The sequence below is a fragment of the Aulonocara stuartgranti genome (assembly GCF_965226115.1).
Source record: "Aulonocara stuartgranti genome assembly, chromosome: 2".
NCBI lineage: Eukaryota > Metazoa > Chordata > Actinopteri > Cichliformes > Cichlidae > Aulonocara > Aulonocara stuartgranti.
In genome coordinates this window covers 25,998,233-26,111,560 of record NC_138940.1, presented here as the reverse complement: position 1 = coordinate 26,111,560, position 113,328 = coordinate 25,998,233, and the positions used below count along the sequence as shown (strand labels likewise).

Below are 113,328 nucleotides of genomic sequence, written 5' to 3'. Positions count from 1 at the left end.
AAATGAGGGGTAACTCAAGACTTTTTCACAGTACTGTATTTCTTTAAGAGGTGTCTTGTGCCATAAACACACATAACATTAGGAGGATACAGATTGAACTTAATTAATAAACTATTAATTGCCAGCTCTGCAGCTAGTTCTATACAACCAAGAACCAAGCACTGAAGCTACCACTGCTATACGTGTGTGCGTGTATGTGTGAATTAGAAAAGTGAGGCTAGAGGGGTGGCACCTGGCCTCTTTAGATAATCTATTTATGTCTTTCACACTTCATCAAGCCTGAACCAAAATACCCAGCACTTGAATATGTTTATCAAATGTCTCAGTCCACGACATATGTGAGATATATTTGCTCTTGACCTTGTAAGAGTTGAATTTGCACATGTTTGCGTATCCACAAAGCATTTCTAGATATAGATATGCTGGTTAATTTACTTGTCTTGAATGCCTGCAGTGTTTCCATATGATGTTTATTTATTAATAATAAATGAATAAATGGCGCTTCAATGTGCCCATTGTGTCTGTGCACCTGATGCCACATCAGCTGGCTTTCCCTAGGGGATTCTGTTATACAGAGTTGCTAACATGTAAAACCCATTAGCATTAACAAAAGATAAACATAATTTTAGTTTAAAACAAATCGAGCTGCTCTAAATTGAGTTAAAATTAAAAATTAAATCAACTGAAAGGAAGATAATCAGCAAGTTAACAGAAGGTACAAAATGTGCAAAAGTTTTGATTTACCCCTCTAGTTTTGCATATTTATGTTTTATGAAATATGTGCTAAGATAAATAGAAGTACAGTAAATAAGGAAAAAACAGAGTTTGCAGAATTCTAATGACTTTTGCACAGCACTATATAACGCAAATAGCTATTTGTGAGTCTTCGTGATACTTCACAAAAAGAAGGTTTCAGTTTGAAAAGGCTCTGTTTTACATTCTGCTAGCGACGCACACACAGAGAGACAGTAAGAAAATAAGCAACAGACAAAAGAGCCACTGCCTGTGGTAATAACCTTAAACCTTGGAGTTTGTTATCGACACCGCCTCATTGCTGTCACTGAGTGGTGCAGTGCAGAGAGGAAAGTAAAGAGACAAAGGTCCAATACACGAGTTAGCAATAATACGAGATAATGAACTGATTTGCTCACGGAGAATTTCACTGTTTTTTAATGATTATTTTTTCTGTTGTGACAGACTTAAGAAGAGTAAATCTTTTTATGGCTTTCTAGTTTAGCCGTTACGATTGAATGTCGAAGAAATCCTGGCAGAAAAAACAAAACAAAAACTATTACAACAAAATGTCACGTCTGAAAATCCCCTCAAATCAAATGTCATATTTAAAAATCAGATTTCTTCATAATAACTACTTGCAGTTTATTTTCCATCCTCTGTCAGAAGTCTGTTTTTTCGCCCAACAGTTTAAATAGCTCTTCCCTACTCCTGCCTTTATGGAAGCAGTAATTAATCCATATATGGACATACACAGCGCGCGCCACGCCTAAAACACCTCCTGGTTTTACGGACTTGCTGTGGCCCGTGTCCTCCCTTCCCCGCTGCCTGGAAGTTCAGGAACTTGGTCACCGCCCAGCGCCCCCTCCTCCTCCTTTTACCTCATCTATTGTTGGGCAATACGTTACGCCATCGAAATTCTCTTAACCGAAACTTTTCAGCTGACTTGCTGGAGCTCTTGTGATACTTTTCTGTATAGCCGTCGAGCGGAGGGAGTGTTTATCGTGAGTGAGCGGCGCAGTTAAACTAAGTCCGTGGGGCGAGGAAACGGGAGGAGAACTTTTGACGCAAGGAATTCCGTAATTCCCATTCCTCCATTTTGAACTTTTAAACTTCACTTTGTCTAGCGGACTGTTGTCGGTGAGTATATAACGAGTCTTTCTTACTTTACATACAATGAATACTTAAACAAAATGAGTGGACTAGTTGTTTGGGCCGTCGGTAAAGTTTCTCGCAGAAAGCAGGCTAACAGTTGTTTGTCGCTTAGCATTAGCTTTAGCTCATCGCTGTGTTTGGAGAGCTCCGTGTTACAGCAGGCAACCTGCATTACGCTAAGCTAAGCTGGTTACCTGTTACCTGTAGCCTGCTGTTAATAAAGTATTGAAAATGACTTGAGGTGGACAGTTATTGGCTGTTAAATGTGTACACGAGTATCTTCTGCTTTGTATATTCTCGCTTAACGCTTTTTGACGGGGTAAAACCGACGTTTGTTTAGGTAGTTTTTGCAACAGGTGGAAGTTGAGCTAATGTTAGCACACCAGGTGATTGACCCACCCTAGTGCTTCTCAGCAAGTGTTAACATGTTTCTGTTTTGTTACGTAATTTTTCCTGTTTGGATACATTATATACACTTCTTGGTACCTACACATGGCTTAGTTTGACAGTTTTAAACCGTTAATATTATTATTTTTTTGCCTAAGTCGCGTACATAAACCCCCCCCAAACCTGCTAGACGGTTTCGATTTAATTTGCAGAGATTTGTAGATATCACTTTGCGACATGTACCACGCCCATACAGAGCAGTCGAACGCAGTTTCTCCCACGCTGGCCCAGATTAACCTTCGTCTCATGACTAGCATTTTAATGTTGCTTTCAGTGGAAATGCGTCATGTTGTCTGGACAAACAGACGTCTTCCTCAAACAACCTTTACAGAATTTTTTTTATTTTTTTTCCCCCCCAATACACTTTTTCTTTCAATACAACATTATCAGTTTCACTGCGTGTTAACTCATGGGTAGAAACTCTGTGTATATTAGAAAGAAGAAAAGTGGTTAATAATACAGTAGAACTGAAAATAGCTCTAATATATAACGATTCACTATAAAATTAGAAAGCCATGGTTGCCATGTTCCCCTCTTAATATTTTTGTACTTTTGTTGGTAATGTAGGCTAATAGCTAGTGTTGTAATTCCTCACATAATACAGCTGACCAACTTTTCAGTTGAAGCCTCTCAGCCCTCGGGCCATCCTGATTATCCCTGCCCCTCCATGTTTGATAGCTAATCAATGGAGTCACAGCCACTGCCTGAAAAGAGAAATTGAAATTGGGCCACTGTGTTGCTGTGCTCTGCCGTTGGCATTCATTCTGAAAGCAATGGAGCACTGCTGGCTCTAACAAGGACTTTAATAATTTCTTTAATGCACCGAGTTCTAGACACTAGTCTGATAATCTGACAGAAATCTTGATTTGTGAAGAGAAATTATAACTTTTAAGTCATTCAGGGAAGCAAATATTGAGTAATCAAAGGACAGAGATGTCCATTTTTTTCTGTAGTCTACATTTTCTGCTTCAGAAGAATTAATTTGTCGTTTGTTTTTGTTTTTTGTTTTATTTTATTTATTTATTTTGAAACCCAGTAAACTAGACATCATGACTAGCAACACCGCACCAAACATCAACTTTAAATGGGACCCGAAGAGCCTGGAGATCCGTACTCTGGCAGTAGAAAGGCTACTGGAGCCTCTGGTCACACAGGTAATACAACAAGTATTAGTATTATTAAAATGAGGCACCTTACACATCTTATTTCACAAAACAGCAAAGTGAAAAAATGTAGTGTTTTTTCCCCCCTGTGGTTCATTCTTGCATTTCACCATTTTAGAACTGTTATTTTGCCTTACTATGTCATATGTTGTTTGTTTTGTTTTTTTTAGACTTATCACAATTTATTAACTGTAGGCAGGTATATAATATCCTAATAATCTCTGCCATAGGTCACCACTTTGGTAAACACCAGCAATAAAGGCCCATCTAACAAGAGGAAGGGACGCTCTAAGAAGGCCCATGTTTTGGCTGCATCAGTGGAGACTGCTACCGAGAACTTCCTTGAAAAAGGCGAAAAGATTGCAAAGGAAAGTCAGTTCCTCAAGGATGAGCTGACTGCTGCTGTGGAAGATGTCCGCAAGCAAGGTATATTGAAAATACGAATTGCAGCAGTGTGGCTTCATGCTTGTACAGAGTGCCTCTTAAGATAGGACGGATGAAAAATAAACCATAAGCTATGTATACATCATCTACTCCAGCAAAAATCCTTGAAATAAGAATATGGTTTGAGTCTGATAGATTTCTTTTAGAAATGGGTTTTTCAATGAGGCCATTAATAGACTTTCAGTTTAAGCATGCACATGGTTCAGATTCATTTCATGCTAGATGGTGTCATTCCCGTACCTTCTGTGGGGATCAAATTTAACCACTTTTCCCAGAGAAGCCTGCGTGTTCTCTTAGCGCAGTGTTAGGATACTCCCCAGTTATCTGAACTTGAGAATCAACCTCACAATATTCAGTGTTGTATTTTCTGTGCTTCCTCCCGTTTCTTGTCCTTTGTTTTTGTTATAGAAGGATACCAAGATGTGGTTATATTATAGAGGTTTGCATAACATCAAATCAGTATTATTTTACTTGTTTCTTAATGTTCAGAACTTATTTTTGGGTAGTGTGTGGGGTATTCTTGGCTTTTAAAAATCCTTACTGAGCAGTCTACTATAAACTATGTAGTACTCACACGAAGAACTAAATTCCAATTTAAATCTTGTGTTTGCCAGAAATCATAAAATGTATACAAATTAGGGTGTAACATGTAATTGCACGTTCTGTACTGATTGCCAAATATCAACAGTTGTGGAAAAAAAAAAAGAGGTTTTGTATGATAGAAAATTTAGAAGATTTATGTTATGGTTAGCATCAAAAAGATTGATGCCGATTTACAGTTTTATTATATTTCTTCTAACATTGGAGTGATATCACACACACTATCTGGGCCCTACATTATTGTGCTCATCTCTGCGGAACTGGGGTTTTATGATTAGCACAGTGGGTTGAGGAAGGTTTCTGTACCCGTTAACAGCCCACTGTTAGAACCGAGACAGGGCACAAGTTTGCACCTACACCTGGATCTGCGTACAAGTCTGTAAGGTTTATTTGTACCCAAAGTTGGCGGTATTCAAGATTTTTCCTGGCTCAGAATAGGTCTTTGGATTTGACTCTGTATACAAGTCTGATTGATTCACATAGCCAAAGAGTGTGTTAGCAGCCTTAACAGAGGTCAATACACTTCCTGTGGTTTGGACTGTTTTGATAAACAAAATGCATTTTAGCTTGGAAAAACTTCAAAATCACAGCCCTGATCATTTTCCTTTTATCTAAGGCCAAAACGTTTTTTTTTTGTTACAGAATAAACCCTGATATTGCAGATAACGTCAAAAGTGATCTGTGGAGGCTTGTGTTGGTGGAGAGGTCTGTTATTCTGTGTAATTAGTCATCTTACTGGGGTGATTAGTGGTATACAAACTCATATGGCAGAAGTGACACATGAGCTGTGCACTGTTGTTCCCGCTTTTTAATCAGAATGCTTCCCTTCTTAGTTGTTGCCACGGAGACCAGAGAAGGAAAAAAAGTTTGCAGATGTCACCAGTGATGTCAAATTTATTTAAATGGCTATATCCACCTGCCTGGTGGGAGGCCTCCCACGCACAGTCCATTTCAAATTCAATTTCATGACTTCCTCAAGTCTCAAGACAGGAATCCACCATAAAAATCACCAGCCAATGCAATTACAATTTGTCTTGCGATAGCAGGTTCCATCATCTTAACAACCACACAGCAAGTCTCATTGACTCTCTCTTTTTCCGTATATCATATCCGTCTTTTGACACGCTAGGAGACCATTGAGACCAAGGAGCTATGACTGGAGGGTGGCTGTTATCACCTTCTGAAGTGACATCTTTGTAGCTCTGTCCTTTTTTCTTTTCTTTTTTTTCTTCTTTTTTTTTTCCTCTGACCCCCTTCCCCTTGATGCCCAGTGAGTTAGATGTCCCCTGCTCAAGCTCAGCTCTGAGTATTTGGGAGGTAGAAGACATGTTGCTAGATAGCTTGTGCTGTGCTCAGTGCCCAGGAATGTTACTGTAGTTATGGTAAGCTGTCACTGGGCTGGAATTCAGTGACTGTTAGCTGGTGCCTAGGCCTGGCTGTCAGCTATGCCATGCTGCTCAGTGGAGCGTGCCTAGACTGATAATATAGCCATTGAGTAGGGTAAAACCACCCTGGATTCAGAAAGCATTTTCTACCCAGCTGTGGATTACCAGCTGTTTAAAAGGAAACACAAAGAAATCACTGACATAATAATAAATAAAAACTCTGTATATATTGCATGTTCAAGTGGTTGTTGCAGCAATTATGCCCTCTTTTCCCTTTTAAAGACTTTTTGTTTACTCAGTCCTTTCTGTCTGCTCTTGTCCTTGTTCCGTCTCTGTTGCCCTTCCCTCTGTGTCTTTGTTGTCCTGCTGTTTTGGAGCCTTACTGTGTGATATACATTTTAATCATTTCATCATGCACTTGGTGGGCCGCAGGTGAGCATTAAACAGATGGAAGTTTATTAAAGGAGCACTGATCACTATCTGTCCCCTGAAAATGGCCTTATTGATTTTGTTCAGGGGGGAGTAACATCCTAAGGGTGTAGCAGACTGTGTTTGAGGTTTGTGTTGTCGATCATTTGCACAAACTGCTTTCGCTCTGTCAGACTAAAATGGGCAGAATCTGCGCGAGTGGTGTGTTATGCCTTTAGTGGTGCAACTTTTAGTTAAGTAAACAATGCTTCACTGAAGTAGGAAGAAAAACTCCAAATGTGCATTTTAAAAATACCTTAATTACTGTAAAGTTACAAGAGAAATGGTTGATTTTGTTAAATTTAATTAAAAAGTTATTATTGGTAGCAAGTAGTGTCTCAGTAAATGTCCCAGGAAACATTAACATCTTTGTGTTAATCTGAGGTTTCAATAATTTCTTTAACTAGGGATGGGTATCGTTTAGGTTTTATCCGATACTGGTGCCAAACTGGTACTTTTGAAACGGTGCCGGTGCTTAAACGGTGCTCAAACCGGTGCTTAAAGAATGGAGAACACAAAATTGATCCAAAAACCTCATGTTCAGCTGGGTTTGTGTGGTTTTATTTTTTTGTAAAAAGAAAAAAATGTTAACCTTTTCTGCAGCTATGGGGCATATATGATATCACTCTTGGCTGGAAGCAGTGCTTAATCAATGGGGGAAAAAACACAAACTTTGTCCAAAAACCTCTCATGTTTAACTGTTTTCCACTTTTTCTTTGGTCATTTTAGCTTTTTTGGCCAGGGCGAAGGGAGCATCTGCCATCAAACAAGAAGACAGCTGCATGTAACTACAACGGTGTTTGCTAGTTCACCTTACATGCATTAATGTAATAACGTGGTTAGCCTACTCAACGTAAATTACACACGGACAGCATTAAGCTACTCACACAGAGAAGAACGGCTGCTGCTGCCATCATCATCCGTCATCTTTTCTGCTACACTGGCAGGGCTAGGGGCCAGGACTCTCCTCTTCGTGTTTTTGGGGGATGTTGCTAACTCCGGGTTCGATAACAGGCAACCCACCCGCAGTAGATGCGCTCGGTGTGAGGTCTCGCAGCAAGCTATCAAATACGGCGCATTTTTCGGCTTTTAAAAAAACCGCTATGCGTCGCCAGGTGTTTCATCGGATTTGAGGTTTTACCTCCTTTGCACAGTATCACTTTAAAGCACTTGTTGCAGGCTGCTGAGTTTGCAAATTTTGCTGTGAAGTACAGCCAGACTTTTGACTGCTTGGCCTTGGGCATTTTTAATCTGTAGCTCTGCTCTAAAAGAACGTATGTACCTGGACCTGCCTACTATCCTCGGAAACGTAAAATGATTGGCTAGAATTCAAAGTGTATGACATCTCAGGGAGAAAAAAAAAAAGCACCGAAATAAAGCACCGAAATGTGCGCTGCTTTTCAGTCTGGTTACTACCGTTTATGTCAGAACCGGATACCAGTACCCATCCCTATTTATGACTCACTTTTCTTAGGTATTTGTAGTATTGCTCTATTTTAGATCTGCAGGGATTATTTAATGAATCTTTTGGACTGTTGGTGGTATATTGGAGACTGAGTTATTGTAACTGTAGATTTGTTTTGAAGCCAGTTGATGATATGACAGTTGCTGCTGATGTGGTGCTGCTAAAGCCACAGCCACTTCTGGCTCACAGATGGTCACAGCAGTGTTGTCCGTTGAGATACACGCGCCTTTGAATGACTGAAGCTTTCTACATTTGCCACATACAGTAAAAAATGTATCATTTCTGGGAGGAAGTCTATTTGCTTGTCTGTTTGACGTTGTAGTGTTTATATAAACTTTTTAAAACTGGTTCTCTGAACAAACCACAAAGCAGTATTTTGGCAGCGTGGATCTAGTGTGAACACAGCAGCCAAGCTGCTTTGCTTCCAACGTTCTATCTTCCTTTACAAGCTAGAAGGGACACGTTGGATCCCAAAGTGTTAAATCTGTCCATTTCTGCTTATTTGTTTGTTAATTTCTTTGAACAGTGAAATTTTAGAAGACGGTGAGTAAAATTAGTCATTTTAACTGCCTTTATGTTTCTGTCAAAATGGAAATTTAACATGAAATTTTGACAGTTTGGGGGAAGACGCCTTTTAAAAAAATTTTTTCTTGGTTTATTCATTAGGTTTAATTCAAGCAGGATTTTGTCCTAGAATTGTTTTTTTTGTTAAACAATCACTTGTATAGTAAAATGTGTGACAGTGTAATAATGGCCTTTATTTACATTTTGTGTAAATAATTTGAAAGCTTCCATGCAATAACGTACACCACAGTATAGATACTGTTCAGAACTAGTCAGTCAGTTCCAGCATGCATCAGGCAAGCTAGGAAAATGGCTTCTGTGTTAGCACTTCTATATTTCACTGCCCCCCCCCCCCCCCCCCCCAAAAAAAAAAATAAAAATAAAAAATAGATCTGCTATCTAAATAATCAGGTTGAGATATGTGAAGTGTTTGGCAAGATCCTAATAACTGAAGGTAAACATTAACAGCTAAATTAATTTTCATTCATCTTTATTCCACATCACACTGGCCAAAGAAAATTATTCATTCTGCTTGTCATATCTCCTCTCCAGTTTCTATAAAGCTGCACCACATGCTAGAAAGGTAGACACAACAGGTTTTCTCTCTTTTCTTTTTGTGGCTGCGCATTTCTGGGGCAACGATGGTGGTTTTACGGTCTTTTTCAGAGTTTGAGGTTAAATTTGTCTCCACTGAAGTAAACTACTGATTTCCTGCTTTGTTCATGACTACAGAATTTATTTATGTGCCCAGTCAACTGTGCAAACCCATCCAATGTAGAACAAAGCATGGTGCTGGACAGAGCAGACACCGAGCCTTTTGTTGTGGTTTTGACCTCCCTTTTTTGTGTGTGTGTGTGTGTGTGTGTGTGTGTGTGTATCCATGTATAACCAGAAACGCTGACAAATGCCTATATCTCAGATGAAGATTTCAAAAACAAAATGTGTTCAGTCATTGGTCACTCCCTGTAGGCGGCAACTACTATTAATGATTGTGTTTTTACTCTTCTTTTTTTGTCTTTTAATGAACCACAAAAAAGTGATTCATTGCACTGAAAAGCATTTTTTTTAAAAATATTTTTATTGAAAAAAGAAAACAGTACTTGCAGTTACCGAAATACAATCAACCTAAGTAAATAAACTTAATATATATGAAAAAAAAAAACAACCCCCCCCCCCCCCCCCCCAGTCCCACACAGATCAACACAACCATCAAACATATTAGAGGAATATAACAGTAACAGAAGTAGATTTAAACAGACAACACCTCTAGACTAGCAAAATAAGAGCATAATGGGTTGCCACTTGTGAAAAAATTTGGCTGTGCAACCTCTCAACGTATATTTAATTTTTTCAAGTTTAAAAAAAAAAAACATCTTTAAGCCACCGGGAAATGGTAAGCAACCGGGAAATAGTAGGATACTTAACAGACTTCCAATGCAACAATATTAGACGTCTCGCTAATAGGCATGTGAAGGCTATAATATCCTCTTGTGTGGAATCAAGTGTAAGTGAGCGAACAGGAATCCCAAATACAGCAATCGGAGGACAAGGATGAAGAGTTACCCCAAGAACAGTTGACATAATAGCAAAATCCCCTGTTCAGAAACCTTGTAGCTCAGGACACAGAAAAAACATGTGGCTAAGGTGACAAGGAGAACCATGGCATTTATCACATTTATTTTCCACTTCTGGATACAATTCAGAAAGTCTAGACTTAAAGAAATGCACCCTGTGTATGACCTTAAATTGAATGAGTCCAAGACGAGCACAGGACGTGGAAGATCGTACCCTCGCTATAGCCTGTTCCCAAGACTCCTCATGTATTCGAATTCCTAGTTCTCCTTCCCATGTACACTTAAGCTTAACATTAGAGTGGTTGCTAAAAGACAGAATAGCATCATAGTTTCGAAATGGTTCCTCTGTGATGAGGAATAAATGATAACGTAGTTTCCCACTGCTGTTCTGGAGGTAAAGACGGGAAATTTGGGAAACACTTGGCAACAAAATTTCGAATTTGAAAATAGCGAAACAAATGGGTAATAGGGAGATTATAACGAGAAGACAAGTTGGGAAAACTATCGAAAACACCATCCACATATAAATGTTTGACCTGTTTTATACCCTTGTCACACCACACTGAGAATGTCGAGTCCAAAAGTGAAGGGGGAAACAAATGGTTGTCGCTTAGAGGACCTGAGGAAGACGGCATTACAAAATTAAAGTGATGTCTAAACTGAAACTAGATTTTGAGTGTGTTAAGAACCACCTGATTATCAGTGTACAGAGGGTTTTACGGGTAAAGAGGAATAGAGCAAAGCCGGTAAAGAAGAGCCCTTACGTGACGATAGCTCCAATTTACACCACGAGGAACCAGAAGATTTTAGCCAGTAGCAAAGTTTATGGATTTGAGCGGCCCAGTAGTAGGCTAAAAAATTAGGTAATGCAAGTCCTCCACTAAATCTGCATCGCTGCAGCAAAGTTTTAGAGACCCTAGGTGGCTTCCCTCCCCAAATGAAAGAACAAATAATCTTGTCCAGTGAAACAAAAAAATGTTTTGGCAAAAATAAGGGAATTGACTGAAATAAAAAATTTTGGTAAGATGTTCATTTTAACAACATTAATCTTACCGATTAAAGAAAGGGGGAGATTACCTCATCTTTGAATATCAGATGTGATCCTTGATATAAGAGGAGACAAATTTGCTGATTTAGGGCCAGCTAAAGAGCGAGTCACGTTAATCCCTAAGTACTTAAACCCAGATGGACTGAGACGAAAGGTTAGATCGGACTGTTGAAGTTGACGTGCTGCCGTATTAACAGGAAAACACTCACTTTTCCCCAAATTTAATTTATAACCTGAAAACGAACGGAAGTTCTCCAGAATACTTAAAACAGCAGGGATGGAGCATGCAGGGTCAGTCATATATAATAACAAGTCATCCGCATACAATGATACTTTATGTGTAATTCCATTACGGATGATTCCCCTGAATACAGAAGAAGATCTCAGTGTAATAGACAGAGGCTCGATGGCAATGGCAAAAAGAGTAAGGGAGACAAGGGGCAACCAGGCGAGGAGGCCTGACGTCGTAACTGATGTGCCAACAAGCGACTAGCCTTGTAACCATATTCGTAATATGAGCCACGACTGCGTAGTAATAAGTGCTCAGCCTCTTTGGTTGACATAAGATCAAATTCTGCTTGCAAATCAAGGCGCTGCTTCAGTAATTCTGGAGAAGGGTTCAGTGTATAACTTTGATCAAGGTTACTAATTGCAGCTATAAGTTCTTTAAGCCTGGCATTAATCTTTTTATTAGCACGGCCAGAGTAAGAAATAATTTGACCTCTCAGGTAGCATTTAAGAGTCTCCCATAGCAGAGAATATGAAACAGAATCATCCTGATTGAAGGACAAGAACTCCTCAATAGAGCTTGAAATTCACAAAATTCTTTATCCACCAGAAGGAGAGAGCTAAATCTCCAAAGTGGAGGACTATGTTTATGGGTAGAAAGCTGAACATCCAATAGCAGAGGAGAATGATCAGATATTACAATACCAGAATAGTCAGAAGAATTAACACATGAATTAAGAGTTCTGTCGATGGAAAAAAAATCAATCCTGGAATAAGACTGGTGGACCTGAGAGAAAAAAGTCTGTGAAGATTCTCAGTCATCCAGGTCATCGTAGTCAAAGGAGCTTGCAAAGAAAAGTGTCTGGACTTCTTTAAGTTGCTTGAAGACGTTTCACCTCTCATCCGAGAAGCTTCTTCAGTTCTAAGGTCAAATGGTGGAGAGTCCCAGATATAAACCTAGTGGGAGTGACCCCCCACAGAGGGACAAAAGGACCCCCTGATGATCCTCTAATCCCCTGAGCCAAGGTGTGAAACTGGGCGTGGGTCCCAATCAGCCAGAGTTTCAGGTGAGTTCATGGTGAAACCTGGCCCCACCTTATCATGCGAATTCCTGAGATCAGATGGCCCAGGATGTGAGTGGGCGTTAAGGCGTCTGGGAAGGGATCTCAAAACTGGATTATAGATGGCAGAGAGTTGGTGTCGTAAACCACCGCCTCTGTTCAAAGATGGTCGCTCACAGTGGACATAGATGGCTTCTTTCACTCCTCTTTCAAACCATCTGTCCTCTCTGTCCAAAATGTGAACATTGGCATCCTCGAAAGAGTGTCCTTTGTCCTTAAGATGCAGATGGACTGCTGAGTCTTGTCCTGTGGAGGTGGCTCTTCTGTGTTGTGCCATGTGCTTGTGAAGTGGCTGTTTGGTCTCTCCAATGTAGAGGTCTGGGCATTCCTCGCTGCACTGTACAGCATACACCACATTGTTAAGTCTGTGTTTTGGCGTTTTGTCTTTCGAGTGAACCAGTTTTTGTCTGAGCGTGTTGCTGGGTCTGAAATACACTGGGATGTCGTGCTTGGAGAAAACTCTCCTGTGTTTCTCTGATACACCGGCTACATAGGGGATGACAATGTTGTTGCGTCTGTCTTTCTTATCCTCCTCGCTGGTGTCTGATCTTCTTTTCTGTGCCTCTTTGCTGACTTTTAGAACGCCCATTTAGGATAGCCGCATGTTTTAAGTGCTTCCTTTACACGTGTGTTCCTTCTTTTTTTCCTTCAGGCTTAGAGGGAACATGTTCTGCCCGGTGGTGTAGGGTCCTAATTACTCCAAGTTTGTGTTCCAGAGGGTGATGGGAGTTGAACAGGAGGTACTGGTCCGTGTGTGACAGACCAGTACCTCCATTGGCAGCTTTATCGATCGCCAGCTGCGTCTTCACCGCCTGCAGGTCGAACTTAATGGTAGACAAAGCATCACCAAGAGTATCCTGAAGTTCCTTTTTAAAGATGTCGGCGATATCTTTCCTCAGTGAAGCCAGCAACTCGACCTTGAGAGCCTCAATATCAGGATTAGCTTGACATGTGGGGGGGCTTTGCAGGAGACGACGGCTCACTCGAGGGTGTGGTCGCGGTTTGCAAACTAGGCCTCAGTTGTGTTTGAATAGTACTGCGGGTTTTAACATTTTTTTTTTTTTTTTTTTTTGGCTGCCATTTTACGCCAGCCCGAGTAAAACTTCTCAACAAGACAATCCACAAACCAAAACAGGACTGGAAATATGGCCAAAACGCGCGAATAAATAACAATTTAATCAAAATTGGCGCGAGCTCCCAGACTTGCTTCCTACTCCATCAAAGCTCAACTGGAAGTCCCACTGAAAAGCATTTTATGCAGATTTTGTGATACATGGCTTGCTGTGTACGAATGTGTGTCTCATATCTCTAAATCACTGCCTTCATGAGGCATGTGCCAGGTAGAGCTGGGCAAGTAATCAGATTTTCATCTTGGTTGTCATATGGGCTTCTGGCATTTTATGAAAACAAAATAATTGGTATACAGTGGTTATTTTTCTGTTTTCATTTTTGCTATGCTGTCTGTAACGGCGGATATGTAAAGCTAGCTCATATTCACGTAATATAACGTTTGTGCTTTTATTTTGGTAACGAATGGTTCTAGCTACAGTCGACAGGGGAACAAGGTTTGTAATGTATATGATTTAATTTGAGCAATCTGAAATCCATAATATGTATTATATAGTTTAATAAAAAACGTTAGACCAGCGTAATGAGCGATTAAGATGGTGTTACATGAATAATATGGTGTTTGTTTGTTTAGCTCTTACATTGGTTCGTTGTCTGATACACGGCAAGGAATAATAAAGGTCATTCAACAACCATCAGTTCTGGCCTTCTCAATTCGACTGGATGCTACACTGTCCTTGTTTTAAACACAGTGGTGCACTTTTTTTTTCCCCCTTCCTAAAAGGTTCAGCTCATCTGCTGACTAAAGGAGAACCTTCGGTCAACAGTATCCATTTAGAGGAAGCAGAACTCGGGACATTTATGTAGTTCAATCCTTGGAAGGATTATCAGTTGTCTACAGCTGTCTTTTCTCTGGATTGCTCAGGGTCTCTCGCCTAGTCTGCTTGCAGTAGCAGATGACAGTTGGCTGTTGGCTTCGTCTCTCTGTCATTCACCGTATGGTTGTTGTGCAAGTCTCACGGGGCTCACTAGTCCGCTGCTTTCTGTGGCTCCCTTTGCACCCTTCTGTACCTGCAGACATTCTGCAGTAAATACAGGCCGGTAGAGACTTGGCAGTTGCCCATGCGAGACAGACTTTATAATCACTAGTCAGGGCCTTACTCCTCACTGGATGAGCTGCTGTTGTCCATTTCATTTTTAAAAAAATATTTTTGTCATGTAACTTTACAATTCTCAATAGAATTATATTTAAAAGTATCTACATTTTAAGCACAAATATAAATAAAATAAAATATTGTCCCAAATAATACTCACTATTTTTCCCATAATAAATGTGATATCAATGTTAACAGCTCAGTAGCATGTTTTCTTTTATTTATTTTTCTTTTTGTTACTGTGAAAGATGTGAAAACTCTTTCCCAGTCACAGATGCCTGGGGGTTCAGAAAGAAAAGGTCATAATGGTTTAAAATGGTTGCTTTTGGACAAATGCTTGTAAAAATGTTTTGAACAGGTTTCTCATGTAAGGTTTCTGTTTAAATCTTGGATATGGAGCTGATTTTTTTTTTTTGATTTTTTTTTTTTTTTTGTGCTTTGTTTCTCTACCTGAAGGTGAGTCAATGCGTCAGGCCTCTGGAGAATTTGCAGAAGACCCCTGTTCATCTATGAAGAGAGGCAATATGGTTCGTGCAGCCAGGGCCCTCCTGTCAGCAGTTACGCACTTGTTGGTGCTGGCAGACATGTCTGATGTCTACAAACTTCTCGTGCAACTTAAACTGGTGAGATGTTGAATTCTCATGCATAACATACATTGATAATTCTAATTAAAGTGTCACTAACAATGAAGTGAATGCAGAGTTGGTAGAATCAGTTTGATTTAATATTTCTATTTGTCAGTAATTGCCTCAACCTCTTCATTCAAGTGCAAATTGAAATCTTGCATTCTCTCAAACTTTTGGGAACAGCTTGATGTCTTAATTGATCAATCCTAACTCATACTTGAATTTTAAAAGCAAGCATAGACATTACTAATCTAAGTTAACACTTAATGTTATGCAAACTGCTAATTCAGTCAAGTACTGCTTGTGTTTCAATTACTGTCTTCAGTATTGCAGCAACTCTTTCTATCTGTGTGGCTCAGGTGGAGGACAGTCTGGCCAAAGTGCGCAACGCAGGTACAGAACAGGATTTGGGAATCCAATACAAGGCCTTGAAACCAGAAGTGGACAAGCTGAATGCCATGGCTGCCAAGAGACAGCAGGTAATTGAAAAAAGTGATAGACAGGAGCAGAGTTACAGAATCTGTATTATAGCTTGAACACGGTTGGAAATTTTTTGAGTGACTTCAGTACTTGTAACCAAAAACGTGCTCCAAACAGCACAGTGATAAGTGACTATAAAAGTCTTGAGTGAGAAAGAAACATGTCCCAAAATTTACATTAAATTCAGCCTTCTAATTAGTATACAAGTATCGGAGTGATTTGTGTTTTTAAAATGATTATAGCTGGGCTATATAGCTATATATGATTATAATGGGCTTTTTTTTTTTTTTTTTAATAAATCTGTTACTAGCTTGTCTCCAAAATCAAAACTTTAGATTTTAGCATCAATAAAATGATGCTAAAATCTACACAAATATTGTACACTCCAAATCATTCATCCATCAATTTTATTCCACTAAAGCTGGGCAGACACTGATTTTTTTATTTTATTTTTTTTTTCCTTTTTTTTTTTTTCCCCGTCGCGCGATTGAGCTCCTGCTCAAACTGTACGATTGACTCGCAGGGGTTAGAAGTTCATAGGTCATGATGCAGGGTCTCACACTATACGACCCGATGCTCTGATGCGACCCGAGTGCTCACACTGTGCCTCCATAAAATGAAGGTTATAACAGAAATTCTGTCGCTCGTTCTCCCTCTCTGTCTTTCACTCACACAGACACGCACACCACCATCATCAACTTTGTTAAATTGCTAATGAAAAACATTGATCAGGCAGCTGTGATTGAGCAGCAGTGTAGATCCAACTATTTTCACGGTTGTTGTGGTCGTGATAATTTTGTGAGGCCACATCGAAAAGGCTCGGATGAGCTTGCCATAGTTCTACAAGTTGTACCTCCATCGCTTGTTTCCAGATCACACGCTGCACTGCCGTGCTGCGCCGTCTTTTTCGCTGACATTTGTGTTTGCGCGTGCGCAGTGTGAGAAACTGCGGTGACACCCTCACGACCAAGCGATTGATGATCGGGAGCCCCACGTATACTACACGATGCATGACGCACGATGAAGGCCAAAATCGGGCTGATCGCCAAAACGGTCGAACGACTCAAAAATCGGCTCAAAATGGGCCAAAAATCGCACAGTGTCTGCCCAGCATTACTCAGTTCAGAGTCACTAGAGTCTATTCCAGCTGTCATAGGGCTGTGAATATAATATAAAAGTGAAACCTTGTTTGCAATTGAAAATGAAGGTCAAACAGACCAAAATGTCAATTGCCCTCCGACATTTATTATCTTAAGCTACTTAGCACATCATACTATAACATTTTTTTATTTTTTTTTATTTAATGGTGTAATGTGTTGAAACTTGCTTTTGGACATTTGTGACTTTGCTGATGGAGATGGAGGAGAGGAAGTGGGTTGTGACCTTTTGCCAATGTCCCAGCGTGCTGGAATTTGAATAGTGGACTCACTGCTTTGGGAATTGGTGATCAGTAGTATGTTCTCCTTCTTGGCCATCGAGTCATCTAACTGATAATAGTTTTGAGAGAAAATTACTTTTTTAACTACAACATTTGGGTGTGGATGGAAATGTTTAACAAAAGTGAAATCAGGAAGTAATAGGGCTTAATTGCAAACGAGTAGTAGAGATAAAAGCCTTGGGAGTAGTCCAGTTGGAGCTGAAGTAATTGGTGTATGTAAGCTAGTTGTTGTTTTTTTTTTTTTTTTTCGTTGTAAATGTATAATAAATCTACAATGGGGTAGTGATCGCTATCTCCTCTCCTCCTCCTGTGAATCTGTAACTAGAGTACAATGCTATGGTCTGAATAGTGATGTATTAAATCGCAAAGGCACTTTATATTGACCTGATTATGACTGTATTTTCTGCAAGGGACGGAAAAAAATCTGGGTCATCTACAATAAACTGCTACACTTGGTGTCTTTGTAAGGGCATGACAAGTCCATTTTGAATATAAAGTATATTACCACACTACCTCCCATAGCTGTTCCTCCTCAAAGTTGAACATTTTTATCATTTTTTTCTGATCTTTTTTTTAAAAAATTTTTTTAATTCTTCTTAATTCTAGGAACTAAAGGACGTTCAGCACAAGGACCAAATGGCTGCTGCCCGTGGGGTGCTACAGAGGAACATCCCATTGCTGTACACAGCATCCCGTGCCTGCCTGCAGCATCCTGACGTGGCAGCATACAAGGCCAACCGTGACCTGATCTACAAGCAGCTGCAGTCTGCAGTGTCCGGCATCTCCAATGCTGCCCAGGCCACTCCCACCGGAGATTCAGCACTCAGTCAGTCAGGAGGGGGTGGAGAGCTTGCCGATGCCCTCAACAATTTTGATGTAAGTCAAATGAGTGGCTTACAAGTCACAACCTGACTTGTCACACTTCCAGGTATCTGCTTAATCTAGAAAAGCATGACATTTAAAATGACATTTTTCCTAAGTCTAACAACAAAGGCCTGACTAGGACGAAACATTAGACTTGGGTCAGAATGCTAGTATATAGAGCTAACCAAACTGACTCATGAAATGACGAAAACCCCCCAAAGTTAGTGAGGTACATGGACAAACTTGGGACATGGCTTTAAGGCACATGCTTGACTCACTACTACTCCATTCTTTGAAGGACATAGATTAGTCTGTCTTTATGAACGCATCATAAGGAGGGGGGCGGAGAGGGGGTGGAGATATAGCCTCAAAGCTGTATCACAACATTCAATGGAAATGTGCTAAATTTCTGACGATATATGACATAAATAAAATAAATCCGTTATTGCAGTTTGCAGGCATCAACATGTAGAGCAAAGAAAATAAAGGTCATCTTCTGTCCTTTTCCAATGAGCTACTGTCACTGATGACGCACTGCCTAATCTGAAGTGCGTATTTATTGAAACAAGTTGCCAACAGCAACATTACAGTGCAGAGGTAGTGACACAGCATCAGTCAAATTTAACCACGAAAGTAAAAGTATAACTGCCATATGCTTTTAAAAATGACTAAAGTAACATGAGTCTTAGAGCTTCACATTATTGTCGCATAAAATGGAAAAGTTTTTTTTTTTTTTTTTTTTTTTTTTTTAAACCTGTGATGAGGATGTGTGATGGGTCAGGTTTTACAAAATGTATTGCTTAAGAAAAATGAACTTGAAAGGTATATAAAACGTGTGATAATGTACTCATAATATTTATAGGAAACAACATCAGGATAACAGCTGGAAAACACAAAGCTAATCAACTTAATGCAGCCTGGGGTGATAAATGCAGAGAAGATTAACCTGATTTCTCTTCCATTGCCACTTATTCTGTCACACTTGCAAAGTAACTTATTGTTTACAAGAGATTTTTCATGTTAAGATAAAGTCCAAAGACATTCAACAAATCCACGAGACAAATTAAGCTCCACAGAAGTACAGGTTTCTGTTGTCCTCTTTTGCTCAATGAATTATTCATCTTGTATTGGTTATTAAGTCATTTCGCAAGTAGCAGTGTCTTGATGTGTTGCTCATACTGAGACACTGTGTATTCGTGTGATTGATGCAATTCGCATGCTCATGTTTTATTAGCCAGTGGCTGTATGATGCATTGTTTAATTACTCATAGTTATTGCAGACCATGGTATTTCTGCTGGTTGACATGGGAGGTTTGGGAGTTGCTTGCACAGTTATTCCCGGCCTAGAATGTGACCCGTGGGAAGGGTGACTGCGCGTAAGCAAGATCTGCATGCAAAGGTAATGAGTCTGTGTTGCCATTAGTAAAAGAAAGCAGTGCTTTTTCCTCAGTAAATGAAACTCGAGTTAACTGAATTTGCTAAACAAAATTTGTTTTCTAAAAATTATTTGGTAATGGCCAAAGCACCTATTTATTTCATCTAGAGCTGGGAGATACTTATTTGTATCTCTCTGAAATTAGTAGTCAATTTGACAGTTAAAAGATTTGTACCAACAAAGATGGACATCTTTGGTTAAACAACCTTTTTTTGATTTATTTTACTTTTAATGTATAACACCAGTTAATTGTTGTTTCTGAGATCTTATGCCATGCACCAGGCTGCAGTGCCCCCCTTGTGCACTTTCTCTCAGGGGAGATGTAAACGAGAAACCTGAAAGACAGACATGTGAACCAGCATGTTTCAGAACTTTGATATAGAAAATGAATGGCTCTATGTAGGGTGTAATCTGGTGTGGTTGTTAGTGGAGAAATGTGAACCTACACTAACGTGTGGGGAAAAGAAGGCGCCTGCTAATGTCAACCACACTCTGCAGGCTAATAATCAGGTTTTTATTTATTTAGCTTTTTGTGCGTGTGTGCAATCTTATGTGTGATGTGATACATTTTGTATTTTAGTGAAGAATTGGTTTCGGAAGGCCCTTAAGTGGTTTTGTTACAGTTTTTAGTCTTTTTGCTGTTTATTTATCTTGTTTTGGGTCCTATAACTAGCGAATTGGTCACAGGCAGTTGCTAACGCTACTAGGTAACCCTCTAATGTATTTACTTCACCCTCATATGTCAGCACTACCCTTCACTCCTGTTGAAGGGTAGTTGTTTGAAATACTCACCTGAAAGTTGAGAGAAATAACTCAGGATCTACTCACTTGGTTGTTAATGCTTATTTCGCCTGCCATGACTGTAGGCCGCCAAAATTCAGCGGCATTCTATTCCCTGATTTCTATATTGCTGCTAGTGTCTTGATGTATTAGATGACCCCTGGACAAAACCATTAAAGGCTTTCAAATTTTGTCACGGTTAGGGTGCCTGAGAATTCCAATGTTTAAAGGATTTGTTGCTTTTCTTTTTTGGAGGTGGTGGACTCAATAAGCCAAAAGGCAAGATGCTCTCCGTTTGATTCAGTACCCGCTAGAATAGGAGAAAAAAACAAAACGCTTGACTAAAACTATACTTAAGGTAGTACATGTGTTATGTAAGACCGTCTTCTTTGAGTGTCCTTCATCAACTAAGCATTACTTCTCAAAGTAGTCCCACTTGGGAATATAACACAATGCCGTTTGTGCATTGAACAAATGTGTATTTTTAGGGCAAGGGTAGGCTGATGGCTGAAAGAAAAGAGTTTGATGATATCATAGTTGGCTTGCGTCAAGCCCTTTTTTTTGTGTTTAAAATATTTTTTTTCACTCTAGAATAAAAAGATCATTAGTATGAAAGCTTTTCTGCCTAACGGCATCATTTCTGAGTGATTAATCAATATTGATCAGGTAACAAAAAAAAGCCCTTGTATCTGTTGCATCAGTGATTATTTTACAGGTAATTACACACACTCTAAATAAACTGGAATGCAGGCCTTTTCCAGAATACCTAGTTGTGGTGCCCACTTTCAAGTGCAAGGCAAAATTAGCAAATGAGTCAACCCCCGCCATCTCTCTCCCTCTCTCTTTTTTTTCCTCCTCCATGTCTCTCTCGTGTGCCTGTTGCCATGGTGATATGACACGCAAGCAGAGGAGGTCAGATGAGACATAACGGAGGGGGGCTGGAGGTGGCAGTGATAGAGGGCGGGCTGCCTAATAAACCACGATTGTAACAGCTGAATTGTTGAATATTTTTCAGCAATAGGGCATCTGCAGCAGTATTGCAGAGTTCATTTCTCCCCGAGTAAGTTGGCTGTCTTAGACTGTCACAAACGTTGTATTGATACCTTAACCCTCCGCAGTCACCACCAGCAGCCTTTCTCAGCAGATTTACCCGTGTGAAGTGAAACGTTTAAGTTGGCTCCCTTGTCCTACAGATATATGGAAAAAAGTGTGGGTTGCTGGAGCACCTCTTAGACTGAGATGAGCGATAAATACTACCCAACTAATACTTGAAAGAAAAGAAAGTTGTACAGTTGCATGGAAAAGTATGGAGACCCCTGAAGAATATCTGATTTAATTAAAAAGAAAATATATATATTTTTTGTTTGTCTTTTTTGCGCTGGAAGTATCGATGGTGTCCTGTTTTTGGTTACTTCTTGAGTTCAGTCCTTCATCAATATTTACAGTGTTAATATTGTAAACCTTCTTGACTTTGGTTGAGAGGCAAGTGACATTGTTGAGGGCAGCAGTGTTTCAAAAATTGAACTATTTATAACAAAGAACGCTGTGAGCACAGTGAGGAGGGGAAAAAGAAATCCCTATGCTGACGGCCTTTTTGCACTAAGGACTTTGTAAGTGCTGACGTTCATTGGACTTGTATAGAAAATATAGACTGAGACGGCAAAAAAAATACAGCCTGTGGAAATTGGTCTATAGGCACATATCACAGCAGTTTTTGTTTTCCTTCTTCTTTGTCAAGGAACTTTCTTTGCCACACCCTTTTCTGAGATATTTTTGGGCAAGCAGGGCACATGCCTAAAACAGCTGGAAACTGTTTTTCAACTGCTGTTTGATTTAAAAAAAAAAAAAAAAAAAAAAAACCAAAAAACAAAAACTTGAAACCTTACTTGAACATAATCAAGCTTAAATTAAGAAAAACGAGCAGTGCCTAAACAAAATTAACTGGAGGAGCATTTAAACTATGATGAAAGTGATTTCTTCCAGGATGACTATGCTCCCTTCAGTAATGCACAAATGGTTGCTGCATGGTTTGAACTTGAAAGGAGAGAAAATACTCAAAACAAGGCACCTTGCAGCAGTTCTCAAGCTTACTAAGGTTTAAGTCGTCACCATGTGTTCAGGTTCATCTGCTACTGTATTCAATTCTTTAGCTAATAAATTAATGGGGTTCTCAATCACAAACTCTACTGTTACTGTTTTTATTACACTAGAAACAACATTTGGGTTACATTTTGTAACTTGGTTTTCCCATGAAGAACCTGCAAAAGGTATATCCGCCCCAGGGTCAAACTGTACAGTGGAGGCTCAGCCTGTTTTAAATGCCTTAAATTACACCATTTAAACCATTTTCCTTGCCAGTGCCTTATTTTCTTAAATTCTTTATCCCTAAATTAGTTTTGTGTTTATATTTTTTTATATATAAGCCATTTTATTTTTCTGTGTGGGAACCTAATGGCTTTTTAGCAGAGTGTGTTAACTATGTGAAGTGTGGCCTTTTCTGAGAATTTATTTTCGTCACCATTTGTGGTAGGACCATTTTAAACCAGGACATGTTGCTTTGGGGAGAGAGAAAGAGAATGTATATTAGACTTTATCATTATTACCTGCTTAACTTGAAGCAGTGTATTTAAATTGACAGCAAAAGTTACTTTCACTTTGTCCCGGATAATCAATTAACCCTGAAGATTTGTTTTACAATTTCTGAAGTTTAATACAGGGTTTTGCCTTTAGTGGCTTTAACGTTACCTTTGATACTGCTGCCCTTCCACCACAACAAAAATAAACCATCTTTGAGTTTGAGAGACAATGCAGGAGGGTGGACTGTCAGTGAAGAAAAAACCCCCAAAAACTTAGCCATGCTTTCATGGACTACAGACCATTTTACAAATAACTGCCCGTTGCCAAAAATCTTAGAATTGCCAGTCTCATTACAATTTCTGGATACACTCAGATAACAGTTCCAGACAAGCTCTATAAAAAGCCTCAGTCACACCAGGCCTCTTATTGTATTACTGCTGGAAACTACTGTTTTCAGTTTACATTAATTTATTTCAGCGTCTTATAGAGTGGGTCGTGATGAAGAGATTTGAATTTTGCTCAGCGAGTATATGCAGCTTTGTATATACTCGCTGGTTTGTATTTGTTCAATTGGAGACTGCATCCTTCTTTACCCCAAGGTTTAGTACTTTAAATGTTTGACCAGTTTCCTTTTTTTGAACTGTAAACACCTTAACAGGGACCACTAAGGTGAACTTGTGTCAGGTGTAAATCAAAAATCACTCAACAGGCTTCAGCCAGATATAAGAGCTTAACATAAAAATATTATTGGCTCATAATGTTCTGCAAAAACACTTTTGTGGCCGTTATTCAAGCCATAAAGTCGGGATAGAATTTGGCGTTGTGGGGAATACTGGCGTAAATTGGTGTAGATAGAGGAATTTAATCACTACACACATTCCATGAACTTTACTGGTTGGACACATCTGTTTTATTCTTTGCCATGTGGAAAGCACTTTGTAACACTGCCTTTGAAAGGCGCTAAAAAAGGAAGTTGTTGTTGTTGTTCAGGGTGTACAGAGACGAAAAAAAAAAGACAACATGGCACTTTCCTCCCTTCTGGTTTTCCACCTCACCTCAGAGTCAGTCAGTTCAGTCATTTCCTTTCTTGTTACTCTGGGCTTTGTGAAGGAGAGATCAGTGTACCATGATTGTGCATTTTTTTTTTTGCTCCCTGTGTAATTTTCCCTCTGACCCTTTCTTTACAGAAACAAATCATTGTGGACCCCCTGGCGTTCAGCGAGGAGCGCTTCCGCCCTTCCCTGGAGGAGCGCCTTGAGAGCATCATCAGTGGTGCTGCCCTCATGGCTGACTCTTCATGCACACGTGATGACCGCAGGGAGCGCATTGTGGCCGAATGCAATTCTGTGCGCCAGGCTCTCCAGGACCTTCTGTCTGAGTATATGGGCAATGTAAGTCTCTTTTCAGTTTTGTTTTCTTGTCATGTTATCTCGTCCCATCTTCTTTATTGTAGGCAGAACAATTTTCTAAGGTCAAAGGTTGTGCAACGGACTACAAACACAATTCATTCTGGCATGGATTGAGTTAAACTCTTAACATTTGACTTTATGTGAGTGTAATATGCGAGTCTTTACATAATCTGTTCCACTTGCAGGCACACCAATACCAACACATAACTGTCAGTGACAATTAATTCGATTATGTAAGTGATTACATAGCTAATCCTTGACCTTGCTTAATGTCATAAAGTATAGTACTCAATATCAACAGTGCTAACCACCATGCCACCGTGCTGCCCATAGTACTCAATATATAAACTAAATTGCGAAATGTGGTCTTACTCAATATTTCTTGTTGTGAACAACTTTTTAAACTGAAGTACTAGTTTGTTTCTGAAATTCAGCGGAAAGAAAAGACTTAGGAAAGTCTATACACATATAGAAAAGATGAGAAAAATTACAATACTAAATATTGCAGAGCATAATGACCAAGCTAGAGACAATTAAGCCCAGTCCACACAGGAAACTATTTGTTTGATGGTCATTTCTTGGTCACTGATGGTTGGTCATTAGTGGACATTCCAAGCTCCAAGTTGCCTTGGTGACCCCCTAATATATTTACTACCTTGTCATGTCAATCTACTGTATCCTGTGCTCTCATTGGTAGCTGCTTTAGTTGCTTGCCTCAAAGTTGAGAAGTTGATTTTTCAGCCATTACCAGCAGTTACTTCACCCACCATTGCTGGATGTCAGAACTGAGCCTGCTGATTTATTAAATGCTAAAATTACTATTCTGTCTGTAACAAAAAGTAATATATTTATTCCTGGCCTTGGCCCTGCATGCCATGCCTGTGAAATCTGTTTAGAATTTTAAGGATTCAGTGGACATATAAAGACCAAGAGCACAACCTTTTTTAGAGTTCACTTGCCTTTGGGGAAGTATCTAATATTAAAAAAAAAAAAAAAAGATGACTTAATGGCAAAAACTGTTGATTTTTATCCTTCAAAAGGAAAATTTTTCCACAAGTGCTGATGTCTTATCACTGGATTAATGTGACATGTTTTGTATGTAGATGCAAATCTGCTCCCATTTGTTGGATTTTGTTTTGTCCCAAAAACAAAACAAAAAAACAACAAACAAATATAGATAGAGAGAGAGAGATATCTCTGAGCTGCTGCACTGGCATATCATTAAAGTGGCGGTAAAAACCGACACGAGGGTACACTGTTCGACCCAGCTGTGGTGGCCACGGCGCAAAGTAGGGCTGCACGATTTTGCATAAAATGAGAATCACGATTTTTTTATTTTTTTTTTATTTATTTATTTTTTTGGCTTGGAATTGAGATCACGATTCTCTCACGATTTTCTTTTCCAGTATAAATATTTATTGCACTTATTAACTGCACATCAACTTCGTAACAGTTGAGACTGAACATAAAAACAATAAATAAACATAAAAACAACAAATGTCTCACGTTCTGTTGTTGCCGCACAATGTTGTACTGCTTGAAATTCTGTCTCCACCTTTGCTCAACACTGCGTGTATAGAGCAGGTAATGCTACAATAGAAAAATAGCCTCCGTAATTTCTTTGTGCCTGCGGGAGTTCGACGTGTATAGGGAAGCGCTGTATAAGGTTCCCGTTATTGATGTTTGGGTGGTTGACCGGAACGGATTTTCTCCTGTCACTTTCTCGTCATCCCTGACATGTTCTCAGTTGTTTTTTCCCTGCTAATTTTAGCATCACACGGCACAGCTTCTGTATCACGTGGTATAAGGCTCCGCCTTTGTCATTTGTTGAGCAGGAAGAGTGAGCGCTTGTTTTCATGCAGAGTACGTCCCGGATCAAAATGCGGTACAGTCGTCTTTTTTTTTTTCTTTCTTTCTTTCTTTTTTCGTCGTTGTCTTTTGGAAATGAGATCGCACATAAGTATGAATCGAGATCGCGATTTTCTAACGATTAATCGTGCAGCCCTAGCGCAAAGCATCAGATTACAAAACTGCATGACCGGCTAGGGTGTCACAAATGTTATGGCGTGCCCCCAGATGATGTGATGTCCAACTCGGCACGGGGCGCTCAGAGCATAAAAGCACCATACCAGTGAATGCTTATAAAATTATTTGATTGCAGATCAGGTTTGCCTCAAAATTTGTTTTCATTGGACATTGACAAAATTAGCAGTTGTGGGTCAACTAAGTTTGAATGTCATTTTCTCTTATTCTAGCCTCAAGAATTGCAGTCATGGTTTGCACTCGTTGTCCATCCACAACATGTTCAGTTTATTTTAAGGTTCAAGACACTCATGAAGCATCTCTGATTTGCTTCAAAATGACTTTTCCACTTCACTGGACTCATCCATGCCAGCCATGTTACCCTGTATGACTTGAGATGTTAGATTTACAGCGAAATACCACTCTGATGATAAGTGGACATGATAGGTGTATGACCACTCATTTGGCCAAATGAAAACAACAGATGAGAAGCATAATGTGTCATTGTCCACAGTGTGCTTTAATGGCGTAGTTTAGCCTCTAAGAATGGTGCCTTTAAAGCTGTGGTAGATGTTTGTTATGAATCTTAAGCATCTAAACAAACCACACTTGTTTGAGGATGTGTCAAATTATTCCAAGACAGAGAGATAATAATATATGTGATGTCTTTCAGGGAGGCAGTCTTTTTCTTGCCTAAACCAGTGTAGGCCTATGCTTGGCACAACCTTGCTACATGATGTCCTTGATTTTTAACTGTAGATCATTTTGAATGCAGATGAAGCAGTGAAAGTCAATAAACGGTATGTAGCCATTACAGCATATGGGTTTACACTCACAGCTCATGGTGTTGGAAAGACTCCTAACTCATTCATTCCCATCCCTTATGTTTCTTCATACCCTCTAGCTACAACTTGTTTACCCCCCTTCTCCATTTTTCCTGCACTCCTCCTGACTCAAAGATTTCCTAGTATCGTATAGTAAAACTCAAGCATTGAATCTTAGGTTTTGTTGAAAGGATTTAACTTGGAGTATAATTAATTGTTCAGTGTAGGGTTGTTGTACTATACTTTATGTTGTACGACTTGAGTTGCTTTGAGCTTAAAATGTGCTAACAGCAGTGGCCAAGAATCAAATTCTGGAGCTTGCATTTATGTGCTAGTGTGTTCCTCATCCCTTAGGCCATGAAACAAAAATGCTTTTGTTAATCTTTTTCATTAAGTTTTGTGTAGGTTTGTTTAATTAGGCATATTACAAGTTGTACAACCCCCAGTAGTAATATACAAATGATCTGGCTGCGGCATGCTGCAACAATATATTAAAGCGATAATTAAAAAAAAAAAAAAAAAGTCCTTTGAATACCCTCTTAAAAATCTCTTGATCATTTTTATATGGAAAAGGGCTGGATAGATAATGACAATTGGTATGTTGTCTAGAAATCAGGTTTTTGTTATTTTTTGTGTTACATTTTGTTTCAAAGCCAGCTTGGTTTATATTAAAGTTGTTTTGATAAGCATTTTTTTTTTTTTTTTTTTTTTTAATGTTCTGTTTAGGTCTGTTTTTGAGCTTTTCAAACTGCCTTTTTATACACATTCACAGCAGGTGATTTATTGCTTGTTTCATTTGTTTGTTCAACCATGAGAGTTATTCGAGGAGCAGTTGAAATTATGAGCTGATTTGAACACCATTTAATATTTGTTTATCTTGTATACAGCAGACACTTTATACAAGTTGTATTGACTTTTATAAATTTGAGCTTTGAGATAGATATTCATTCATTCATTCATTCATTCAATGGAACTAAGTGAATAGAAAAGTTGGGATGCACTAGCTACAGATGTCTAAATGTATCAAGCACATTATGCGGATGAATCACTTGGATATGTCCAAGTGTCTTTCTTTTTTCGTGTTCCCAGAGTAGAAAATGTAAGGGCAATGCTAATGATGATCATTTAATAAGACTAGAGCTTGTCTACTCAGCCAGTGAAGTGGAAAGGTGGGTGGGGGGAATGTCGCCCCAGCACTGCCACATATTGTGACCTCAATTATTCCATATTGTCATGACAGTTTGGCATGGCACGTGTCGAGTGCAACTGTTTCTGCCACTTTTTATTAATAATGCATCCCTTGTTCTCGGCATCTGTCAGGGTTTCATTTCACATTGGAGAGTGACACTTGCTTGTTTTGACATACACAGCTACTGACATTTAAATTTCTTCAACCGGATAGGATATATTATCATTTTCACCTTAGGCAAAAAAGACATACCTGGCCAATGTAGTGGAACCCAACTTGTCCTCCTTGCTTGTGGTTTTTGGTGTAGTTCTCTTCCCACACTCTGCCTTCTCCTTGCTGAGTTCTGTTTCACTTTCTTTTGCGGTTTCAGTCTTCCTGCTTGTGCCCTCTTTTCTTAGTGCCTCACTCTTTTCTTAAGTCTTGCTGTTTTCTTGCCTTGGGCATCTAAAATGAATTTTATTCTTACACTGTGCGTGCCTCTCATTTTAAATACTTTTTAGGTTTGTATCTTGTGCCATGTACCCGCCTTACCTGGTACCCTTAGTGTGTGTGTGTGTGTGTGTGTGTGTGTGTGTTAATAACAAGTTCACAACGCTAATGAGGATATTGATTGACATTTTACATGAGGATTTTGTTTGGACATATTTAAAGCACAAACAAAGATTGTGTTTGATATTGTACCCAGAGGTTGTGATTATTATAAACTGTTTTTACCAAAAATATTGGGGTGGGAGAGTGACAGGTTTTTTGATTTTATTTATTTTATTTTAAATTTGTCTATTTGTAATCTCAATGGATAATTAAAACAAATTGCACTCCACACAATGTAACGGGGAAAGCTTTAGAGTCCCAAAGGTTTTTCTGTATTTACAGCCTCCATAAAACACTGGTCTGTCAGTAAAAGCCCTTCAGGCTACATTTCATTGATGGGGTGATCTTTTGCTGGTGAATTCCAAGCTTTTTGATTATCTTTGCTGTCAGGTAAATGAGGTACACCCTTTCTTTAACAGGGTGTGTTGTGAACTGCATTAGACAGCTTGTTTTAAATAATTTGCTGGCAGCTGTGGCAAGCTTTGTCTGTATATTAATATATTTGTATTAATTCAGATTACAAATTTCTGTGTCAACTTTTGACCTTTTGCCATGTCCCTTTCTTGGTCACTTGAGAGCTGAGGAAACAATTTATAAGTGTAATATACTGAAAAATACCGATGCAACAGCTTAAGCATGCAGATGGTCCTTCTGATGGTAGTTGTCCTTAAGGTAGACTCATATTTAGCACCATAACATTTTCATTGAATGTACATCAGTTTAAATGTTTTCTTTCAATACTGCATTTTCTTTTCTTTCTTTTCTTTTCTTTTTTTTTTTTTTTTTTTTTTTTTTTACAGTTACAACACTGTGAATACACTGTTAAGTGACAAGATCAAACTAAGAAGCCTTCATTTCTTTCCTTGTTCTAAGTTTCAAACACTTTCAAATATAACACTAATATTCCTTTACTGTTGAGATTGAGAAGGACTGGTGTCCGTCTACGTAGAGAGGTGGCTGCCTCAGAGCCAAAGTGGCACATCTTAAAATGGATTCAACTGAGAATGTGGAATCCAGTTATTAGCCAGGTAAGGCCATTGTCTTTGAGTTCCTGTATCTTGGAACTATAGTTGAATCTAAAACCTAAACAGACTGCGAAGAACATGTATATTGCATACAGAAAAAGTTATAGCTTTAAAACTAAGGGCTTAGGTACCTTTCAGAAAACAAAGCTTATCCCTCAGTTAAGTACCAGATGGTTTAAGTGGTGTAAGCAACGTTGGTGTTTGTTTTGTAGAAAACATGGTTTGATTAGGCTCGAGTTGGAATTTTTGCTGTTTACTTAAAGCAGGCCTGATGTTGGACCATTTCTCTCTGGTTATGAGACAGCAGTGGCAGACTTGCTGGGTCTGGAATATTTTGTAATATGGTAACATGACGGCCATAGGTTTTTGTGAATAAAAGTGCTGTTCTAAGTTTGAATTAGATTTTAATTTATTAGGCTAAATATTCAAGCATGTCTATTGGTTTGTAATTCTCAATTGTTTGTGCTAGGACTCACCAGTGATATCCTTGGAGAATGGCTTTAAATTTAAGCAATAGATACATTAGGGGTTATATGCTGATGAGAGTCCTGATCAATGTGTCTCTCCTAGTAAGCATTTTCTAGATTTATTGGAGGTCTTATAATGAGTACCTGAAACATACATGGGTTCTGAGTCCTTGAACCACACTGCCGAAGCCGTGCTGTCAGACTCGTCAGTTTTGTGCCTTGCTCACTTGGGTACACCCTCCAGGTTAATTACGGAAGCTTGCTTTTTGTAGACCTCATCAGAAAAGAGCAGGTAAAATTGAAGTGGCTCTTGTAGTTATTTATTATCTGAACCTTCTGACAAATGTAAGATCATAGGTTAGAGGGGTGTGGTGTTTTTTTTTTTTGTTTTTTTTGTTGTTTTTTTTTTTTGTTTCAATCCTCAGATGAAATAGTTACATGAAGAAAATGGCTTAACAAGTTTCTGTGCCTTTATAATTTCTACTTAATATAACACAAGTGCGCACTAAAAATATGATTAGAAATATGTAAATTATGGAAAGTTTCTTGAACAAATACCTGTCAGGTGTTTATTTTGATATTATTTTGTTTTCAGTTAGCTGTTTTAGAGCAGTCAGTGAGTGAGAACAAACATGGTAGAGTTAAGTTTGTACTCTGTTTAATCATCCAAAAATGTGGAAGTTGTCTGGATTCAAGTACTCAGTCTGTCTAAAATCAAAACAATATTGGTTTTGTTGTTTGCAGTGGCAGTAATACTTGCACTAAGCAGAGATTTAGAGAGTGGCTCGAAAATCCAGAGGTTAGATAGCCAATAACTGTATTTACTGGAGTGTTATACAACTGTAGAAAAAAAATATGGACACTGAAATGATAAAACGAAGTCTTTTCTGTTGTTTTAGTTTTTATGTAAATTGCTTTACTGTCTTGTGTGAATGTTTCACTTTGATAGTTTTTTTCTTTTATATTTTGCACATAGAAGCTTAAGACTTTTTTTTTTGCGTTGATGAATTATATCTACTACTTTTTTTTTTTTTTTTTTTTTTTTTTTTCATCTGAAAGTTGAATCTGAAACTAGACTCAAAGACAGTACTGTTTATAAATGTCACTTGTAAAAACTAAGAAAAAGGAAACACCCATGCCATTAATGTTGCCTACAATCTATTAGCCCACACGAAATGTGAAGTCTTAATTTGTGGTTTTGGTTTTGATTTTCTCCATGTAAGTAAATATCACATTGTCACAGAGTTTCTAATTCCAAAGTTTAATCTCTAGTTTTTTGCTCTGACATCCAAGAAAAATGGACAATGCTGGATGTTACTGGTGTTATCTGATGATCATTATCTGTAACTGCAGTGCTTGTATATCGGTCATTTAATTTTGGGCATTTAATCACATAGGACCAGTGTCGATGCAAAATCACGAATTTGGTGCAGTTAATATTCTCAACAATTCAGTCTTACATAAGACTGGAAATGCTTTAATAGCTTAATTACTGGTTATTCATTGCAGTGTTAGTTTGTAGATTTTTCACTATTTGCTCTTCTATTAAACAACAACCTATAGCTTGTGGTAAAGTAAAAGTTAATTAACTTTTGAATGTACCCATAAACATGAATCCTCATAGCAAAAAAAATTGAATTTTTAAAATCATAAATATTTAAACTATCCTTCTTGAATGTCAACAAGTGTTGAATTTCACTTTGTTGATGTTCAGAGTTTTGAGTATCATGATTTATACACTGTACTAAAGTGCAATTACAGACCAAACCAAGTTGTGAGCATCCATCAGTTGGCAAACACCTTGTAAATTATAATCATTTTATTTAAAAAATATATGTTTTGAGGGGACAATGTTTTTTTTTTTCTTCAGTTTGGCACAGCTTATCCACTATACAGATATGAAATTGTACATATTACAATACAAAAGGAAAATGGGAAGAGAAAAGCATTCATTTTGCACAAAGAGGTTGGGTTAGAGAGGGGATTGGTGCTGCTTTTTTTTTTCTTTTCTTTTTTTTTTCTCCCTATTTTCCATTTTTTTTTTTTTTTTTTTTTTTTTTTTTTTTTTTTTTTTAGGCAGGGTGGGAACAAGGGCTAGAGGATGACAAGAGGAAACAAAAACAGATTACAAAGAGCCAAAGTGCAAAGGGATGCATATTTCTACAAATTTGTGGATTTTCAGTCACTTGGTACAACTGTAGTATTAAACAGTGAAATGTCTAATGATGGACAGAACTTTATAGGAATTCCATATACATCCCCATACTTGGTGTTATCAAAAACAAAGTCTCCCCATAAAGTTTGCTGAATGAGATTAGGAAATATTCAACTGAATTTTGACTCTTGAACATGCAAGACAGATTAGAAGGGCAATAGTTAAAGCAGTGCTAAGCTGGAAACAACTTAAATTAGAAAATGGAGGTGCTTGACTGATCAGTGTATGCAATGCTTTCATTCAATTCAGACATGAAGTGTAACAATTTTTGGTTTACAAAAGCACTTTCTTGTTTTAGGCATCCTATGAGCATGTGCTGAGACATGTTGACACGCAAGCATTCATTTGAGTGTGAAGCCAAATTTTGACAAGCTCAATATAAAGACAAAGCCACAAATGGTACCTCCTCCTTACCTATAGGGGGCATCAGCCAATGAACTTCACCCTAATTGTTGAAAACCAGGCATCTCACTTAAAAGTGCTGCATCTTGTCATCACTAATTGCAGACTTTAGTAAACACGAGTTAAAATACTAGTCCTAGGAATTGATAAGAATATCGTAAAATCGCTGAGTACTTGAATTTTACAGTGTTCAAACATTGGACTGCTCAACACTTGATTAGCTGTGAAGTTGCTGCTACTCTGGTCAGTGTACATTTCATGCCTAAGGTGCTGTCATTCTGTCATTCCATTCTCTACTACTTTTACTTGCCCAAAAGGATGCTCGGAATTGTTAAGAAAAAGACATAACCCCATTGTTAAACTCTGTCTTCATCGTCCTATCTATTCCTCTCAGCCCCACTCTTTCACCCTACCCCCACTACTAAATTGAACACAAAGAAGTGCGAAGCTACTGCAGCAGCTTTAGTCTGATGCTAATGCACATCCTCCCCCTGCTGCATACAAATGTGTCCTGACCCAGGCTTGCTGTTTGCTTATCACTGGATCTCCATTTGCTCTCAGGGTATTGACCGCAGTTTAACTTGACACGTTCGAGTGCTAACCTAGGACCTGAAATTCATTTTTCGCTAACAAGAACAAAACCTTAAAAAAAATATATTCGCACATGATTTTTGGTCACAAGGATTAATATACTGTATTATTTTTCAGTGGTAGCATGACTAAATGTTTCTAGATCACTGGTGTGGGTGATAGAATATTAAGTTCATTTTGCCTTGCTTTAATTGGTTCAATCTTGAGCCTGTCAGGACTTATTAGTGTGTAAGCAGTAAAGAGCACAGGCTACTGGGGTTTTGTATTCAGAATAAAATGCGCTCCTGTCTGGCATTTGAGCTGTTTGTTACAGTTTGTCACTTGCTACCCTCACTCTAGCTTGTCTGTATATTGATCCTGGTATAATATAGCTCATCAGTTAATTGTAATCAACACCTAAAGCTGTTGGAAATATTATGGTCACAGTTTGTATGGCAGTTGAAAATGGAGAATCCATGTACAGATCATTGTAGATCATTTTCCATGTCTAGGGTGAGGCTGACATCCATGAGTTTTTTTTTTTTTTTTCCTTCTAAGCAGTGTAGTGTGTTGGAAGTTAATCACAGTTGTTCAGTCTGTCCCACAGATTGAGAATTTATTTGTGGTGTTGAGCCCTCGTGGGTGGGAGCTAAAACATCCATTAACTTGAGTCAGCTGCAAAACAGCTTTTCATTTACGGGGGTAACGTCTGATTAAAGAGGTAATTTTTCCAATTTATATAATTGAACATAAATTCTCCATTCTCAGTCCACACTTTCAGTTGCATTTCCACACAGAAATGTTTCTTTGGAGGAAATCCAAATTTTTTTTTTTTTTTTAGAAATAAAACAATCTCATTCTTACTAAATACAGCCTCTCTTCTTCTTCTTTTTGTTTTCTGTTATTTGAATTTGGCAACCCAAATGTATTCTTGGTGGGAAACCGTGGAACCATGTCAGATTTGCTAAACGTAATGTCATAAGTGATTACTCAATAGAATTTCAGGATTCTTCTATCCGTAACAGATGATTTCTTTATTCATAACATAACAATAATGACATTTACTTTACAGTTATAATTCATAATTTGAGTTTGGTCTTAGTGCCCTTTAATGTATTATAGTTCTCTCAAAACAAAGCTACAAAACAAAATGTTCTGATAATTGGTTCTGTTCATTTGCCCCAGTGATTGAATGTTTGGCTTGGACTGCCTATGGTGTAGTTAGAAACAGCATTTCAAATATTTACTTTTTAAAAGAAAATACATAAATCACATCTTCCCTTAATGTATTCTGTTAGCAGAGGGCCACTTGGCAAAGTAGTTTCTCTGTGCTGCAGAATATAGAGACAGTGGTGGAGACAGATCTCACAGTTTACAATTTTCTTCTTTAAAATGATTGCCCCTGCCTGATATGAACAACCTTGCATTCATATAAAAATAAATTTGTGACTATCTCTACAACGTCCTGTAACTGCCCAACCTCTGCCATTGTAGCATTCTCACATATTCTCAAATCTCACTTGTAGAAATTATGCTTTTTACATAAACTGGGAAAAAAAAAATCAAACCCTGTATCATCTGAAATGGTCAAATGACAAACCATATGCTCTAGGAATAAATAAGAGTTCATACTTCACACTCTTTGTAAGGCAGCTGCTGACACTTGCACTGCCCGTAGCCGTTGATGATTACGAGTGCCCCTTCTTCATGGCTGGGCTCATACTCATTATAGGGTACCTGCGTAGCTAGGTCTGCCATAGGCTGTCGTTGCTGGGTCCTCATCTGTCTGCGGTTCTGAATAGCCGAACAGTGGCGTATCCGGCGCAGGGTAGGAGGGCAGCACTTCCGTGAGATATAGACAACAAAAATGATGAAAAAGAATGAAAAAAGAAGGGCCATAGTTCCCATGATAACCCTTTGAGTCATAACAGTGTTGTCTGCAGTTGCGAAGTCATCTGTTACAGCTGCCTCTTCCAATGGAGCAGTAGTAGCTTGAGCAGTGCGTGATGTTTGTGTTATGATTGTTGTGGTAGTGACTGTGGTAAAGCTCCCAAAATCCTCTGCATAGTCCGGTGTGGGGGTCGGCTGCATAATTCCAAACAAGGAGCTTGTGATCTCTGCAGCTGTAGTAGCGTCTGTTGTTGTACTAATGGTCTGAACGACTGGTACTGAAAAATTCTGACAAAGTTGGAATCCATAAACGGCATCTAGTATCTCCTCACCTTGGGCATATTCAGGACTGTGGCAGAGGATAGAATGCTCCCACCTTCCCTTAAAGGTGCTTAGCCAAGTGGCAAGAGAGCAAATCCTTTTGGTACATTCCCAAAGGTTGCTGGACAGCCCAATCATACCCAAAGACTGCCACATATCCAAGACTTGGGGATCCAGGCTGCTCAGTTTGTTGTTATCCAGCAGCAAAACTTTTAAATTTGGCAGCGTTTGAAATACATCAGGGGTCAGGACACGAATTTCATTTCCTGTGAGGTCCAGCTTCTCCAGCGTGGTCCAGATCCATTCCATGCCACATGTTACGTTGCTGATCTTATTCCATTGCAGGTATAGAAATTGAAGGGCAACAAGGCGAGGGAAATGGGCCAAGTTTATCTTGGTCAGTTGATTGTGCTCCAAGTGGAGCTCTTTAAGCTTGATGAGCCCAGCAAATCCATTTCGTGCCAGGCTTCGGAGACGGTTGCTGCTTAGGCCCAGATATTCCAGGCTACGGCAGTCCCAAAATGCCCGAACAGGTGTGGTGCGAAGTAAATTAGAGCGGAGGTGGAGTATCTGGAGCTTCCTCAGTCCGTGAAACAGTTCTGGCTCCAAAGCAGTCATCTGATTGAAGGACAGGTCCAGTATCTGAAGATTGATGAGGTGGATGAAGGTTGTGTTGGGCAACTTGGTGATACGATTGGAGCTCAAATTGAGGTCCTTCAGTTTATAGAGCCCTTGAAAGGCATCCTCTTGTACTGTGGTAATCTGGTTGTGGTCTAGATGTAGCCAAGTGAGCTGGCTGAAACCATAGAATTGATCAGGACTGAGCTCAGTGATACTATTGTGTCGTAATGACAGCCCCAGGGCTCCCTTGTCCACACCATCTGGGGGTGCCTTAAGCCCCTGGGTGTCGCAGTAAAACTGCAGGTCCTCACAGCGGCATTTTTGAGGGCAGGTTGTGCACAACGCAGGAGACAGCAGGCACGCTAGGAGCATGCTGATCACAGACAGAGCCGCTGGTGCAGGTCCCACCAATGGCCACCTTGAATGGAAACCTGGGTGGGTTCAAAGACAAGAAAATGAACTGTGGGGCGGGAAAGCTAATCTCTGCAGAGTACTTATTACTAATTCATGCTGGCAGTTATGCTTTTTTGTGTACGCTCTGTCTTGTCCTTACATATAGCTGCTAAGGTATTTTACATTGGCAACTTTAACAGTGTATGTAAACATGATACCCTTGAGATTCGGTTTAATGGAGATGTCATTTTCTCAGCAAGGCTTCTAATGATCAGCTGCATACATAAGGCAGACTTTTTTTTTTTTTCTCCTCTCCCTTACCATTTATATTAAGCCTGTTTTGGTCCACATTTTGTGCTATTCATTCGAGCATAATTTTCTTAATATCGTCTTTTTTTTTTTTTTTTTTTATTAAGTGCTCTATGCTTCTTTTTTTTCCCTAGGGGAGGAAAAAAACATAGATCTGTTATCTGTTCAGGAAAAAATAATAATTTAAAAAAAAATCTTTTTTTCATCACTTATGAGATCTTCTAGAAGATTCAAATGTTAAAAATGTATGTCTTCCCAACTCTTCTGTCTGAAGGAGGAAACATGAAGGACCATTGCAGTAAATAGACTAGGCAGAAGAGCTTTTAGTCTTCAGCCTCCCTCACTCTTACTTGTATTCCCTATTCATGTCCAGACCTGTCATATAAAGGGGCTAACTTACCCATTCTTTTGTGCACATCGGAGGCTGCATTCAACTGTCCTTTTCCGCAGACTCTTGGAGCAACCAGATGGAAGAAAAATCCAAAGGGAAAAAGCCCTTTTGATTAAGCACAAAAGGAATCAGCCTCTTGGGAAATAAAGCAATTCTGAACCCACCCAATTCAAACAAAATATGAAATTCCATGTCCCGACTAGATGTTTATTCCTTTTATTTTGTTAGTCCTTTAAAATCCAGGCTCATAGAAGAGTGAGTCTTTTTCTTCAAGCCCACGAATCCTTGAAGAAATTATTATTTTTTTTAAGTTGATCAGTTGCATCCAGAGCGACTCCAGTGATCAGACCCCCCCCTCTCCCTTTTTCTTCTTTTTCTTTTTTTTACCCTTTTGTTTCCTTTCCTCCGCAATGGTGTCAGCTCAGACCGTTAATTGAAGATCAAGCGCTTCTCTTTCATTGCCGTGGTCCTCCAACCCTAACTTGTTGATGGCAGCCAGAGATCTTGCTTCTGACGCCGGCTCAGTCTCAGCATAGCCTCTGCAGAGCTGTGAGCGGAGCCCTCGTCTGCTAGCTGAGACGCAGGGAGAGAGAGAAAAAAGCAGAGCAGGGAGTCAGGGATGTTATTCTGTGCTTTTTTTGTTGCAGCCACTCACTGCTACAGAGTGGTGGCAGCCTGGCGTCGATCATCACTACTGTTTCTCTCTCTCTTTTTCTCTCCCACACACACACACACAAACACCCTCTCACTCTCCTGCTCAGTCACTTGCTCTCTGCCTCATACACAGTGCTTGTGCACCTTAGTCTTCCTCCACCTCCCTCTTGCATTTCCCTTCCCTCCCACTGGCTCGTCACCTTCAGAATATTGATATCTTGAACGTGTTGCGGCAGCATGCTGTTGAAATTAACCACAGCTGTAAATCTCAGTCTCGCATTGCTGCTGTTCTGCAGACTGTATGTATAAATGTATACACAGGACATAAACCTTAAAAAAAATAAAAAAAATAAAAAGAGAGAACGCAGCAAAACAGATTTTACTACATCAGTGCTAACATAGGGTGTCAAATTTACATATCCTGGTTGCAGTTCTTTAACTTTTGAGGACAGGCATGTGATCAATTGCCAGCTCCTTTGAAGTTAAGTTAGGCTAGCTTTTAAAATGTAAAGGTCAAGGAAAAACACTGGGTTATTCATGTGATGCATTAAAAGGATTTGAAATTTACTAATGCTAACATGTATCTACTTGACCTTAAGCTATTTTGTGATTATTTTTTTATTTTTTTTATTTTCTGTTGGAAAAATGTTTGCATTTCAGAGGTTTTTCTTTTAATAAATTTTTTTTTGAATCCCCCTTTAAAAAAAAAAAAAAAAAAAAAAAAAAAAATTATTTGTTTATTGTTGTTTTGCTGTTCATCCCTTTTGGTAGAAAAACTGAGGTAGCTGAAAAGTCGAGGTGTGAAATGAACCGTGGTGATGAGAAATTCCTTAATCCCTTGTCCCTATAGTTCTTCATTATTTAATGTTTGGTTGAGGTGCGTTTTGGGGTATATGCATCAAATTAAATTGCAATCAGGCAGACTACTTAGCAGAAATGGTATGAAGAACAGATGGTATCCTGCTCAGAGTTGGTTCTTCGGCCCCAGTCTCCTTAAATTTATCTGATCTGGATTTTAAACATTGTTATTTAATGAAAGCACGTAACAATGCACACTGATCACTGATTGGTGATGGTGAATTCCATATTTTCTGTTTTTTCACAATTTAAGTTGGAACACAGAAAAAGTAAGCCCCGTCATTATCTGGCGGTGAATTTGCAGGTCATTTGTCCTGCATGTTGCTGTATTTTTCCACATCTATTTTAGCCTGCATCCTCAAAATGGGAGAAAACATGTAAAAATACTAAGACCTTACAGGAATGTTCCATCTGTCTGTGTGTCGTCTGCTTAGTGGCAATTTGGCGTGTTGCAAACGTAAATTTTAAAAGGGGGAAAACATTAAATTATACTTAATTTGTACTTAAAGTTCAATAAATGTATAACTTATAACTAATCCAACTAAGATGAACTTTGAAAAGCAATAATGTTGAATTGTTGAAAAGCAATAATATTGACTGCATATTATTTGACTCTTAGAGCAGACTCTTGCTTACATTGAAACACTAGTGGGTTTTTGTTGAACGGGATGTTCCTAAATCTGTCCTAAAGGAGATGGATATACTCACCTGGCTATCATAAAAGATTCTACAGAGAAACTGCTTCCATAATGAGCACCTGAAGAAGTGCTTTAGAACCCCTTGGCGTGGAAATGAAATATAGGCTAGGCATGAATGAAATAGGATTGAAAGTGTTGGGGCAAAGCAGGCTAAAGCACTACCACAGCACTGTATCCAGCCAGCACAAAATCACAGGGGATTAGTGCTGTGGAGCTCCATGGCCCCTAACTGTGTGCACAAGCCCCCAACGGGCATAAGGCAGTGGGGGATGGGGTAGGTCAATGCTACCGCCATCCATGGTGTTACGTTGCAGTTGATTTAAGCATTATAAAGGAAAAGAAGAGCCCAGAGTCCAACTGGTCCTTTGCCTTTACTCAGACCTTTCCTGTCCATCTAATTTTGCTCTAATTTTATGGCTCTCCACTATCTGGGAATTTTCACTCTTTCTCACTTTATCTTAAGCGTTTCTAAAAGTTTTCAGTGTTTTTCTTTTGTACTTTGCAGAATGTGATCAAACATCTCTCTACTAAAACTACTCAGTAGTTACGAATATGTTCACTGCAAGGCAGCCCCTGAGTACTTGTGTGGATACAACTAAGAACTTATTTAAACGAGAAATGGATGCATAGGTTTAAATGTATAAGACTGATATGATTTTGGGCCTTTATGACTTTCCCAAAGTTGGTCAGTGCTTGTGTAGCAACAAGTCACCTCTACTTACGTCACCTTATGATAGCCAATCCAGTCCTTACTTTGTTCTCAATAGTTTCCACAGTTGGGAGCTAATGTTGGCCTTTAAAGCTTGAAGATAAATGGCTTATTCTAATACAAAATGACCAAAGGACTTGGGCAGCATTGTAATAAAAATTAGTGAGGGGGAATAATGAAACAAAATGAGCACTTGTAATATTATTAACCCTGAATCAAATTAGAATCACAAATGTGACAAATATAAAATGATTTACAACAGTTTCAAGTTTGACAGCCCATTGGATTTAGAAACGTTGGCTGTTACCAGACTACTTTTAATGTTGTGCGCAGGTCTTTATAGCATATCCATGAAGAGCGCTGTGGTGGTAGAGAGGCTTTGAAAGGATTTGGGTAGCTTCCCCCCCCCCCCCTCTTCAATAAAATTTTGGATTTTAAAAGCAGTTTGCAACCAACAGAAACACGTAAGAGGATGCATTGCACATTAAATATGACACTGATATAATGCAAAGGATCTTTTTTTTTTTTTTAATAAAAGCCAATGTGGTGGCTGTTGCCCTGTTTACTTTCAGTGTGTATACATTATTAATTTAAATTGTTAGCTGGTATTCTGTCGGTGCATTACTTGCTGTGAGTCGGTGGAGGATGTCATTGTTTATTGGAGAACAAAATGAACAATAACTGGAGGCTTCAGAAATGAACTGGACTTGGTATCTCCAAACATTAGCTCCACGAAGCAGAATAGCTCAAGCTTGTTGAAAATTACATTTCATTTCAGAGTAACACCTACAGGGTGACCCAAGTCTGCTCTAGAAGAGTTTGGGTGACGTTAAAGTATAAATTGTATAACTACCCTGTTGGTTTAAAAATGAAAAGATGCAAGGGATGATTTACAGATATGAATATTTTTGTCATTTTGCCTTTTATTTACTCAAGACTGTTTAATATTTTAGGTTTGATATTGATTTAATTTGATCTGATCCCAAGACTTTTCAGGATTTTTGACACATGAGCTGGTCACCGTTATTCTACTCACTAATTACTACTTTTTTCCATGTTTCAGGCGGGAAGAAAGGACAGAAGCGATGCTCTGAACACTGCCATTGATAGAATGACAAAGAAGACTAGAGACCTTCGCAGACAGGTACTTTTTTTTTGTGAACTTCCTTTTCCCTCTTTCCACTAGGTCTTCAACTTTAAACTGTAGTGTTTGCGCTCAGTGAACTTTTATTGGAAAAAAACAAATCAAATATTTTTTTTCTTTACTTCAGCCTTTTGAAGTTTACCAGCAAACCTCAGGAGACTCTTGTCTCTCATAATGTCAGGATGTAATCTGTAGTTCAAAAAAGCTGTGGTAGACATCAGTCTGTATGTAAAGGATATGCACCAAGGGCATTCTAACGCTTTTTCAAAAAATCATCTTATTTCACAGCTGCGCAAAGCTGTGATGGACCATGTCTCCGACTCTTTCCTGGAGACTAATGTTCCCCTCCTGGTCCTCATTGAAGCTGCTAAGAATGGCAATGAGAAAGAAGTTAAGGAATATGCTCAGGTGTTCCGTGAGCATGCCAACAAACTGATTGAGGTATTGTATGTTTTTCTTTTTGTTTGTGTGTTTTGTTTTTTGTTTTTTTGTTTTCCCTTCCCCTTCCTCTCTCTCTCCAGTGCATTTGCAGTCAGAACCTGACCCACCCCCAGATCATAACACTCAAATGCTTCAACTCTATCCCATTAGTATTGCATATTTAATTTTTATTGTTTCTGTTCTCTGAGATAAAACTTGTGATAAGACTATAGCATTATTGTCCCTTTAAAAGGCTTCTTTAAAGGTCTTTGGTCAATTCAGTCTGATGTTGGTCACACTCTCGCACACAAACATTAAATAAAGAAATGATAATTATTAAACTTAATATTTAAGGAGCTCTATTGCAGATCCTGGATCCTTTTCCCCCTAAAATGAAAAATAATAAAAAATTGCTATGTGGCCAAAGACCTCAAAATTTCTTTCTTTATTATATAATAATGGATTGGATTTATATAGCGCTTTTCAATGCACCCAAAGCGCTTTACAATGCCACTATTCATTCACTCTCGCATTCACACACTGGTGGAGTATGAGAAACAAAAAATATATTTAGATCATTATGAAACTGTTTCAGGCTGTCATAGTAGTCACGTGAGTAATCTTTAAAATCTAGTTTTGAGTCCATAACCTTCCACTAACAGACGAGAATGCAATACATGGTTAAAAAAAAAATTCAAGATGCAAGGAGAAAAGCAAAGTAATGGACTCGATAGGCAAGAAACTAACAGAACATTCAGCCAGGCTCATTAGTGGTCTTTCCTTCCGTTCCTCTAATGCCTGTGTAGAGCATCATATGACATTTGAAAGTGACTTCTGTCTATGGGCATATCGCCATGAGTATAGCTGGATATGTTAGACTAGCCAGGACAAGCAGCATGCATATTCACCAGGGAAACCATTGAAGCATCAGAAGGAAAGGGGGAGTGGGCAACAACACTGGGGAGTAACCCCTTAAGTAGCACCCGAAGGCCTGAGTGTCATATGTGGCATTAGAGCACTAGACCTTGCTAATGCATGGTTACTATTTGTGCTTGTAACACTTAGAAACACAAGGGGGAGTGTGTAATTTAAAAAAAAAAAAAAAAAAAAAAAAAAAAATTACATTTAAACCAAAGTAGTTTTGGTTTAAATTTGTTATGAACTTTATGGAGAAATTTCTTTTAGTAATTTTTTTTCTTACAGTTTTCATTTTCATTTGAATATACATGTTGTATGATATCAATGTAAGAATAGAAGGTGCATCTGTAAAAACCGCTTATCAGCAGCACAAAAGAAAAACTGTACAAATGATGTTTAAAGAATGTAAACTCCAAATGCTGTCTATTTTAAAGCTGGGGTTCGTTGTGGTAATTGTTGCTATCATGACTTTAACTAGAATATTTTACTTCCAAAGTCTCCATATCTGCAGTTGAACTGAGCTCCTACATCAGTCTAGTTGTACTAAAATATTTATCAGCAAAATATGTTTTTGTCATACATAAATTAGGAATGCTAGTAGTGTAGTAAAGCCACTGAACAGCATCTTGGCACTGAGTTGATGGGCATCATTATGGTAGAGTTTTAAGCACTGGGCAAAGTAACTTTCTTGCTCATTACGCATTTTCTAAAAGGGAGCCAGTTGTCATAAATTCCCATTTCAAAATCTACATTAGGAGATATTCAGTGTAATCTAGCAGTTTATCCTCCACATACTTTCTTTAGTGTGTTCCTTCCAAAAAACGACAAACATCAACTGCTGCAACACAAGCGTTCACAACCTAAGTTGATGTATGCCTTCAAACCTAGAGAGAGCCCAGCTCTAACTAGGACCTGGGAATTATAAATCATGTTTTGCAACAGCCTCGACAGAAGTTGCATACGTTACTCTTCATTTTGGCTAAAGATTTCTGCCTTTGTAGAAGCTGCCAACATTGCATTTTGTCATTTTTACATTAACCTTTTTAATTATTTTATGTATCCCATCCCTGGTTAATATGATTGGCAAAAGCACACAGTCAAGTATTATCTCACTTCTCAGGAAAATTATTCCTGTAAGCCAACATCAATACAATCGGCTGAACAGTAAGCAGTTCACAGTAGACCTCTTGGCTTTCACCTTTAAATAAAAATGGTTGACATTTACCTTCAAATGCATGGTAGGAAGTAGGTATTGAACTGTGCTGTGGGCCGCTCTAGATTAGAGCCTTTGCCAAACAATATATATGCAAATCAATAGAGCTGGAAAGACTAGAGAGAGAAGTTGAAACATGTTTGTTTCTTTATAACATATGGAACAAAAATGCTTTAAATGTAGAATGTCCTCTGTTCAGTAGCAGGAATAGCAAAGAGCAACCAGTCTCTGGCTGTGTTTTGTATGACATCGCAGGTTGCGCAATTGTAGTCTGCCGTAAGGCAAATGGCCTATTACATTACACACATTTTTATGAAAGCTACATTATGACTGACCCATATTTAGAGAATGAGGGGGATACAAAAAACTGCATTCAATTTGGCATGCACCAAGCTGTGTAAGGCTCTCATCCAGGCAAAGGGATGGTTGTCGCATTATGCAGAGGGTTACTTATTTACCTCATTTAGATAAGTTGTTTGTTTTTGAGTGCACATTCAGTTCTGAAATATAAGCTTTGGAGTGTGAAGCCACTATAAGTCATAAAGATGTGCTACATAGCAGGTTGAGATGCAGGGATGTGCATTACTGATGGTATAATCAGCAGTGGAAAGTGAATTTACTGGTAAACCCCACCTAAGGATTTCTTTTGTTTAAGAAAAAAAATTAAGCATTGCCCTAAAGCTTGCTTTTTTTAATGTTTAAAAAAAACAACAACAACAAACTTGCACCCATTATCCATAACTCTAAAACCGGTCACTAAATATTGTGTTCCCTCATGTCAGTAAAACAACTCTTGGTAATCAGCTTTTCCATGAGTGCATGGAGTTAATCAGTGTATTTAATCTTACCTGTCAGTGGTATTATGTCATTGACATGTGAATGACCAGTTGTACACCCTTTTATTTTAAAAAGATTTGGTGTCTGAATACCTTATCCATTGGACCTGAACATCAATAACTTTTTTTTTAAGCTTGATGTATGGACGGTCACACTGCAGTTGTATACTTGGCTCAATAGCACTGATACTAAACCACTGCAGTGATTAAGATATTTTATGCTAAATATATTATCCATGATATTAGCATAAGTTTGTAGTTTGTTGGATTATCTGTCCTTAGTGCAACTGCTTGATTGGGATAACTGTTACAGGGCCATAGTTATTTCAAATAAATGCAACCCCAGTGTCTCAGCTTTAACATATGTTTGGTATGTTCACTGTGAGAAATATGGGTTTGAGATTTGTAAATCATTGCTTTTTTTTTTTTTTTCTTCACTTTTACATTTTACACAATGTCTCAGCTTTCTTGGAGTTGGGTTTGTACGTATCATTGATGACAGAGTACTTCTTTAACAAGGGGTTGTGTATTAAGGAATAGCTCTGTAGGACAGGAAGGTAAGAAAACGGGTGCACTTTTGTAATTGTTTGCATAGACTGTAAAGTCGGGCTCCCCTGATACTTTAAATGGTATGGTACAGTGTTGCAAGTGGAATGGCATCTCTCTATGCAGAAACATCTCCTTTCCCAGTGGTTCACAGGGGGCGTCATCAAAAGCTTTTGTGAAAGATCGTGCAAGTAAAAACACAGGTCTTTCCAGTTTTTCTTCATGTAACCACTCTTCATTCGTCCTCATGGATTACTAAATGTTCTCCCTCTGGTTCCAGTATGTTTGAATAGCGATGTAGAATATGTTTATATCAATGTTTCAGTGCTTTAGCTACACAGTGAAGAAAGTGCTTCTCATCAGCAAATTACTCAGACATTTTAAGGTTTGAAAGGGGCTCCTCAATGCAATACTTTGGCAGCCAGTGATGCACCAGCCCATCAAATAAGATGTTTTTTGTTTTTTCTAATAAGTATTATTTTCTAATAAGTATTATTTCCCTGTCTGTTAATGGTACCAGAGGAAGAATATCATCACAGAAACCTGTTTTTGAATAGAAGTTGATTAAAGGAAAAAGATAAATTGAATGCCTAAGCTGAGCTTTGTTCATTCCTTTTCCAACCTCGTGTTTTTGCTCCAATCAGACATATTATTAATGTACGTTTTAAAATTCAGTGTGTCACCTTGGCTGACAGTTTTGTTGTGCTTTTTGACCCAGACGTCAGTAAAGTAGTAAATTAGTGACCAAACTTTAACAGATTTATGTGTGGGAATACAAAAATAAGAGCAAAGCTGTTGGACTCCTAGTGCTTTTGCTGTCATGAGTTGGTTTAGTCCTTTGTAATTGATTATGTTTCAGCACATTTTCTATCTGTTGAATAATCCCATTTTGGCGCAGTTCCTCACATCCCAGGCATTCTGTTACAGCATTGCTGCCAGTATATGCCAACCAAAATGGGAATCTTCAAAGCCTTTGACCTAAATTTATGTCGCTATAAGTAGATGTCTAATGTAAAACTTGAGTATGGAAGACTATTTAGAGATAATTGTAGGAGAGCTTTATTTTAGTCAAGACAGAAAAAAATTACTGATGTTAGCAGCTGCAGGCAAGATTTGCTTAGTTTAGCACTCCCGTTCTCACTCTACTGCTCACTTTTTGAAAGTGTCATTAATATTTGCCTCTCCAGGAGCGTAATGGCAATCTGGCAGTCTTGTGATTCAGTCACTGAGAATAACGATATCCTTGAGTTAACCAGCTACAACTTAGATTTCCATTTGGTGAAATTTACTTTTATTCTGGGAATTGAATACAGAACTTTCCCAACAGCTCGGCTTTTGTTTTTCTTCCTACTTTTTTGGTTTCTCCCTCTGTGTCATCATATTGTATCCTTTTTAGCAGCTTTATAAATTAATCCACAGCAGTGGGTTTGTATTCCACAGGGATTAGTTGTATTGCAGAGCTGCTCCATTTCTGACGGAAGAATCCCTAAACCAGGCTACCATAATGAACTTATCCAAGTTTAATTATGTATCTACAGTATGTATGGCGTTTGTTTCTGTTTTTTCTCAAAATTAGTGCAGTGCCCCGTTCAAAGTGCTGCCTTTATTCAGAACAGGCTCGCAGCATCTGAGATTTGTGGCGAGAGGAATGGTAACAAAATGGATAAATGATTTGGGTTGCTAACACCCACTCTGCTTGAGCCAACACTGCACTTATTGGTTCCTGTGAGTTAGAGGGACCATTTCAAGCAATGGAAAGACAGACACTAGCAATTAAGTGTTTAAATTTTCATATTGTGATTATTTTCTTATCACAAATATCAATATTTATCACAGCTATCGGTTTTGTTACTTGCTGTGAAAATGTGCTGAAAGTATATTAAAACAAACTGAAATTGTCTTAACAAATGTTATATTGATTGAGGGTTATAAACAAAAAAAGACCACCACTGAATATGAACAATTTAGTTTTGACTGTGGTTTTCTTCCTTTTTATTTGAATAATTTATAGCTCCACGCCTCAGCCAAGCGTGATACAAAGCTTTGTACTGAAAACAAACATCTATACTAGTTTGCATATGAGTAGTTTTAGCGACTTCACACACCTTAAATAATTATCAAGAATCAATGGACACAACACTGGAAGGTTTTTCTTGTTTTTGTTTTTTGAAGCAGGGTAATCACACATGTTGTTTTTTGTTGTTTTTTTTTTTTTGTGAGATTTCTTGCCTTTGGTTAACAATTTTGTTTTTTGTTCATTGTAGGTGGCAAATCTGGCATGCTCCATTTCCAACAATGAGGAAGGGGTAAAACTGGTCCGTATGGCTGCATCTCAACTAGAAAGTCTTTGCCCCCAGGTATGTTTGCCCCCAGCTGTCACCCAGCTCAGGTCTTGGAGCACATCCAAAAGTCAATAAATTTAATTGCAAGCACATACTGTCTTCAGCAAACAACAGTTGAAATCTGTTTACGTCTCTAACCTCCCTTTTGTGTGTGTGTGTGTGTGTGTGTGGTCAATCTTTTGACCATTGAGTCCATTTTTTCCACACACCTGCTGCTAACGCTCTTTTTAAGCTCATCTAATGAGTCCCATTCATCCTGAGCTATGATATCCACAGATGTTTCTTAGTCCAAAACAAACAATCTATTATTTTTGCCCTAGTCAGTATCTAAAAACACTCCCTGTAATCACCTCTAGAAATTAATTTTCTTCCTAATTCAATCCTAACATTGAGCTAGGGAATGGGGTCTTCGTGCAATCAACCTATGCTAATGTTGTGGCTCAAGGCTATGTTGTAATTGAGCTTTAATGGTTGTAATTGGGTGATTACAGGTGATTAATGCAGCGTTAGCCCTCGCTGCCAAGCCCAACAGTAAGGTGGCCCAGGACAATATGGATTTGTTCAAGGAGCAGTGGGAGAAGCAGGTTCGTGTCCTCACTGATGCTGTCGATGACATAACCTCCATTGATGACTTCCTTTGTGTGTCTGGTAAGTCTTGTTCATTTGCATGTCATAGCCATGAGGAAACAAAATAAGTTTTTCCAAATAGTTGTAATGGTCTGGATTTTATTATTCGTGATGCTTATAGACTAAACGCAGTGCATAACGGAGGAAAAACCTTTTTATACGGTCTGTGGTAGTAATGTTTCCTCGTGAGTCGCAGTCACGCTGTACACTTCTCAGATATATATATATCTGACGTGGCCTTAGCAAAATGTTTAAACGTAGAAGACCATATTTGTCACCATTATCCACACAACAGAGTGATTGAGATTGTAGTGCAGTACTAACCACTGTTATTTGATTTAAAATATAACGTATGTATGTAAGATGCATAAGCCATCTTAATTCTCCCTTTGTCCAACAACAAGCATCGGTTCACTCTCCAAGGTATCATTATGCGCTATAGAGAAAAACCCAGAAGCATGAACAGAACTACATCTATATTTGACATCCTGTCATGTATGTTGAAGCACACAAATGGTTTAGAGTCCTCATTAAGCATTAAGCAGAGTGGCTTCTCTGACCTCCAGCCAAGGACAGACTGTAATTTACACAGTGGACATTTGCATTTTATAGGCAGCTCATTAATAAGTATTCTAAGAATTGGTTTTCAAACCCATACCTTCCAACAAACGCATATTATGTACTTGAGTTTTTCAGTGGCTTTTAATTTCAGGACTAACTCAGGAATGAGAACTTCCTAATTTTTTTTAAGACTGTCACATTATGTGTCATATTATACTGTAGTCGTTTTGATTAAAATAAAAAAAAGTGTGGGTGTGTGTGGAGAGGTCTGACTGTCCGTCCGGGCTGTACACTAATAATTTCACACTGCTTTATGTCCCCAGAGAACCACATCCTGGAGGATGTGAATAAGTGTGTCATTGCTCTGCAAGAGAAAGATGTTGATGGTTTGGACCGTACCGCCGGGGCTATTCGAGGCCGTGCTGCCAGAGTTGTCCATGTGGTTACTTCAGAGATGGACAATTATGAACCTGGAGTCTACACAGAGAAGGTTTTGGAGGCAACAAAGCTCCTTACTGATACAGGTACCACAGAAACAAATAAGTTTACTACTAAATAAATTTAGACAAATACTGAGAGGGTAGACACGGTAACACTTGCTAATGTAGGTTACTCAAAGTTAAATGAGAAGGCAGTGGGTCCATGGGCATGGATGGCGTCATGGTTGCTGTGTCCATATTTTATATACATTGTGTGGTTAACACTTATACCGTATTTTCCGCACTATAAGGTGCACTTAAAATCCTTTAATGTTCTCAACTCGGCAGTGTGCCTTATCTGGTGCAGCTTATCTATGAATTCTGGCTGTTTACTGACTTCGAGCCGGTTTTATGTGGTACACGCCGCTCAAAAATCTGTCGAAATGTTTTAGTAGGACTTTGCTGAGCTACGAAGCCGCACCGCTTGATGGATTGTCTGAGCGTTATGGCTACCGTATTCCGCGTCAGGCCCCAAAGTCAAACGAACACTGTAAATTCTTTCATCTTTAATAAAATGATCAGTGTTGCTGCTTTACCAGGTGTAACAATTAAGTTTAACATCCAGGCATCCATGAAAACAGAATATATTAAATTTAACGGAGTTAGAAGTTAGCAGAAAGTTAGCTCGCTAGTTTTGCTAGTTAACTAAACACGATATATCATGTTCTGACTGAGAGATTTCTAGCGACACATTTATGTTAGCATACCAAAGCATAACACAGTGAACCTGGAGAATGAATACTAACTTTTTTCCACTTGATAAAAGTTCCCAATGTGGTTTTTTTGACAAATGCAATTGCATGGAAAATTACTGTAAACGGACCAAACTTCAGTAGGGGAGAACAACTGAGATAATCCAGCCACAATATGAGGTTAGTCATTAATATAAGAACCTCTATTAGTCCCACACGTGGGGAATTTGTTTTGTTACAGCAGAAAGTGGACAGTGCAAAGTTACATAGCAAAAGTTAGAAAAACACTGGAACAACATACTGTTGTTCCAGTGTTTATAGAGCAGCTACCAGCGAATTCAACATTAATGAATCAATTGTAAGGAAGTGGAGGAAGCAAGAGGAATGAGTTGAGTAAAGTTTGACTTATCTGACTGTTTTGTTTCGATTAATGCGCCTTATAATCCAGTGCGCCTTATGTATGAAAACAGACCCATTTGTCGACAGTGGGCCTTATAATCCTGTGCACCTTATGGTCCGAAAAATATGGTATTTATGATCTACTTACATGGACTGACACACTAGGGGCCATAATGGCATGAGCGTGATAGTCTTTCTTTGTCTGTCTTGTTTTTGTGTAAAAACGGTTGACAAGAGTATAAAAAGATTAACTACTAAAGGGCTTTAAGATAATAGGGTCCCCCAGTTAAGCTCTTGCAGACTAGGAGAATCTGTAGATCACTTGTTTGTTTGTTCTTTCCTAAGATTTTATTTTTATTTTGAGAATAGCTTTAGTTGCTTTCAAGAATGAGCTTATTTTGGTTATGCTTATATATTTATTATAGGTGGTGGTAGTACTAGTACAATACAAACGCAGCACTTTTTACAAACAGAACCAGAGGTATGCATGTTTAGACAGGTTGTCTGTAATGTGGTGCACTGTACTGTTGGAGTATTTGTGTACAAATTAGTAGTCATACACATGTATAAAGAATTTCCTTTAATTTAATTTGATCAAAAAGCCTCTAAAATCTTTACTTTTTATTTTTAAAAAGGTGGAGAGACCCTGCTCCATCCACTTTATCTTTGGTACATTGCCTGGTGCTAAAACCACACTAGTATCTGCCTGCAAAGTTGTTTCTCAGAAGTCTGCCCTTTATTTGATTTGTCTTTGCTTTGGATGTTTTTGAGCATTTGAGTGCTGGTGGCAACTTGTATGAATCTAGAATTGGCTTGTGAAATGCAATTTTCTGTTGAATGAGCCTGAGACATTTTGAGCTCTTCCACAATTCATTATGGTGCATTGTGTGATATGGTCTCTCACACAGCTTGCATTACTAGTCAGTATGACATGACGGTCACTGTTAACCCTTCAGTAGTATTCTGTTTTAATCCAAATTATGACGTAATCAATCTGTCATAGGTTCAAAGACTGAGTCATATTACAGTTCCTTCCACCTGTGCTATTATATTGCAGTTTAATGTGTGGAGGTTTTTTGTCCTTCAAAGGACAAATTCCAAAAAATATTTTGCAATGCAATAGAGAGAGGGGGGACAATATTCACCAGGGCAAAAAAAATCTTTATTAGCCTCTATTTTCAGTTTGTCTGAATGTTGAGGTGCATTTATACAATGTTTTCCACCAGTTAGTAAGAATGTTTAAAGTTCATTATCTATGGATTCACTAACAATACAGTTATTTATTAACACTTTTTTTTTTTTTTAAATGGGAACTTACTTGAAAGAGTCAGTTGTGATAGTTTAAGGAGAGTAATCACTGTGACTGAAAAAGCCTGGAGGTTGTAAACACAAAACCAAATCTGCTTTTTAATCCTGCTGCTCCCTCCCTCAACATTTGCATCTTGACACCCATGATGTTCTCATGAAGTTGCAGCAAAATGCAACTCTCTTAATGCAGTGCTTTAAGTGGTGTCTATGCATATGTCCTGGTGAGTCCTCCAGAGCATTCTGTGCATTCATTTAAGGCATTGAGTAGACACCAGTGCAAATTTCATTAGGTTTAATATAACACTTTGTAATTATGAATTCTGACACCACTATCTTCGTTTGCATTTAATTTTAATTCAACATCAGACCAGAACTATTGTTCAATATTATCACTGGGGCGATTGATACTGATAAGTCGATTAATGTAATTTCCTTACTAGACTAACAGTATGTGTCAAGTAGCTTTATAACCCAAGTTACACTGAGAGAAATGTGATGGATGTAAAATGAAAAATAGGCCCAAGGTAAATTACTCTGATATAAGGATAAATATTTACAGAAGTGTATCTAACAACATTGTCAGTTCTGCTTATGGAACGCTATCTGATCAGTTTTTACTGTAGGAAAAAAAGACCTACAGAGGTTTTCAGCATCAATACAGCTGCTTTATTATTTGTTTCTGACAGTACAGAAACGGTAGAAATGAGGCTTACATGTTAGTGAGTTGTGTACGGTTTACACTGCCGACACAATTCATTCAACATACAGCTGTCAGGAAAAGCCACATCAGATTGATAAAGGAACTGATCAACTTCATCTCTGCTTCCTGTAGTCATGCCACGGTTTACAGAGCAAGTGGAGTCTGCAGTGGAAGCCTTGAGTGCAAACCCCTCACAGCCTGTGGATGAGAACGAATTCATTGATGCATCGCGCCTGGTATATGATGGCATTCGTGACATCCGTAAGGCTGTCCTCATGATCAGAGTGAGTTGCACAGTTTTGTTTTTGTTTGCATGTTTTTTTTTTCTTTCTTTTTTTTAAATCGAATTTATTATTTCTAATGCAAAGTAAGGCTTCATATTGTCATCTATTTTTCTCTTTCAAATTGTGACAGTGAGAGTTCTGACGGAGGATTTTTGATGTGGTTTTTAACAGCTTTTGAACAGAAGTCATATGCTTGGAGTTGCTCTATTGTTGCCATATGAGTAGTAATATCCAGATTAGCTTTTTATCTATAATTGTGAGAACCTGTACACATGCAGTCTTGGGAACCTATGATTAACTTGTCTCAGGCAGTGGCCAACCTAATTGACCAGACTTGCAATTTAGAATTAGAATTCAACTTTATTGTCATTGCACATGCACAGGTACAGGGCAACGAAATGCAGTTTGCATCCATCCAGAAGTGCTTAGTGATATAGATATATTACAATATATATTAGCAATAATATAGATATGTAAGTATATTACAGAAATGGGTCTATTATGGTATGTTATAATGTACACGGTATGAAGTATGTTGTGAATATTCTATAACTATAAGTATGTACAGGCTGTAGTGAGTACAAGCTATGTACAGGATATGGACAGGATATAAATATGAAAAACTATACAGAATATGAAATAAATAACTTTACAGGAATCTGAGATATACAGCTATACAGAAATGGGAACTATGCAAGTTGTAAACAGTTGTAGGGTTAAAAATTATCGTATGTACAGAATGATTATTACAGAGCTATACAGTTATACAATTTCGGATAACAATGGGTTTAGTTGTCTGTGGCATAATGCCTTTTAGTTGTGTCCCATGGATGAAGAAAACATTTCCATCAGGGTAAAACGTTTCATCATAGGATCACTAAGAACAGTTTGGGCATTCAATCACAAATGGACTCAATCCATATTTCCTCTAAAATGAAGAAAAGTGAAGGGGGGAAACCCACACAGCCTGTAGGAAATAAGATTCTGGGGGAAAGTTTTTTTGTTTTTTTTTTGTTTTTTTTTTTTGGTCTTTCAACATATTACCCCCTGTAGCTAAAGTACCTGAAACTGCCAAATTTGATTTCTCAGTAGGGAGCAAATTTCTTTAAACCACTTGTCATGTTTAACAGTACCAAATTATGTATTTATCACACTAAGATACAAAGTGCTGGTTGCTGTCTTCTATTATTTTCAACACTTTTTTAAAATTGAAAACACTAGCCTTGAGAGCACATTTTGTTTTGACAGTGGTCCTTAACTCTTATTAATAATCCTGCTCAACCACAAACAAAAAAGCAATAACAAATGAAAAGAGGAACATTATCCTGCTTTTGCATTTTAATAAGTGAATGATTTAAGATGGAGGGTTTAATTGGCTTTCCTTAATTGAATTGCAGGCCAAAGAACTATATTTTAAGACTAATTTCCATCTGCCCTAGCTCCACTCTTCTTACCCTTTTTGTTTCAGACCCAGCGGTGAACATTGGGCTTATGGTTTGGGCTGAACACTACCTGGTAGATTTGTGGGCAGGTGTAATTTGGCGTGTGTGACTGTTAACGGGACTTATTAAGCAGCTTTGCTCATAATGTATCTGTTAGCTTTATTCTGCCTTTAAGTGCCAGCTGGAGAGACTGATGAGATTGAACCTTCACCCACCACTTTCTAGAGAAGGCAAAGGAAAAAAATGGATTAGTGTTATCTCTGCATTTATGTTATTTCAAGCAGCATCTACACAGCACACTCTTTAATCTTAGTCTTAATTACTGTTTGTTATAATAAGATTAAAGGCGTATCAAAAGCATTGATCTAGACTGATTCAATTGCAAGCTAAACTGTCATTCAAGGGTTTTTCTGTGGGCACGTTCAATTCTGAGTCCAAAGAAATATGAAATCCTCCTAACAGCTGCGCTGAGATGGCCACGAGACAGCTTCTCTTCAGGGCATGTCCACTCACATGTACAAACCCACCCTCTTGCTGTCTTTCTAAAAATCCCCACATGCAAGGCCCTAGTCTTAAATCAAAACAGACAAGAGTGTGGTTGGGGCTGCTTAAGATAGACTCATCTTTAACCTCTATAAGTAGTGCACAGACAGTCTGTTAGATGTCCCTTGAATATTTGACAGGCAGACAGACCCCTCTCCCAACCTCCAGTGACATCAGAGAATATGCCTCCTAGACATGAAACGGTCTCGAAGTCAGCGAGCCACTGACAGTTAGATACAGAGGGCAGCTGTTACCGTATGATTTGTGCGGTGCATCACAGCCCAAGGTGATTTTGCTGCCTCTGTCCTAAAAGAAGAAAAAATTGTCTCGACCCACAGAGGCTATGAGCAGAATGTCACAAAAAGAATAAAACTGGGGTTATTTCAGTGTTGAACTGTCTCATTCATATTTACAACAGGAGGGAAAAAAATTCTGGTTAAGGCTATGTCTGTTTTCCAGCTCTGTCATAATGCTATAATTTCACCTCTTGCCCTGTACACTTGTAATTATTGCATTTCAGATATCATCTGTACATGTATGCGTCATGAAGGCGTTACAGGTGACATGGATAATTGCAGCTTTCAGACACGGTAGAAATACAGAGAATTATCACCTAAAAACCTGATTAACATATTTTCCCACAATGTGGAAAAAGTGGGTTTTAACTTCATTTACCTTGACAGCAGGTTTTCAATATGTTGTCTTTTTTTAGACTGCAGGCTATTGTCACTTCTCACAGTAGTTTCCCACTGGGTGCCCACCATGAGTTATGATTTCTGAGCCTCCCACGTTCACAGGTTATCTGTTGCACAGGCCGCAGCAGGTGATATCTCTGCCCCACTGAACAGCATTGTCTGAGTTGAAAGCGATGCCGATGAGTCACTACAGCTTTTGTATCTGAAACCATACCCATATTCCCTTGAGTACAAGAACATCTCTACATTCCCTAAAGCAGAGTAAGATTGTTCAGAGACTTTCAACTATTTTTTCATTACAGAAAGGAGGTAGTGAGAAAGCCGGATAAGCACAAGCCAGGGCGTCTGCATCCTAATGTCCCTTTATCTGTCCACATCATCTCCCCTGTTCCTACATATCAACTAACTTTTGCCTATCACTTAATATTGTATCTTGCCTGAAGCATAACCGGCAAAGATAAAGTTCATTTTATATATTAATAATATGGCAAATTGTTCCCTGTGGCTTGTTTTGCATTCAGGGCAAGAGGTAAAGGATCTGAGATGAAGTGGCAAAATTCTGGAAAAACACAATTCATGCCTCACTCGCCTTTCTGCAGATAGCGACAGATGGGCCTCTAAAGTGTTTTGCTCCCAATATGTTTCGTACCAGCTCATACCTTCATTTTCCCTCTCAAGATGCACAGGCAGCACATTACACTTGATTTACAAATTCATTTGGAGTTTACAGTTTCTCTACCAAGCTGTGAAGAGGGTAGACATTTATCTCATGCTGCCCTGTCTGGCAGCACTAAGGCATTTCTCATAGATGGTAAGCAGTTTTGCTATTTAATAGTGTTCACAATGCTGTAGTATGCCAATATTATTTTATGTTCCCCACTTATGTACAAACAGCTTTTTCTTACCTTATTCCACTTCATCTCCCATTTTTCTTTTCTCCCCTCCTCCTGGACTTTTTTTTTTTTTTTGGGATGTTTGTCTTTCTTTTGACATCTTCTCATGCTCTGTTGTCCTGTTACAGACTCCAGAGGAATTGGATGACTCTGACTTTGAGACTGAAGACTTTGATGTTCGCAGCAGGACCAGTGTGCAGACAGAGGATGACCAGCTTATTGCTGGCCAAAGTGCACGGGTATGTTGTTCAGAGGTTCTGATTCTGTATTTACTCCTCTTCCTCTAAAACGAAGGGTCATCAAATTGCAACAATACTTTGGGAAAAATTGTGAAATATCCCAGAAAGAAACACATCTCAGAAATGTATTTTCCTATGAGAAAATGGGTTGCTTCAGTGTGCGGCTTAACTGTATTTTTACATGGTTAAATATTAGCTGTGATACTGCATATTTCAGTATCACAGTTGAATATTGTCATCCAACTCTATAATATTTTATATATATTTATATATATATATATATTTATTTATTTAAAAAAAAATAAATAAAAATTTTTTTATATTTTGTGGGTGCAACGATACACAAAATTCACGGTTCGGTTCGATACTTTGGTGTCACGGTTCGATATTTTTTTCGATACAAAAAAAAATGTTCATGCCTTTTTAATTTGTCATTTATTAAAATTATAAATATATATTTTAACTCAAAAGTACAGTTTTTTTAAAATTTAACCCTAACCCTTGTGCGCGTTTTTTATTTTGACAGCGAATGCGCACCTGCGGACCACTTATGTGCAGCCCTGGTTATTTAGCTCGTCATATTGCAGCCACAGAAATTCTTTTGTCCATGAAACCATGAAGCTGCACTTTCTTTTTGCCTTATAGTCTGATTTGTCATAACTTCTCCGTTTTGTGGTAAGCTTTTCTTTAGCTGTCACTTCTTCACCCTGACCTGTCTTATTTGGCTCAGAAGAAATGAAATATATATCCTCCTGCTTTTACACACGCACTCACATAAGCTCAGCGATTCTCTGCGCGATCAACCTCTCACATGTTTAAGCTTGCTGCGGGAGATTTCACTTGTCATGTTTGCATAGTGAGCTAACGATTAATAAGACTATGTCAGAGGAATTGGTGCACAAATTTTCATCACTCACAGATCAGTGCTGTCGCTCTCTATACACAGTTCGCGCGATTGCAAAGTGAAAGCAAAAAAACAAGCGCAAATTCAAACGCGATTTCAATATGTCACATATTGACAGTGGCTCACCGATGCCAATGACATAATTACCCAGCTACATTTCTGAAAGAATGCAAAAGCATTGACATATATTTTTCTTCCTACAATAGCCCGACGGGCAGGGAAGAGATAGATTTTGGTAGCCCGACTGAAAAAAATCGCTAGCCCCAGGACGTCGGGCTAGCGATATTGCAAGCCCTGTATCTGATTGAGGAATCACTCATCTTTGGAAAAGAGTTTATTACAGAGAAATGTCTCTTTCCAAAATAAAAGCTATACTATCTGCTTCTTCTGGGCTATATTCTCAGCAGCATATTAAACATATCAGGTCCCCATAAGGAGAATCATGTGCTAACAGCTGTCTAAATGACTCGGCTAAAGTTAGTAGCATGCTTGTTGTTTTTGTCTTTGCACTAGGATGATGTCGGCGTAAATGTGCAGTCATATTCGTTGTGTTCCCACTAGTGCTTTCAGGTTAATCTCGTTGAAATGACCTTAACGCCACAACACGGCAAATCTCCGTTAACGAGCTACTGCCGTTCGCCCCGTGCATGGGGCTAGACGGCCAACACGTTAACGAGCTAACTGCGCTAACACACTAGCTCCCACCCATGTAATTGAGCATTGCATGGCACATCCAACATACTGTTTTACTTTAGTCCATGACTCGCTTACCTTCAGGGTCATACGTCACATGAAAACCAAAATAATTCCAAACGCCAGATCTGGAGAGCTTAACTTTTGTCTTGCTAGCTTGCCCTGCGCTCTTCCTTCTGACGATGCTGTCTGTGTTGAGCACTCAGTGGATCTGCGCTCGACAGTGCAGCCTAGGCGGAGTAGTCAAACGCAGATTCACTGAGCGCTCAACACAGACAGCATCGTCAGAAGGAAAGTTGATAAAATAAATTACAAATGTTGTATTGTTCGATAGATATGCGTACCGAAGCGAAAGCACTGTATCGAACGGTTCAATATCGATACGAATATCGTTGCACCCCTAATATATATATGTGTGTGTGTGTGTGTGTGTGTATATGTGTGGTAGGTTTAAAAATATACTTGATGAGACAAATATCACTTGACTGGTGCAATAACATCAATTGGAATAGTTTATTTGAAGAGCAATTTTATATCTCTAATGAAATTTGAAGATGAGAAAAGTAGAACCAATAAATTAGTCTTTCTATATTTGCAGGAAATATTTAGTCTTTTTTAACAGTATTCTAATATTAATGCTGTCCCAGCCATTGTTTATTTTTCAAACACTTCACCCACGTACTTGGTGATGATGGCTTGTCTTCTCAATAGCTCAAGTTATGGGGGGAAAAAGGTTTAACCATATAGAGCTCTTATATTCAACTTAAAATGGACCTGTTATGCTTTTACTTACTTTTTCTGTTTCTCAAAGAATGCATGGCTATAGATGAGTAGGACTCTTTTTGGCTAATGCTAAAAGATGAGCTGTTCTATTGATACAGAGCAATGATGGAGGATCAAAACTTTACATGAGTTTTAAGGAAACTGGCATCTTTAAGATATTTTTCTTAATATTTGGCCCCATTAATCTATCATTAAAATGTTATTGAAGAAAAGTGTCATAGTAGCCAAGCAGCTTTTTTTTAAAAAAAATTTTTTTATTCTGAGTCATGCAAGCTCTTGTGCACACGTAAACCTGTTTATAAGCTATATTAATTACCCGAAGACAGTTGGTGACTCCAGAATCTTTTGCTCACTCATTTTAGCTGTTTTAAAAATAGAGGTTTTTCACTGCAAATGACCTTTTTAACAGTATTCATGGCAACAGAGACATTCTTCACTTACCTTTAAGCATAGATTGGAAATGTAATAAAAGCAGACAAATATAAAGCTCAGCAACAACACATGTATGCAGATGAGTTGGAATAAATTTTAAATTTTTAAGAAATGATGATAATAAGTCAACTTTGAAGTCAGTACTTTAAAGTTGACTTATTGTGTGAATTATGTCCTCCAGTTTGCTTTCCTTCAGTCATCCATGCCATCTGGCTCTTAGATACCATGTCACAGACGGAACCAGTGAATGTTTGTTGACTGAGCAGTCTGCACTCTGTGAACTACCCAAAAAAGACTGAGCAGCTAGTTATTTTGTTTTCCCTGCGTGGTGTAACACACTGCGAATCCAATCTTTTGTGCCTCTGGACACCAGCTTTGTGTGTTCTTTTGTCATGAGATTACTTCAATACAACATTCACTTGGATAGGACAGAACTGCAGTTCTACAGTATTTGTACTACGCACCAAATTTGTTAAATTTAAGGTTAAACTTACTTGTAACTTTATATTTTAAGAATATAGAGAGATTGTACATGTCTTGATCTCAAGAATCCCTCATGGCTCCATTGGTACATTTCAAGTGTTTTTGTTGTTGTTGTTTTTAAATCGCCAAAGATGATCTATTTTGTTAGGTACAGTCTTTCCATCTGTGCACTGCATAAACAGCTCTTTTGAAGCTTATGTGCCTCTAGAGAGAGGGTCCCATTTATCAGCAATAGAATGAACACTTGTGTGATGATATTGGATTTCCTGCTCTTAAGTGTCTGCCTACTTTGGCCTGACAGGCTCATTCACTGAATGGCTGATGTCTGATTGCCTTTTTTGGAAGCTGCCCTCTTACTCTCCAGTCCAAAAGGATGGATAAATATGGTGATAAATACATCTTAACGTGAATAAAGTAGTTGTAACTAACTCCCCTTATACTGGTCTTCAGTGGCCAGAGGTGGTGAGTTCATATTTTTCCAAGATATGTTACATATGACTCACTTGCTCTGAACATAATTTTGAACCCAGCTTTGAATTTTGGGGATGAGAGAACAATATTATTTACTTATTTATTCAGAGGATACTTCAGGCAACCGTTATTCAGGCACATTGCTGAAAAGCAAGTTACACACCAAATAGTGAACAATTATGCATGTGTTTAAATTCTAAATAAAGGGTCACACAGTTGTGTAGGATATCTTGCTGCCTTGATATTCTCAGGCGTGGTTTCGAACAAGACTCACTCATTGATTATGGCTGCCAAACTTATGTTCATGGTATCAGCAACAGTATGTTTGGGTCTAGTTTGCTAACCATCCATGCTTTTCATAAATCCTCCTTCAGGCTATCATGGCTCAGTTGCCCCAGGAGCAGAAGGCAAAGATTGCTGAGCAGGTGGCCAGCTTCCAGGAAGAGAAGAGCAAGCTGGATGCAGAGGTATCCAAGTGGGACGACAGTGGCAATGACATCATTGTGTTGGCCAAGCAGATGTGCATGATCATGATGGAGATGACAGACTTCACCAGGTTAGTGTTAGTGGACTGCTTTAAAGAATACCTTTGATTGGTAATTACTTTCTTGTACTTGCACGGGGACAAAATACGTGCTGCATGTCAACTTCCCTCTTGCTCGCATTAATATTCTGTTGTTGTGCACTTCAGGCAAAATGCCTTCCAAGTCAGATTGCATATTTAACTTAAGCCTGTGTCAAATACAATCAGCCAGTAAGCCTACATTTGTTTTCCCAACATTTGCCCATATCTGCACAATGCTGTGCACCTAGTTTAGCAGTACCATTCATGCATCAGTGCCCTTTTCCTTGAGCAGCACTGTTGGTAGGATTTTGTGCTTGATTATTTTTCAGTCCTCCTTTAATCTTAATATGCACAGCCATAAGCAGTGTGTCAGATCTCCCTCTCTCCTGGTACATGAATAAAGCTCTGGAAGTGGGGATTCTCCATCCACAGAGCTGCTCTAAAGTGGCTGTATTCACTCTTGGTAAATGGTTCAAGAGGTGAAGAGCTCAGCAGGGACAGGTGAGACATTTTACACCAAAAAAGAGAGACTACATTTGAGCTATGGGTCTAAGGAAAGTAAAATAAAGACCTGTTAAATGTCATGATTTAATGTTATAAGCTGGTCAGCCACGTGTAATTACTGTCTAAATCAGCATTTTTTGTCAATATGCAAACTACTTGGAAGTGGAAGTGAGCTTGAAGTAAGTAGTAGATTCCCAGTGTTTTTTTTGTTTTGTTTTTTTTACCTGTACACGGTCTTTTTTGTGCACATTTGGGACATGCGTTTTTATGCTATAGATGGTGAATAGTGCCTAAATTTGCTAAACTTCTATGTGCAAACTCTGTATCAGCAGCAAAATGAGAAAAGATTGACCTTAGTGTGTTGAGCCCAGATAGTCTTGTGGACAGATGGTAGCAAATGTAGTTAAACATGGCCTTTTCCTGAAATTTTCATCAAGTCTGTTTTAGTGAACCTGTTGACATAAGAGATCTCGCCACTCTTGGCTCTGACTCTGCAGCAACATACACACCTTTGTACAGAAGTAGCAGCCAGTACCCTCCAAAGGCCTCATTAGAAATTTGGCTCTTTTTCAGTTCATCCTGGTCTTTGCCATTTGCTAACAGATTTGTTGGCTTTCACTTCACATCAAAACGCATCAAACCATAAACAACAAATTCAGTGATGAAGTTCTCAGTGCTGCATGTGACGGCTTTCTTTATTGTTGTTTCATTGTTGGATATACAAGTAAGTTCAGGACCTTGAAAATTCACAAAGGATGTGATACTGGCTTTTTCTCTCACCCGCTGATGATAGAAAAGTGTAAATCGTGACCCTTGCCAAGTACACAGTGGGGGCTTGTCCAAAGGGATTACTGATTATGGTTCACCAACATCACCATCTCTACATTACCTTCTAGCTTACAGTGTGAGTGCATTTGTATGTTGGCATGCACAAGTGGACATTTTGACTGGCTGCCTGTATTTGCGTCTGACTATATTTGTATGGCTGTGCCTTTTTACATTTTCAAGTGAATTACTCAGAGGACGTTGTGTGTCTAACTCTGAGTCACCTCCGTAATGATGATGAAATGCTGCCTCTCTATCTTAATCTTCTGAATGGGTCAAAGATCCCGTCTCCTTGGCCAAAAAAAGTGAATTGCTGGAAAGCTGTAGAGGATTTGAAATACTGACATAACCAGCAATCTGACCAGGGTTAAATAGGAACCAGTCATGTTTGCTTGCAGTACTTCTTATTCATGCAGAGGATTAAGAGAAAAATTTTTACATGACATGCAGATGATACTGCTCATCCTGGACTAAAATCAGTGCTTTTTAGTGAACTCGGACAGCCACATGCCTACTTCAGCTTTCATTATTTATCTAACAAATGCATTTTATCATTCGAAAATATTTTAGTTATAAGTTTTCAGCCAAAGATTGACAAAGCTATAATAAAAATAAGCATGACTAATAAATCTTTGAGAATTTGCAGTATGAATGTGAGTGAACATTTGATGAGTTGCTTTGTTTGTAGCCTTTCACCTCTCTTACAGTTTGCAAAATGAAATCACAAAGTCAATTTATTAACCCAGTTAAACTTCAGTGAATGGTAACTCATGGACTATTTTTATGTGAGTAATAAAAGAGAAATGCTGTGTTCTATTAGATAGAAAATGAGGCACCTTCATCAATGTGATGAGCTGCTGACCTTATATGCAATTTCTTTATTTATCCTTTGAATATTTGAATTGAATTTATACATATAAGTCATACTTCTTCCAATTAGCACATTATATCCTCTCTGCTATGTTACTGCCATTTGAAATAAATTGAAAATGATGCTTTACAAATAGTTTTAACAGTCCACATAGTAACTGTGTGGAAGTTGTTCATTTAATCCCATAACTTAGCATTGTGGCTTTTCTTATTTGGCACTGTCAGGGAGTTTGGAATTGACTCTGTGTACGCTTGTCTCACATGCGTCCGTGTATGTGTGCGCGCGGGTTGGTCGACTGAGGGAACACGCATGGTCATTTGTCAGGCAGAATAAATATCTTCACATTATGCCTTCACTCTCACATGCAGTGGTAGCACATGGAAGGTCAGTAGTTGGCTAATTCAGCCCGCGTCCAAATTATTGCCCCCACAACCTTGAGCTGGCACAAAGCACTGCCAAGGTTAATGCTGTATGAGGTAATTGATCCAGACCTCCCTCCTGACAAATCTGCAGAGAGTGACTGAGATCCTTGTTGACTCTGCATCGCTTATGGCTGTATGGCAGCTCTCATGAATAAGGCATATGTGTATAGCTTGAGAACATGCAACATATTTGAAAGCCACCTGTCACAGTCTTTTGATGTAGAATGCTTCACATTGACACACGGACAGCTGTGTGGACAGATATGGAAAATGATGCTTTAATTCTTTTGCTTTAAACAATTTTTTTTAAGGAGGACATCATAGGTATATATTCGCAGTATAAAAATGATTACCATGTTTATGTATTCTAATGTGTTTTTTGGGGGCAAACTTCTGTATTATATTACCAACCTACAAATCTTTTTCTAAATATCGTCACAGCACCGTTAGCTCTCTCCAGGGGTTGACTTGTCCCCAGGGAGCTTCCAGTATGTGCACTGACGCGTGGCCTTTTCCACTAGGACTCTGGCTTGCTTTACATCAGAGCAGCAGAGGGAGAGCATGAGAAGGGAAGGGTTGGAGATGAGATGAGAGGAGAGGGAAGAGGAAGCAAGAGAACAGAACACAAAATTCCATCTGTTCTGGGTTGGATGGCTCATTTTTTTAGCCTGAAGAGAGAAGCTTTGAATCCAATTTGTGCCTCTTGCCAACTGTGTCCCAGAGTCCCTTGGGGGGGGCAGAAAAGTGGCAAATGGCTGATAAGCTTTACAGTGGGTCAGGTCAGGGCTGGATTGACCTGTGCTGGGATGGGCTTTGTTTGGCTCAGGACGGGTCAGAAATGGATGTGTAATACTGTGGCAATGACCAAAGGCCTTAAATTGAATTGGATTCCAATTTTGCTGCTTTCAATTCTCTTGCCTTCTCTTCCTGCCTTCTTTGTCTCCAACTTGGATGGGGAAAAAAGAGAGAGAAGTTGGTGTGTGAAAGAAAAACTTGGATACTAATTGATCGCGCAAAAACAAATAAATTGGATTTAAGACTAATTCAGTAGTATGTTGACAACTTTACATGGCAGTGCTGCATGCAGGCGGGCAGACAAACCCTGGAAGAAGTCAGTAAAGTTTCCATTTGAGCAATATTAAAAAGTTATCAACCTGGCTTAAGAATTACCCAATATAAACAAACCCAACCTCAGGGGCTCACAGGCTAGTGTCCTTTTAGTGCTAGTGCCAGGCTCGGATAAATGGGAGGGTTGCATCAGGAATGGTATCCGGTGTGAAGTCTGCCAAATCAAGTATGCTTGTCCATCCAGTGTGACATTCCCTTGGGAAATAAGGGAGTAGTCTAAAGTACTTTGTCCGATAGCCACATTAGCTGTCTTCAAGTTATCATTACGTTAAGGCTTGCAATGGCTAATAATAAAACAACAATGTGGGAGTGTTGCAGCAAATGTAATCAGTTGCGTCCATGTGTAATATAAATGGAGATTGTTAATTTAACAGGGTAACACAATTATTTGTTTATTAAAAACTGTTACACTTCTCTAGAAGTGAAGATGAGAAAGTCTTCCAGCAACTAGAGACGAACAGTGGCAGCTTACCGTACCAAGTATGGAGCCAAGTGACCAGAAGCACAGAACTACCTCGGCAACCTAAAAATATTTAACTTATTGCACTATTGCGCAATCTTTATCCAAAAAGTCTCTTGCCCCTGTGTTATCAACCTTTGTCCTGTGTCTTAGCACTGTGATAAACACTTCAAAGTTGCTTAAAAGTTTCTAAGTAGATTTTTCTTATATTTTCTGTTGTGATAGAAGGCATGTGGTGCTATATAATCGCCTCTAGACAGTTTATTTCCAAGCAGTTTGTGGAGAAACAGTGTTGTCAGTTCATCAGTAAATTTTATGCATATTTTTTCAAGCTAATATGCGTTTTATTAGACTGAACACAAAGGAAAAATGAGTTGAAAACTTGATCTTATAAGAAGTCATGTAGGTGCTACAAGAGTTTGATGGTGCAGTGTTATAGTCCAGTTCTTTGAGAATAAACTTAAAGTCTAACCTCTGACTTTAAAGGACTATAACACATTCTCATCCCTGACAGAACAGCATGATGCCAGAGTGTTTTATGTGTATGGACATGTGTGTACCAGCGTGCACTTTGAATTTGGTGCAGTTTCCCTGAGGTGTTCCCGGTTCACGATACATTCTTGCTTCTGACCGAAAAAGAGGTCTCTAAAACAAACAGCTGCTCCTGCATATTGAATGAGCTTGCAATATATCAAAAACAGTCACTGATCTTTCCACGTCTTCTCCTCAGGGGAAAAGGGCCGCTGAAGAATACGTCTGATGTCATTAGCGCTGCCAAGAAAATTGCTGAGGCAGGATCAAGAATGGACAAGCTGGGCCGCACCATCGCTGACCATGTAAGTTAATATTAATCTGTAGACTACAGCTTCATTCTTAACATCAGAGTATGTTTAGCTTCGTAAGGTAGTAACATAAAAGATTTTGTTCTGTTTCAGAACATTTTAACTCATACATAATGTAAAATGGGACCAATCTCAGATCAGTGGCACATGTTTCAGACTACATGGAAAATTATTAACATTTTGATTAGTTTGTCTAATGCTACAAATTAGATTAGATGTTCATCATTTAAAGACAAACACACACAATTTTAATTGAAAATGGTAAAGGTCTGCCTGCTGGCATTGGAATACTCTTGTTTAGTTTCTCTAAAGTCCTATTCATTCATATCACCACATCTTTCCGTGCATTACAACATTTGGCAATTCAAACCCCTCCCCGAAGAGTTCCTTTGGCACCCTGTGATCAGGTCTTCTAAAGTTATTCTTTTTGTTTTGTTCAAAAAAATAAATAAATAACAGTAGTACATAACAATTCGTGTTTCAAGTTACATGGTGGTGTACTGTCAAGGTTTTCATTACCTGAATTTGCAAAGCTTTTCTTTTTTTTTTTTCCTTTGACAAAACTTTAACAGACAAAAACAGAAAACATCCACTACATGAATTACTCCTCCCCCCCCCCCCAATACTTCTTTCTTTTATTTGTTCTTTTGTCTATTTAGAAGCAAATCAAAGAAACAGGCTTGCGCTGTGGGGTCCTTTCAGACATTAACTGCAAAGTGTTGTGTGACTGTGATGCAATCCTTACCAGTATTTACCATTTCTTTCAGTGTTAAACCCTCATTCTTCCATCTCCCCCCTCCCACTTCCATCACTTGTTCACATCTATTCCCTGCCCCAGTGACTATGGTCCTTGACATCAGGAAACACACATTCAATTATCCATGGCCTCATATTTCACTTAAATACTTGCACTGTAGCGCTCCACAGGGAGACATGTTACATGATTTATCCCCCAACTTATTCATGTGCCGTCTCTAACGCTGGGGCTTACCTTTTTCTCTCCAACATGTATACATTTTGGTGTGAAATCATGGAAGAGTTTAGTTATGTTTTTAACGAGACACAGTTGTCAGTTTGAGGCTTTCTCCCTTAAATACATCACTTGCTCTTTGTGGTTTGACTATAATAGCTGTGGGTTTTGTCAACTTGTATTCAAGAACACAGTCACTCAGAAAGGCACTCACTCATTTTAGATGTCGAAGCCAACGAGTTTTATCAAAACTTTAACAGTTCTTTTACAGCTGATAATATAGGTGAAATGCTGCAAAAGGTAGAAGCCTGTTTGTTTCTTTTAGAGTTTAAATTAAATACTTCAGGGCAATAAGTTTACAAGCTGATTTGGGATTTATCCGTTTCTAATTACTTACTATACATGTACTTTAAGTGGCGAACTGCCAATTCCTGTAACCTTTATTTCCCCTCTGATTCAAATGGGAAGAGGTTTTTCAAGTATCCTTTCCATATTTCCTGCACAGGGAGAGGTCGTGGTTATTCCTTCTTGTAGCAGAAACATCTGCATTCAGCTTTAAGCAGATTCCACCCCCCTATGGTCTGACATAATGAGCTGCTGGCCTCCTAATACCCTGCATATCTGATGTTTTATTTAAGATGGCCTCAGATCCTTAATATTACAACCCCACGTCTATCAAAAAGTAACAGTGCTACCTGTACTGACATAATTGCATTTGAATCATCTGAATAGGGAATAAGCTCTGGAAAGTGACTTTTATATGCCTCAGTGCTGCTTTTAAAGATGCTTATTCACTTTAAGGAAAACAGCGCTATCCCCCAAAGAAAACAGATGGGTAACTGTGCAGGTGTGAGTGTGCATATCTGTGTGTGCATGCCTGCATGCAATCATGTCTGTTGACTGACATGCTTCTCCATTTGGCAGTCTGTGTGTGTGGATGTAATAGATTCAGGTACCTATTTTGCATTTATGTACTAAACTCATTGTAGGTACTTGTTTCTTTCTTTTCTGTGTATGTGTGTTTTGGTTATGTGTACGCACTATGAGAGGATTTTGGGGTTGGAGGCACTCAAAGTATGAATAAATGAAGAGCTTTGGCTGTTGAAACAGAAGTCTTTGCCAAGAGTGAGGACCCCTTCAGCCTCTGAACCCATCCAGCTGTCCCTCTTAGCCTTTCTCTCTCAGCAGAGACCAAAACACTCGCAGATCAGGCGACACTCTCCCATAACACATCAGCCAAGGCTCCCAGGGATGGACATGGGGTAGAGACGAGGGGAATGATGGAGATGGGGGAGAGAGAGAAAGGGGGCATTGCATTTGCGTTGAGAGAGGTATGTCTCTCCTGAGAGATGAATCTATTAAGAGTGCTTCGCCTTTTAATTAGCAGCATAATTGCCAGGTGGCCATTTTTAAAAATTTATTTACGCAGGCTGTTTATTTTTAGGGCCATATCTTTAACAAAGCAGGAGATGCCACAGGCCCACTTGCAGCAAAGGCAGTGCGCTATAGGATGGTCTGCATACTCCATCAGCAGTGGTTAAATGAATCACTACCAGGATGCACATAGACTGACAGAGTCTGAGAAGCAAAGGCAAAGCTGGGACTGCTCATTAACCTAGGCATATTAATCACTTGCGCTCTGTGCCTCTGGCCTGCAGGGCCTGTGAGGGTTTGCTCCTCATATAAAACACATTGGCAGATGGTCCCAGACTGATAGCACAGCATCTCACCCCACGTTTCTTCTTTGTACAACTGTGTCATGATATGCTTGGTACACGAGTGCTGTGTTCAAAAGAACTGTGCAGGTGGACATGGTCTAGGTTGGGGTTTTTGAGAAACTGTTAAATATGTGTAATGGAGCCTTATTAAAATTTAAAGAAATGAGTGTAGTGCTGAGATGAGCTGCAGGATTTAGGTCATTGCTGTACAAAGGTCTGCACTGCAGTTTATTAAGAATTTATGACCCTCCTCTGCAGGGCACCTTATGAGAATTACATCTGAGGGGCCAGTAAGCAAATAATGCTATGTAATTGAGATTTATAATGCAAATGTGTTAGCCGCTATGTAGCCTATAAATTGCAGCTGCTTGCCTTCTTACCAACACTTGCATGTACACATGCAAACACGAGCACATAAAATAAGGCTTACATATTTGGAGAATAGGCATGCACATGCTGTATGCATTTGTTGCGCAAGCTTTATTCTCCTGATGTTTACTGACATACATAATGTACTTTTCCAATTTGCATTCAATCAGTAAAGATTTATGGTGATCCACTGGCTCTGTCGCTGGTCACAGTCTGATCCAGGCTCCGGTCCTAGACACTGTACTCAGGCAGGGTTATAAATTACCTACTGCAGAGAAGAAGGAAAGTCGCCCAGAGAGCCCACAAATTCTCAACTCAACCACCAAATGAAGATTTCTTTTTTGGATTTCTTTTTTTCTAACCAAGCACCATCAGCTCCCATTCAGTTGCATTTTATTATTTTCATCCATCCATATGTTGCACTTGTCCATTTCAGAGTTCCCAGGGTTGCTCCCCAGCTACCATAGGGCAAGAGGTGGGGTACATCGAGGACAGGTTGCATGGCCGACACAGGAAAAAACGGTCAACCATTCACACTTGAATTCACACCTATTGTGAATTCAGAGCCAGAAACTATTTGCTTTAGAGCGTCAACGTTAAATGTAAGTGTTTTAACATGACTCTCTCTGGCCGTGCTAAGTTATCAGTTTTGCTTACAAGTCCGACAGTAAAATGCCTGACTGACAGGTGAAGTGTGAACATTAAAAATTGATGAGGACCTTTTAATTGGTCCCTGTGGTTACCTCGACAGGTTTTTTTTTTTGTTTTGTTTTGTTTTTTGTTTTTTTTTTGTTTGTTTGTTTGTTTTTCCTCTTCCTGGTGTGCTCCCAGCTTGATGTTCTCCTGTCTGCTTCAATGTCACATTAACATTCCCAAGTGCCAGTGTGATTGAATCAGCCCAAACCAAATACGGAGCTTCTTTTTAGCAGCTGCAGTTAAGAAATGTAGCTATCATCACATAGTTTAAAATGAACTGTTGGTTGCCCATGGAAGATTTATTCTTGACCCTCATTAGTAATAGAATCAGCACTAGCTTGGTAAAGTAAAAAAGAATGGGCATTACAATTAACCTTTACTGGAAAGATTTCTGTGAACAGAAAGCAAAGGAATATCCACTTGATCAGAGGTCTTGCAAAGAAGATGCAGGGCTGCAGGATAATACACCACCAGTATACTGATGGAGTCCAGTGTTTTAATTTGTTTTTCATGGTGTTCGTTTATCTTGATACGTGCTCAATAGGGATGGGTATCGAAAACAGTTTCTTGTTGAGAACCACTGTTTCGATTCCTTGGAATTGTTTGCCATTTTTTGCAAACGATTCCCTTATCGATTCCAGTCGCCCCGAATGACGTCACCACGTTGCGGAGCGTCATTTACCTGGCAGTAAACATGGCAGCTCAAACGCTCAAAAGTTTGATTATACTTTACGAGAACGGATGACAGCAGGGCAACTTGCAATACTTGCAAAGTAGAGATTTCATTTAAGGGAGGAAACACTACGAATATGCAAAAGCATTTGCTCACAAAACACACGATAACCTTAAATGAATGTCGTGTTTTTAATTCTGCTCCGGACTCGTGAATCTCAACCCAGCAGCAGCGGTAACGTTTGCACGTCCTCTCCCGTTAATGCAATCTGCCTTATTACAAAACCTGCCATGACTGTGCGCTGCATTTAGGTGACCATGATGAGAGAGACAGAGTCTGGCTGGCTCAGATGCTGGTAGTTCTCGCTGCAGTCTACCGGTAGCGTCTCCTTTCAGGCCAGGATAGACGAATGTCACCGAGCAGTGACTAAGTTTGTGGTAAAAGGCTTGCACCCATTTGCCACAGCAGATGCCCCCAATTTTCGGTAAGTGAATGTGTTTAATTGTAGGCAGGGACATTACTGGATATTCTTGTGTAATTGCTACAGAATAATTTGTTATACTTTGTTATTGCTACAGAAGAATATTTCTTTTATTATTTTACACTTACAATTTTTTTTTCCTGGGGACCCTGTGACACCCCATTGAAGAGCCATAGGCTGGATCTCTTAAGATCTCACTGTTGGGTTTGTAAGGCCATGTTACTCCTAAATTTCTATCTTGTTCAAAGAGAAGATATAAAACAAAGTTTTAAGCTATTCGACCATAGTGTTCTCCTTTTTTTAAAAAGAATCGGTAAGAGAATCGATAAAGAATCGAATCGTTAAACAGAATCGAAAATGGAATCGGAATCATGAAAATCTTATCAATGCCCATCCCTAGTGCTCAATCATCCAGGTAATTAAATCCCAAAAAGTTGATTCTGTTCATCTGGACGTAGCGTTTTCAGTGGGAGAAACGTTTCATCCAAGTGACTTCTTCAGTCAGCTGACTGAATGTTTCCCAGCCTTATAAACATAATGACTGAAACTAGCACCACTGACAAATGGACTTTGATCAGTGGTTGTTGATCAATGGTCATGACAATTGGATAGTAATGATCATGAAACTGATCTCACAGCCCATTGTTTGTCATTGGTGCAATGTTATGCAAATGTGTTGTTTATAAGGTTGGTGAAACCTCTGTAGTGTATTATGTCACAACAAGTCAGGCATACCAATGGGAAAATGCATATCTCATCTTTGTCTTACATGGCACGTTTATGGTTGTATGGTTGCGAGACCTAAATGGTTACACTTTAGAGTCCTGGGAAGTTTTAATCCATCTAGTTTTTATCCACAAGTAAAGCTGCTTTGAATTTCTTACTGCTGAGGTTTTTCAGTTTGTATGCTTTTGAAGCCATCCCATTTTTTTCACTATTGTACATTTTGCTGCTGTTTTGTTAAGTTTTAAACCCCATATCATATACTAAGCATTGTTTATGTTGTTGCGTTATCTTGAGATGTCTACACAGACTATAGCTGGAAATTGATCACTTCCCGTCAGTGCTTAGCCATATCTCGTACTTTAGTTCTCCCCTAAAGAAAACAGAATGGTCTTTTCAGCGCTTTGTTTCCTGTATCTCCAGAAGAGTTTGCCATGAATCTTTTTTTCCCCCTTTTTTTGTTGTTTTCCCGTGGCTATAAGCACATTCTATCTCTTTCATCTCTTCTTGCAACCCCTGTGGCAGTTTTGAGGTGTAATCGCAGATAAAGGTGCCCAGCGGCTGGTTGTCCTGAAGGTCCTTTGTTATGTTAGGCATAGTTAATTATCCAGAAGCTTCTACCAGACAGACTTGGTCTTTTTTTTTTTCTTTTTTCTTTTTCTCCTCCACCCAGGAGTAGTTGCTCACCTCTGTCAGTGCGCCCCAGGGTGGCTGTGGCTACAATGTAGCTTGCCATCACCTGTGTGTGTGTGTCTGGATGTGTAAAGCGCTTTGGGGTCCTTATGGACTAGTAAAGCGCTATACAAATACAGGCCATTTACCATTTTTACACTTGTATGCAAAAGTTTGCTAATTGTATATGAAATTTAAAGTATACACTGGTAGTGCATAAACATTTTTGCAGCAAAGCTTGTTATTTTGACTTAAAAAGCTAACTGAATTTAGCCTGGACAGACTTAACCTTTGTCTCCAGTATATCTGAGCAGTAATTCTTTATAGACAAGCATACCAACAGGCAAGGTTCTGTATTGTAGTATTTATTTTTTCCCCATTGAAGCTATTAAAATGCATCCACAACACCAGACTGTCAAACTCACTTGAATAAATGTTTGAGTGTTTAAGCCTGCCTTTCAACTGTTGGAGAACAAATTACCTATTGGTGTTTTATTGTATTTATTTATTTTTTGTTATTTTATTATTATTTTTTTTTTATAGGGTTGAAAGATGCTTTATCAGTACAGTTTTTTTTTCTTGTTTAACTTTCTAATTGCACCTACAACTAAGTCATCTGATCTAAATGAATGTATAAATGGGTCTTTTTGAGTAAACAAGATAACTGGAAGGAAGACTTCAGGAAGCAGTCCAAATTTAGAGACTAGAGCAACAGGTCCCTCCAATAAATACAGTAAGAGAAAACACTCAATTGCCTGAGGACAGTGGAGACTAGATTTTCTCATGACTGAAAAGCAAACATAACAGAAAACGCTTCTTGGGTCCCATTGTTGCATGGCTCGCCCCAACAGGTTGCTGGCAGACACATTAGAATGCCGCACCGTGAGTAAATATTGGAAATTGGCATTTCCTCTGGGTGATGCGTCCGGAAAGGTCAGCGCTGGGCGGTGGCAGCTCTGTGGCTCTGCCTCTGCTCTGTATAATAGAACTGAATAGCACTCGCCAATGATGGGACCTCACCATCCGATCATTATTTAAATCATAGATTGTGTGCTTTGTGTTGAGTAACAGAGAGAGCTTTGTTCAGCATCCTGCACTGTCATTCTTATTGCCACATTTCCTGTTTTTTGTGTGCAGTGGATTGGAAAGAAATACATTTTGCTTTTGATTGGATTGTGATGTGAGCTTCTCTAGAGCTACAGCTTTGATGCAAAGGAAAGAAAGAGCTACCCACTCTTTTCAGACCCACATAAATGTGTAGTACACTAAAAGTCTTGTAAGGCATTGTTACTGAAGAGATTCAATTAGCAAACTAGAATACTGATCTGGTACCCATTGTCCCCATGTCATCCATTGTTTCACCTTTCTTTTTCTTTAAAAGGTACTTCAAGAAGTTGAAGGGGAGGCAAAACTACACTAGACTCTTTGACATTTCTGCCTGTACTGCTGGCTGCTTTTGAAAAGATTTGTCCTTCTCTAGTGCACCTATTCTTGATTTGCCATCTCTCCACAGTAGCTGGCAAGGCAAAGTTGACTGTCCTATTAAACAACTGTTTTTAATTTCAGTTTATTCACTAATAAATTAAAATACAAATTCCAATATGATCATGTACAAGATGGCTTTTGCGCAGCTCAATTTGACAAATGACTACCCACAGCTTATAAGTTTGTTCCCAAACACCAGATAATATACACTCATTCCCAACATTACATTGTCTTACTAACCCGAATCACTAAATCTCCTAAGAATAACATTAATCCACTACATCCAGTGAGTGGTACATAAAAATCCTTAAGTTTTTTTTATAATTCTAAAGTTTTGCAAGATCCTTGCCATAAAGTTTACATAAAAAGGCTTGTATGCAATTTTAGAGCAGCACACAGACGAGACAAAAATAGGCAGTGGTGTGTTCTAATAGTTAAAAACTCACGCAAGAGCAGATTTTGAGTGAACCGTTTCAATAACAGGCTAGATTATTAACTTGACTACCGAGGGAAAGTGCTTGCACAGCCTGCAGATGCAATAACATTTAGGTTGTAAAACTACACCTGAAGTATTAATTATTTATAGCATAAAGTCTAAAAGCAGAGATGTTGCCCTTTGATCCACCTGGTTTTAGGGAAGCGTTGACGTAACAGTGCGGGTAGTTATTGAGCTACCTTAGTTTTGCCACCTGCATTTATTGCACTTCTATTTCCATTTGCAGCACCTAAACAATTCAAGGTGCTCTTGTCTCTTCTTTTTGCAACTTATGTATTCACATGTCACAGTCAGAGCAGCGTTGCAGAGTTTCCTGAGTGCTAAGTGAAGCCAGCAGCTGAGCTGAGTATGAGCACAAGTGATGCTTTCACAGTGCCCTGCTTCCAGCCATCTGAATACTTCCCCAAGCCTTCATTAGCATGGCTGCTGCATTCAGCCTCATCCCAGGTCTTTGCGTTTGCATCTCTCTCTCTCTGTTTCTCTCTGACTTAAATGCCCCTCCCAACTACAGTTGAATCCTTTCGTCTACCTTCCTTTTCCCCAGTTGGATTTCTACTTCTTATTTACTCCTCCACTCTGTTCCCCCTCCAGCTCACTCTTCATCCCTGTCTTTTCTCCTACTTATTTTTCTTTTTTTCCCCTTTGCTTCTTCTTTTTTTAAACCTTCCTCTTTCTACCATTTTCTGTGGTCTCACAGCCTTGTATTAGTCCTCTGCTGTACAATGATCATCATCTCTTTTTCCATACAGTTTTTAATAGAATGTCAACACTTAATTTGTCCTCTCTGCTTAGCCTGTCCTATTAGTCAGCAGTAGATGGTGATAATACAGGAAATGGGAATGTTGTTATTAAAATGTACATGGAATATCTAAAGAACTGTCAATAAATTGTAATTGTAGATGCTTTAGGATGTTTGTGTCCTATATGTAGATGAGGTCTATTTGAGTAGTTAAAGGATGCGTTGGTTTGTATGTTCTATTCTGCTGTGGTGACCCATCACGTATGAATGAGTACAGTTGTACTTGGTGGGATGGTGTTTAAATTCATGCATGCATGGCTGTATGGCTGGGAGTGAGTGCACTATACTCAGCCGTGCACTCTGTTCTCCCACTAGGGATACTGATGCGCTCAGCAGGATTAGACGCATCATAAGTCCTAGTCTGTTTGAAGTGTCCAAAAATCAGGATCCTACTTATGTTTCCTCTTCCTCCCTCCTTTGATACAGAAACGAAAACGGGGTTTTGTTGCCTTTGGTTAGGTTGACGCACTTGAAGAGGAGTAAAAGCCATTATAGCCAAGTGGGAGATACCCCTATGCCCCGCTGTGTCATTTACATGCTTATATACAGTGTTTCTTGTTTATCCCAAGACAAGCAAGCACTCGTTTACACTCGTGTTCTTTAGCACTGACCTCACAAGCTCTGTCCCAGAGAGCTTTTATCAATTAAAAGATTGGCCCTAATTATCTCCATTTCACCTTTTCTGTGCACTCAAAATTAACAGGACCAAAGGACTCCTCCCTCTGACATTTTTCACAGACATGGTCATCCCAAATATTTTCATAGATATTTTGTGTTTGCTAGGTGATGTTGACAATTGCCAGCCTTTGATCGTATAGCATAGCCAGTCTGATTGTCGCTGACATGCTAGCTGTGACTCAAGTCACTGTAATGATCTGATGTAAAGCATCGGAGCCCCATCAGACTGCTTAGATCCTTCACTTGATGAGCAGCTAAGAGTACTGTGGCCTAATTACTCTGGTAGCAGGGGGCTTGTTTAGCAAACCAGGTAGAGCGCAAGTGTAATTACGATGCTATACTTCAAAAAGGTTGCCAGTGCTAAACAGAATACAGTTTTTGAAGCTCTTCACTTCGAAATAGCGTTTATAACTTTAATGCTTCAGTGTATTCTTTTTTTTTTTTTTTTTGTGTGTGTGTGTGTGTGTGCTTTTGGTTGGCTTTTGATAGGCCTTGGGAACAAAAGTAAGACTTTTTTTTTTTTTTTTTTTTTAACCTACATGAACCTATGGTCTTCAAATTGCTTAACTGTGCATTTTAAGGTTTCTCTGCACTATTACATGCTCACTCACATATTAGACTGTATTTACCGAAGCCTGTTTGAGTGCTTTTCCAGCCCTGAGAAGTTTATTTGCACTTTCACGCCCAAGGTCACTGCTTAAGTTGTTGGCATGAAGGTCTTTTCAAACTCTTTTCTTCTAAGAATTCAAATTACTGAAGGCATTTTGAAAACAATCAATGAACTGTGCTTGGGTTTACACTTTTTCAGTAAAAAAAAAAAAGACTTCACACAACATTCATATCAACACTAATTGACTGACAGCAATGTTTGCCGCCTCCTAGAATTTGCATTCTGTGTGACTTGATCATATTTAACCTTGTGAAAATGAGTTATCTACCAGGTTGTGGGTGTGTGTTTTTCATTTTTGCTCAGAGCACTTTGATTTTGTGCGTGTCTACCTTACCTGTCACACTGCTACTATCTTATTCTAAGGAGCTTGGAAAGAAAAACGTCTGGACTCGAATGAGAGGTGAAACGTCTTCAAGCAACTCAAAGAAGTCCAGACGCTTTTCTTTCCAAGCTCCTTAGAGTATGATGACCTGGATGACTGAGAACCTTCACAGACATGCTACCATCTCATCCTGATAAAGCTGAACATAATTGCATTCATAGTAAATTTAACAGTGCCAGCAAGTGACTTAACTGATTAGCAGCTACATGCAAACAGGTAATATTATTGATAGAAAGCTGTGCATAACAAGGGTGGGTGTGTGTGTGTGTGTGTGTGTGTGTGTGTGTCTTTCTCTCATAGTGTCCTGACTCCAGCTGTAAGCAGGACCTGCACGCCTACCTGCAGCGTATTGCCTTGTATTGCCACCAGCTTAACATCTGCAGTAAAGTCAAGGCCGAAGTTCAGAACCTGGGAGGAGAGCTGGTTGTCTCTGGGGTAAGTTTAGCCTTTTCATTTTATCCTCAAGCACTTTAAGTTGTATATTCCAGTTTTCATTATCTTTCAACCTCACATCGGATCAGGCTGAAACGAGTGTTGAACTGAGTTTGAGTTTGAGATCGGATTTTTGTTTTGAAGATTGCAGGCTGGTAAAACTTGGTGACAGTGATGCAGCTTCAAATGTGGGCAAAGTGGCAGTAATTGAGAAGAATGAAGAGACTGAGTAGTGGTGCAAACTGTGCAGGTTTCAGGAAACTTGAGCTGCTTTGTTGTCAGCTTCATGGGATAATCAATGTAAACAGAACTGCACTTGTGTATAGTGAAATCTCAGAGGAATGCCTTTAATTTCTACAACAGTTCTTAAATCAATAGAATCCCACAGCTACTTTTAAAAGTTTTATCTGTTGTTGCCCAAATAAATTAAAAATACAGAGGCTTAATGACACCGGCTGCTGGTTGTGATTACTTAATGATTTATTCTCTGAACTATAAGTTGCAGCTTAAATTTTAAATTTTAATTGAATAAACACATAACAGCATTTAGTGGCTTTCTCTGTGCTGGAAAGGACTAATGTTGCCCTGATGTTTCCTAACCTTTTTACTACCTCAGATAGCACTTTGCAATAAAAAAAAAAATTACAAGTCCTTTAAGCACTAATTAACCACTTACTTGCCAGTTAAATTCATTTAAATATCTGTGCAGGGAATAATGAATTACTTCCTCCTTTCTGTTGGGCAGAAATGAGAATATCCTTCTACTACTTTGAGTCAAGTGTGAGTGGCGTCTCTGGGGCTGTTAAGTGTGGGGATTAAATTGGTGTGACCTTTTTACATATTCAAAATTTTGTCACACGTGTTTGTATTTCAGACAAGGGACTGGTTGTTAATGCTTTAGTCTGAACTCTTCCCCACAAAGCTGTAAAGATGGATTTAGTTCATTTTTAACTTGATATGAGCTTAAAGACGATTTAATCAGCCTTTACTTTTATCATTTTACAAAGCTGACCCTGTTCTCTCTCCCCCCCCCCCCCTCCAACATCTCCTCCACTGTATCAGTTGGACAGCGCCATGTCACTCATTCAAGCAGCAAAGAACCTGATGAATGCCGTGGTGTCCACTGTCAAGGCGTCGTATGTGGCGTCTACCAAGTACCAGAAGAACAAGGGCATGGAGGCACTCAATATGCCCGCTGTTTCCTGGAAGATGAAAGCTCCTGAGAAGAAGCCTCTGGTGAAAAGAGAGAAGCAGGATGATGGCCAGACCAACAGAGTCAAGAGATCTTCTCAAAGGAAGCACGTGAACCCTGTGCAGGCTTTGAGTGAATTCAAAGCTATGGATAGCATCTAGACCCCTGACCTCCAACCCCACACATTTATTGTTTAAAAATAACAAAGGATTTTGACCAATGAGTTTTTCTATAGATTGAGCATGTCACTCTATCAAAGAGAGAAGCTTTTAGCATATTTCTTCTATCTTTCCATAGACCGCTTGTCTGTTTGACCCAATATATTCCTCCACTGCCTCATTTTTATTCCACCAGCTCAAATGTACTCTTGTCTAGTATCAAGTGTCTATTCTTCAGAAAGGGAAATCAACTGGACAAAGTTATTCAGTAGGTGAATTTAATGGATATGGGCTTGTGGTTATTTTGTATCCTAACCAGTTTCAGAATAAAACTGTGGGGTCTCCAGGGTGTAAGGCTTGATTACGGCAAAATGCGTTCTGTACTGCAGATATCAGCTATGCAAAATTTCAACTGCCTTATTTTTACCTTTAGGCATAACTGCAGTTAATTTGGATGTGGGAGTCTAACTGGTAGGATTTAAACATGTTTTGGTTCAGCCAAGTCGAGATATTTCCATGTGTGCCTGCGTTTTTCTTTATGCCATTATGTATTTTGTTATGACACTATAAAAAAAAAAAAAAAATCAGACCAACTTTAAACTTTATTGTCAGCACCGTACAATTTGATCCATTTGTACCCCTTGATTGTCAAAGGATATTTTCCTTTTAATTTAACCATCTCAAATTGTATTTGAATGAGTTTTATTGTTGTTACTGTTATTGTATTGTCTTCAGAAACCAAAGGTGACGGTTTATTCTTACCCTTCTCTTTTGCTACATAACTGATCTACTTGTGTGAACCTACACTTTAAGGCACAGGTCTCCAGCAGTTGAGTCAAACTTTGTTAATTAGCAATAACTCCTCTGTGTTTAAGAGAAGCCAGTGGGCTAAAGAATGAATACACAGTTGTTGGTACTGTCCAAAGCCCACAAGCTTTCATTAGCTGTCAATGAGACCAAACACCACTACATTCTCAACATGTCCAAACTGAGGGATCAATGTTTTTCTCTTCACATCTTAGAAGTTGGCAAGGTATGGAAATGATTATCTGCCTCTTAACTCTTATTGTGTTGCTTGTCCTTTATATATAAAATCTTAATTAGTTTAATGCACAGTCTTTAAGAAAACACGCAAACTGCTTGTTAGACTTTACAGAGTTCAAATAAAAGCAGAAGTTGTTAGCAGCGTGGTTTGCAGACATGTATGGTGGTGCATTGGTTTGCAGCAAGGCTTTTAAATCTTGCTGTTTTGATCTTGGAACTGAATTTGTTTTGCTCATTTGACATCTGTAAACCATAGCAGGATGGGCATGCATGTTTTTTAGGGAACTGAGCATTTTGAACGTTTTTGTTATTTAGGGTTTTTTTTCCCTCCCTACTGTTAACCTTTTGCTGTATTTGAGTCTTGAGTGGATATCAAACTACATTGCTGTGGATTGTTTTGTTATTGAGAGCTGACATATTAGTGGACACTTGATAAATTTAATGTGTCTGCTTTATATCTTAATAAACTTTAAAGTGAATCTAATCTGTTATTTTGTAATTTGTCTTTGTACCACTGCCGACTAAAGTAATGTGCACTGCTCAAAACAATTAAATAAACACTTTGAAAACAAATCATCATTTGATGGAAATTAAAATTACCAACCTGCAGATGGCTGAACTCAAAGACACCCCAAAAATCAAAGTGGAAGAATATGAAGCCAGTCCGTTTTGCTGAAATTACTATTGCAGAATTACAAATTGGTAGAGTCATTTGCAGGATCCCCACATGCTTGAATGCACACTCTTTATCAAACTGTGTCCTGGTCTCCCACATCTGGGCCAGAGCCCCTGGATACTCTAAGTTGCCAGTTGATAGCATTGATGGACCGAAACATATCCCAGAGGTGTTCTACTGAATTAGTCAGGTGAGGACGGGGTCCTTTATCCTCCAGAAGGTGCCCACTGACTCAACATGTGAGGCTTGGTTTTGTTGTGCACTAGGAGGAACCCAGGAACCACTGCGCCAGCATAGGGTCTGACAATTTCATCCTCGATAACTAATGGAAGTCAGGGTGTTGTTGCCTAGGCTGTACATGCTTCAAATGGATTAGCCTCATCAGACCATTACTGTCCCTCTGATTGTTTGGTCAGAGACTTTCACACCAGTGTTTTGTTGGAGGTCATTTTGTAGCTCAAAGTACTCATCTTGTTCCTACTTGCACAAAAGACCAGATATCAGTCCTGCCAATGAGTTATGGACCTATGTTCCTGTCCAGCTCTGCTTGATTAACGATCTGTCTACTGGAATCTCTTCCATGTTTGAGGCTTTGCTGGGAGACACAGTGAACCTTCTGGTACATATAGATGTCCCATCCTGGACTACCTGTGCAACCTCTGTAGGGACGAAGGTCCAGGTTTCGCATCATGCCACCAATAATGATACCTAACCAAAACTAGTGGGGAAAAATGTGAGGGGCCTCCATCTGTGAAACCATTCCTTTTTGGGGGTTGTCATTGTTGCTCCTCTAGTGTACCTGTTGTTAATTTCATTAACAACAAAGCAGCTGAAACTGATTACGCCCTCTGATATTTAACTGACCAGATCAATTACAAAGTTTAACTGACATGATGCTACACTCTGATTAACACGTTCCTTTAATTTATTTTTATTTCTCCCCTCACTTGAACCATGCTTACATACTTTCCCCCCCTGTTGTACCACTTTTAATTTGTTTTGTAGTAACACATTATAGTATGTGGGGGGGAAAAGCCCAGAAGAGTAATGTTTGCTCTCAAAACAAGCTTTAGCATGCCGCCTAATGTGCTGCTCTGTATAATTATGTTGTACGCCTCCCATATAGACTTCATTATTTTGCAACATACATTGGGTCCTGCTGCTGTTGTTTATTAAAAGTGCAGCTTTTAACATCAAACACTATATTTAGCCTGGTGCTGGTGCTTATTAAACAATAGCCAGTGAAGTTGGACTGCAATATGTGAAGCAGCCAAGAATTTATATTGCTGCAGTAATCGCACATCAGAGTATATTTGGGTCATTGTAAGGACACTGAGAAGACAAAACCACCTTTTTTTTTTTTTAATTTTTAAATATGAAAGTCAGTTTAAGTATGGTGATTTGCAAGATTGTGTGTGTCCGTCAGTTTTTTTGTTTTTTTACTGTACCTCATTTAAATCGACTTAATAAAATATATAGTTTCCCAGAATCGCTTAGAAAAAACCCCACACAAAAATGGATGCAGTAAAAGATTTCCATATCACTGATGGCTGTAATTATACTGTTTTTGAAAGCTGCATTAGGAAAGAATACATATTTTCCAGCTCCTTGTATAAGATTTGATGTGAATACATTTACTTAAAAAAAAAAAAACATTGGCAAACATGGAACATTAAATAGAAAGACTAAAAAGGTTGATGCATGGTGATAGCTGGAAAATAAATTTTAAAAAAATCATTTGGCGCACCTGTTCAAAACAATCAACCAATCTATGCCATTAAAATTAAGGCAGTTCTGAGAGAAAACGGGGGTCCAATATGAAACTAGCAATGGATAACTGATGAAGTGGGCAGTGAGTGTACATCTCAGTTAAAAAGTTATAAATGTAACTATATAAAAAGTGTCTAAGTCAGCATAAAGCCAGAGTAAGACTTAAAGTGGGGCCGCTGCTGTGTATCTACTGACACACATTTTTCCGCATGGGTTGGAATTAAAGGTCTTTTGGGAAAAAAGACCCCCTGGGCAAGATTATAGGTCATATAATCCCTCGTGACCGTGTGACGTGTTAAATTTACAATTACGGTATTTCATCTCACTGCAGACAACAACATGATATACATACAGCTGCAGGAAAAAAAGCGCAAGAGGATAGTGAATTGAAAGGGTGCAGGAGGACCCAGCAAATTGGGTCAGTGCTTCACACATTTGTACCTGGAACTTTCTGAAAGGTACAACAAAGAACAGCAGATATGGAATAAGGATATAATGAGCTTTTGTCACAGCAGACATATTCGCTTCAGATCGGGGAGAAGCATAGGTGGAATTAATGAGAGTAATGACAGCCCAGTTCCATTAAGCGTCCCAGCAAAGCTATTCCAACTGAAGATAGCCATCGTTCATTTTTGGTAGCTGTGATATATCTCCCACTTGGTGAAAAGAAGACTACAAACTGTCACAATAATGGCTGCGAATACCCCACTGTGGGCAGCTGCGTCAAAGTGAAATACAGTCCCCTCCATAAGTTGAGCAATGACACGATGCTCCCAACTTGTGAAAGTCAGCAGTGGTTTAAGGAAAAAATAGTGAATTAACCATTTTGCAAATGCAGGATTTTTACACAGTCTCCTTCAGAGGACAGGAACTGAAGAGCGCTGATTCGTTTCCAGCTTCAAGCGTGCGCAAAGGGTAACCTCTGCATGCTGTTGTTGCTTCAGCAGAGTCATAGTGGACAAAGACAGTGGCCAACAGTATAGTCAACCCAGACCAGGTGTATAATTGCCATCCGATAACTGCTTTGAGCCTAGTTTTAAATGTACTGGCCGAACATCCTGCAAGTGCAGCCCCCTTATGAAGCAAAAAAGATAGCATTTAATGTAGTGCTGCCATGTTCACAGGCCCAAATATAATTGGACTAAGTTTCACAATTATAAACACAAGAATTGATTTTAATACTTGGGTGTAAATGCTTTGCCTACAATCTGGGAATCATGGATGTCACCAACTGCTACATTTCCTCCCTTGATAGTTTGCCTGGCTTTTACTGCAGCCGCAGACTTAATCGAATTTCGTGTTAGCGATTGCTTTTCATGCAATAACCCAAACGATGAACCCGTTAACACCAGCTGACTTTGCCAGCTGACTCTGGTCGGGTGCAGCATGTTAGCCACCATCTTCTCTCTTCTCCTGCTCATTTCTGCTGTTCTGTGGCAGTCAGGGAGGGAGGACTATCAAACCAATGTGTGGCAACACCTAGTGAGATTCACAATGGTAAATGGCACTCAAGTGTTAGCGGCAAGTCATGCTTTACACACTGAAAGAACAGTTAGAAGCCTCGCTGGGAGTCCATCTGACCTTTGAGAGAAGCATTACCTGCCAAGTGCACTAATGACTGGAGGGATATTATCCAGAGACGGTTCAACACTTTCAACTTTATCTAATGGTGAGTGAAACTTATTTATTCTTACCCCGCGGTTTTATTCTGCTTCTGTTCAGTTCCGCTATTATCCTGCTCACTGTGCACGTGCTACTTTCTGCCTTTCTTCATACAGTTATGTTTTTGTACTTTTGGCCTTGAAACCATCAAGGTTGAACCTTTCTGTCCATCCAAATGGGCCACAATGGGAGCCATGACGACGTGAGTCATGACGACATGAGCCATGTCACCTGAATGAGAGCTGGGTCGTATTATTATTTTATTATTATTATTATTTTTTTTTTTTGTAAGGCTTAAATCCTTTTTGGTAGTCAAAGGGTAGCTTTGGGTAGAATTTTGACTTGCAAGACTTTCAGTGCAGAACTTTATCACGCTTTTGTGTTGCTACTTTCACTAAAGTATCTGAAAATAAATGAATAAATTTGAATCTATCCGACTCACTGGCATCTTCAGGGGAACTTCCATGTCATAAAGTATGCCGTCCCTTGCACATAATAATGAGTAGGAGGAAAACTGTCTTGGCAGCCTTGGTTTTCACAGAGGGTTACATTTCTCATTGGAGTTTGGGCCTGCACCCTAAGTTCATTGTAAGAAGTACTTAAAGTATAAATCTTCCTCTTTATATTAAAATAAACCCGCACTATTATGAGGAGCTATGAGGAATAAATCTGCTCCCTTAATGTTAAAAGATCCAGGGCAGCCTGAATTAGCCAGGCTGTAGGAAGAAGCAGTAAATTTTGAAACCGTAAACATCAGTTATTGGTAATAATAAACCTCACATCAGTCCTGTGCTGATGTTGCCTTATGCATCACACTGCATTAGGGTGGTATTTCCACCTGTGTTTCTCCACAAAGAAGGATGCAGGACCTTAAACTGATACAGGTGTTCTTATGTCTTCACTGAAAACCTGAATGTTCAAAGTAATTAAATACATTAAGTGGAGGAAAATTCATCATCTTCAGGAGGTTAAACATGACTTTCTGTATGCATTTTTCCACACACACATATATATAAGTGCTTTACCATAAAATACAGTAGTGCTTTGAGGTCTATAGTGGCCTTCAGCTCGTCTGCAGTTTTGGGTCGAGCGTTTCACTGAACTTGTCTACGATGTTCCGTTCAAGCAAGTTTGCCGGCCAATCAAGTTCAATAATAATATGGTTATCAAGCCATTTAATTGTATTTTTGGCCGTGTGAGCAGGTTCTGAGTCCAGGAAAGCAAATCAGCATCTCCACAAAGCCAGTCAGCTGATGGAAGCATGACGGTCTAAAATCTCCTGGTAGATGCTGCTTTGACTCTTGACTTGATAAAACACAGTGGACCAAACACCACCGGCTGAGCAAACTGAGCACAAAGTCTCCTTCCTTCCATCCTACCTAGGATGCTTCTGATGTTGATGAGTGGGTTGATATTAGGGGTGGGGGAAAAATCGATACTGTGTAGTATCGTGATATTTTGTTTGCTAATAATGTATCGATACAGGGACAGCAGAAATCGATATTTTGTTACAAAAAAAGGTTTTGTGCTCTGACTTCAGAGCATGTTGATCCTTTTTCTGAGCAAGAATCCTGACATTCCTTCACTGCCCAAATGTGTTTAACTTTTTTTTTGGCAGCAATAAACATGACAGCTTACTTATTTTAATTTAAGACATGTTTTATTTTAATTAAGTTTAAAACTTTTTTTATTTAATGTAAAATTATATTTTGTTTTAATTTACTTTCAAATTCTTCAGTTGCTGAAGGGGCTGCGTAGTTTTCATAAATTGCATAGTTCAGAACAGCTATAATTGTACCAGATGGTTGCATTCAGTTAAGTTGGACTAGACTGTAGTACAAACCGTTCAGTTTGTCAACATTAAAACTGACTGAAATGAGAGAAAGACTGAGTGTGAGACTTTGATATTAGATAAAATGAATATTGATAAAGTTTACCTTTATGTACAGAATCTGAATATCGCAGATATTTTAAAAAATTGCAATAATATCGTATCGTGCGTTAAGTATTGCGATAATATCGTATCGTGGGATGTATGGTGATTCCCACCTCTAGTTGATATTAGGAATGCGACATTCATAGCTCCCTTCCTGAAGAAGCCCGTGTGTGCTGACTCTTGATGCACACGAGCCTCAGTCCACTCCTCGAATTGACTTTTCTTGGCAATCCTCTCCTAACCCTAACGCTAACATCATCCCTTTTGCTTCCCTACCATCAACTTTCTATTAACACACTTTGAATACAGCAGTGTGCATGTGAACAGCCAGCTTTTTCAGCAGGGAACGTCTGGATAACTGTGACATCAGCAGTCTTCAGTGTTTTTGTGCATAGAACCAGACCAAAGGATACACAGTGTTCATCCTTACTCACTCTAAATAAAAGATACTGGATCATCAGCCGTACAGCGGGTAAGCTGACGGAGAGCCAGTGTGACACTGATACAGGTGTGGAGGTCCGAGAGAACAGTGAAACAAACAGGTGGAAAGATGGAAAAACTCAATGCACTAGGAGGTCGAGGCTGTCTCCATCTAGACTCAAAATTAATACCTTTTAAAACTATTCTCACACATAGTTTCAAACCTTAGATCAGTGATTTCCAAAGTGTGTGCCGGAGCTTCTTGATGGGCCACTAAGTTACTGCAGGCAGGTCGTAGTAATAACGAAAATTCAGTTTGAAATGAATCAGAATCAGAGTCAGAATAATTTATTAATTCCAGAGGAAATAATGTAGTCAGAGTTAATGAGAATATTAAATAATACAATATATTGCAAAATATTACAGAAAATTAAATATGAAATAAAGTTGAAGTTGAGGTGCCCCTCTCATCATATATTATACATTATATAACTGACAGTTATTTTCTTTGTGGAGGATGTGCCGATATTAAAGGTGTGCAAGGTCTGTATTACAAGTATGTGCAGTTACATATTTATTTATATTATGATTTCCTGGTTTCCAGGTGAGCTGCAGCAGTCTCCTTAACATGTTCTACTAAATTCTACTAAATATGATCGGTCAGAACCATGGGCGTAACGTTGTGCTTAACACTGGGGTGGGTCAAGATCTCTGTCTAAGTAAATAAATAAATCAGATGATTAAACATGCAACTGTTTTGCTGGTAATAACTGAAATGAGTAAAAAAAAATTAACAGCCTATCTATGCAAGATAATTTATAATTTTATTGTGAGGGTTATATTGGCTGGGTCTGATTATTGGGGGGGTCATAGCCCCCCTAACACCCCTGGAAATTACGCCCCTGGTCAGAACAAAGTATGATTATCTTTAATGTAATTTAGACTGAATCTTAAGCATTTTGGTTTGAGGTTAAGCTCAGCCAGTCATCCATCTAAGCCTTGTCTAGGGTTTCATTGCTGTTAACCCAGGCAAATATATTTCTGTAAATATGGCCGCCCATTTTCCAGAGACTGAGCGTTGACAGTTAATAGGAGAACGGATTCTCCTCTGACGTGAAGGAGGACACCTAAATCTGCCGAGGCCTTGTAAAGTGAAACAGTGCAGGATGTTTCTTTTTCATGAGGCATTTGAATGCAGATATGATGCAAAGGTGACACCGCTGAGCAGCTCGTCATGTCAAAACCCCCTGCTGCTAGTTTCCCCCCCATTTGCTGTATCATTCAGGCTGCTGTCATTGCATGACATGTGTGAATGAACTTTTATCAATCACGGCGGTCAGGTATGACAGTTTAATCAATAGGGTACGTTTTCCGAGAGATTCGCATTATTTTAAAACCAGAGGAAAGGCGCTGTGGGGGTGTGGAGAGGCAGAGTGAAGGAGGAGGGGGGTAGCAGATTGTTGGGGAATGGTTGAGTTGAACTTATTGCTGTCGAGCGATGCAGTACATAAACAAAGGAACAGAGGGACTTCTGAAGTATTAGCCCTGAACCAAGTGGGAGAGAACTGGCAATAAACACAGGATGCTGGGCTGTCAGTCTGTCAGTGGATGTCTCAGATTTGGCTCTGTTATCTGGAGTATAAATGTTAAATGTATGACTGGCTGAAAGGGCCTGTGAACCCCATCATCCAGATGCCAGTGTACAATCATGTCAAATAAGGTAGTCTCGGCTAACCCGGCTAAATGTCAATAGCCTTACACAGAATTCAGTAGCCCACTGAGTCCAGCAGGGACACCTGGGGAGACGGTCATTCACTCTGAACTTGTGAATGCTCTCCAATGCCAGCAAACACACCGAGAGGCTCTTTTATTTGGTGCCAGGCTACTTTGTAGTGGGATAATTTGACAGGTGAAAGTTTCAGTTGTACACTCTAAAACCACGAGGGATCACAGTCTGTTTATTCAAACACGCCTCTCAACAGTTAGAGCAGTGACAGATCTCCTCTCTGTTAAGCTGTGGGGGTAACCGAGCAAAGTCAAAACTCTGGAAACAAACGGGATGTGTTTAATCTAGTTTCAAGGTCTTCCATCAGTGATCCTGACCTCACGAGCTCAACCTTCTAAGAGCATCATTAATACTGACGCTCTCGCATTAATAAGATGACACAAAAAAGGGCACCGCAAGTTCACCTAAACCACACGTACAGGCTGGGAAAGAGGGGAATCTGAAAGAATATTAATCACCCAAGGGCCAGCAGGAGAAACTGTAGCTATTGTAAGTTACCGCATTGTATTTTGGCCTTCTGTGTCAGGTTTATAGTAGCACAGTAACCCACTTGTCATGTTTAATATAAGTATTGTCCTACAGGGGATTTCATTTTTCTTTTCCTCGTGGAAGTGTAATTAGTGATGGCGCATGGGGCTTTCAGTCTCCTCAGCATTCATCTACTGGCTGGTCAGAGGTTTTATTGTGATTGCTGAGCTGAGTCTTTTATTTTTTTACAGTCTGCAGCTGTTTTAGCCAAAAACAAGAAGGGGTTCACCATCACCATGCCAGGCATCACTACATCTCAGCCCCTCAGGATTGCTTAAAATGGTAAAGACTGGGCTACAATGTGAAATATTGCAGGCTTTGGGAAGTGCCTTTAAGCACTGATATTCGTAGTGATTTATTAAATGGACTGGTACTTACATAGCGCTTTCCTACTCTGACTAAGCACTCAAAGCCCTTTTTACCGCCAGCCTCATTCTCCCAATCATACACGTATTGATACAAGTGCTTTTTGTCCATACCTAAGCACCCTGTCTAACATTCACACTCCAGTGGATGCATTTGGGGTAGCTCGGGGTTCAGTCGCTTACGAAGGATTTGAGATGCAGACTGAAGGAGCTGGGGAGCAAACCACTGGATTGATATGATAGATTATTTACTCTACCTTGTAATTCTTAAATTTTAAGTAAATACAGCCGGTATTGTATCCAGAGCTCGCAAATTAAGCCATAGGTACAAGGTCCACAATGGGGAACTATAACCAGGACTTGTCAAGTCAAATCAAGTGGCTTTATTGTCATTTCAACTATGTGCAATGGTACAGTGAAGCAAGGCAACAATGGTGATTCATATAACAGACAATCAACATAGGACTATATAAAGTGCAAGTGTGCAAAAATTACAAAAGAAACAGCCACAAGACAGTGCAGACGCAACAGTGCAATAGAAAAGTGCAACAATGACGGTGAGTTGTGCAAAAAGTACCTTGATGTATGAAGGTGTGTGTGTCAGTGCATCTCTATTATCAGTCTTGCACAGCGCTCCCCAACCTTTTTTGCGCCACGGACCGGTTTATGCCCGACAATATTTTCATGGTCCGGCCTTTAAGGTGTCGCGGATAAATACAACAAAATAAAACCAGTACCAGTACCGAAAAAAAGAAGATTTATTCATAACACACGTGAAAAGACCCAGGAAAACCGAGTTAACGATAAAAACGATAACAAAATAACGCTGAAAACCGATAAAAACCCTGAAAACCATACATTTCACACCCAAGCCTCAACTCTCGCGGCCCGGGGGTTGGGGACCGCTGGACTTGCAGATGTCTGTGGTTGGCTGAAATTGGTCCATCTTCGGTTTTAGATGGATTAGCATTTGTTGGAAAAATTTTGATGCGCTTACTGTAGACTAACGAGCTATTCTCTCTTCTGTCTGTCTTCTAATTTGCTTTGTGCTGTGCTTTGTGCCCCACACACACACACACACACACACACACACACACACACACACACACACACACACACACACACAGTGACAGCAGTGGAAGGAAACTAGCACAGGCATAAATGCTTGCAGAATGCACTAGAGACTCGCACACGGCACTGAAATGAATCGACTGCACAAAATTTGAGTAAAAGAGGAAATTCTTTCTTCATTTGTTTGTTTTTCCTCTTTGGGATATTGGTAGTAATAGTGAGGGGTGGGGTTACTTCACACAAACCAATGCTATTACTTTTTTGGCTGTTAAAAAGGTTCGTTTTTATTATAACTCTGTGGTGTTGGATACAAACCAAGTGGAAATAGCTCTGGGTCCAGTGGAATTTCTACTGAATAGATTTTCTTCACAAGTCACTCAAACCTATTCGCAAAACTTTTTCAGTCTTTCTGCCAAACACAGAGAAGCAGCGTTCCTTCACTCTGTGCGTTATGGACCTCTGCTTGGTATATTTTCATGTAATGATTAAAATCCGCAGGAGTTACACTCACTGCATAAAAATATCACCTCAAGAAAAAACCCCAACTTTCTGCTTGGATTTCCAAACATTCTTTCCATGCATTATAATATGGGCTCTGTAATGATTCTGAAAATGTGTCATTTGTCAACAATTCTTCAGCAAGTGTCTTGAGGAGTATAGAATGTCTAGCCTGAAATAGATTTCAACAGCAGATATTTAAAAATTAAGTTAAAGATTAAATCTGTGCCTCAGTTCTTCAAAAGACATGAAGATCAGAGTTCGGATGATACAGATCCTACATCTTTTCAAGCCCTTTAGAAGCCACATGTTTAAATGAGGAGATAAACATGTTTACAGCCAGGAATGCCTAAAACTGTAGAAGATCAACAGGACCCTAACAGCCTTCATCAGGATGTGGAGAACAACACTAGAGGCCAACCTCAAGCCAGCTGCACAAGTCACCATCAAATGTGGGATTTGCCAATGAGATGCTGCTCTTCTGCAGTGGCCCAAAGCTAGATCATTAACAAGACTGTCTACACATACAGTCTACAGAATGAAGCCCAGGAGTGAAGGAGAGATCGACTCAAGGATCCAAAGCACTAGGTTTTAAACCCAGAAGGAAACATTGCAGACATTAAGGTGTCACGTACAAGCTACACGAATCCCACAGGCAAATGGCAGTCACAAAGAGGCCGTAAGGAAAGCTGCAACCACCAAATACTTGTAGAGAGTCAGGCAAGTCCCGAGGAGTCAGCTGAATGGGAAGAACAAGATCCAGGCAGTTAACACCTACGCCCTTCCCATGATCAGATACCTGGCTGGGATAATAAGCTGGCCAAAGGAGAAGATGGAAAACTGACATCAAGACAAGGAACATCCTTAGCATGCATGGAGGGTTTGTCCCCAAGTCCAGCACCCTGAGACTGTAAGCTAAGCAGAAGGAAAGATGGCGAGGACTAATGAGTGTCAACACCACAGTCCAGGATGAGACATCAAAGATCTGCAAATACATCAGGAAGATGGCCACTGATGGCTCAGTGAATATCTCAGGCAGCAGAACCAGAGAAAGAAGAGAAGCAAGAGGAGGAACCATCATGGAAGGACGGGCCCCTGCACGGCATGTACCACCGGCAGATAGAAGAAGTGGCTGATACTGGGAAATCCTACCAGTGGACAAAACTGACTGAAAGAAAGCAAAGAGGCACTAAATATGGCAGCAGAGGAACAAGCTCTTGGCTTTAAAGATGTTCATGATCATAGCGATAAGATCAGAGTTCAAAAACAGGACTTTACAAAGCCTACAAAACCCATTGCTGTTACCCTTTTAAAATAATCATCCTAATTTGAAGTAATATCACTAAACACATCTTTTCACGTCATAGCTTCTGAGATCTTTTTTTAATGTGAGTGCAGTTCCAGGGTATTTATTTCTGTGATGTGAATCTGTGTCTAAAGTTATTGTAGAATATGGTGCTATGCAATTCAGTGAAATAGTGCTTTTTTAAATGCTGGCACTATCTTTTCATTTAAAGTCATTTCTATAATCAGCTCCCAAGGAATCACGAGAAAAAAAAGGCAGTAAAAAGTAATAGAATCAGCAGTGGCACAGACATAGGTAATTATGCTAAAAACGCCTTTCACGACAAACGCTTTAGGAGGGGGGAAAAAAGCTTAATACTGTAAGCCGTACAGCGAGTGCTGCCATCAGTGTATTGCAAATAAATGACTGGTGGTGAACATGTGTGTGCTGTCTGGGACGATTTGTGCGATGTAATTAGATGTAAAATGCTTTTTAGCTGCCTCTTTAATTGACTTTGGGCTCCAGTGATTTGTGGCACTCAGGTTTTCCCTCATGGCGCGATGCTGTCTCCAGTCAAGGCCAGTGGATTATTTGCAAATACCTAAATCCAGTGTCTGGTGCCGGACTTATTCGATCAGCTCTTCAGCTCTCGAGTTCTATAAACTTGTAGAATGGCTAATTTAAATGTATATAGATATATATATTCCTTACTCTGGGTGTTAAGATTTCCTCAGTTATACTTGAAATACATCCTGACAGCTATTTAAACACAGCCACATATTAAACATTCAAGTGAACACCTTTGCATAAGGTAATCCAGTGGTGTCACACAGCATTGCTGACTACCAATCATCTCATATATATTCTGGGTACCCACTTTAGCCAGCACTGTATTTTAATGGCTGACATCTCAGGGCTGCAATTCAAGTGTGATTTATATCTTCTCAAGTCATCAGTTACAATCAGATCCAAGGATCTGACTTTGTGCTTGCTGGACAAGCATTGCAAATATAAGGGAGGGGGGTGCTGTGTCACTTCCCCAGTTTTTAGTGAAAATCTGAATCAGAGGTGCTGCAGTAGAACTGGAGAGAGTTAGATTGAGAGAGTAAGAGGAGGGTGACAGGCTCCGCATTGGTACGCAAGCCTGTGTCTCATCCTTAAACCAATTTCCTTCCTCAGTACTCTGGGGAGTGGTCTGATTTGCACCGTTTCCTTTCTCTGAGTAAGTGTTTATCCTGCTTTTACAATTAGATCTCGCTCCCAGCTGCAGCATTAATCAAATCGCCAGACATATTCTCTGCATTTGGAGATTGAGGGAATGTGTCCTTACATGTCTGCCTTGATGCTAACGGGCTGCGAAGCAACACCGTTATTTGTTTAGTAAGTGTCTCACACAAACTGTACACAGATTTAAGAGGTCAAGAGGATTTTGGAGAGCTCTGAAAGGAAGGTGTGAAGAAGGCTATTTAGGCATATCTTGCTGGGAGGCATGCTCGTGACCTATTGATTTTACTAATAGTGTTTATCCTGGTTTGTATTTTTCAATGTGACAGGGGTGAGAAGGTGTCCTGAAATTGTTCAAAGACCCATCTTATGAAATGTTATTTCTTTGAAATGTTATTTTGCCGTGAAAAGCAGAGTTTGGAATGATGGTATGATTTTATTTTATTTTTTTGGCCTATGAAATGTTTAAATGGATGATGGAAAAGCAAACAAATTTACAGTTTTTTTTTTGTTTTTTTGTTTTTTTAAGAGTAGAGCAAGCCACAATAAAGCATGGACATAGTTCAATGTTGTTGCATCGTGTGGGTGTGCTTCCTTTCTCTCTCTCCTCATAGCATTATGTCAATAGAAATCCACTACAATCACTTAATGTACTCCACTTCCCCACTCTACATATGGGCTTTAAATGCTTTAATCGAAGACCTGCTCATTTTTATTGGTGTTCTTTATAGGTGAGGTTGGTGATGATTTTCAAATGCACTCAGTGATTTGTGGCTAATTAGGTCGAGAGTTAGTTCAACCACATAAATGTATGTTTGCTCGGGGTCCAGCGAGTTGGCTGGTGGTGAAACAAAGGCCACGGTTACGCAGCACAACCACGTCTTCTTTGTGGATCGGGGCGAGGGCTTCCTAATATGGTACCAGTGCAGATGAAAAGACCAGCGTGCAGTGTCGTTATTACCATACATAATGGAGAGAGTGGCATTGTGATCTCTTTTCTCTAAAAAAGAGATGGGTTACCAATCAGGCAGTTGCCTCTGTCACCATGGTTACCTGTGAAAGTTGTGACATTCAGTCTGGGATATACATGACGTCCAATTTAGTAGTCTGGTATTAGTTCAATGGAGCCAGAATCAGGAGTGATAGAGCGGTATGTATCAAGATTACAAATCACTAATTGGTCTGTTTCCTTCCCCCGCGATGCTCCGTGTTGCTGGTGTCGCATGTTAATTGTGAGACCTGCAACGACAACAACTAGCAACAAAGCACGCAGCTTATTTTCTCTTATTAAACCCCATCAATTCCCAGCTTTGTCTGCCGTGAAAAACATGTCGCTTTACACTGGAGGAATTGTTTATTCTGTACTTTACCACTAACAGGGCTTTCTCTGCCAGCTATATAAGAAGCTATTTTGCTGTGTTGGCCAAAATCATCTGCATCCAAATGCAAGTGGCTAATGCAGCCCTCAGGTGGAGAGGTAATACATTATGTTTATTTCAATATTTAATGAACTAAATGCCAATGCTTCCAAAACGGGGTCTCATAAAACTCTGCGAAACGGGCACAATATCTGGACAGGAATTATGTGACAATGAGGCCGGTACTGCAGCAACGGCAGAAATTGGATGAGCGCTGTGCCGTTAAGCTTGCATACAATTAAATCTATTTTTAACATTGTTCATCATTTTATTTTAAAGTTGATGATATTCAATAATCAATCAAATCTGTAAAAATGGCAAGATTAAAACTCCTCCCTAAATTTGACTGTTACATTAACGAAACTTGCAGATGCATAGAGCGCAACATTAACAAAACAGCTAAATTAAGACCTAAAGATGTTCAGATTTTTTGTCTGTGGTTACAAATTTGCAACAGCCTGACTATAATGAAGGAAAATATCAGCCTTGAGCATGATACAGGTTGTGAAAGATGAAGATAAATCCCTACAAACATGGATTAGTCTCTCTGACTATCCTTGTTTCACTCACCTTTTCTTAAACTCATATTAAAATGTCTTGTATTGCACTAATGCTTTGATTTTGTTCATTTTGTTTTACTCTAGTGTAATTTTATTCCTGTGTTCAGCACTTTGGTCAGTGGTTGCTGCTTTTTAAGTGCTTTATAAATTAAGTTGGCCAGCCACTCTTTTTGTTCAGTTTGATGCCAAGTGGCAACTGTTGATGCTGAAAAAGGCGCCACAGAGAAAGAGCCAAAAGCTGCTGTTTCTTAAATGGCCACTTGAGGTTTATCTAAGATTCACCTGTTCAAGTGCCCATGTGTGCTAAATAAATAAATCAAGGCATTTAGGCATGTAAAAAAACATAGTCAAGATAACTTGCTGAATTTTAAACCGAGCATAACAATGGGGAAGGAAGGTGATATAAATGACTGTATGAATGTATTCTGATTATTTTCCTAGAAACAAGAAAGGTCTAACAAAGAAAATCCAGTGAGAGGCAGTTCTCTGGGCAAAAGATGTCTTGGTGAAGCCAGATGTCAGAGGAGAATCACCAGACTGCTTCAACAGCAGAAAACCACATGGGTGCCACTCCTGTTATCTAAGAACAGGAAATCAAGGCTACAATTTGCTCAGACTCACAAAAATTGGGCAAATGTCACCTGGTTTGATGAGTCTGCAACATTTGGATGGTAGGTTGCGTAGAGTTTGTGTAAACAACATGAAAGGATCGATCCATCCTGTCACATATCAAGGGTTCAGGCTGGTGGTGGTGTGGGGGGAATTCCCTTGACACACTCCAGGACATTTATTGTCAACTGAGAATCATTTAAATGTCATTTAAGATCTTAGAACTAGCTAAAAAATGGCAGTCACATGAAAAATAAAGTAAACAAACAAAAAAAGCAAAGCCATAATAGCCTCTTAAAACCCATAAAACACTCTTTATAGCTGAGCGGCAGAAACACACTTAGTCATTTTCTCTGTTTGTTGTGGGCGAGCGGCAACAGCTTGTCTCTGTGCTTTGCTTCCGAACTCCTGGAGAGCGTTAGGTCAGTTGGGGGTTTACAAATTCCCAAACAGGCCTGTTCGATCTCTGGCCTCCAACCTCGGTCACAGGAATCCCCTTGCCGTAAGCTAGCACTGCCAATGTCCTTGTGTTGTACGTTAGATATGAACCCATGTTGAGACCACTGCTGCCGTCCGTGACATCTACTGTCCGCTCCGACTGTTTGTCCCTGCTGGTCGCCCAACAAGGGAGAATAGCAACTCCTAATGATGCCCCCCCCCTCGCCCCCCCATGGCTTTCTAGTCAAAGTCTTTAATGGTTAGATTGGTCTTATCTCTTCTCTACAAATTATGTGTAATTTACAAAAAACAAATGAAAAAAAGAAGATAAAAAGAGAACAGCTGTAGGAGTTTGATCCTGTTTGACATCATTGTTACTCACACACTTGCTCGCTCATTGCTTGGTTTTCTATTCATATGCTGTGTGGGATCATTAGTATTTGTTCAGATTATTTTAGATGCACCGTTAGTTTTAGTAGCTTTTTTACTTTTGGTTCCAGTCATTCTTGGGTTAGATTTAGGGGAAAAAACATTTATCTTACAATAGACCCTTTCACCACATTCCACGTTCTTACAAGCCTCATTTTTCTACTTTACTTGGTAGCCAGGATGAGGAGTCCCACCTCTATGATATGCCCTCAAAAACATTTAGCTAAACTGCTCACCAAGCTGGTGCATGAAGAATGAATTAATTCAATGAAGGGAAAGTTTAACCTTCAGAAAAGTACTGCATGAGCAAGCTGCCTATACAGCCTTTAACTTGCTATCTCTTAAGGGGTCATTTAGACTAATGCATTGCAAAGACCAGTGCTATTCTTATTCTGCTGTCAGTTCCCATATTACTGCTGTCATGTCTGTTGTACTGTTGGTAGGCCCACAGTGACACCGCTGCGTGTGTGGGTGAGCTTGAACGGATGGAGGCACAGGCATCAGCGCCACTGAACCGAACTGGGCTCCAAATACACTGAGTTAGTCAACCTTCCATTGTAATGAGCTGCTGTGTTAGCTGACTTAATTAAAAGTGATGTTAAATAATTTCTCTGTGGTGACGGCGCCATGAACTCAGTTCAGCCTCAGAGCGCAACCTGGTGCTCTTCTCCACGCCTGATTTCAGTCATCATGCACACTCGAGGAGATGTATTTATCAGAAAGGCAGTATTTGTCTTGCCTAAGAAAACCGCCCCCGACGTTACAATTGGATTTGAAAATTCTACCCCTTCGGTAGCAGTGACCCTTTGCAGGGTGAGCGAATCAGGGCGAATGTCTGTATGTATATCCGGAGAAGTGGGGCGCAGAACAATGGAGAAATTAGACTCTGCTTTGGAAAAGTGCCTCAGGAGTGTCTGCGTTCTTGCCTTGATTGCGCTGTCTTTCTTCGGTTCTGAATGATATAAAACCAGAGAGAGGGAGAGCTGTGAAATTTGTCTTGGGGTTGAGTGAACTTGTCAGGGAATCAGACAGACAGTCCAATCCTGTTTTTCTTGGAGATTGACTCCATCCTCCTGAAATAAGCTCAGAGTGAAGTCGTACTTTACGACATGATCCAGTCTAATTAGAATGCCTTCACGCATGTTTATGGTCAATGCTGCAGACACTGGATTTAAAAGCAGTCAGTTGATATGCCACTGAAGGCCATAGCCAGGGGCATATTGTTTTCAGGCTTCCTGTCTATACATATATCCCCCTTGTCCTATCCTTGTGAAAGGAATATCTCAGGAACACCTTGGGGGAATTTCGTTATATCTGGGAAGATACCAACTTGGACTCAAGGATGAACTGAGTAGATTCTGGTGGTCAAAGGTCACTGCGACCTCACAAAACATGCTTTTGGCACTAACTCTGGAATTTATAATTTCACAAATTGTGTGCAGCTGTAATAGAAATAGATGATGACTTGATGGCATTTTTGATCCAAAAGGTCAATATTCAGCTTTACTGCAACATCATAATGTTCTGCAAAAACACTTACCTGTCTCAGGGAGAGAAGGTTGGGTTGTGACTGTATTTCCTCTTCATTTCGCATCTCTGCATTTCTCCTATTTTTCTTAATTATTTCAGAGCTGTTTGAATCAAACAGTCATTATGTGGCTGAAGTGCAGATTTAGATTTAAATTAAAGGGTTTAACAATAGTATGGTGTAGTGGTTTACACATTTATCTAACAAACAAAAGATCCCCTGCTTTGATCCTGGAGGAGACACGAATCCCTTTGAGATTGCGTCATGAAGAGCATCTGGTGTAAAAATCTGCCAAATCCCATGTGAATAAGGGAGCAGCTGAAAGTAGTTTCTTATTGTAGTAAGTGCTTAGGAATTGTAACATTTTTATCCATAGTCCCCCATTTTCAGAGCCTGAAAATTAAATGGAAAAACTAGCATAATTTTAAGTATAAGGAATGTTTGGAAGAAAAATCGTTTGCAGTTAATGACTACCTGATCGCCAGAACCTGTGGATGTCACAGAATGCTTTGTGTCCTCCACTGAGATGCTCTGTTAGGCCTTTACTGCAGCTACTTTCACTTGTTTGTGGGCCACTGTAATTAGTTTTACCTTCAGTCTCTGACATGACTCTTTATTGGGCTGGGATAAGGTGACTGACTTGGCTATCAAAGAATATTTCATTTCTTTGACTTGAGAAACTCTTCGCTTACTTTTCAGTCATAATTCATTTGTACTGTGAAGTGCTGTTCATGTAGCTTTGCAGCATTTGGCTGATTCTGAGCAGAGAGTATAACTCTGTACACCTAACAGTTCACCTTGCTTCTATCAGCAGTCACATCGTCAGTAAACACCAGTGACTCAGTTTCACTGCTGCCTCCGCCATATTTTACAAATGATGTGATATTATTCAGATCATGAGCTGTTTTTATTCTTCTTCATACTTTTCTCTTCCATCATTCTGCTACAAGTTCATCTAGTTTTCATTTGACCATTTCCAGAACTCGGCCTGTTTCCTGGCAAAGTCTAATCTGGCTTTTCCGTTCTTGAGTGTAACCAGAGGTTTGCACCAGGTTGTAAACTCTGTGTATTTCCATTCATGAATGTGAATCTTGATTGGAGACTCTGACAAAGATAGAGACTGTTCTTTGCTTAGCTAGATATTTGACCAAAGAAGTAGTCTTTCAAGACTTTTGTTGTTTGCTGTGTACAAGATTGTTGATTTTGTTTGATTTTTCTTTCCTTCTGATATGTTTATTTGTATTTTTCACCCCCAATGTTTATTTATCTTAGTTTATTTCACCATTATTCATACAGGTAAATCTCATTGAGACACGATGTCCCATTTTCAAGCGTGGCCTGTTTTAAATAAATATCCATAACATCCATTCTAATGATGAACTTTGTCCCTTGCATTTCATTGGACCTCACATTGAGAATTCCAGGGGAACGCTACCTAATGTAAGTTCAACACTTTTATCCGCCTAATTTGTCACAGAATGACAAGGGAACAGGCCTCACTTGGCTTTTTGTCAGTTGGTTGTCCAATTATTTTTGAGCCTCTGGAGGACCATGTGTAAAAATGCCTGTAGCTCCTAAAAAGTGAATTCAATACTTGGTATTAAACCCCTTGAATTAAAAGTGTAAGGCTGCACTTCAGTCACATCTTGACTATTTGATTTGCATTCCATTGGGGTGATGTACTGCACAGAAGCAAAGCTGCAAAAATTATGTCACATCCCAAAAACTTTTAGGCCTAACTGTATTTCACAGGTCTGAATGACTGTCCAGGTTGCCTGTTGTTCGGCACTTTGGTTCATCTGTTGTAACTTTAGTACTAATAAAAAATGGCTGCCTTAACTTGACTTGACACTAGTTTGATGGCACTGATCTTGGGTGGCCAAATGTGCTGACTCTCTTTGCATCTGAAGCACGGTTTACCGACTTGCCTGCAGTGTTGTGTTCTATCAGAATTAGCTTCGTCTGCCAAGTGTGTGAACACACAGAAGAAATATGACTTGTCTTCTGGTGCTCTTGGCAAATTTACGCATTAATATTGTAGAACAAGGAAAACTAATTTTAACACAGTCCAGTCAAATCAAATTTTTATTAATGCTACGGCACCACAAATCAAAAACAGACCTCAGCGGGCTTCAGTAGTATAGCTGACAACTTACTGTATCCTCAGACTCCTGACTCAGATGACGAACACAAACAGGAAAAATGTAATCATGGGTGCAAAGTACAACTTGACTGGGTGGTGGAGTCATACAACCGTGAGGGGATAATTACAGTTAAGCATATGGTATATGATAATACCAAACATCTGCCTGTAATGCAAAGGGATTAGTAAATAGGGCTTCTATTTAAGCCACTTAGTCTCATTACAAATATGGCTTATAAAAAAACCCAAAACAGTATATATATATATATACATTATATTTAGATCTGTTGTAATTACAATGTCAAATAGGAGAGACTCCATTAAAGATAGCCATTAAAAATGAACCAATTTCCTTAATACACAGATGCTCGATTTTAAATGTAATTATTGTTTGGAGTGAGTAACACAATATCCCTTATCTTGTCATATCCTCGTTGAGCTTGTTCTGAATCGACCCCCAGCCTCCCATCAGCTCCTTGAACACCAAAATGCTGACAATGCAGCCGCCGTCACACCGCTTTTATAATAGCATACATCAAGCCTTAAACGCTTCCGTGAAACACTCAAACATCTGCGTGCAGATAATTTTTGTTGCCCTATAGATTCTGCCCAGACAGACAGAGTGCAAAGTAATAGGTATACAGCAAAACGAAGAGGACAAACTGTTTTCAGCAGCAGCAGTGATTTTTTTTTTTCTTGCTTTTTTTTGGACACTCAGTAATCAGTGAGTGTGTAGCATCTGCAGGGGCCTCTTGCTTCTGCTCTTGCCCCGGGCTGTGCAGCTAACTTGGAGTGCTCGAGAATGTAGAACGCTTTACAAAGGGCCTTAATGTAAATACTTCATAGCGGGCTGAGTGACTATGAATATGTGATAAGGATACAGGTACCAGTTTGATTTAAATGCTATGCAAAGCTTCCATCTGCATAAATGCATGCTTCGTTTTTTTGGACGGGCGGACAGTTCCGCCTTAATGATGGCAAGTGTGTAACCCGGAAACGGTTGGCTTCCTCTTTGAATACATTCACTTTTTTTTTTTACGCCATCTGGTTTTATGTTTTAAATTACCTTTTAGCGAGGGGCGGTAGTGTTTTTGCAAAGTGTTATGTTTTGTAGCACTCAGCCGTAGCATGCCAGTGGCCACCTGAACTGCACTGGTGCTTAATGTGACAGCTGCACTGGCAGCCGTCACTGCACATCATAACTGATGCTGTGCTGAACTCACTGCTCATGACTGCAAAAAACACTGTTTAATTGACCTGCAGTAACTCCGGCCAGCAGCCCATCTTTGCCACTCTGTGTGGTCGAACAAATATACCCAAGAAACTGATATTCTTTTTATTAACTTTTCTTTTTTTTCATCAAATGTGTTCTTTTTTCAGGCGAAAATACCTTAAAACGGGCTTCTCCCGGGGAACTGTAATGCAGTACATCCCCAAGGCTTATTAGTTTGTCCCTCAGTAAGTGTTGGTCTGAAAAAATGAAATGGATGAGTTCCTTTGATTTCTGCTGGTTGACATGACAACCGTGCCCTGAAATAAGAACGCAACATCTGTTCAGTCAATAATTGGACCTGAGCTCCTTGTTAAAATGTCTCACTATACTGAGAGTTGGTTGTTCCGTCACTGCGAGCATGTATCACCTGTACATTTGAAGAACCTGCTAATTCAAATTTCCCACTAGACTTGTGATTTTTTTGTGTTTGAATTTTTTTTGCTCTCTTATGTACCAACACCCAGCGTGAAGTGCTTTATTTAGGGGAGAGCGCTTTGGTTAGAGTCCTGCAGCAGCACATAACGCACTGAAATGAAATGAGGTCCATGATGAGTAAGTAGATAATTTCCATGGATGCTTTCATTTGAGTTGCTTGCCATTAAAGAGAGAACACATGCAACAAGCACCAGTTAATGAAGGAGTTAAATCATGGGCAGAGTAGACTTAAGACAACACTGCTGGCCAATTAGCTTCTCCACTAGGGCGTGATCCAAGGCTTTGCAGCACATACTGCCTCTGGCGCTCGCGTCCTGCTTGGAGAGTTTTGAAGTCCGGTGCATAGCCCCATGTGACCCGGAACTGGCTCAGTCTCAGTCTTCTTTAGCCTTCTGGTAGCAAGACTGGCAGAATTAGGTAGATAAATACAAAGAGATCTGCAACACCCCAACATCCCTAGTTGAGTCCATGTCTCACTTATTGATTGGGTCACACACCACTAGATCTTCATTTGCTTCTGCTAAACGTGCGTGCTGCTTTTTGTGAGCATGACTCCAAGGATTTACAGACATGGAGTAAACTGCCTTGACCTTTAGAGCAGGTGTCGTTCACATGTCAGGCATAAAAAAAATGCAGCAAAAAATGTAAATCTCTGCAAATTCTCTCCTGAAACATTGTTTATGTGCTTATGCAGATTTATCCCTCTTGTGCTGAGCTCACACACAGAGTGCTTTGTAGCCAGGGAATCATGTGACAGTGTACAATGTCAAGTTGCTTTTATTGCGGCTCCGCTGCCAAAGCCCAGTAGTGTTTAAACTGGATCATAGCTGAGTGCGGTGGGGGGGGGGGCGTGATGGATGTTTGGAGCCGCTTTTTTTTTTCTTTCTTCACTGTGTGGTTATTACACAGCTCCAGTGTGGAAAAAATCCCCAGGGGCATAAATTCTCACATACTATTAAGTGGAATGTAATGTTATAGAGGATATTCATCCTTAAAATGAAAAGCGTAAATTAAAAAAAGGATGTAGCTTGGGAAATTAAAGTCAGGCTTCATGTACACGACATGTATTGAGACTGTCACGCTTATTCTGCAGTGGGGAAGGTGCGAGGGAGCCTTCCCATAGAAGTGCTGAATGAGTCATCTTTTAATGTTACCTGCTGCCGTGGAGGCTCCACTTGTCCCTTCTTTTCATTGAATTTCACACAGAACGTTACAAAATCACAAAACAGAAGGTGCGTCTTTCAGCCATTTGTGTTGCGGTTGCATCACATGGGTTTTAATCTCTGCTAAATATACCGCACTGTGAACAGATCAGTGCATTCTCACAGCTCAAAGCTCCAACCCTCCCCTTGCATCTTATCTGGCGGGTATACTCACTTTTTCTCACATTTAAGGACTCTGGACTCCTCATCTGCATTTATATAAGCAACCATAAAAGCTGGTTTCTGCTCTTTCTGCTTCCCTCTTCCTTGGACAGTCTTGAAGAACAGGAATAGAATTGAGATGCTGGCATAGGTTACTTACTCGTCGGAGGCAGCAGCTGCATAAACAATGCTTTATTTCACATCCTCTTAATGTTTATTCACTGGCTCCCATTCGTACACTGGTAGTGCTGAGTCACACCCTCATGCACACACTCTCTAATTATTCTGTACCATAGCAACCGTAACTTAGCAATTGCTAAACCTCTTCCGTTTGAGAGGTTTAGAAAAATGTCATTATTTCTCTCTGTTTATCCTTTTAACTCAGGAAAGTATGAAGCCAAATGAGCAGTTGCTTCATTGTTGTGAATTTTTATGTGACCATCTTATCTTGAACCAACTAAATCTCTTTTGTGATATGCAGATTTATGGTCTTCAGAGAAGAAGTTAAGTCATTAAGACAGACTTGGCTTACTTGTATGTTCATTTAAGATGCATAAAGTACATTTTTTCATTCAAGCTATTAAATGCAGTAAGTGACTTATATCTGCTGTCCTCCCTGCACAACCATGCAGCACCGTCTGGAGGTGAGCCACTATGAATTCTGGGCTCTCTGACAACTAGTGACACTCTTTCTCAGCTGATGTGTCTCATAACGCTTAGACACACAAACTGGGAATTGAGACAATGAATTACACACATTCAGCGTGACCATTTATTCTCGAATTATGCTAATGGGTAAATTCTAGTGCTGTGATTGATACGTGATCCTGTTCTGTAATTATTCTTCTAAAACGGGTAGTTCTGGTCCTTGATTATGATTGGCTGCGCTACATTCAAAGCTGTTGTGAAATAATCTTTAAGCATACACCGGCAGCCACACAAGATTAGAGTTAATGCAGCAGGCAAATTGTTTCAAAAATGTGAAATTTGTTGTTTTACTTGGTGGGCTAAGTGGTGAGTGGATCAGTGGTTGAAAGCGATGGACAGGATAGAGGAGAAAGATCAAATGAAAAAAGGAAATAACCAGTCATCTGACAAACTGAAGAGGTGGAAGTACTTGGATCGTTAAACAGACTACATCCTCTGTTTTTTTTGACCTGTCTGTGTAATATCATCACCACAATGGAGCAGTTTTGTTGCATGTATTATCACGGTGAGCTGTGTGGCTGGCAGTGGCTGGACCCAAGTGCAGGACTCGGAGACAAAACATTTGCTGGCAACAAACTTGGCAATACAAAAAACAAAACTTAAACTAGGAGGGTTTAACTAGACTGGAAAAAAATGGCATGACATGTTCTGATGATACAAGACAATGGATACACACACGACTAATGTGGAGGATGCAACATCTTGCCAGGGAAAATACAGGGCTTAAATACAATAGGCCGTAACAAGGAAATGAGACGAACAAGGGGAGCACGTGGGAGTAATCAAACCTGACGAGACTGAGGGAAGCAAAACAGAATACATTAACCTGAGACACTGACCTTCAAAGTAAAACAGGAAATCCACAGACAGAACTTACAGACTCAGGCGAAACACAGAGACATGGGACTCGGGAGACATGAGACATGACTAACTGGGGAGCAAGAGAATAAGCGCAAAGGCAGAACCAAACCCCAAAACTAGAAATCACAATAGACAAAAGAGCACAAACAAGGACTCAGAACAAAAACCATAATATGAAATAATACAAAAACACATAAACTGAAAATGCTGTCAAAATGACCCAGAACGGTAACATGTATATTTAATGAATCTAAAACATAAGAAGTTGGTGGAGCTGTTTGAAATTATTTTAGATTTTCTCCTCTCCACACAGGATCAAAAATATATGGTATAATTATAATTCTGGCTGGATATTTGACCACTCTGTTTGAAAGAATTGATAGAGTAAATTTAAATCGGTTTCTTTCCTCACACTGACCCAGCTTTTAAACATAATCCACTCATTTCCAATAGGACTGAGGTTGGGGCTTCGGGAAGGCCATTCCAAAAGCTTAATGTTAGCCTACATTGTCCTGTTGGAAGACACAGTTGTGTTCAAGTTTCAACCATCCAGCTGCTGATATGATTGCGAAATTGCAGAATTTGGAGGTAGTCCTCCTTCTTGATTATTCCATATATTTTGTACAATGTACCAATACCACTGGCAGCAAAACAAGCCCAGAGCATATTGCTACCACTACCATCCATGCATGCAAATTTCAGTTGAGCTTAACCTCCTTAGACCCGAAGTCTTTCATGACATGCATTTTTAATTTCTCTTTGATATTTGGGCTGATTGGGGCCCAATGAATGTAGAAACAAAGAATTACCAGAATTTTATTTTACCTTATTTTTGTTTTTAAGAAAAATAAGAGCCACATATAAGGATATTCATTTAAAATTTTGATAGAACAGTAGCAGTATAATGTCCTCGTAAGTGGATATCAGGCCCTTGTAGAGCAAAATTGAGTATTTTGGTCTAAATAACCCAAAATGTGATGTCCACATATGTGGATGCCAGGTCCTAGGAGGTTAAAGGTGCTGATTTTAAAGCTTTCTTAGATAGAAGCAGTTGTAGATGCACCCGTGAGAGGGTGCCATCTAAGAATCCTATTACGGTGCCACGCTGGAATGCACCAACCCAGTCTTTCACAAATGTTTGTAGAAGCAGTCTGCATGCCTTTATACACCTGTGGCTGTGGAACTGATTGGAACAAATAAATTGAACAATTTGGATGGGTGAGTGAATACTTTTCGCAATGTAGCGTCTGCATAGTCACATCTGGCTTTCTGCAGGGTTGTGTGGAAGTGCGCATGTGTTTATATGTGCTTTTGAACATGACTGCTGTGAAATAATCAGAAAACAAAGTTCTGACTCACTGCTTTGTTCTCACTTCGGCTTGTTTCTTTCTCTTGTTGCCATTGTTCTGCCTGACCATCACTGCCTCTCTCGTTCTCTTGCTTATTCACTTGTTGAATTTTGTATTTGCAACCCAGCAACTGCTACTTATTACCTGGCTGTAAGCATTATTTTTGATAGTTTTAGAGCAGCAGGTTGGTTCAGCCCACATTCTGCCTACTTATCAGATACACCACCAGTACACCACAGGTGAACCCTGTGCAGTTATTTACCGCACACAAAACAACAGCATGGTTGACACCTTTTAAAACAACCAGCTGACAAGAATAAACTCTCTAGAGTTCAAGCACAAAGCCACAAGGATGCTCAGTGTGAACACACTCTTATGCCTTATGGCTTAGAGTATCACCTTGTCTGTCTCGAGAGCTTCCTCTTGTTGAAGATCCCTGAAATTTTCCACTCTCTTCTTTCGCTGACTGTCTTATCTTGTTTGTTACTGCTCGGTCTCAGAGCTCTGCTGTGCAGGATACAGTCTACACACACACACACACACACACACACACACACACACACACACACACACACACACACACACACACAGAGGCAATTTTCCTTTCCTGCCCATGCCTAAGGGTTTGGTTTGATTCATGCCCTTTGTCAGAGTTTGAGTGGGTCTCAAAGAAATAATGGTGCGACTTCTCTGGAAGTGTGGTGCCTTCTTTAATTGGTGTCTTTTCTCGCATGTACATCGCATTCGCCCTTGTTCACTAGAAATCACACATCAAAGGATCTGAAAAACTCCTCTCCTGCGGTGTCAACTTGAAGTTCATACTGCTGAGGTCCTGATAAGACTGCACATCAAAAATTTTGAGGGGGGTAGTGGGGGTTGGGGGCTGCATTCAGCATTATATTTACAGTTTACTGTACAGAGTATTAAATCAGCAGCACCCACTGCAATTACTGCAGGGAAATGGTAACATGAAAACATCGTTGCATGCCATTATTGAAGACGCTTTTTATAGGAGGAGAAATGCCACTTTTAAAAAGGAGCATGTTAAAGTGGTTCTCTGTAAACACACTGTGTAAAAAAGCGTCACTTATTATTCCGATGCGACTTGACACATGCCCTTTAATCTCGCAGAAACGAGATTTGCCTGCACCACTTAAGGCAAATGTTGTTGGTTCAGCAGTGCGCGCTTAAGTTACCCAGCATTGCCGTGGCCCCTGAAAAATCACCATTAGAGATAATTTAAAACCATTTTCCTACACTGTTATCAATATTAAAAAAAAGCAGCAAATACAAGTGCATTGTACAAGAGTGCGCGTCTTGTATGCGTCTGCAGGTGCATTTTAGCTCGTGAATGAATTTTACTTGTGAAGGCGGTTTTTTTTGTCCTTAACCAACCCACACTTCAGCCGTGGCTAAGTAGAGCTAGTCATACTGTGATAGATGCTTTAATGCTTATTAAAAGCATGCGATCGCCTTAAACTTAGACATCCAAACGCCAGAGAGTTTTTCAGGAAGACAAATAATCCGAGAAGCTAATTGAATAACTGAATAGATGACTGCAATGGAATAAATGTAATGCCTTCCCCTGCTGCTGCGAACACAGTTGAATGATGGGGAACATATGTCTCATACCTGATGGCTGAATTGGAGCCTTGAGGTTTTCCCCTGTCACCGGCAAAAAAAATGAATGGTCATGTTTTTATCCACTCAGGTGTGAAATTGCTGCTGTATTTGGCAGATCGGTGCGGGTTAATGTACTCTCCAAGGTCCCACTTCCTATCCCCTTGCACCTCCATGCCTAGCATAAGCAGTCCATATCACACCTGGTGTAATGCTTTCACAGTGGCCACTCTGGTGATAACAAAAGATTTGTGAGGGTGCTTGTGTGCAGGAATGCGTTTAGATGCAGAGGCATGGCCAGCAAAACTGCTCTGATGGATCTGTCCGAACGGTGGTAACTCCTCTGTGGTCCTGCCGGCTCATTTGCCGGTTCTCCCAAATGAGGACTAGGCCGGAGTTTTTTACCCCTCCGCAATCAGATTGGTAGAAGTAGCTGCTTGATGGCTGGTTTGTTTTAGAGCAAAGAGGGCACGGGGCCATGAAAATCAGCCCGTGCCCCTGCCTGTTTCGCACCGCTCACATCTCATTCTGCCGCGCTCTCAAATACCCAGGTTGGAGTCATTTGGTAGCTGGTCTCATCTGTGCATTGATCGCTCTGTTTTGGATCCTCTTTCATCTATAAATAATGTACTCATCTGCAGAGTGTACTCTCTCTGTAAGCTCCCTGTTACCCAGACCGGCCCTACAAGGCATGCCATTCCTGTCTGTGATAATTCTTTTATGGATGACAGTCTCTCTTTCTCCCTTTAACTCTCTCTGTGATGGACAGAGGATCTTTCTTCCAGCCCCGAAATCACCTCACACCTACCAGTGGTCATCATGATCTGAGATCATGAACACTGCATCAAAGTGACGAAGCAACAAAGGCAACTGCTGATAGTTAACTCTATTGGAGGGCTAAATAAAAACTAAGCGTTGACTCTCTTCCCTTGTATTTGCCGACAAACACTGCCCAAGTAACACTCTCCCTCACTTTCTCTCACCGTCTCCTCATTATCAATGCTTGGTTGCCTGTCTTACCCAGTGTACTGTAAATGCTTTCAATGGCAATCTGGGAGGGTGGAGAGTGTTGCGATTTCCATTCTGTTGCACATCTCTCCGCGCCGGTCTCCAGAGGCAGTCGGGGAGGGGGGTGGAGGGGGTGGGGGTGGTATTGCCGGGGCTCCCCTGGGGTTAAGCACCAAGCCCCAGGCAGCGTGAATGGATTAAGTCAAAGACGGAAATTCATATTTGTTCAGTTACTGTTTTCAGCTCTTTAAAAATCCACTCTGCGTATTTTGCGTTTGTAAACACTCGTGGAGGTAGAAACGCTGTCCGTCCCGACCCGTGTTCACATGCGGCGTGCTGTCAAGTTTTTCTCGAGAAATGAGGTGTTACATAATGTGACGTGGAGTTTCTTTTTTAACAGGCACCGCTGACACGGCAGCTCATGTTGCATCTTTCTGAAGCACCTGGCAAAACACTTGGTTTTATTTTCTGTTACTATATACTGTATTATTATTTCATGACAGGGCAGCTGCTTCTTTTTCCAGTTTAATCTGGTGCTTGGACTATATACGATCCAAATGACTGTGCGAATATTACCCCAAAAAACGAGAGCAGGACTTATCCTTTCCTTGGGCCATTTCCCATTATGTAGCTTTGTTGTTTGGATTAGGGGCAGGGTCTTTTCTAATGAAATCTAATATCTTAAAAAAACCATTAATGAATGAAATCATGGAAAGAAATAGCTTGGAGTCATTTGTAGCAGAAAATATAGATAGATCTCGTTTCTTTTGAAGTCAAATGAATGTTTCTGGCCAAAAAAAAGAAGAAAAAAACTGGATGAGGATGAATTCCCACTGCCTTGTCGAGTAAGACCAGACTAGATATCTCTAATCTCATGACATTTCTCCATGCCAGTACTAGAGTTTTGCAGCGTATCTCTGTGAGAATAGGGCTGCATAAACTGATAGACTATTCTGTTGAGATTTTAAAGACACACTCGGCTTAATGGCTGCCAATAAACAAGACGCTGTGGAACCAAATCACCGCTGCAATCGTGCCGCTGCCGTCACAGTCCTTGAAGACAGGTACAGTACGAGCCAGCGTGGCGTGTGCATCCCCGCAGACCCGAGAAACAGTTAAGAACATGCAACCGCAAAATGCCACGGCTGCCTCCAAACATGCCAGGCTTAGAAGTGGCTTCATGTTGTTCTTTTTCATGAAAAACACGAGATGTGATGAATAATATATATCCTGGTTTGACATGCCCATGTACACTGGCAACAGATAACGCTTTTTATTTTTTATTTTGATGCGGCTGTTACACATTTGTCTCTACTTTGATGGCTGCGGCATTGAACTTAAGACACCACTTTTGACTGCTGAAACACAGCGCTTACCATTTCAAATGAGCTCATTTGCAGTATTTTGTTTCTAAAATGGTTTAATCAAAGGGTCAGTTCACCCTCAGGTGCCATGTGTCCTTGCAGATAGTTTCGCTTTTATAGGCTTTAATGTTTGAAGTCCATTTTGATTCGAATTCTTCTTTATGTCCCATGAGCAGCAATCTGAAGCAAGCACGCTGGTAAACAACAACAAAAAAAGCTTTTCATTCACTTGCACAAAGGAAACAAATTGAAATATGATGTTATTAAAATTTGAAGTCATCTACAACATGTAAAGCTAGTAGTTCAATCATGTGGGAGAATGCTGGTATCTTTTATCTGTACTTTAGAAAGCTACAAAAAATTCTGGATCATAAATATTATGAAATGATCATACATTCTTCAGATTGCTGTATTTGAACCCCTTATCACCCCTTTATTTTTTCCCATCTCGATCCCTCTCAAGCCATGCCAAGGCAATGTGTTCCTGCACCACACATTTGACCTTTGTGCAGTGCGTGTCATGTGTTACGGTGCATTGCTCAGCCTGAGGAAGAATTATCACGGCCATGCAAATACACAACTCTGACCAACAAAAAACGTTTTTACTTGTGAGTGCAGCAGAAATGAGCCATGAAACTGTAAACCTCAGGTCTGTTAACGCAAGCATGAAATATTCAGAGATAGCATATGGCCAGATATGTAGTTATAGAGTTATATTACCAGAGAGTTTTGAAGCTTTTCATGTGTCCCAAAAAGCAGACTGCTTGTCATCTAACAATGGACGCAAAGAACATGATAGGATGTTCAGATTTGTGCTACTGGTGCTTACATCTGCGCTTTGAAAAATCCTAAAAGTTGTGCTAACTTGTGCAGTAAATAATGTGTGTGTGTGTGTATGTGTGTGTGTATATATATATATATAAAAAAAAAACACCCAGCACGCCCCTGCGGGCGGTTTATCCTTCAAGCTCGGGTCCTCTACCAGAGGCCTGGGAGCTTGAGGGTCCTGCGCAGTATCTTAGCTGTTCCCAGGACTGCGCTCTTCTGGACAGAGATCTCCGATGTTGTTCCCGGGATCTGCTGGAGCCACTCGCCTAGCTTGGGAGTCACCGCACCTAGTGCTCCGATTACCACGGGGACCACCGTTACCTTCACCCTCCACATCCTCTCGAGCTCTTCTCTGAGCCCTTGGTATTTCTCCAGCTTCTCGTGTTCCTTCTTCCTGATATTGCTGTCATTCGGAACCGCTACATCGATCACTACGGCCGTCTTCTTCTGTTTGTCTACCACAACTATGTCCGGTTGGTTAGCCACCACCATTTTGTCCGTCTGTATCTGGAAGTCCCACAGGATCTTAGCTCGGTCATTCTCCACCACCCTTGGGGGCATCTCCCATTTTGACCTCGGGACTTCCAGGTTATACTCGGCACAGATGTTCCTGTACACTATTCCGGCCACTTGGTTATGGCGTTCCATGTATGCCTTGCCTGCTAGCATCTTGCACCCTGCTGTTATGTGTCACACAGCGGAAATTTGTGTTTTTTATGTTTTATCAATCTGTGTATTGGTACATAGTGTTGATTTTATTTGCATGATTTTATAGTGATATTTATATTGCATGTTTGTTTATTGATATTTATACTGCATGGTTTTATCCTCATATTTATATTGGTGTTAATGTTGTACCATGTTCCTTTAACCCACTGTGGACTAAACAGATAATTGTAGGCACCTGTGAGGTGGGGGCGTTCCCCAAGGTGGCCTATCAGCCGCCAGGTTGCCCTGTTAAAGGGGATGGTGAGCGCAGACACAAAGGAGAGAGGAGTGACGCACGAAGGGTGAGGAGGCGAAAAAGGAACGCGTGCAACCCCGCACGTGTGTGGAACGAACTGCTGCCTGACTGTGGGGCGCCGCGAGTTGTTCGGCGATCCAGTCCTAACGGCAGGAACGGCAACAGTGGGTGGCGATGGCTGCAATGCACGACAGGGCAGGGATGCCCCTCTGCCTGCATCTGACGGTGAGACGAGGGAGGCCGTGTTCAGGTGTGGAGTGGGGCGGGACTGTGCGGCGACGCGCTGTCAGGAGGAGACAGGTCTGCGATAGGAGCCCCCTCCCTGGTCTGTTGCTGACGAGTTTTGCCATACTGGAAGAGAAGTTCCTCTCCTGTCTCCTTCATATAAGGACCATTCGCCCATGTGTGGCTGGACTGTGGGATTATGGGACTATGGGAGAGTAATTTTAGTATATGGAAAACATGTTTTAGCCTTGTTTTAATATTGTATAGTTATTTCTGCCGGCAGGGTTTTTAGCGGGTTGCAACACTACTTTTATTGTATATGGGGAATTTTGTCTTGTATTTGTGACTCTGGCTGTGTTTTTTTATTATGGAAATAAATGGTGTTTGAAGCCAGCTAAGTTTCTGTGCCCTGAGCGCTGACCCACCCACTCCCCTTTTTCGCTTGTATGTATACCAGACGTGGTGGTGGTGAGGATTTAGGTCCACCAGTCTTAGCGGCTACATATGTGCTGGATTGTCTCTGGGGCATCTTTACACAGCCTGCACCTGGGGTCTTGCCTGGTGTGATAGACCCCAGCCTCTATGGATCTTGTGCTCAGAGCTTGTTCTTGTGCTGCCATGATTAGTGCCTCTGTGCTGTCTTTCAGTCCAGCTTTGTCCAGCCACTGGTAGGATTTCTGGATATCAGCCACCTCCTCTATCTGCCGGTGGTACATACCGTGCAGGGGCCTGTCCTTCCATGATGGTTCCTCGTCTCCCTCCTCTTTCTTGGGTTTCTGCTGCCTGAGGTATTCACTGAGCACTCGGTCAGTTGGGGCCATCTTCCCAATGTATTCTGAGATGTTCGTTGTCTCATCCTGGACTGTGGTGCTGACACTCACCAGTCCCCGGCCCCCTTCCTTCCGCTTAGCGTACAGCCTCAGGGTGCTGGACTTGGGGTGAAACCCTCCATGCATGGTAAGGAGCTTTCTTGTCTTTATGTCAGTGGCTTCTATCTCCTCCTTTGGCCAGCCTATTACCCCAGCAGGGTACCTGATCACGGGTAGGGCGTACGTGTTGATGGCCCGGATCTTGTTCTTACCATTCAGCTGACTCCTCAGGACTTGCCTGACCCTCTGCAGGTACTTGGTGGTTGCAGCTTTTCTAGCGGCCTCTTCATGGTTCCCATTCGCCTGCGGGATCCCCAAGTACTTGTAACTGTCCTCTATGTCTGCAATGTTGCCTTCTGGTAGTTCAATCCCCTCAGTTCTGACTACCTTCCCTCTCTTTGTTACCATCCGGCTACACTTCTCCAGTCCGAACGACAT

General features: G+C 39.7%; 2 protein-coding genes across 2 annotated transcripts; one reads left to right on the top strand and one right to left on the bottom strand.

Annotated features, from left to right (window-relative positions):
* Positions 1 to 1,517: 1,517 nt before the first annotated feature.
* Positions 1,518 to 80,160, top strand: ctnna1 (catenin (cadherin-associated protein), alpha 1). The gene is made up of 18 exons (XM_082506624.1): positions 1,518 to 1,872; positions 3,371 to 3,488; positions 3,728 to 3,923; positions 15,073 to 15,239; positions 15,602 to 15,721; positions 17,767 to 18,036; positions 24,004 to 24,207; positions 41,438 to 41,518; positions 41,807 to 41,959; positions 47,716 to 47,808; positions 48,285 to 48,441; positions 49,305 to 49,505; positions 52,692 to 52,843; positions 56,545 to 56,655; positions 60,796 to 60,977; positions 65,927 to 66,032; positions 77,151 to 77,285; positions 78,345 to 80,160. Exons 2-18 carry the CDS (start codon positions 3,384 to 3,386, stop codon positions 78,633 to 78,635), a joined length of 2,724 nt encoding a protein of 907 aa, XP_082362750.1. The 5' UTR covers positions 1,518 to 1,872; positions 3,371 to 3,383; the 3' UTR covers positions 78,636 to 80,160.
* lrrtm2 (leucine rich repeat transmembrane neuronal 2) lies at positions 32,102 to 38,200 on the bottom strand. Its single transcript, XM_082502215.1, has 2 exons — positions 37,465 to 38,200; positions 32,102 to 36,793 (listed from the first exon to the last, which is right to left on the bottom strand). The coding sequence occupies exons 1-2, from the start codon at positions 37,466 to 37,468 to the stop codon at positions 35,157 to 35,159; spliced, it is 1,641 nt and encodes a 546-aa protein (XP_082358341.1). The 5' UTR covers positions 37,469 to 38,200; the 3' UTR covers positions 32,102 to 35,156.
* Positions 80,161 to 113,328: the final 33,168 nt, after the last annotated feature.

Coding starts and splice junctions, on each gene's coding strand:
- ctnna1 (XM_082506624.1), top strand. CDS start 3,384: ATGACTAGCAACACCGCACCAAACATCAACTTTAAATGGGACCCGAAG. Junction 52,844..56,544: donor AGGCTGTCCTCATGATCAGA/GTGAGTTGCACA, acceptor GTCCTGTTACAG/ACTCCAGAGGAATTGGATGA. Junction 66,033..77,150: donor GCCGCACCATCGCTGACCAT/GTAAGTTAATAT, acceptor TTTCTCTCATAG/TGTCCTGACTCCAGCTGTAA.